Below are 139308 nucleotides of genomic sequence, written 5' to 3'. Positions count from 1 at the left end.
GGATAGATACCCGTGATATGATGATGATATATTTACATTTTTTCTATTACGCAAATACTATACGTTTTTTTTACTCTTCTCTCTTCAGTATGTTGGAAAACAAAGTATTATCCTTTCCAGAAAAATGAATTGAGTAAACTATGGAGTGTCATTATTGGCAAACGATTTGCAGTAAAAAAACTGACTAGGATTTAGTTCAGTTTCAGATTAGGATTCAGTTTCAGATAAGAACGAAAATGTATCAAAAAACCTCGGAAAGTTAAGTTACAGCTAATGGACGTGTCTCCATAAAATGGCGGCGAGTGTATAGCCTAGGCGAAGCTAGTATTGGTTCCAATTTTTGTTCTGATAAAACTGTCAGTAAAATTTTGTTTGGCGACTAGGCATATGAGGTAAATGGCCAACATAGGATAGGTATAGCAAAGGGCCAATGTGTATAAATCTGCTCACTTTTTAATGGAAAAAGGAAACCTGACACTTTGATAACTCTGAGTGTGGGCGATCAGTAGCATCATGTATGCAATAAAACACAGATTGTGATGCGGGACTTTGGTGCTCTTACTTAGCGTATACATGTCATACAACCTGTGTTCGCCAAAGTTAAGCTATCATATTGCGAGCCTGTCAGTTTCGGCGAATTTTGCTGACGTCACAATTAGTCATACTGTGTCACTGTATTGCTGCGAGTGTACGTCAACGAACGCCGCACCATCTGCGAAAACGTTATCTTCAGGCAAACTGCAAATGTCAATTTATTTAGACAGTCTTTCGGGTGATTTAAGCCAAAGCTGTAATCGGCGAAGGCGTAGATTGATTTGGTCTGAAAATGTTTTATTTTCGGATGCCATATGGAGTTGCGTTTGGCAAGGCTGAAAAAGTAAATCCCTTTGGCCAAAAACGAGCCATCCAGACTTTATGCCCCATGGTATTTCTTGATTCATCAGTCAAGGGTCGCATATCATTGTTCAATCGTAACGGTTACTGAATAGTATTTTGGATGTTTTACAAACTTTAAGAGGCAGTGATCTAGGTTTTTTTGTACTAATACAGGTACCGTGCATCATAAACTGGCAACGTTCATGACGTGAGGAAGACTCTCGCTCATCAAAGGCGAAAAGACTAGTGGTGTAGGTCTCTGCTATGGTGCCCGTCGAAAATATCGTTTGGATGTGGAAAAATTCCGGTGTGTGTATCCAGCCATACTGGTGTTCAGGGAACATCGCGTACAATCTCTGTTAGCTGCTGTGAAAGAAAATTCTAAAGCTTATATGTAAAATATCCGTTACATATGCCAATGTCAACAAATGTTTGAAATACAACGTGACGAATATTAATAATATTTATGAATGAAGTTGACTCTGCTAACTTTACTCACAGCCATCAGTGACGCAAAGGCAAAGAGTCATGTCGGTAACTGTTTTCAAATTCAAAAATATTCAATTTCTTTTATCGTTATTGTTATTTTGGCTTTTATTCTTACATTTTATTGACCATTATTTTGTAAGTGTCTTTATTTTATTTATCGTTGTTATTGATTGTTGAACAAATTCGCTCTAAAATAAGGATTTCCTTACAGGATAGGTCGCAAGTCTTTCAATCGTAAGACGATCACTGCTGCCTGCCCAACAGTTTTCCTGCACAGCAAAGTGTATCGAACATTAATTCAAATTATTCGTTGAGACGAGTTATTTTCTTCGGTAAACGCATTGTGAATGCGTTTGCCCCGACAGGTTACAGCATCGCTTGCACCATTTTCTGATCGTGTCATTTGTGGTACGATACAATTTTCAAAAAAATGTCTGCGATTTTATTTCGCTGGGATTCTCTAAATTTCCGCTTCAAAGTCTCTGGTGACGTGTACATATGGCGTGAAATTAATGAGCAGACATTCTCAGCTTTTTCAATGTTTCCCTGTAACTTGAGTCGATTTACTTTGCACCATTTGTCTGATCTATTGGTTGCCACCTTAAATAACGTTTATTACAACTTTTCTCTCGTTGCGTAAATCCTTCAAACATAATTTACACCACTGTTGATGTCACCATCCATGATCTTTTGGAAGGCATCAGCTGTGACACTATAGATATCATGCTAATCTCACAATATTTTCAGTATACTATTCAAAGGATTAACCGTTCATCCTATATATGGGTCGATAAACCATATGTCCTTCCCATTGACATGCAGTGGTTTGGGTTGAACCATTAGCAATATGGGAAGCGGACATACTGTCAATATTGCGGGGTTGTCAACACTGTCAGGTGTAATTATCGTCTAGCGGTAAATATCAGTTGATTATAAAACTCGACTATGAGAAAGTTGGAACATTGTCAAGTGACAACGTATTGGACAGTTAGCGGGATATGTGCGGGTATGTGGTGTTTTTTTGACTACGCGTGACCTTCTTTTAGACAATTTTTTCAACTTTCGCAGAGTAGATTTATTTGTGGTCGACTGATACTACCAACTAGACGTAATTACTACAGTGTGGCAACCCCTCAACATAGACAGTATGTCTGGTTTCGGTATTGACAACGGATCAACTCAAACCTCTGTAATTCATGCATAGATACACATACGTACATATATAGACACATAGATAGATACATACATACATACATACATACATACATACATACATACATACATACATACATACATACATACATACGTACGTACGTACGTACGTACGTACGTACGTACATACATACATACATACATACATACATACATACATACATACATACATACATACATACATACATACATACATACATGCATACATACATACATACATACATACATACATACATACATACGTAAGTACGTACTTACAACAATACGGGAACAATACACAACAAAACCGGACAATATGGCTCCATTATTGATCTCCTTTATGTTTATTGCTGACAGATAGAACAAAATGTTGTTTTTGCTTTTTGTCAGTGATAACTAGGAGGCTCATTGGACAACAGATGTACAACATGCAGACAGACGGCAAGTGGAAAGGTCTAGTTATTAATGTCTCACTTAAATGCAAATACAACTGCTGCGCTGCCATTTAAGGAAGACGCGTATTATATTATTTTTAAGCTTTTGTTTTACTATGGACAATGTCATAATACTATGCTTGTGCAATATTTACTGTGACTGCATCTGTCAAACACGAGGACACAAATGATTGGAGACAAAACATCTCAAATATGTCAACGCAATTCAAGTCAATGACCACAGTGTACCGCAATCAACGTCGATTTTGTAAAACATATAATTAGGGCAGATTGCTGTGTAGACTGCTGGTAGATTTCAACGTCATTCAATTTGCGATAATTATCGGTGACTGCAAGCTGGGACGTGATTACAATATACTAACATAATAAAATAGTGAAGCTATCCACGTGCACATGTGGCGCAACTCAGGCTTAATTGATTGCGGTATGACGTGAAGTTTACGTTAAAAAAGACGGTTTCCAAATACTGGTGATATCATACAGTTGATTTTTTTCAGCATTCTTGTATTTGTCTGTTCATCTTTGTGGCGCGTGATTAGTGTTGAGACAAGTCTGTTGTAGGAAATGCTGACTTCGATCGAACAAGGCACTGCCATGTACATGAGCATGTTGGAAGTTGTCCCGATCAAATTCAATGAAATCCTAAACTTCAGCATACCGTAAATAATTCCCATCATACCCGTCCGTAATCCATTTCACTAGGTCAAAATTCGTAATACACTAGTTATAAACATAGACACAAAACAACACAGGACAGACAGTAAGGCACCGGTACACACAATAAAGTCAAATTCATGAAAGAAAGATATATGGACCTCTGGTCCAAAGGCCAAGAAGTGATGTCAGGTGCTTTGAAAATAGTAAGCGCATCCTGTCCCACATGTGTATAGTTCAGTTCAGGTGCACGATGTGCACGTTTATTTGCATTTCAAGGCCTCCGGCCCATATACAAAGGGGTTTTTGTAGCAATATACACTGTCGAAAGTATTAAAGAATGATACAAAAGCAAGCAAAACAAAAGGTACTAAACAATATGTACAATAACACAGATTGCAGAATTAAATAGAAAAAATAGAAATAACAACAGCAAAAAAGATGGAGTATGTCATGTGATGTTACGGGACTTCAATACTAATTCTCTTAGTTTAAAAGCTTTGTAAACAAACTTACAAAGATTGAGTAATTTTGTTGAGTCCTCATTCATAATTTTTACTAATGAAAATTGGTTCTTTAATAACATCACTTGGTAAATAATCAATTCTCAATTGAGCATATAGAGGACAAAGCAGTAAAAAGTGATACTCGTCTTCAACACTCTCAGAACAACAAAGCTTACAGACTCTTCTCAAAGGTTCAATATTACTATGTCTCCCTTCCTCTACTGCGAGAGGAAGAACAGAACACCTGAAGCAAGCAAACATTTGTAAGATATGGCGGTTACAGATAAGTGTTAAATATTTTTCAGGTTCAAGTAAACTCTTGAACTGTACGTATGTACGTAATTTTGGTTTTAAACCAAGTTGCCCATTCCCTGTTGTTTTAAAATATCTGTAATTCTTAACTCAAACGTTGAAAAGAATATTTGTGAATTACCTATTTCCTGAGAAATCCATACGTGTCCAAAACCATATGAGAATAAAATATGTTTGATTGATGTAACCCAAGTATGCCTACCAAGAGCGTCCAGTTTATAAAGCATTAAATAAGCCTGTCTAGGGAGCCTTACATCCGGCATCTCAATAAGTTTTACCCAAAAACGAATACAGCGTTTTAATGTATGGAAATAAATTGGCAGACGGCCACATTCACCAATCACAGCTTCATTAAAATTTTACTGAATGCGTTGGGACACCTAGAAGTTTTCTACACCATGTTCTTTGAACTTTCTCAATGATGTCATAGAACTGAAAGCCCCATATCTCAGAACCATAGCAGAGAATTGGTAATATCATGGCATCAAATAACTTAAAGTGTGAATGGAACGAAAAGTGATTGAGTTTGTATCTGGCAATGGAGAGTACATTTAGAGCCTTGCTAGCTTGATTTGCTAAATTGTGAACTGCTTTAGACCATGTATTACGTGAGGAAAGAAGTAAACCTAAATACTTGTAATAGGATACTACACTAATCAGCTGTGTTCCCAAAATACCACCTTTCATAGCTGGCTCTATGTCCTCCTTTGCGAAATACAATAATCTTTGTTTTATCTAGATTTACTTTCATCAACCATTTATTGCAGAACTTAGAGAGAATGTCTATTAAATTCTGCAAGTTTCTAACAGAGTCAGCAAATATTACTATATCATCTGCATATAATAATGCAAACAGATCGTACATTTCTTGAGTTAATTGGATACCAATTTGTCGTGATGACATTAACATTACATTCAGTTCTTCAATGAAAAAACTAAATAGCAAAGGGCTCAGAATGCAGCCCTGTCTGACACCTGCAGGACATTCAAAATATTCTGATGTATTACCCCTTCTTACACATGATTTAATATTACTGTACATAGAAGATAATATTTTATACATATTTCCCTTCACCCCTAGTAACATAAGTTTATACAAAAGCAGAGAATGGTTCACTCTGTCAAAGGCTTTCGAGAAATCTACGAATAAACAATAAAATTTACCACGTCTGATACTTAAATATTTTGAATAATAGCATGCAAGACGAAAATATTATCAATAGTGCTGTGGTTTTTTCTGAACCCAGCTTGACAATCTGAAATCACACTTGATTTTTCAGACCACTTTGTCAATCTGTTATTCAAATTGAAGTAAACATTTTTCCTAGAGAATTAAGAAGAGAAATGCCCCTATAATTATTTACATCACCCTTGTCACCTTTTTAAGAAGAGGAATTACAATCGCTGTGGTCCATTCTGAAGGGAAAATACCAGAATTAAATATGCAGTTAAAAAGCTCTACAAGCAGAGGTAAAATAACATCAGCTGCATACTTATAGAACTCATTCGGAATTCCATCTGGACCTGGAGCTTTGTTAGCTTTTAAATCCATTAGACACTTTATAACTTCTTGTTCTGTAATTGGACCATTTAGAAAATTATGTAGTTCATCATCGTCATAAACATCATTATCATCAATATCACTTGTATTTGAGAACTGATTTAAAGTTTCTTCTACAGTGCACAAAAAGTCCAAATCTCCCACATGTGGCACCCGCAATATATCCATCTGTAAGTCAAATAGGTAGTGGTCACGAACTAAGGTCCAATGTCCCTGATGCCATCAGCGATCATTTGTCGAAGAGAGATGCTGTAGTTATCTACCAGCTTGTGATACCTGCCAAAAGGCGTTTGATGAATGTGAACTGTCTATCCTGGTCTAGCAACCTGCTCTGCTTACTGTTGTTGATAAACAACTAGCTTGTCAACGCTGCGTCTGCACGTGTAAAATGCTCTCTCATAGTTTACATTTGAATTTTAATTCCAAAACCAGAATTAATTTGTCAACAATGACAATGCAGTCTATGCATGTACAGGCTGAGTTGACAAGCTGAATACTGTGTGTCTCAACATGCAGAAAGAAACTGCAGTTAGCATTAAAAGTTAAAATAGTAACAAATAATCATAAAAAGTCACAGCTATACGGGCGCTTTTCAACATACTCTACGTCCAAGTTTATATGGCGAAGATGCGATAAGTTTTGTTGTACATGTTATGGCATTAAGGTAGTATGCACCTCGAAAATGATAGACTTAAACTTTTGCTCTAACTTTCCTCAAGGAATCTTTCAATCATTCTCTTTCAAAATCAAGAATAAAAATAGAGGGTCACCGTGCAAATTTTTGTATTAGTTACCCAAGATTTATTAGAAATTCAAAATGGCCGCCATCCTTATATTAACTCTATGGAGAAAAAATAAAAAAATTCGAAAAACTAAGCCGTTGAAAAGTTTTCTTTCACCAAGAGCTTTAAAATGAACACCCACATGTGGTATATCAGAAGATAATTGTAAAAGTTTGAGAGTCCGAATGTCTGTCCCCGAGGTGCGTTCTACCTTAAATAAAATTTATAACATGCAAAGAAATTTGCGGAAAATGCTTAAAGGGGATCTACTTGGTAGAGAAAGCAGCTGAACTGAAATGGAATTAATGTACACAACTCATGAAAATTGTGGAGAAGATAGGCACGCACGTGTAAAAATACGTGTACTAAATTATAGAATCTGCACCCTTTAATGACCAGGACTTCAAATGCAGCATATGCTAAGTTGATGCAGACATAACAAAGTCTGTAACTGATAGGAAATAAAATATGTACAGTGCAGAATCAATACAATTTATACAGCCAGAATGTTGAAAAGGGACTTCGAATTTTTATCGATCGGGGCCGTACATCAAGCGGCAAATATGACGGACGATTGAAAAGTTGCTGGTATAGTAAACCTCAATGGCTGCTATAAATACGAAACAGCTTTTGTGATACATTATAGGAAGTAGAACAACGCGATTTTCTTTTACCTTGTTTTTCGATCCACCGTTGTAAAAGTATATTTGAACAATGCTGAACGCGGTCTTTCATAATATCAATGGTAGTTGCTATCGTAATATTGTTCCATAACTTTTCCATGTGTCATTATGTTATAGTCATCATGTATGAAAACAAACCCCACCCCGGTAAAAGAAAGGAAAATAACTGTATTATTTCTGCAGATCATTTTAGTCTGCTCGTCCCCCTTCCTCTAAGAATGTCAAATGTCAGTCCCTTGTATCGATTTTTTCGTTAGTTACCCTGTAGTAAGCAAAAGTTTTCATTGCACAGGTGTTATAGTTCAACGCGACGATAACTTTTGATGTGTTAAGTACACGCAGAACAAATAAAAAGTAATACATGCTCGGTTTCATGAAAGGAGAGTGCCATCAGTGAACAGTCTGTGAACACTCTGAAATACAAGAGCAGAGCTATGCCACATACTGTATGCATTATTCCACGTAAAAATATTTAAACATTTACATATATCTCCAATGTAAGATTTGGATGAAACGTTTCTAGTTCTCTCATGTTAGTTAGTTTTTCACCGGGTGGTGTTTGAATAGCAGCCTGGATGACCCCGATGCTCCGTGATGTTGAGCTAGGTTAAGCTCGGTATTCAGTAGAATAGAGGGCGCTACTGTAGCTATAGGTCAAGGGCGTGTATTGTCATTATGAAATGATGGATTTTCCCATTGTTTGTGTTGTCCCTATAGCATACAAATAACTATGACAACTACTGTTTGCTATTTTGGAGGAGAATAAAAACAATTTGACATGTCGAGATCATGTTGTCATTGCTAGTGCCAAATTCTACGGTTACTTTCTGAGTACAGACTGAGTCATTTAACAAACACTTACATCATATGCACTATCTTTGTCCTATAAATGTCTATAAAGTGTCAATACAAATGTGGCTTGCAGTCGGATTGAGGTTTAGAACGTTTCTGCGCAGATTTAACTCCAGCCTGTCGCAAATGGGTTACTTTGTAGCGCATGTATTTAACATCACCTGTCATTGTTGAAAATTGCGCTTTTACCTAATTTTTGACCCAGTCTCTTAGAAATACATGTGACCTATAACCTTGTCATATTTTGACCCCCTAGGAAGCTGGTTTTTATTCAATTTGAGCTAAATTTAAGATTTCTCTCCCATTTACATGGCGCATATTACCCATTCACCTGGAGATATTGTAAAAAGTAGCGTGGTGACACCCTTTTATTAAAAGTGTAAACTAAATGGTATTATGTCAGGATTTTATTCGCCAAGTTTGGTCAAAATTACTCCATTAAAAGCGACAAGAAGAAAGTTCGAAAATTATGTAGTGATATAATTTCGATATCATCATTTTGTAATCGTTATGTGTAAAAATTTCTTTACAAACATCATGAAAACCATCCATTCGATAGATATGGATCTTAAGTCTTAGTATTTATTAAAATTAACTCATTTGCTAAGCTTTTTATAATTGCTTTCTTTAGTTTAAGTGAATTATATTTATATCATTTTTATTTATTTCTAACGACGCCATTTTAACGTCCGTTTCCATGGAAACGAGCGTGGTGACCCCCATTTTTTATTTCATTTTTGCACTTGCACAACTTCCAAGAATACTTGTGCAAAGTTTCAAGAAAATGACACCACAACTTAATTTTGACGTTATTCGTAGTACTTCACCTTTCTGAGCAAAGTCGTCCAATGCATTTCAAGAGCTAATCCTGTGTGGGAGTTGGTACATCTTTACGTACGGTAGCTGTTACTACAACGCCCAAACTCTACAATTTTCCGTTTAATTTAGCTTCCAAAGTCTACATTTTGACCCAAAACTCAAAATGATTGGTCAAAATCGTACCGAAGGGAGACAGGGATCAACATGCTACATTTAACCATAGAGAAAGATAGATAGAGTCGCAACGGGTATTGTTTAAGGCGTGAAGCGGTTACGTAACCCATCCATGTTCGCCTCGCCTCAGGTTGCTCTCGCCTTTCTTTTCCGAAGAGTGCCGACCATGAATCCTTCGGTAATTTTCGGATTTTCGCCATTTGTTAAGCGAAAGTATGTTCGGCAAAGTTTGTGTTGTTGTTTTCGTGTGGTGCTGAGCAGAATTGACGTGCTGGCGAAACGGAGTGTTTTTGAGCTTCAGGAAAGTGAGTTTTACCGTTTTAAAAATTCCTCTCATATTTTTATGAATATATAATGAGTGTGTTTGAATCAAATTTGAAAGTCTTTTATCGATACTGTCTGGTTTTACTCAATGGTTTACGGTCAGTCATACCGTCTTCACACGTGCGTCAAGGAAGGACTTGTTTATAAGAAACTGCTGGCGTGTTATGTTTTGATTGGCGTGAAGCAGTGTTTTCTGGCCTGAGAGCTCACAAAGTAAATATGGTTGCTACGCGACTGGCAGTACGATGCCATCTCGTCGTATATTTCGCATAATCTCGTGTAATTATCAACCACGAACAAAGCCTCCAAAACGTTTAACACCTTTGAACCTCATTTTAATATGAAAAGCCAATAGTCTGCCGAGACGACCATGGAACAAAAGGCATGCAGGCGTTACCACTCTGTCTATGTTACTCTGTGATTTTATCAACATTTTCTTGGTCAAAACTGTACACAAGGCGAAAAATGGGGGACAATAATGTTCCTAGGCAGTAACCCCGGGATCTAATATGGTGTTACTTCAACGAATCAATAAAACTACAGTGAGAGGAACTGTAAACAAACCAACGAGTCAAATTATACCCAATGACAATGCGGTGTTAAATTTTGATTTTAATGGGGAAAGCAGGCCACTTTCTGACATCCATTCAAAGGTTTGAAAATTACTCATTTTAATTTACAGTCGATAGTCAATAAATTGGACGAGGTGAAAGTATTGTAAGACGAATCATGACAGAACAATATTTCGATTTGGGAAGTGACGGAATCTTTGTCAAAAGATAAAATTGTAGATGAATGCCTTAATGTCGAAGGTTTTGACCTCGTTCGCAGCGACAGATCACAGACTACATCGACTAAGCGCAGGGGGTGGTATAATCCTTTGCTTATCCAACAACGTAACTTACTTACAGACGCAGAAACGAGAAACGACTTGGAGCTCGACGATATTGGGATGGTTGCCGTTGAAATCATATAGGTTAAATCGATCGTACTATTGATAGCTTATAGACCACCCGATAGCGACATCACTAAATGGCTTGAATCTTTTGAATCAACACTGGGTAGAATAATTCGTGAGCATACAGAATCATTCTTGGTGATTTCAATGTGTGATGCGAGATATAGCATAACTCTTTAGCAGACTGATAAAAATAAAACGCACAAATTAAACTAGGTGTTTCATCTCATCGCGTCTGCTTTATAAGTCAGATGGACTCAAACATACACACATGGATACATACATATACATACACACACGTCCATCTATCCATCGACCCACTCACGCACTCACCCGCGCGCGCACACACACCAACATACGTACATACATACATACATACATACATACATACATACATACATACATACATACATACATACATACATACATACATACATACATACATACATACATACATACATACATACATACATACATACATACATACATACATACATACATACATACATACATACATACTGTTTGCCAAGTTGCACACGTCCTCATTTAGGTAAGGTGCGAAGAAGTTCTTTGTTATGTTGTAACATTTTATTTTAGCGGGAAAGGAAACAAAAAGATTAAAATTACAATTTCTGCATGGTCTTCAAGTTAGTAAAAGAAAAAAATTCTTTGTTTTGTAACGTGGCGGATTATCTTGCATTATATACTATTATTACAGTACAATGTTAAATCATAAGTAATTGTTGTTAATTTTCTAATCCATTAACAACATTGTGATTTCTCATCTGCCGTTTCTTCTAATTCCTTCTAATACTCGTAATTGTTTGAGTGTTTTTGCTTTGAACCGATATCATGGTTTGTTGTGTTTTAGGGAGACATACAATACAAGCAAAAATACGTCGTAGTAGTTTTCATTGTCATATTAGATAACATATTAATTTTAATCGAGCCGTTCATCGTTCATGTTAATGGACAAAGCAAACAAAAAACCTCAATTTTGAAAAATAAAATTGTAATGACTTAGTTTTATTCTAAAATTATCATATTGCCTTTCAACTGCATTAGAAGCACTGAGAGTACATGATCTGCCTTTCTTATTGTTCAGGAGAATTAAAAGTCTGCACGATGGTTTCATCATTGTTATTTATCTGCCTGTTCGGTTTTGTATGAATAAGCTCCACGACTTCGTCCAAAGTAACTCTGAAGAAACTGCAGAGATTTCGTTGAAAAAAGACGAATGGAACGATTACGTAATCTTTCGATTTTCGACGTGGCGGAGTTGAGACTGTTCAGCAGATATTCTTGCCACATTCTACAACTGATTCCTCGTTCGTTTTGCAGATGCCAATGTCCGTCTGCCAGAATTGACGTGCCCTTTAGAATATGGCTTGGCAAGGACGACAGGCACCGTGTATTGTAGCAGACCTGTATCTATTGATTGTCCTGGCAAAAGAGGTCCACATTGCGCAGCAAACGAGTTGAATTCATTTCATTAACTTCATTAAATCAAGTAAGGGAATAAATAACACATTTTATAGGGTAAATTTTCAATTCAATATTACAGAATTAGGGAATAAGAAAATAATTCTATAATCAACAAAATTAACATAAAATTTTCGTTGTAAATTATAAAAATATACATAAATAACTTGCGTATAAATTATATTCAGATTGTAAAGAAGAGGTGAAATTTCAGTGATTAAGGATTTTTAGAAACGTCTTTCCTGGCTCTTCATCTCGTCTGACCTACGAAAAGAAAATGAGAGTTTTTTGCATAACAATTGACATATAGTATTGTCATTCACTAGGTATTTGCGGGTTTTTTTCTTGAAATGGTTGATATATAATACACTATTCAATTCCGTCGTGTAAATCAAAATTTGTACACTGAACATCGCATATTAAGTATTAAAAGTTACTGTCAATAAGTTCGCGAAGTTGGGAAATTAGGATCAATTTGTGTCAGTTTTAGCTCCCGTGTTCACACACAGGAGGTAGTTTCAAGGCAATGTATAAGTGTCAAGTTACAGACAGCCCCAACATATAGTGAAACGCGAGAGCATTTTCAGTTCATATTTTGTTTAATTTGAATTGGTTATGCCCCTTGAAGATGACGAAATAATTAATCCGTGCATTTCTTGTCGCTTGAAAATAATGTCGTAAATAACTAATATTTCTCAGTTGTACATTAATTTGTAAGACAATGGAATATCGAGAAAGACTCAGAGATAATAAATAATAAGTATAATATTTGTCACTTCGTCTTTTATTAAAATGGTCCATATAAAATATACGTGCAGTCAGTCTGGTCTACTCTGCATTCTGCTGTGTGTTGTCTATGTTGATTGTAACACAATGTGAATTCATGTCCGTACACTTACTGGTAGTCACTTGAGGGTTCTCGTTGTAGGCATTGCAGTTATCCTCCTTGCAACAGAAGATGCATTTGTCCTGCTGACCGAGGTCACAGTCTGTTGCCTCCGTGTGGGATTTCTTGCAATACTAAGTTGGACAGTAACAGAAACGAGATCAGTTAATGACGTAGCACCCGATAGATAAAGTCGGAGCCTGTGTATAGCAATAGCAGCACGTTCACGCTTAACAGCCCTGCTAACGTATAGTGGTTCAAGCTCGCAATTAAATACCACGTTATCAGACCAATATCTTTAAATGAAAGTATTGCCAGATTGCTGAAGTTGTGTGATCTGGGCATTGGTTTTGGCTATTGCATTTCAATATCATGTGGACCAAATATATGAAGAGATGCCAGTAAAAAGATCATACGATTTCAATTTACTGACATTTTGACCGATGCAGTCCAGTTATCTATTTGTATCTTTTGAACTGTGTCAAATTTCGCCTTTGCTATTGTGAAAACGTATGTAAATGATGTAGGATTGTACAATGTCATATCTTTTCCGACAGACAATAAGATCCACTTCATAAGGCAAAGCAGCTCATAGCGTGGTAATGGAGCCATCAGGACTCATGGCCATTCAAACATCGGTCACATTTCATCTGAACAATATGTCTTTTAAAAAGCTACCGCTTAACTCGTATAATATTAGATTTACTGCATGAAGGGAAACATATGTTATACAGATTGACACGTAAATACCACCAGAGTTCACGATTTACCCATGGAAATATAAAATCAGAATAACATGTACTCACGGCATTAGACTTGCAACCAATGGTGTAAACCAAAATGCCCTTGGCATTCAGCTTGTACGTCGTGGAGCACTGTTCCTGTTATGATGAAAATGCAACAGTTGTTCCCATAAATATGACATTCTCTGACGCAATTATGCATTTTTGATGTAAAATATGTATAAAATAAGGATGTTACTGAGGGAAAGTCAAGTCTGTCAATATGAGAGAGAGAGAGAGAGAGAGAGAGAGAGAGAGAGAGAGAGAGAGAGAGAGAGAGAGAGAGAGAGAGAGAGAGAGAGAGAGAGAGAGAGAAGCGGGTAGTGGGGGAGAGGGACGAAAGGCAGACAATGATAATATGTTGACAGCCCGTCGGATCTTGCTTCAAACTGTCTCATTTAATATTACACCTCCATTAGAACAAATTTAAGTCTGGGAATCTTTAGGAGTTATTCCATTCAAATTTATCCGCACGTTTTGATCTCAAAATCTGTGATTTTTTGCATCAGATGTCACGGTTGAATTTGCCGTCAAAAATTGTGTGCATATCCGGCTTGTGTATTGTCAAATATATAGTGATCTTCATCGCAACTTTTCATTTATAGCGACAAAAAACTTACCCATTTCTTACATGTCTCTATATTCGAACCACAACCCCATCGTGCATTTCGCCAGCCATCACATACCGCGCATTGAAGACCAGGTGCTATAAGAAATTATACGGCTTGTCTTGAGATTCACATGCAAAATATGATATTTAAATGCACTAAAAGTCACATAAAATTGTGCGTATTGTAAGACTTTCAAAGACTTAATAACTCTATGTAGTGTGATTTTGTCGAACGTTAGAAGTATGTTTTTATAATGTATTACGTAAGATACGAAAGGTGAGTTTGCATACGGTCTCTATTCTATCGATTCTTTTAAAGAAAATAGCAATAATGTTGTCTCCGATTGCCTTGTTGAATGTCTTATAATATTTATCGACTTGGTGCACAGAAACACAGTTAATATACAAAGAATAATATGGAAATATCGACTAATTGGTTACTTATCCGTAATTAAGCAATAATGTACTCCCTAACGGCCTATAATAGACGAAAGCAAACTTTGCACAACATAATAAATTATTGAGTGCAAAATTTGCATTGTTTGTATTGTCTTATAGTTTTGGCGATGGCTGTGAATTTGTAGATGTAGGAAATATTTTGGGTAACAATGATGGATAATCGGATACATTATCAGTAATAATCTGAGGGTATGACGTCAAAATATTCACTGGTATTGACAAAGCTATACTATAATCATCCATATTAGGCAAAACACTTAGATTACTAATGTTAAATTTACAACACAAACAATGATTTCAGTTTTTATTCATTATATTTATTTAACAATGTTTAAAGTTTGTCATACACATACTACAGCACCCGTCTATAGGACCAATGGCTTCCAAAAAACATTGGGTAGAAAGTTCAATTATGAAGTATTTATGAATGTACCTGAAATTATTTACATTTCTAGAAAGTTTGAATAATCACCGCGGATCACGTGCTGAAGTAAACTTTGGCGTGTCCTCTGATAGAAAACTCACTGGACGGTTGAAATGTAAAAACAGAGCATGTATCTTGTTTTTGTGTAATGTTGCATACCCTGATTTCACATCTAATCTGTTGCCAGTTTTGACATTTATTTCAGTCGTTTGATAACTTTTGCCATCATGGTATTTGCATATACATGCATGTATTTTCCCACATCATATACATGCAAGCAGATATTTTAAAACTACTGACGTAGCCAGACCAAACTTTACATCTTCAAATATTCCACCGTTGATTCCGCTAAAACGATAATACACTGAGCCTTTTTTCGAAGACGTGTCGGGCTTGTTTTTCGAGTACACTGTCGCCCGCTTCAATGCACGTACACAGACTCGTCTGGTCTGTCCAAGTTACGAAAGGAATATCATCCATCACGTGTGTCAACAACGCTATATTGCGAGGGAATTTTTATTACACAACGTTTCATATTCGATCCACAGAGAAAAAAAGTTGAGGCCAATCATCTGCGTTTGTCTTCTATTACTACTATACCTTCTGTTGTAATTTCGATCGGATGACCTGGGAACGCTTTAATAGCGTTGCAAAACTGTCCGTCACAACAATAGGTGCATTTCTCAAGGTTGTCTATGGAGCCCGGGTTAGTGTAACACTCCTCTGGGTTGTTTGACTCCAGGGTAGCACAGTACTGCGAACAAAACAGGTATATTCGTTAGCATGGAATTCAACTCAGGACCGAAGCTAACGGGGGTACGGGCAGCCCCCTTCCGCCGGAAATTTTCCACACTGTCAATATGTAATGACAGAAAACCTGGCTAAGCTAGGTTCTCCCCTCCTAGCTATTTGGACATGTTAGGGCCCTGCAGCTGCTGAAAGGAGACTCACTCACTCTCTCTGTCTCTCTGTCTCTCTGTCTCTCTGTCTCTCTCTCTCTCTCTCTCTCTCTCTCTCAACACATTCACAGAGCGAGAATAGTATGTCTGTGTGCCACACTCCAAAAAAATTCAAACTTTTCCAAGAGCCCTCTTGCCATCTGTAGTCTACTATACATCATCGTAAATTTTCATCGTACATACTTACGTTCTTTCGTCTACAACCAACCGAGTATTGCAAGATACCTCTTCCGTTCTTTTTAATACTTGAAGAACACGTTTCCTGCAAAATTTATCAATTTTTCTGATAAGACAAATTAAATCTCTCCATTTGTTCTGTTTTGGTTCTAAAACATTTGTTCACAGAATGTATCGAAGATGTAATGTGGAACTTGAGTAAATGCTGGAGTGGAGCTGTTAACTGTAGCAGCTGTTGCAACCTGTACTACCACCCACTACTACTATCAGCGTTGTTGTTGTCGTTGTCACCACAACCGCCATTATCGCCATCATTATCATCATCATCATCATTATCATCATCATCATCATCATCATCATCATCATCATCATCATCATCATCATCATCATCATCATCATCAATGAAATGAAATGACACTTACACCTTCATCGCAAGCTGCCTCCTCTGCGTATTTATAATCATCGGGGTAACACTGATAGTCAAGGCCATACCAACCATCACATTGGTGACAAAGGGGGCCTGAGCAGGAGCAACAGCGAAAGATATTACAGTGTAAATCGAAGAAGCAAAAGTAAATGCAGCAAAGAAAAACATATTTTCAAGTCATAGTTTTACATAAATGTTTACACAGCAAGCCTGGTTAGCCTGGTTTCTGAGACAACTGTGAAATAGTCAACGAATGTTGACATTCTCAGAGATTCTGGGCAGTGAAGATTCAATTAACAATATTAGAGTGGTTTGCGTTGAACTGTGGGTAACACGGGAACTCTCCAGACATACTGCAGTAACTGTCGTATTTGATGATTGCAAACACTGTCAGGTGTAACTATCGTCTCGCAGTAATACTGGTCGACCGCAAATAAATCAATTCTGCAAAATTGAAACATTGTCTGGAAAGAGATCAGTCGTTGTCAAAACAGCACCACCAAATCTGCACATGATGTGTTTTGGACAGTTGGCGGGATGTGTGGTTTTGTGTTGCTTTGACTACTCGTGGCCTCATTCAAGACAATGTTTCAACTTTCGAAGAGTGGTTTTCTTTGTTTATCGACTAATATTACCGTCTAGGCGACAGTTACGCCAGTGTCGACAACTCCTCTATTTTGACAGAATGCCTAGTTCTAGTGTTGCCAACGGTTCAACGCAAACCACTGTAACGATGAACAGTGTTTCCCAATGTGTGTTGTATTGAATGGTGTTATTCGAATTCTTAAGCCACAGTTTGACACTCACCGCAGATTTCATCTTCTCCCTTTTTGCAATTGGGAAAGCCGTCGCATTTCAGATAACCAATAATGCACACTCCGTTGTCGCAACGGAAAGAAAATTCGTCGCAAGGACCTGCAAAAGACGTCAGATCAGAAAAGAGAATTATTGCATTCTCGTGCATCGAAGCCTGTCAAATTACATGTTTTACATAGCAAATACTATTTTTACAGAATTCTGTATAAATATCGATAAGTGGCATAACAGTGCACCGTTCTGGGATAAAAATGGTTCCGTTTTTTCAACAGATTTACATCTATTATGGAAGTAAAGCATTTGGTTATCATTTGCCAATAAACCTAAATATTTGGAGTCATAACTGTGTAAGAGAGGCATGTAATAAAAACATTATAGCCCAAACAAGGGACTATGTACCCTCAAGGCAGGAAACATATTGCCTTCCTGACATCGGGCAAAAGATCACCCAACCACGGGCACATAGTCCCTCGTTTGGGCTGTAATATGTATTCTTCAGATGTCTGATGATCTGTTGAGTGACAGAATGGTGATGCGCGCGGGAAGTGAGTGAGTGAGCATGTTGGTATGTGAATCGGTGACATAAGACGTGAGTTAGTCAGTTAGTCAGTTAGTCGGTTGGTCAATCAATCAATCAATCAATCAGTCGATCTATATAAAGAGAAAGTAACTGAGTAAGCAAGTAGAAATAAGGAAATAGACAAAACAGCTTTCAGATTTGCTGTCCAGTGAGTCTATCTCAAAAGGCATAAGCGGTGATTTTTGTACATGTTGCAGTTGTTCAGAGCATTTTTATGTGACATTATTATCAGTATTAGCATGATCCCTGTGTACAATTGCAATATGCGAAGTACTGAATATTCCACATTTATAAAGAATGGTTAGAATACAATTTTGATACCAAAACAATGCATGTAATCCGCATAAATGTACACTAATCTACCTTGCATCTTCCATTAGGCGCATTCTCGACATCAGTGCAAAACTAAGAAGCAAGAGCCCGAAAGGGGCTTTGTCAAACGGAGTGATATTCGTAAATTTCCGAGGGAGCAATGATACATTCATGCCGCATCTACAGCCATACATTGTGCTGAAGTCATTATTTCAATCATGTTGTTGCTTGTAGGCATGCGTGCCGCCGTTATATGTCACGATCTCTTGGTGTTGCCTGTCTACGGCTGTATTGAAGATACCTGATCGACATTTTATGCCATAAATCAAACCTTAAGTGAGAATGCTACTTACGGTCGCCGGGACAATTTTCTTCGTCCTCCTGGTCGGAACCGGGGCAATCGACGTTCTGGTCGCATACATAGTCCAACGGGATACACTGACCAGAATTGCACTTAAATTCATCTTTCTTACACTGTGTTTCATCTGGAATAGAAAGCAGAGGCGCATCATGGGAAGGATTCAACGATAATCCGCCGCATACTGTTATACTGGTCTATTTTCCCTGCTGGAACTTGTGAACCATCATCTGAAAAGGCAAGCTCGTGTCATGGGCAATGCGTAAATGTTGACGATGGAAGTTAAAAAGTGTCGCCTGTCAAGTATGTTATCCCATAAGTCAATATGATTCAATATTATTAGTGAGATTTTGATTACCGCATCCTATTTCATCACTTCCGTCAGGGCAGTGAATAGTTCCATCACACCTCCTGTCCTTCTGGATACACACTGTGTCGGCACACTGCCAAAGATAATCAGCCGTGCAGTCAACTATGGGTGAAAATAAAATGTGTTTTTCAGTGCATAAGTTGACCTGTTTGTGTGTGCATATGTAACTCTGTGCGTTTACGGTTATCTGTATGTATGTATATGTGTGTATGTATGTATGTATGTATGTATATATGTATGGATGGAAGGATGGATGGGTGTGTGGAAGGATGGATGGATGGTTGGATGGATGGTGGGTGGACAACTCGTATGCCAAGAGTATATTTGACACGAACAGCAGTTTGTGTTGATTGATATTAACCCACGTTGTGGCTACGGTATAGTCAATGGTTATACGCCCTACGAAAACAATTCAGCTCATATCCGAAAGTTTGAGTCCATAAAGCCGTCTATGCCGTATCATTTTGAATATTCATATCATTAGTTTTGTTTAAACTATTCAGAACAGTAATGCAAAAGAATAGACGTATCGCACAGCTAATAGGTGGTTTTTTCCCGTTGACTTGTGGTTTTCGCCTATTATTTATTCGTCACTCGCACTAGAACCGTGAATTAACAGGGAGACATGACCACTGCGAGCAGTCAATCCGTAACGACAGGCTGATCGCGCAGATTACGGTTCGTTTTTTATACCATGGATTCGTTGACGCACGTGTGTCTTTAAATCTATTATGTACTTGTCACTCGCAGCAGACACGTGGATCAACGAAGTGACATGCAGCTACGGAATGATGCTACTCACTATTTCCACAGTTCATCTGGTCTTCTCCATCCGGGCAGTCTTGTCGTAAGGACAGGTCACAAACCCAGCTTTTAGGAATACACTTGCCACTTGAACATTGGAATGGATACTGCGGAGATGTGCAGGTGACGCTGTCTGTGAATGTAGACAAAATAATTTTATTTATTTATCTATTTTCTTTCTATATGATCACCAAGATATCTTGGCATGCGCCTCTAAATTGAAAGACTTAGACCTTAGCTCAAATTTTCCTAGAGGAAAATTTAAAACATTCTCTTTCAAAATCAAAAATGCAAATTTTGGGTAACCATGTAAAATGTTGGCACGAGAGAAACCAATGAACTAAATTTACCGAAATTTAATATTCAAAATGGCCTCCTTCCCCGTGTTACCTCTGAGGGCAAAATTACACTTTTGATTTTCACAAAAATAAGAAGGCGAAAATTTCATTTACCACAAGATCTTCAAAATGAGTATATACAACTTATAGACCTATTTTATGAATTTGAGAGTCCAAACATCGGTCATGGAAGCGATTTTTCTTTATTAATAAAATCTCTGACTTATAATATCGAGTTTTCTGATCTTATGTGGCAGGAAGTCTATAGCTTGCAGCATCTGTTTGACGATGTGTACTGACAAGTTTTAGAAGTATATTGTGTAGAATGTTCATTTTAAATTCGTTCAAAAAGGTCTTTTCGTTGGATCCGACGCCTGTCGATATATGGCAGCGCCCTCAACGGGGGATTCTTTCGAATACTGCCCGCTGAACCGTTTCAGTGGTGTATCGTTATGACGACTGCACCTACCGCATCCTTCCTCGTCTTCGTTGTTCTCACAGTTTTGTCTCAAGTCACAGCGCCAATACAGCGGTATGCACCGACCACTTTGACACTCATATTGAGTTAGCTCATTGCAGGCTGAAATTTAACCGGAAACACGAATCAACCATCTATTAACAAAACTTAAACACCTGTTCCTATGACCCAACAACATGCCAGAGTGGAGAATACAGCTGCCGTGTTTCAAATAATCCCCGAACTTAACTATTTATCATGTGTGAACACACATATCGAGTGTCTATGAATATATCAACTTACATGATAAAGCCACAACGTTCTCAACGCATGAAGTATTGTAATAAAAGAAGGACACATTTCACTGAAATTTTGTTCAACTGTCATTTGTGTAACCAAAGATAAGCCTGACTGCTTCGAAGTAGTGTTCAAACAATACAATCCGGTGATTATCAACCAACGCAAACCGACGTCATATTTCCATGGATCGGGTGACTTGGGAGTCATTGTGGAAAATAATATTTGATATGAAACTGATATCATATTGAAATTGTGATTACAGTTTATAAAATTAAATAACACATTTTTTACATTTTTATATTTTTCCGACTAGAGAAATGAGACGAATCGAGTCTATTAATACATATAATCGTCCTGAAACAGAATCGGCCATTTTTTCAAAAAATAAGAGAAAACTTTGGTTATCTTCATATAGTTATCTTAATAATTCTACTACTACAACACTTATTCAGTCACTGGCTCCGACTGTAAACTCAGTTTTCGTACTCGAAGACTGGTGTAAGATGCTTGAGTAAAACAACCCTCGGACTTATAAGCAATAATGTAACCCCCAGCCCATAATGGCTGGATCGGAGGGGGTACATTATTGCTATTATTTTATAGTTTTGGCAATGCCAGTGAATTTGTAGATGTAGAAAACATCTTGAGCCACAGTATTGGATAAACGGATGTATTATCAGTAATGATCTGGGGATGACGTCACCAATTCACTAGTATTGACAAAGCTATTATCGAATATTGAATGGTATAGACTCCTAATGCAGAAAAAGGCGGCGATCCGATCACATTATATATTGACAGAAACACCGATGTTTTCATTTTTAAAATGACAGTCAATCTGTGAGAATAAAATTATCGGTTATCTGACGAACGATCGATTCGTTCTGGAGGGACATCCGAATTTCATTCAACAAGTGGTCTTTTCAGTAAGAATTTGTGCTACGGAGTGTATGGTACGTCACAGACAAATAGAAAGACAGACTAGCAACGCGGCATTCCTTTTGTTCCATGGTCGTCTCGGTAGACTACGGCCTTTTCATATTCAAATGAGCTTCACAGGTGTTAGATTTTTTGGAGACTTTGTTTGTGGTTGTTAATTGCACAAGATTATGCGAAAAGTACTTCGAGATGGCATCGTGCTACCAGTTGTCAGGGCAGAAACACTGCTTCATGCCAATCAAAACATAACACGCCAGCAGTTTCATAAACACGTCCTTCCATGACCAACTTTTAAAAGACGATATGACTGACCGTAAACCATCGAGTAAAACCAGACAGTATCGATAAAAGACTTTCAAATTTGGTTCAAACACACTCACTATATATTCATAAAAATGTGAGAGGAATTTTTAATATGGTTATACTCACTTTCCCGAAGCTAAAAACTTTCCCGTTTTCGCCAGCACGCTAATTCCGCTCAGCACCACACGACAACAACAACACAAACTTTGCCGAACATACTTTCGCTTAAAAATTGGCGAAAATCCGGAAATTACCAAAGGATGCATGGTCGGCACTCTTCGGAAAAGAGAGGCGAGAGCAACCTGAGGCGAGGCGAACATTGACGGCTTACGTAAGCGCTTCACACCTTGAACAATACCCGTTGCTAGTCTGTCTTTCTATTTATCTGTGGGTACATATAGCGGGGTTGATAGAATTTTGAGTTGCTTTCTGTCTTAATCGGATTGTCAGACTGAAGGAATCCAAAGGATCCCCAAATGATCCGAGCTTGAGCTGTCTGCAGCTTAAAGTTATCGCCATGATACGGCGCCGCAACAATCTTATGAATGAAAGCATATATAGAACAACAAGAATCTTGAAGTATATTCACACATACCTGCATCAGACAATCCAAGGAGGGTTACACAGACCAGGACAGCATGGAGACACTGGATGAAAGCATTCTGATGATTCATCGTGTTATGATTGCTTCGGTTTCGTTCGTCGATAAGCGATAATTATATATGTGATTAGTCTTTCCAAAGAAATGAGAGCTGACGATAGAAATCAAACAAAAGTGATGCAAAATTAGTCTGCCAAGTCGAAAACACGATTAGTCGTCATGTTGGTGATATATAGTGGTCTATGTGCGGCATATTATACTTCTTAAGGCGATTTGTGGTCATGATACCCGAAAACTAATACTAGCAGAACATTTGAAAGTAACAGTGGTTTACGCTGAACCATTGGCGGGACTTATCAAGACATACTGTCTAATTTGCAGAGTTGCTAAACTGTCAAGTTTAACTATGGTCTTGCGGTGACGTCAGTCGATTATAAAGAAATCAACTCCGGCGAAGTTTGAAACATTGTCTGGAAGGAGGTCAGACGTAGTCAAAACAACACCACCAGACAATGTTTGCAAATGATGCGTTTTGGACAGTTATCGGGATGTGTGAAGTTGTTTTGACAATGCGTGACGTCCTCCCAGAAAATGACTCAGTTGTGGTCGACTGATATTACCGCCCAAACAATAATTACACCTGACAGTGTTGGCAACTCCTCAATATCTGAGGTATGTCTACTTCCGGCACTGCCAACAGTTCAACGCAAACAACTGTAAATGAACCAAAAGTGGAAATTAAAACATTGGCTGATCTAGCGATACAGGTGTGGCTACATTACAGAAACCGCACGAATCGATAGATATAACCTGCTCTTTAAAATAAAGATATAGCCCTTGATCAGGTGAACACAACTGCACAAATTCACTATATGTTTGCCTTTCAAATGTACTTTATTTTTTGGGTAGTATCCGCCTCGACATTGAAAGACTTCAATTTTTGCTCAAACTTTCATGAAGGAAACTTGAAATAATTCCCTTTCAAAATCGAGAATAAGATTCAGGGATCACCGTGCAAATGTTTCTATCAGAAAAACCAATTACCTTAAATTTACCAATATTTGAAATTCAGAATGGCCGCCATCTCAGTGTTTACTCAATGGAAAATAAATATTTTACTTTGATTTTCGCAAAGATCAAGACGCTAAACATTGTATTTACTCCCAGGGCTTTAAAATGCGGCTACACAAGTGGTAGATCAGAAAGGTATTTTTAAAAATGTGAGTCAGAACATCGTCTCCGAGGCGCATTCTACCTTAATTCGAGTATTTTCGATGTTAATGCGTCTATTACGTTTCTTGGCTAATGCGACAGGATGCACCTCTATGTTATTAAGGTAATTTGTGAAATTATCATTTTTCACCTGTACGGTCTAAGTTACCCTATGCATTTAGCCTGGCATCGACCTCGGTTACGCTGTCCGCACTGCGAGGCGAATGTTACAACATGGTGTCTTATTTGGCATATATCAAGACTAGCTACTTAAAAAGAATTATGAGTTGGACATTTTCAGTTGTCTCTATGATGGTATTTTACTGGGATGCATGTCCATTACTCAACTTTCTAAAATATGAATTATCTAATTTTGTCATCCTGATGTTAAATTTGTATCTTTTGTTACGTCTTAATTAAGCAATAATGTACCCCTCCAGGCCCATATTGGACGAAAGCAAACTTTGCACGACATTATGTACGAGGCGAGGCCGAGTACATTATGTAGTGCAAAGTTTTCTTGAGACGTGGGGGTACATTGGTATATTATTGCTATTATTTTATAATTTCGGCCATGCCAGTAAATTTGTAGATGTGGAAAACATCTGGGGCCACAATGCCAGGTAACTAAGGGTATGACGTCGAAAAATACAGTGGTAATATAACTTCAGTTACACAATTTTTCAATAGCAACGATTTATTTTCTGCCATTCCTCTCAGCGCTCGGACTGTCGGAACGTGATTTTAAAGACCTGAGAAATGAACATACTTTAGCGTCAACGGCTCAATTGCAGATTGAATTCGGGAAATTCATAAAAAGAAACACGACATTTTCAAGAAGACCTACAGAAACTAATATTCAAAACAGTGAACGCCGTGACAGTGTATGGAAAAATGTTGACAAATCAACAAGGCTAATTCGATACTACTTTAATGTCGGGCCTTATAATTTGCATTCATACATGCAGAGGTATATTATTTGTTCGTTGTTGATGTTAGTGACAGCTTGTGTGTTTGAGGCGTGGTGGCTCAGTGATATGACGTCACAACGTAATTGCCACGATGACAAAAAGGCCATTCCTGACATCAATTGTCATATGAATAGTGCGTTTAATTGAGCGATGAGGTTTTACACAATCCCTCCCAAAACAGTGGTTTTGTCTTCATAACGACATCTCAACATAAATAATTTCAAATATAAGTTGAAATCCATAGAGGAGCAAAAAGCAACCTAACGCCCGAACACTGCACGCTGTATTCGAAACAGTATTCGGCTTAAACATTTTGATAAATGATTAATGTTTGCCAGTCTCTGCACTGTTCGAGAAAAGAACTGCTGGGGCTATCAGGAATGCCTCGCTCAGAGACAGATCTATGGAACTTAAACAGAGTTTGGAAGGGTGCAGCCGATATTGGAATAACCTTTAAAACACGACGACATGTAGGTGACATTTGGACATGAGTTGGGTGGGTATTCCGTATTCACCTTACTCCAAAAAATAGCTGAGGCCAATCACGGTCCCTCTACAAACGTGCGCAAATATTTTGCCGCAGCACTTACCCACATATCACGATACGGGCTTCGGGTGTTACCCTGAGCAATCGGAGTTTCTTGTTGTCATGCTCTTGGTTGCCGATGATCTTAGAACATTTTTCAGTGTGTGATGTTTGATTTTTTGATGGTGAACATTTTCATCAAAATCGTTCACCTATTCACTCCAGGCTATCTATGCCTCTTATTGTGACCTTTGAACTGGCATGCGACAGCTGCTCTGCTAATCTTTGTCCTATTCATAATTATTTTGCATGTTTTAAAAATAGCATTTTGGCAGAAACGTTGGGAATACGTACACTGTCAGTGATTAAAATAAAAATTTACATTCCATTCTGTTGATCCTGGATTAATCACTAAACAGTTCGTAAACAATTTAGAGGAGGGTGATGATTCAGAAGTACAGGAAAGGCGTTGACATAATGCTAAAGTTGCTGTTAACCGGAATACCTGGATCTTATCGTTCTGTCGGTACATCAGTGCATCAATGGACACAACATGCGGTGAAGTTGATCGCGTAACAAACTTTTGATCACAGGCGACGCTTGTCCAAAAATGATTGTGACATCCTTTCCTCGGCCTCAGATTCGGTTTTGCTGACTTACATTTAATCGTTCAAATATGGACAATGGTGCCGGGGGGGGGGGGTGAGCCACAGACCATTAAGAGAAACATTGAGCAAGATGTGTAATCCATGTGGTTTTTGTATTCGAAAGCTTTTGACGTGATATCATTTTGTATTACAGCAACTGTGCGTTGACTGTTATACAGGTGTCCGATGAAACAAGTAAGAGCAAGGATTCGCAAATGTAGTTAACATTTGTCAGTTTCAAAGACATGCTCAACGAAACGAAAGCCTAAAGCCGGAATAGGATTGTCAATGTTCTATTGTGGTTTGTTTAAATTTGTCAGAGTTGAGTCAAAAAGTGTATTAAAAATACTTATACACACTTTGTGGATTGTCGTTTGAAACTATGCATACCTATGATGAAGACGCAAGACAGACCAGCCAAAGTTTATTGTGTAACTTTTTTGTCGTATGGATTCTGTCAATTGGAGCTCAGGAGTCGAAGAAGGCGATACAACAAGCAGTGAGAAGTATGGAATGGATAGTGTGGTTGACACAGTGTGAACATATTACTATCCTAGTGTATCGCACACACGTGATCACGACAGCAGCTTTTATTATCCATAGAACATCACAGTTGTGTCATAGACTACTTCCGACAGACAAATTTGCACTTTTCGAATGTGCTTTCCCAAACGGTTCGAATCGTGACGTATGGGAGTGACACGAGGCAATTTCGTGATCCTTTTCTGAGTAATTCTGAAAGTCTCGTGACAAATGTCTGATTAATGTTTATTTAGATTTTAATTAATGATTGCGTCATAGGAGATCCGTTACCAATCTTCTACAGTTTTTGTCTCAAACTTCACAGAAACTAACCATACTTTGTGGGCAATTTGCACCGTTTTAACCTCGACCAGTATAATGTGAAATTATTCAAACATCCAGAACACCTTCCGTATCTCATGATTGTTTGCTGTATTTTCGTTTATGAGTCATACATGCAGCGGCTACCAACTGGTTAAAACACCTATCTCTTGAGAGAGTAGGAGGTTAAAAATTGCCCGAAGAGTTTATACCGAGGTTACTTTTCTAGTCTATAGAGTAACAATCGCTCTGAGAACTGGCTAGTTTGCCTCAAGACACCTCTTTAAGGTAAAACGCGCCTCGGGTACAGAAATTCGGCCTTTCTAATTTAATCAATTCTCTTCTGACCTTTCGCTTTTTTTTGGGCGGGGGGGGGCTCATTTTAAAGCCCTCCATGAAAGAAAAGTTTTTACCGTCTTAGTTTTTCGAAAATCGAAAATGTTATTTTTCCCCAAAGAGTTAATACAGGGATGGCGGCCATCTTGAATTTCAAATATCGGGAAATCTTAGGTAATTTGTCTCTCTAGAACCAAAGTTTGCACGGTGACCCCTGATTTTTATTCTTGCTTTGGTAAGAGAATGGTTGAAAGTTTCATTGAGGAAAGTTTGAGCAAAAATTTAAGTCTTTCACTTTCAAGGCGCATACTACCTTAAGACGAGCAAAACAACACAGTCAAATGAACAGGAAAAGTTTAAATTCAATAATATAACAGTAGATATGTAAATGATCAATACATTGTTTCCAACTCAGGTCCCATATATGCCTTTCCATCCCATAGACGTTTCAAAGCACTATATGTGAGTGGGACCAGCATCACAAATTGGAAAGAATCAAAAGACAGGCAAGACTGAGATTGATTGGTCAACGACATTGAATTTCGTAGATCAGAATGACCCTAAACGGAACTATAATTGACACTTTGTCAATCTGTTATCTCTTGAATTGGATTGTCATAGGCGACTACTTAAGCGTCAGAGTGTGGTTACATACTATTGTTCTGAAATTACGCCGTCACCACAAAAAGCGAGTTCCTTCGACAGGGGTGTGCGATAGAAAACTCTAAATTCTAAACTCTTTACTTTCAAATATCTCCTCTTCAACAGAATTTCCATTCTCTGGAACAATTTACCAGTCATAATTAGAACAGTTACTTCAATTTCTGCATTTTGCCAGGCAGTAAAGAAATGGTATTTGGATAAATTTTTAAACTGTTTTGATGTAGACAACAGTTGTTCATGGATTTCTAGATGTTTTTGCAGTAATTGTAGACGATAGTACACCTTTTTGCTTTTTTAATTTGTTTTTATTTCTTTCTCTTACTGTCTACCTTTTTTACTATTGTTTACATATTTTTTTTTCTTTTGTAAATATTTCAGTCCATTTGGGGGGCTGGCTTTGTATAGGTGATTTGCACCTGTTTCAGTCACCCTCTCCGATGTAGACATTTCTCCTGTGTTTATCTTGAATGAATAAATAAATAAATAATAAATAAATGAAACTGGTAACATCCGCTCGTACGTTTTGGGTTTAGCGCATTTAGTTTTTGCTGAGTCATTTAAAGTTAAAGTTTGATTAAAAAGAAAAATAATGTAAAATAAGGTTTTAACGGTATATTTACTTGACTTATTGGTGGGTGTACCCGTGCTGCAATAATTTTTTATTCTTTTCCTCTAATAATCGAATTTTGACTGTGATTGCTGGGTAGAAAATAAATGAGCGAAACCTAAAATACATGAGCGGATGTTTCGGTCTCTATTTCTGTACTGTTTTGTACACATGTGTCGCGAGTCACGGAGGCAGACGTCTGTTTCTCGAGGCAACTGAAAAACTCGATTTTACAGAGCTGTTGTTGGAAATACATTAACTGTTTCAATTACTGTTTTGGTTAGTGCTCTCTAGGCTCACAGTAAAGCGAAAATAACAGAATTGTGTAAAAAGCATCAAAGATAATCGGCCCAGATTTATACCCTTTCTCGAGATGATTGACTGTCCTCTGGTCAGCGTTATCTCTCAATGAAAGCAACAATGTATTATTTAACTCACAAGCTGTTCAGATCGTCGCCGTCTTATTGATCTGTTTTAGCTAGGGTTTATTCCCACGAATCTAGACAATTGTCAGGTTTTTATTTTTTTATTAATTTTTAGTTTTGTCATTTTTCTTTTGTTATATTGCATTTATTAATTAACATTTACATCTCTGATGTCTTTTCATATTGTGTTTGAAGGTCTCTTAATGTGTATTTTACGTAGTTTTGTTTCCTCATTCGATAATAAGACAATGTTCTGAATGTTTTAATGCATTATTTACATAATGGCAGTAAAATCAATCGTATGGTTGACAACATTAGAAAGGTTTTGTAAATTCGTGGAATGGTAACATATGTGCGGGGTCACTGACTTTCAGTCATAGATGCTAATTTTTCAACTTTTCGACAAATACGTGTACCAGCAAAACTTTTAAAAGCAGACAAAAATTAACTTCAACACACAAAAAGAACCCTTCAAACAGGCGAATTTTCTGACTTGTATATGTCTGGTGTTTCATTTTGTAGCCGAATTTAATTTCCTAACTAAATTAAATTATGATCTATAGGTAAACCTATAAAAGGAAGCATTTCTAAAATTGTAGGCGTCTGGTTTTCCATATTGCAGCCGAATGTCGTTTTATGAGTTCATTATGATTCTGATAGTTAACGATTAGTGAACTAAGATAAGCTAGAGAATATGACTGATGTACGAAAGAGTGCATTTTTGTTAGTTTTGCGGGTAAGATGGATTAGTTTGCTTATTTTGTAAGTCACTGAATATAATAATATTTATTCTCATGTTCAACCGATTAGAAATTATGGCGAGGGAAACACTGCCAAAACTGATGCAGCAAGCAAGAGAACACAGAATGCCGAGGGATCACAAATAGTAGGAAAGCAAATAACAGGAACATACCAAGAAAAGTCTGATACATATCAAGATGAGAGTTACCTGATAATTATAGCCAAAAACTACAAAATTACAAATGCAACAGATAATTTTCCAATCCTTTCATAAATCTATGTCTCGTTGAAACATGTTTGATGTCATCTGGAATATTGTTGCATACCAACTACCGGTAAATTTAACACAGGTTTGCCCTGTATACATTTACTGGTATTACGCTGGCGACTAGAGGTGTGAATTCATGCATATGTTGTGACGATAGTTTCATGATGCATCTAAAAATCCGATTTACAGTGGTTTCCGTTGAACCGTTGGCAGTACGGGAACTAGACATACTGTCCTGATTGCATAAGTTATAAGTCGATCACAAAGAAATCAACTCTGCGAACGTTGAAACAGTGTCTGGAAGGAGGACACGCGTTGTCAAACAACGCCAACACTTCAAAACATATCCCGCTAGGCCTAACTATCCAAAACGCATCATTTGCAACCGTTGTCTGGTGGTGGTGTTTTGACTAAGTCTGACAATCTTTCAACTTTCGCAGAGTTGATTTCTTTTTGGTCGACTGATATTACCGCTAGACAATAGTTGCATCTGACAGAGTTAGCAACTCCTGAATTTAGTCAGTATGTGTAGTTCCCGAATTGCCAACCATTCAACGCAAACCACTGTAAGTTACATGTACAGGTCTTGTTCGAGATTCAGATGTACAAGTAGAGTGAGTGCTGACTTCTGAAAGCTTATATCTGGGCTTTTTACACCAAGTAGAAGGAAACAACTTCTTACTAGTATTTAAAAAATTAACAAAATTAGAGAGCTCTGAATTTTGATCGTTTGAATATTTAAGAAACACATTCCTTCATTTCGTATTTTCCGATCACAAACCTTGCGGTAGAGCAATCCTCCCCTAATTTTTCCATCATAAACCTTGCGGTAGAGCAATCCCCTTAATAAAGTATTATAATTGCGTTGATTTTAAATAATTCACATCATCTCAGTGTGTGTCGTCACTGACAATAGATAAGATTTTTCCAAACTTTCAACTACAGTCAAACTTAATCATCCAATTTGAAAGCATTAGTGCAACTGGTACCGTCTATGAAACTCTATACATTTTACCATAAAATTCATCCTTAATATTTCCTATAGGAAAAAATTTGCCGCAAATTTATTGGTTAGGTCAATATTATCGTTTTAAAGTGGAGGGTATATGTGTCAATATGACTTTTTGTGAAATTATATGTGTTTTCTGGTGTGTTCTTACAATAGTACACAAATCATATAGGTTAGGTACAGCGTTGACATATCACGTGAACACAGTGGCACATCCGATATGTCACCGTCTGTCAACAACAAACTCGACAAAATGGTTCACAATAGCACACTTTATCATAGTTTACATCTGCCGTTCATCAAACATTTGCTCTGCCTGCACACTGAATCAACACTTCAAAGGTGACTGCGCATGTTGAACGAAAATAATTCAAATTTAACTGTTTGATACTATTTTCGAGTTACCTGTTGACTGACGTTACGAAACTCTAAGGCAGAAACCTTTAAAATATTTTGGTCAGACCAATTTCAACAAGAATTCGATATAGAATGTGTCACCGGAAATTGGTACATTTAAGGTAGAACGCACCTCGGGGACAGACATTCGGACTCTCAAACTTTTACAATTCTCTTCTGATATACCACATGTGGGGGTTTATTTTAAAGCTCTTGGTGAAAGAAAACTTTTTACCGGCTTAGTTTTTTGAAATTCGAAAATTTTTATTTTTCGCCATAGAGTTAACACAGGGATGGCGGCCATTTTGAATTTCTAATATCGGTAAATCTTGGGTTATTTGTTTCTCTAGTACCAAAATTTGCACGGTGACCCCCTATTTTTATTCTTGATTTTGAAAGAGAATGATTGAAAGATTCCTTGAGGAAAGTTAGAGCAAAAGTTTAAGTCTTTCACTTTCGAGGTGCATATTACCTTATTCTATCACTTATATTTTTCCAATGTCAATCTATACTCTGTTCAATATTTCAAATATTCAAATTCCTTACGGTCGATTTATATCTATGACGAAAATACAGCGATCTGATCTGTCGAAACGTGAAAACAACAGTGCTACATACTCGAGAGCTCCCAATTACAGAAAAAAAACTTTTAAGTTTCCAGACTGAATTTCAATATACTGTTGTATTATAAACGCGATAAACCACTTAAGCAACGGGCATTTGACTCGGTTTTGATCGGTTCACGACGTATATACACTCGCTATTGCTCGTGCAATTAAGTCGTGAACTGGTTAAAAGCTCATGGTATTGCTTCAAATTTTGAACGGTTGTAAATTTTTTGGTATTTCTTTTAGAGAGTTCGCATATTTCAGTTCTAGGTGACCCTGCCCTAAATAAATTGACCAAAGTGACCATTTGAGAACAAACAACGAACAAATTAGCACGTCGGCCTTGCGTACGTCTACAAAATGTACACTAATACTTGTACTACAGCAGGACAAATTAAAACATTTTCACTCTAGACCGAGGCCTACCATTTTGATTCGAGGTCGAACTTGCTTTTCTATTTTTAACAGTTACTGTTCATTAGTTTAGAGATGGTTTATTACTATAGTCGATGTTGTTATTTATATATGATTACAACATATAACCCATATTTTTTAATATTGATGAAAATATTAATATTCGAGAAAAAAAACAGTCATCTGTTTTTCAAAAACGTAACAAATATTCTGTGATACGGATTACATTGATTCAAACTTTGTTTCACCAGATATGGGAGACGAAAAGTGAAGCAGCGAGAAGGGAAAAGGAGAGGCTATTTGCGTATGTGCGCACACAGTCGTGTCATCGAAGGCCATTCACGTTGAATGTATCCCGACAAATCAGAAAACGTGGAGAGGAATTGGTGAAAGAGAGATCGCATAACACTGGTTGTGAGAGAGAGAGAGAGAGAGAGAGAGAGAGAGAGAGAGAGAGAGAGAGAGAGAGAGAGAGAGAGAGAGAGAGAGAGGACAGATAGACACACAGACAGACAGACAAACAAACAGACAGACAAACAGGGAAGCAGACAGCCGGCAGAGAGACTGAAAGGCGCTACATACTGACAGAGAAGAATAAAGAGGAAAAATCCACTTTACTTTTCATGTCAGTGCATTACTGTCAGATTCTGAAAGCTACAGGGTATCAGGTAATCAAATCGATTAAAGGTGAAAACAACCCAAGAAATTTGTTTTTTATATAATTATTATGTCTCTTTCGAGATGCAATCGGAAGATAATAATTTACAAAAAGTAACGAACCAATGTCCGCCATTTATGGTTTGAAAATTTGACATCTTCATCATAACGTTGTGTCAGAGCATAATATTTTATAATTCCTTGATAAAGAAGTCAGATTGCCGTCTTGTTACTTGCTTTCATGAACACCCGGTATTTACACTTTGTTTTGGCGCTTCCTCGTGTGACTCGTCTTTAATACTGGGCAAGTAAAGTTCTTTTATCGCGCTAAGTACGACTATTCCACAGCCCTCATATATCTCTGTAATTTCTTGTATACTTCAATTTATATATTTATGCTCAGAGCTGATCGTAGACTAGCCCACTAGTCGCTTGGCTTTTCTCGGGCGTACGCGGTTGTTACTGGCCGGCCATCCCACCATCTACACTACAGTCTCCAAAAGTACATTGCCGCAATTTCGTGATCATTTCTCCATTAACGCGACAGTCTGCTAAAGTTTATTCCTTCAATGTATTCTGTTATAGTACTACTTACCAAGGGGAAAATCTAGGCTGATGGCTATAACTAGTGGGACGGGACGTCGCTCCCTCTACTACAGGTATTTAGCCATAATAAAGTTTGAAGACTGAAAACTGTACATGTCTTCTCTCTGTCTCTCCAGCATTAAAACTAAGAATCTCTATCCCAAATGGTTTCTCATAGTATATTTTCCATCAGCAAAAATATGAACAGAGTAGACTATAGGCTTACCTTGTAAACCAATGTACATCAGTTAGGTTCGCTAGATGAGGCTGAAGTTGAGCGGCACAACTGTGCATTATCACTTTAAATAGAGGTCCCATATGCACGGCGCATGCTCAGTGGTGACGGTTAGATTTGATAGGTGTGTACGGCATGACGTAGTTTTTCGCCAAATTTAGGCATCCGGTACACTCTCAGGCGGTCAAGCAATTCTAAACTTAAATTATTTAAATCTCTTCTTTTGTTTTTTTCTCTGCGGAAATCGTATTCAGCTATTACTTGAAAGTAGTTGGAATTATGTTTAAATGGAAATTTTAAATCCTCCCAGTGGTCAAAATGGGATTTTCAAATCATGATAGATTTCTTCTCATTTTATTGAATTGATTTCTCTATCTACCAAGGGATTGAAACTTATCCTGATAACCATCAACTATAATTACGATGATAGTGGCCTTAACGTTGACTATATTCTTATACTTTTGTTGATCATCGAAGAAAACTTGTCCAAATGTACATGGGCGTTGTAATTTATAATTTGTGTTTTCATTCTTTCGTCAGACTCAGCTCAGCGTTGTTAATTATTAAAACTGATTTAAAATCACTTAGATTTGATGACAGGACAAGAATATTCAAGAAACTTGACGTTTGATTTTACTGATTGCACATGTGGTACAACAAACTTTTAATTTATGAATGCTACATGAGAGAGAGAGAGAGAGAGAGAGAGAGAGAGAGAGAGAGAGAGAGAGAGAGAGAGAGAGAGAGAGAGAGAGAGAGAGAGAGAGAGAGAGAGAGAGAGGAGAGAGAGAGAGGAGGAGAGAGATAGAGAGAGAGAGAGAGAGAGAGAGAGAGAGAGAGAGAGAGAGAGAGAGAGAGAGAGAGAGAGAAGAGAGAGAGAGAGAGAGAGAGAGAGAGAGAGATGCATGGCCATAGACAGAGGAAGACAGACAGACATCGAGGAGACAGATACACAGTCAGATAGAGGTGGACAGGCAGACACAGAGAGGGAGACAGAGAGACAGGGACCGGGACAGCCTGACAGAGTAACAGACAGACAAACAGAGATAGAGAGAAAGGGACTGGCGGAGTTACGAAAAATTGACACAGAGAGAGAAAAACTGATTTTTAAGTAAACTGTAGAGGAAAATGTCACTTTCTTGGTGTTGAATTTAATGGTGATTACTTGATTCTTTCATCGTTTCATCAGAGCGCACGTGGTGACATCACAATAACTGTCCGTTAAGGTTTGCGTAGGATGCCGTATAACAATGTAAGCTTTGTCATCAATCTAGTGACCTACTTCCTACGTATACACATACACCCATCGACATGTCAAGCTGAGCTTACACCCTATACTATTACTAGGAACGCACTCGACATACAGGAAGTGTGTTCGAATGGCTGGTCTTTAATTAACGCAACAATCGTACCATTACACGTCGTAATAGGAAGGAGGCATTCCCGATTCTATTGGAAAGAATCTGGAAAGGGGTTAGAGCCACGATATCGTAGTCTTGTCACAAAGACAGGGGAATGACCGACAGTAAAACTACCCTGTGACATTTTCCATCTCTCTCACTCTGTCAAACATTTACACCAATACCACAGTTCACGTTCAACTTAACAAACTAATACGAGGAATATCAGCCTATGAATATTTCTTGGCGTGGTAAAGACCATGTCTGTCAAATTGGCGCAATCTTTACAGTATGAAAATTCAGAATAACACATGTGAAAGCAGGCGTACTAGTCTCTGTTGATGTCATAGTATGCATGCAGTTTTCTGATGTTTAGTAATGTACTCTTTTCTGGAATACCGTAAGTCAAAATTAAAAAAAAAGACAACGTTGCCTGTAATATTACCGACAATATGGCACTGCCATTAGTCTATCGGAAACGTTTTATTCTTGTTTTTTCGTGTTTGCTTGCCATGACCAGAAGAAGAAAGTCAGACTTTATTATTTGATACATTTACAATTGTGCAGTCGTTGCAGTCATTAAAAAAGTAGGTGGGGGTTACCGGAAACAAATGATTTCTTGGCCAGTGCATCTAATATGCGGTGTTTGTCTATTTTTATAGTACGTCAGACCAGTACATTTGCTGTGGGGTCTAGAAAATGTGGTTAAGGCACCGTAAAGCGTAAAATAGTGTCACAGTTTTAGAATTAACGTACTTCCAACATTATTAATAATTAGCACATGTATACACACGACATGAATTCGCTTAATACAAAATTTGTTTTAACTTGACGAACCTTGGCATCCGCTACTCCGAGTACACCACAAGTGGCATGTGATCACCTAAAATTGCTGCATATTGAGGGTCAACGACCAAAATTGGAGCATTGGATGTGTGTGTGTTAAAGTCCTTGTATCAAAAGCGTATGACTCATATATTTAGGGAGTTCTTCAAAATAATCTCAAGTTATAAGTACACAGTCAGTTTTATATCTCAGTGCACAAGTAACCCTCATTCACGTATATAGGAGACAGTCTCGTTTGTTACCTCGCTGATGCGACAAACCGGGGCTTGGCTATATTAGTTAAGTTCCGCGGTGACATGATGCGTATTCCTGTTCAAGTACGTTGTAAGTAATCAATCCAAACAAGAAGAAGGCGTTATACATGACAGTGTCCTCAAATGCCCCTGAAAATCAACTCGCTGTCCTGGGTTGCCCATGATGATTTACCCCTTTCAGTGGACCGGTATTTCTATATCTACCTTTCATTAATCGCTGCACGCTGCAGTTCAACAGTATGAAAGAAACATACCCAGCACAGCGTGTCCCAGGTTGAAAGTACCGGAAGTCGCCTTGCGCAATGGAGTTGACTTTTTCAGTTTCCCTTCTTCCCTGAAACGTGTCGTTACTATTGTTCTAAAAATACCTCAAAATCTCTCTATTCTATGGGCAACATCCGATCTCGATGGACATAAAAGTACTACCCAAAACGATGCTTTTCTTCGAATTTAATACGCCTGTTGGTTCAAATTATCATATCCATAGGCGTGTGACCTGATGCAGTGTTCCTCTAAGTGCCGTTCCTTCAAGTCGTTAATCGCGAAACTGCTTTGGTGTAAGAGGGAAATAAGGAAATAAAATTAAAACTAACAGGACAGCTCATGCCGGATTTTCATGCTATTTGTCCCGTCCTTTAGTTTAAAACTATTGTAGGCGTTAAGTGCGTTCATAACGCTCAGTCTGTCCCGTGATATTTGCTTTTCCAACAGATAAAAAAACATTAAATACAATGAAGAATGGAGCCATATGTGTAATTTTTATTTATTGTACGTTGCTCCGCTGATGACAAACATGCTGTCATAAATAATAACTCCAACCGACACGCCCCCTGCAGTTCACCCACACAAGCCATCGCTGAGTGAAAGACCGCCTGGTGGATAGAACAGTAATTAAGCCATTCGTGAACTGCAGGAGACGGTAATATTATAAAACAACAATGCTTGTTTCTAACGAGATCAACGACAGCTAAATCCCTGGCTCTGCATCAAAGATTGAGTGTGCGTTGTCATGTATACAGTTTTACTTACCCACGGTTTGAGATTCCGTCGGTGCACAAGGCTCGAGGCAATTGATAGTGTGTCGTAGTTCCATATGTTTTCACAAATCAAGCACCAGCCTATTGTCGCTAAGCCTGAACATACTCAAGTCATACTAAATCATTGATATAACTTGGAGGTTTTAACTTGAAGGAGCAGTGGTAATATTTCAAATCTTCGTTCTAAAATCTGCCCCCTTGCAATGTGTTGGAACAGGAGGAGATTCTGCACAATTTGCATGTTTCGGAGTCCGTTCTCTGAAGCCACTGCACAATGGTCAGAATACGAGTATTATCTGTGTCTTAGTGTCTAACATCTTGCCTTGATAAATCTGTACAGGCTTGCGCATGCAGAGCAGAAATGGTGGGTTGCTGGCAGAATTTGGCAGGGGTGAAGCAAGCCATGGGTGCAACTTGAATTGTGTATTACGTAGGGGAAGGGGCAATTTAACGTTGGTTAAAAGATTACTGCCCTTTCTGTACTGCGGACATCTATATATTTTAGAGTATTAAATGAATGCACAAACTTGTTCTGGGAAACATAAACAGAGATGAACACATAAAACGATCCCTGACTTTATTTCTCGTTGTCTTTTAATTTTAGAATAGAACACGATCAGTAAGAAATACGTATAATAATGAGTATATTATTTTCTATTGTTTATACTCCCATTGATAGCCCCCCCCCCCTCGAGTGGCAAGCTTGATACAGGCCGCAATATTGAGTCGTTGAGCAAGGCATGTTCAGTTCTTTTTTCCCCGTGCACCGAAGAGCCTGTGTGGTGGCACATTTTCATGACTCCCACTTGCACGGCTTCTGAAATTTTGGATGATGATGTTGGAATGTTATTCAAATACAGTTTTTCTCAGAGAAAATAAATAGATGTGAAAAAACACAGAGTCTTGCTTGAAACTTAAAGCCTAGATAGTGATTCTGAGTAAAGAATGCAGTGAGCATGTCTACGGACTGACCAAAGGAGACTGGGGAAGCTTAAGGGGGTATTGATAAAGCGGTCAAAAATGCACCATAATATGAAAGAGGAGAACAGTGGGGGGAATATTGTAAAAGAAATTGAAATATTTGCAAAAATGTCACAAAAAATGACATTGACATATTAGGACCAGACGGCAGGTTAAAAAATACCTGCGTGCACTAGGGACAACGATACATGTGCCTGCTACCTTGGTGACGGTAAATTGAGAGACTGGTGTATACACAGTGTACACTTGAAAAAAAAAACACAGAATGTATCGTCCACTTATACCCGGTTGTACTAAATCATCTGGCCTGTCGTTGTTTTATGTTATTGTCAACATAATATGAGCACATGTACTGGCGGTGGCCGTTGTTCAGTTGCTTTGAATATATCTATACAAACTATGGTGCAACCTAAGCCAAATATTAAATGCTCATTCCAAAGAATATGCAATATCTTGTATACATATTTTTATGAAATGGGACCGAAACTTACCCCGTACCCAAAAGCATATAAGGCAAATTATGGCTAATCTCAAATTCTACAATGTTTTTTGCCCGAGCATAACAAAAAAGAAATGCTTTGTATGAAATTTGTTTTATTTGTTACAAGGACATGCAAAAAATATGAAATAAATCTTATAGAGAAAAACTATTGGGTTGCTATAGCTCACCCTGTCATATTTTGAAAGGTAACGCAAAATCACAGTATTACCAACTCGCATGCGTTTTCGTTAAACCTGTCTTCTTGTAAGTAATCTGTTGAACGTAACTTATACATAACCTGGTTTGTGTGATATCATTAGTAAGGCAATTTGATCCTCGAAGATGACACATTGCAATATGCAATATCCTTTACAGCTTTTATGAAATAGTACCAAGACTGACCCAATACTCAAAAGATTAAATCGAAAATTACGGCTACTTTTACATTCTACCATTTTTTTTTGCTACACATAATACAGGAGGCAATATAATTCTTGTATTAAATCCGTTTTGTTTATTGTAACAGACGCATGTCAAAGATATGAAATGGAAGTTAACGGGAAGATAATATGATTAAGTAGCCATTAGGCCATTGGGATCATATTTGGAGGGGTACCAAGATATGGCAAATTTCCTAAAACATGTAATTTTTTATTAAACATGTCTTAATGAAAGTAGCTTGTCAAAATCACAGTCACGGATGATCTAAAAATATTATCAATATCGCATAAACTATTTTTTTTTCAAGTTTGCTTTGTAAGATTTGACCAAAAACATTTCTATATGACAATCTAATTTAACATTTTTCGGCAAAGCAAGTTTCTGAAATCCAAATCATGGTGTGTGTTCTACCCGCTGTAAAGGAGATGAACAACGAGAGGCATAATACTGAAGTATATAACCAACTGAATGAGGAGCAAGGTTCAAAAAAAATTGTGCCTTTTTAGGTTTTGTTTGCTAAACTGTTTGTAAAGTCTATATGGCTTAACGTGCTTTATACAATATGCACAGCTAATTAGGAACAGTTTAGCTGATCAAATTATCGTTTCCAAATATTATACATTACATCAAGTTTACCTGGGCATTCCTGAAGGAAAACTGTTACATATATGTCAAAAAGTCGGACAAAATTAACAAAATATTATGGATATATCTGATATTTAGCTGCTATAATATCATATCTAAACTTCATAAATTTGCATAAGTTTCTATATATATGTCATATAGCTTGGCTTTCTTCATTAACAAAGACATGGATATTCCCACTGCTCTAATGATAGTTTTTAAACTTCAAAAATAAGCAGAAATTTAGCTTGCCATTCTTAAGTACTTTTTGTCTTGGATATATCCAATATTACGTTTATTTAATTATCGTTTCTAATCTTTAAGAATTAACTCAAGTTAACAGGATGTTCTATAGTTAAAAATATTGTTCTTACACTTTATAAAGTAGTTTAAATTTAGCTGCGCTTACATGTTCAAAGTGTTCAACATTTAGGAATAGCGTACTTTTACTGTAATATTGTATGTCTGAGGTTTATGTTTCAATCTTGACTGGGGTGTCACTCTTTGTATAGGAAGGAATACATCACATTTAATCAGATAATTGGCCAGCCAACACTACCTTGCTTAGGTCTTGGGTGTACGTGTCAAAGGGATAAAAGAAGATAATTGGCAAATGTTTCAATTGTCGTTTAATTTTGTTGTTTTAGCCCATATTAACACCATGTATATGAATAAAATACTCTTCGTCAGCTGACTAGCCATGCAAAAGCAAGCACAGGTCCAGGGAGTGCCTAGCACGGACATGACTGACAAAAGTGTAGGATTGTGTTTGAGCTTTGTTTTCCCTTCCTCTCATGTTTGACAAAACGAAAGAAAATGAAGTAATACAATTTAATGACTATTGTACTACATTTGTGCATTTGAATAACAATTATGTACAACCGAGAAATTAGTACCAAAATATACGATGTTCAAAATATTATGGGCATAAATCCATATTTATGTAAATCGATGTTGAAATAACTAAAAGCAATTCTAAATCAGGAAATTAATACTATATTATACAAGATCAGCTTTATGTTAGGCCTAAATGGATTATAAAAAGTAGTGTATAGCATAAATCCATATTTATGTAACTTGATGTTGAAATAACTAAAGTACAATTAGTACATTAATGGCGCTATTTAAAATTTAACCACTTGGCTATATGCATTATATTCTATACATTACTTTTTATAATTCATTTAACATAAAGCTGATCTTGCGTAATTTAACATCTGGATCTCAGCATAAACGTGTTTTCAGCAACTTACAATGTGGGAAAAAAATGTTGTTGGAGATTCTATTTGATTACGGAGCTGAATTTGGCTTATAAACAAAGTATCCCCCAGCACAACCAGCAAAGGGAGTGGCTACGGATCGGCAGCAATATACCTCCGTGGTGTCAACATACATGATTCGGCATTCAGCAGAGGACTACACTGCCATATTGGAAGTATTTGTGAATTAGCATGGTGATGTAATCTTACATCCTGTTCAGAAATGCTTAAATTATGATAATTTGGACAAAGCTATTTTTGTCAACATTTTACAATACTATCTTGTCAATGCACCAATTATAAAAGTATTCATTGCCACCATTTTAATACTTCAACAGTGCAATGGTCATGCTGCTTGACACTTGAAAGAATCTGTACTAGATATGTACCGCGTTATTAAGGGACAAAGTTGCTCATTTTTGACATTATTTTGCCATTTATATTTCTTTTGATAGATCATTCTTACTGAAATATGCTCACTCTCTGGTTATTGCAATTGCAATTCAATGCTCACCCTTTTATAAGACACATTAACATGTGAAATTTACTGTGTTACAATTTTTGGTAATACCTTAAATTAAGTAATCCCCACCTCAATTTTTGAACGTCGAAGGTTCGATCAATTTGTAAAATTCTATTTTTTTGAAACTGGGGAGGGTCACAAATTTTTCAGCCTTGCTTTGGGGGAGGGTCATAAATTTTGGACCAAATTTTGGGGGAGGGTCATGATTTTTGGCCGCTCTCTTGCGAAATCCCCCCCCCCCGGCCCTCCCCCCCTGCTAATTTACGTCAGTCCCTTATTGCCTTGAGGCACCCCTATTGTCAATAATATTCCGTTAAATTAAAATCATAAAACAATAAAAAGTGCAAATAGTAATCTTAATAGGCATTTATGATGGTATTACGTCCACATTTCTCCACAGAATCATCCGTAGAGCAGCAACTATTGGATTTTACAGTGGCTGATGGTCACCATGTTCAAAATGGCTGCAACATCAGAACAAGGCTCAGCCTGATTTATATTATGATAATCTACATTCATACCCAATTTCATACTTTTATCACAAAATGAACAATAGTAATGAAAATTTTGGTTATGTCGCGCCACTAATCGGCGATCATTTGTCGAAGAGAGATATCATATTTATTTACCACCTTATGATACCTGCCAAAAAAGCATTTGAATGTCGAGACAAGTCTTTCTCTGGTGTAACCTTGCTTAAGAGTTTGTAAGAGAGATGGCCATGTCTCTCTACAAAATCATATGAACTGCATGCTTTAGCATATCGAATAAGCTAGGAATGTATACCCATCAGCTGGTGAGAGCGGAATATTACTGATGAGGTGTGGGAAATTGATGATACCAAAGTTGAAATCATCTCTCTTGTCATATAGCCTAGTAGAAAGGTGACCATAAGAGTCAAATTCAAGGAAAATATCCATATATGAAGCAGAAGAGGCCGTTTCTGTAGTTTCTTTAATCCCCAATTCTGAAGGATAAATCATAACGAGATGGTCACTGAATTTGGAGTTATTCAATGAAATAACATCGTCTATGTACCTAAATGTTAGGTTGAAAGTGTAATTGTGATAGATACATTATGATCAAAATGCAACGAAAATGCGTTTTCATTGGCAGTGTTTTCTCTGCATGTTCACTGAAAGGGCATTTCCTCCGCCCCATTCATCAAAATTAGGGGGCAGACTTGACTTGACACTTTAGGGGGGGGGGGGGCAGAACAAACAGGTTACCCTATGTGCTTGGGTCACCATCATGTGGGCGCAATTGCTTGCTGTATTTTGTGCACGATTTTCGCGCTGTCAGTAACTTTTAAAGGCAAAAAGTGGCTCGAAATGCGCACTTTGCGCAATTGCGCAGTCGAGAGAAAACCCTGCATTGGCCATCATTTCCTGTGCCAGTCATTCAAGTAGGTCAGTTCAGATATTGAAACTTTGTTGCGAAGTTCTACCGCACGACCGGTCGGCTTAGCAATTTGCATAACAAAGTTATTAGTCTGGCCTTTCTGTATTTAGCTGGGTTTGACTGCATTTTAATAGTTCGTCCCAAAATGATGGACCGGGCATGGCATGCCAAGTACTGACTGAATTTCAGGTCTCAAGCTTCAGTAGTCGGTGTGGGCTACCATTTCATCGATTTTGGTAGCCCCAGAAGTTGGTAGTCTGTGGACGCGGGACTACTGCTAATTTCAAGCCCTGGTATGTACATATTCATGTGTACATACATAAATCCATATCTCGATCCATCCATATATGCAAATGAACACATAAGCCCACATCCAGATTGCTCTCATACCCAGTTCCAAATCAATCCATAAGTAGAAATAATACACTCTACAAAGAATCAAAGTTACTTCTGAAAATGAATTACTTTTTTATTTCAGAGATCTGTTTGTCAATTGCTGACATGAAAGTCCAAATAAATCAATAAAACAGAGAAAAAAACCATAACTTTCATGAATTGTCCACCATTCATACAATCATTCTGAAAACACACACAGCATCATCATCATAAATGCATTCAAGTTTGTTTTACATTTCAAAATCGAGTTTGTAAGCACTATTTACAGAGCATCTTTTTACAATTCGGGAAAAAAAAGCAATATGCGCAGGCAGTAGTGAGCTCATGGGTGATTTGTAATAGAAAGAAAATACACAGAAAAAATGACACTTTTTAAAGAAGAAATTCTCAGAAAAACACTGTGATAGCAATTACAAAATCTCTTTATCACTAAAGACTGCAGGTACATTTTTATGTATGATAATACATACTGTGTAGATCTATATTCATCTTTGCTCTCTTTCTCCATCTGACATGGATGTCGAAAAGCAGTCTCTATCAACCATATATACATTACATTTGCCTATGTGCAATGCGCATAACATTCATGGTTTTTTCAGAGGTCATACAAACTTGCTGATAAAACACCCAATGCTACAGTAAGCCTTGATCATATGTTGTCATACATACACTGTCTTTGCCTGTTGAACCAGAAAAACTTTTGAAAAGTTTATTCTCACAGAGCAAGGAGTTATTATTCACTTTACAAAGAATTGATTTTTAACCAGACATGAAATTTCTGTGAAATTTTCTCAAACTGACGACAAATTCGTAAACAATATTTGGTGATTTTCATCAGAACAGAAGAAAGTGCAGGTGGCGCAGTGTTCTAGTTTATTGTGGTTTGAGGTTTCAAATACATAGGTCATTTAGGGTCACCAAATGGTGGCGCTCCAGTTACAGTGGTCAACGAGGTCAACATGGTAACTTTCAATTAGATTTTAAAATAGGCATAGTTGTAAGATATGAAATATTCACACAATGCGTTTATTCACATTGTTGATTTTTAAGATGCCCGATAGACAAGCACTGGCTGGCAAAGTGTTCAGTTTTCAGAGTTCAAGACAACGTGCTTTTTGCTTTGAAAATTTCATTAAATTCTACACCTTAAAAACTGTGAAATGTTACATCAATGTACCACAACCCTGTTCATAGTATTGTAAAAGGAGCTAAGTCCATGCAGGAAGGACTACACAAAAAAGTAATCCCACTAAACCTTTTCACCTACAAGTTTTGGTACGGCCCTATTGCTTTCTATGACAAAGTTGGACCTGTACATTGGCAATTGGGGAAGAAAGTATTCAATCACAGATATACTACTCTTTTGGTAGATTAACATTAAGGAGTTAGTGCCCAATAGATCTGTACAGCGTTCAATTATATCAGCCTATTTGTGTCCAGAAAATTATACCATGTTATCTAGACCAAATTAGTCAAATTCATAGCCACAGTATACCCCTGTGCTCATGAAGTTCAAGCAGAATGGAAATTTGCATAAGGGAGAGCTCACTCTGTGATAGGATGGTGAGGCATTGTCTTGTAGGCATCTGCAGTTGAAATCACAATCAGGTCAATGCCTTGGAGCAATTTCAAGTCAGGTGATTTTAAATCAGTGTTTATAGACTTCAAGTAGCATACAGGACATCACATGTCAGCACTGCATCAAAAATTTACTATTTCATCATATCATTACAAAATCATCAACATGTGACGAGGCGGCAACTTGGAGTCTGAAAGTAGGGCTGCACGCTAGATATTGAGAAAACAGGCTCGAGTGGGCCAGACGACACACTGTAGAAGTGCCAAACTTCTCATGAAAGAAAACCCAAATTTCTGATAAAGTTAGTGTTTTCTTCAGCTTTCTCTCAGAAGAGGGAAATACCCCTTTCCCTGAAAAAATAGTGTGGTGGTGGGGGGGGGGGGGATTTGGTTCTGATTAAGGTAGCTACATACCTTTTAGACACTTTCAGATTTTTATTTTTTCTCAATTGAAGACGTCCCAAACCCAAATAAAGTATACATTTTCTGAAAGCCCTGATATAGAGCTATCCGACCAAGCACAGTACTCGGTCATTATTTGCATAGGAGTCACGTGACAAGCGTTTTGCTGAACCTTCCAAAAACCGGTTTTTTCCCGTCTTATGCGAACATGCTGCAAGATTTCCGTTGGAATTTCTTCATTGACAAGCCTTGACAATATCCTTCAAATCAGTGTCTGGGATTTTCTTTATATGCCTTTTTTTTTTTAATGCGCTCTTAAAGGTGTTAGATGAAGGTGCTTTTCAAGGAATTTTAATTATCACGCCATATAATTTGAATGGAGCCTCCGGGAAAAATCGCAGACACGGTTTTGAAGGATATTGTCAAGGCTTGTCAATGAAGAAATTCTAACCGGAAATCTTGCAGCATGTTTGCATAAGGCGGGAAAAACCGGTTTTTTGAAGCTTCAGCAAAACGCTTGTCACGTGACTCCTATGCAAATAATGACCGTGTACTGTGCTTGGTCGGATAGCTCTATATCAGGGCTTTCAGAAAATGTATACTTTATTGGGGTTTGGGACGTGTTCAATTGAGAAAAAAATAAAAATCTGAAAGTGTCTAAAAGGTATTTAGGTTCATTAAGGGGGAAACCATAATAAATTATGCAAATGAAGGTTTATCAAGGTTTTACACACATTAACGTTAAAGTGTGGGTCAAATATTACATAAAAGACAGTCCAGTCTCTTGTTTTTTATTGTCTGTGTAGAAAATGTTTATACCATATATGTATCTACATAGTGGTAGTTCACACAGATCATTCACACTTTGTTCATAGAGTTCAGACACAAAGTCTGTGATGTTACATCATGGGCACCAATCATGATGTGGAATGCCACTATCAATACTCTGTGTATGTCAATATCTCAAGATCTCATTGTTGGGGTGACATTGTGCCCATTTGTAATTATTTTAAGGGGGATTTAGATTAGATAAGGGGGAATCATGGGTCCCGGAGAAAACACTGATCTGTACAGAAATACTGATATTTGATTGAAGTGAAAAAGAAACGGGTTTGAACAGTCAATGGATACAGTACACAAGATTATGTAAAGCTGTCCAATGCAGACATTCACACACAAATGAAATGGATATTATATTTATATGCTGAAGAAACGACGTTGTTTTGATGGATAGTTTGCAGTTTCAGGGGCTTCAAAAGTCTGAAGATTTCCTAAAAACCATTTTTTAAATATCAATATATTTACAATAGCCAGATTCAAATGGCATGAGGGTAGCCTTTGCTTTCCAACAATTTAGAATGCACCTTAGGGGAACTTATATTTGGACTTTGAATTTTTTACAAGACTTAGCTGGTCTTCTGCTGGAATCTGCTGAATCAAGTAGCAGCCTGGGCAGTGAATGAACTTTTTACCATATTGTTTTGAAAACTGAACATCGGTTTTTTTTCCAGGCAGAGTTAGCACCGGGAATATTGGCCGTTATTCACTCCAAATTTACTGAGGGTCATTCATTTTTCTAATCCTGAACTTCGCACATGGACCCCCTGATTTTTATCCTTAATTATTATAGAGAATAGTCTCAGTTTCCTTGAAGAACATTTGATCAACGGTTTAAAACTTTGTGCATATCACCAAAATATCCACTGTTGAAATTTCTGCTCATTATTGGAATTGCAGGAGTCATCACATTGTTACATGTAAATTAGTCCATGTGATCTGCAAAGGCTGATACTGCTCTCTGCACAGGAGTGCTATGAATATTTTAAGTAATGTCTCTTTCACGAAAAAATAAACCTTGACATTCACCATAAGATTGCACTTGGAAACTTTGCATGGACTTTTTACCTGTGTTTGGATACTTAGTGTGGGGCTCATTTTGAAGCTCTTTGAGAGAAAAATTTTCTAGGTCTTAGTTTTTTAAACTTGAAAATTTTATTTTTCCCCATAGAGTTAACACAGGAATGGTGCCTATTTTGAATTAAAATATCAGTTAATGCAGTAGTTTGTTTCTCAAGTGCAAAACTTTGCACGGTGACCCCCGATTTTGTTCTTGATTTGTTAAGAGAACGGTTGAAAGTTTAATTGAGGAAAGTTTGAGCAAAAGTTTTTAAGTTTTTTGCTCTAGAGGCGCATCTACCTTAATATTAGAGCTCACTCTATAACTACCTTAATATTAGAGCTCACTCTATAACTCTTAGATTCATGTGAATATTTCCGCACCTAACGGCGAACTTGAGTCCTGGTTTTAATAAGACTTCCGATATTAAAAATAAAAACAAACCCAATTTCCTATTAAGAGTAGAATTATGTACAAACACTATTTACAATGACCTCAGGCACAACCTGACACGGTGTAATAATTCTCACTCTCTCAAACTCTCACTAAATCCACACACATTTACTGAATTTGTACATGGCCACAGTCCCTCACAGAGCTTCGACGAGCAATGAGCCTGAGACGCATCTGTGATGTACAGCAAAACAATTTTCACCAGTCAAATTTGGTGACATGGAAACAAGTAGGAGACAAAAATCAAACTGACATTCTTACACATTCTGTATGGAGAGACAAAGATCTGTTATTGTAGGGTAAACATTGGTGGTTGCTGCAATGGAGTGTACCTGGAAAATTTGAAAGGAAACACCGCCCTCTTGTGTTGAGCATCTGACAAGTGACATTACATTTATCATCATAAACAGCAGCCAGGCAGCTATCCTTTGTTGTGCATACATGCTGACATCATGAGAGAAGAAGACTCCGATGAACTGGACACCTTTGCTTTTGCACTGTATGGCGACTGAGGCGACTGAAAATTTCCCATGTTCAAGATAGTCGAGGCATCAAAGGCAACAAATATAAGTCTTGATCATTTTGGTTTTTGTGAACAAACATTTTTGACCTCTCGATTTTACAAATCAACTGAAACTGGTTGTATTTCTGGATCACACTCTAGAATGTATGATTGAATCCCATATCTCTGACAGATAGTGATACTAGCCATCAAAATACTGTAATGCTCACACGGCATCGTTCAATCTGTGAACAGGGAATTGGAGACACAAAGGCCCAAAGATACTGAAGGCCACTTCCAAACCTCTTTTAAACTTTACAGCTGATATGCACCGAAAAGTGAGGTGCCGAGAATCTGCACAGCTAACTATTCTGTGCTGATATCAGAATCATTGTCATTTCTGAGAATTCATGGAAAGATCCTGGTACGTAGGGTTTTAAAAGTCCTCTGATTACAATGCTCTGTCACTGGACACAGTTGGCACTTTCATTCAAAGAGTGGCACTGAATATTACTAGCATTCAAGACGAGTAGGTGTTCTATAGTATAAATGATCGTTGCAGAGGTTCCCTGAACTCTGATATAGCTCTACAAAATAAAACTGACAAAATTATATCTAGCGCTGGATGCCTAGGTACAGTACTACGAGCAGGTTCCCTCAGTCACAATACATGTGATGCAAAGCTGCAAAAATATACAGGGATATAATGCTTTCCAAACACATTAAATAGATACAATGATTTCTTGTCTTCATAAATTCTTCACACACTCATTTATGACATTGCATCATGCATACAAGTGTATTATAAGCAGATATTCCATATTTTTGTTCCCCTAAAACACCAAAGTACACTGAGTGAAATATCCTCTAAGAGTAACCTGGCTCTCTGCGTCTTCTCCAAATACTGTTATGACATCACATGGCAAAGTGTGAACTTGAAATTATCTTTTTTTTTGCATAGTCATTCAAAAAAGACAGCACCGGTATACACTGTATTGTATTATGGTATTTTGTGAATGCGCACATTCCACTGATACTGGGGGGTGGTTCAGATCACTCTAATATCATTCAGTATGGATTTAACCCTTTCACCACTATGGTTTTTCCCAAATCCATTGTTTCCTATGGTAAAGTTGGACCTGTACACAGGGAACTGGGGGTGAAAGGGTTAAAGTCCCATACGACTAGCGGAATCTTTGTGCATTTTTCTTTTCAATAACATGGTTCAAAACCAAATGCAATTTAAACAGGAAATGCTTACAAATGAGTGACCACAGAACCTTTTTACAAGCACTGGCAAATTGAACGCACAGATTAATATTTTAACTACTAAAGTTTTGCAACTAAAAACATGGCCGCCGCCAAATATATAAATCCATCCCTAAAGATTGAAATAGTGACATTTTCAAAGACAATATGACTTAATAATGGGGATCAATAACCTCTCTCTGAAGATTGAGTGATATTTCTGTTGGTAAGCAAAATGCAAAAAGATACACCTAATGGGGCTTCGATTTCACGATTTTGATGTTTGAGACATCTTATCACCAAGATACAAAATTACTAATTGGCAAGAAGGAAAATAATAAAATCTATTGATATTTGACATTGTCACTTGGGTTTAATTTAGCAGATTTCTGTATCAGTGAAAACACCAAAATTAAACCCAAGTGAGCAATTACTAAATGCTTTCCAAGTATTGTGTTCATTGACATATAAAAACAAGAAACAACGGTTACGACACTTAAATACGTTATGTGTTTTTCTATCATACTCAAATACACTTTACACATCACTTTGTCTCCAGATATCATAATTGAACTGCTTTCTACACAAACAAATAATTTTTGTTCCTTTTGGAAAGAAACTAAACTAGCCAATAAATAAAGCAAACCAAGGAGACTTAAATTGTCACGAAAACGAAAGTGGTCTGAATTGTGAGAAAATATGTTAAAATTTCCAAGCAATTTGTTTACCACAGTGAAAAGAATCACAAAGAACACACCTTTGGTGAGATTTTTTTTTAACATAATAAAGAGCACTTTAGCCAAGTATGCTTGCGTGAGCACACATATTTTTCATATTAGCTTAAACTCCTACCATTGCATTGTAATTTCTTGTAGATAATCCTCCCATTCCTGCTTCTTAGTGGAACAGTCCAACGCCTAGCACTGATCAACAATGAAAGATGGGCTGAACCACAGTGTGAAAGGCTTAATGAAGAGGGGTGTCTTACTTTATAAGACATGACACACACAGAGTTGATGGGCCTATGCAGTCATCATGGCAGAAAGCCCCACATCCTTTGCACATGATCATCGCTTTCAGACGACATGAACACTTACTCATCGTCGATGGCCCGTTCGTGTCTCCTGCAGAGCTGGTCGTATTGGCGTGGGATAGCGAGACACTGGTGGCCAGAACCGACTCGCAGGAGCACGTCGGCAGCTGATGGTTTTCGCTTTCCTCGTTCTGGATGACCAGGACTTGCGCGCCCGGTGTGTGCGAGTTCAGCATTGCCACTGTCCCTTGGCAGTCGGCACCATTGGCAACGATGCTGCTGCTACTGCTCTGCGTGCTGCCGTCCAGGCTCCCCGGACGAGGAAGGTCCGCGCTCTTCTCTTCGCTTGTAAATCCACTGCCTTCCTCAGAAGTATTACTGACACTGTCCGTGTTGTCATTTGGTAAAAAAGCACCGTTATAGGCTTTGTTTGTGTCTGCCTCACCACTCGACTGGCTCTGCGCAGGCCTGTTATTCTTTGGAGCCTTTGCACTCTGTGACAGAGGCGCCCCAAACATGTCCTGAAACACTTTGGCACTGGCATTCTCCTGTTTTGCATTTTCATTCAGAATTGAAGTAGCACCTGGTCTGTGTCCACTGAGATCAGTCCTTATCACCTGGTTATTGGAATTACTGGCTTGGCTGACTACGGGAGCAGTAATTATCAAAGGTTGCGATGTAAAAGCGACAACCGACGCAGCTTGACTTGTGCTTGGTGCAAGGAGTCCCATATTACTAACTACAGTAAGAGATGTGGGTATATTCTGGTTCCCTACAGCAACAATTGCATTTGACGTGTCCATTCCTACTTTCCCCGCGACAGAGGATACGATTTCTAGAGATTGTGCAGGTACAATTGATTTCAAATTCATCCACTGATGGGGTTTGGGTTTGATTTCCACGAGTCCTGCGCCTACGCTTCTGGACGGCATTTTCGAGTCATTTCCCACTGCAATGGCGCCAGGCATGGGCCTCGCTCTCATCTGTGCCTGAGACCTTGCAGCTTGTCTAGCTTTCGTCTGTGCCTTAATCTGTGCAAGTGTCCTGGTGGTGCCCTGCGAGGCCTGTGCCTTTGCAGCCGTCTGCACCTTAATTTGAGCTAGTGTCCTCGTCTGTCCCTGTGTTGCCTGCACTTTTGCTGCTGTCTGTACTCTAACCTGTGCAAGCGTCTTCACCCCTGGAGTGGGTGGCTTTTGCGTAGTTGGACTGGTTGGTACAGACTTCGTGGGACTTGTCTGACCTGTTGCCTTTGGCTGCTTGGATTGTGATGTTGGAGATTTTATTTGTGCTTGGCTTTGAAACGTGTTCGCTGCCAATGACGTGCTTGTTGCCTGTTGCTGCTGCTGTTGTGGTGGTTGTTGCTGTTGTTCTTGCTGTTGCTGCAGCTGGTGCTGTTGTTGTAGAAGCTGTTGCTGCTGCTGCTGCTGTTGTAGGTGCTGTTGTACACCTGTTTGCTGTGATGGAGATTCAACTTCTGCTTTTCTATGAGGTTGCTGCTCACATTTCTTTGGTGAACTCTTTGGGGACTCTGGTGGCGCCCTCTGGTGTTCATCTTTCGGATTCTCTTGTTCCTTGTTTGCCGGGCTTGCAGCTTTTGTGGATGGTTCCACTCTGTGAACTATTGTGACTTTCACTTTTTTCTCAGTTGGCTCCTCATAACCTGACGCACTTGAAGGCCTTTTAAGAGCAGTTCTAGCCCGCTGCCTGACATCTTCTAGCCTACTCAACTCAGAAGGTTCATTGAGCATCCTCACTAGTTGAGGGCTCTGTGAAATTCTAGGTTTAGTCCGTTCTGCTTTTGTCACAGAACTGCTCGGGCTTGAACACACAGCAGAAGCCGTGGCTAAAGTTCTATTTTCTACACTGCCTCTTTTCGTAGACTTGTGCGACAAAGCGGTCGGTTTGCGACCCAGAGTCTCTTGATGCCCTCCTCCTCTAGCAGATAAATGATTAGCGGAGGGCTTGTTTATTTTGTGACTGGATGACCACCTCTTTGAAATTAAACTACTTGGAACACAGTCTGTGTTGTATTCTTCAGACGACACTGGATCATTCAGCATTGACTTTCCCCAGACAGGTTCAAAGTGTTTTGCCTGTCAGAAAAACAAAAACAAAAACATACAGTGGATGAACTTACAAGCTTAACCCTTTGCACCCTGACCCCCTGGTACTCTATGACGTCATCGGACATTTATGTCCAAGCCGGGTTCAAAGGGTTAAAAGAACGCAATGACCCTGAATGAACTTGCACATCAATTTTTGCATTGGTATGAATCCACTAGTTGGATTGAACATTCTGAAAGCTGACAACATTTACTGAACCCTAGATTGAATTGTCATTGTACGATATTTTCTAGTATAACTTGCATACCTCTCACATGCAAATTGTTGAAGTTTTGAGTTCCACATAATAACCACATACATATATCAGGATGTAGTTTTATGTAGTTTATGTTGGGATAACAAATAGCCATTCACTGTGCATGACGCCATTGTTTGGGTCTCTCATGATTTCAGATCAACCAAGGAAATTAGCATTAAAAAAGTCATGAAGTGTTATAGCACTTTTGAGATTTCACACATTTGCGTGTTATTTGCATGCAGAACCCTTATCTTCTCATCAGCACCAAACTACAGTGGTTTGCTTTGTAGCATTGGCATTAGACAAACTAGAGATATTGTCTAAATCAAGGTGTTGCCAACACTGTTTGGTGCAATTAACTGCTAACCGGTAACATGAGTCAATCATAAAAAATCAACTCTGCAAAAGTTGAAACGGCTAGCAGGTCTAGACAACACCCACATATGTCAAAGCTCTGTCAAAGTCTTATCACTTGCTTTCAGGTGTAGTTGTTTTGACTACTGTAAGACAATGTTTCAACTTTGGCAGAGTTGATTTCTCTGTGGTCGACAAGAATTACTGCTCAGCTGATAATTACACCTGACAGTGTTGGCAACACCTCAACTTAGACAATATGTCTACTTCGCATAATGCCAATGCTTCAAAGCAAACCACTGTAATAAATCCTTTCAACCCCATGGTTTGTCCAAAATCATTATTATTTATGGTTAGTGTCATCCTGTTTACAGGGCTTGGGGATGAACAGGTTAAATGTTGTGCAGGGTGTCTGACAACCTATTTGTTTAACAAAACTCTGTGGAATGTGACACTACCTGGTGGAGGAAATATTCATGGATAATAAACAGTGTTACATTACCTTCCAAGGGTCTAGCTTGGCCTGTTCTCGTTCCGTTTCCTGTTTCACTTTCAGTTTATTTTCTGGAGTGAATTCACCGTCTCCAAGCCTCTCTCGCCATTCTATACAGGCCCTTGCAAAGAATTCATTGCCCAAAGCAGAACTGCTCAACCTGAAAGACACAAGTCAAGCATTTATGAGCGCTGTTTCTAGGCCTTCTCAGAAATAAGTGAAAGGTAATTACTCCTTCAACCCTGGCACCATAATGGTTTATCTTAATTCTATTGTCTTCTATGCCAAAGTTGGACCTCCACACAGGGAAACGGGGTATTAAGCTTTCTTTCGACTTTACTTTTGCCTTTGGGGCTAAGCAGGTAACAGGTTTCCAGGCTTGAATCCCTACATTTAGTTCACGCATGAGCTTGAGAGGGTTCAAGTTTTGTTATATTCAAAGTCTTTGACCTGCATCACAGAAAAGCCTCCTAATTTTTCATTTGATCTGGTTGATAAATACCTTGTTTCCAAATTGGATCTTTGAACAGTTAAAACTTCAGAATGATGCGATACGGAAAGGTAGAAAACCATGAATGCCTGCATTTAAACATCACATGACAGATACTCAGTCACCTTCGGGCAAGCACCCATGTGTTACATTTAACTGTGCATTGAATGATACATTTATGAAGGTACACTTCCGACTTGAGAGTGCAAAAAGGAGCTTTCCCTCACACAGCCAAACCAAGAGGTATATCAGCAGCAGCTTACCTCCAGGCACCATCAGCACCCATTATCCTGTCAACACTTGGCAGTAGTTGTAATAATTTTTGCTGGCAAACCGATGGTAGGCTAGTGAATGTATGCTTGTTGATCAGCGCCTGGGGAGGGGGAAACATACAAGACGAATATAGGTGTGTCACTCATGGTATAGTAAAAATAGTCAGGCGTCTGTGCCTCGAAAATGAAGGACTTAAAACTCTTGCTCAAACTTTCCTACATGAAACTTTCAGCCATTCACTTACCAAATCAAGAGATTAGTGCAGAGATTATTACAGGAGAAACAAATTACCCAACATTTACCAATATCTGAAATTCAACATGGCTGCCATCCCTGTGTTCACACTACAGGGTGCAATAAATTTTTCACTTCTCAAACTATGACAGTGAACATTTTTCTTACTCAAACAGCTATAAAGTGAGCCCTCACAAGTGGTAGATCACAAAAGAATTGAAAAAATTTGATTTTGGAAAAATAACAAAAAGAAGGTAGACGTGCGCATACTCACTCTGAGGTTGGTATTCACCAGTATTGAATCTGGAGTTTCTAAGTCAACACAGCCCACCTTGCTCCTCTGTATCTGGGTAGCTGACAGGGGAGGAGAAAGGGCAAACTTGTTAAACTTCCTTTGATCTGTGAAAAGTGAGAGGCATACTGCTTCCACAAATACAGGGGAATAGGACAACGAAAGTATGAACGACTGTGGAACAAAATAAGGCCAAAATAATTAAATTCTTTGTTTTTGTGCACACAGGTTTTTGGAAGTTGCCATAAAAAAGTGCATATTTGAATAAGACTTTACAACACAACTTTTCTGCCTACACATCTTAATTTACGGAAAAGAAGCCAATACTTTAATCATTGAAAGGGCATTCATATTACATGGAAACAAGAAAGGAAATACAAAACTTGACTATGTGAAATTTCTGTGTCCTTTTGAACTGCTTACTTTTCAAAATTCTCTGTGGACGCGAAAGGAAGAATTTAATGACTTTGGCTATATCACATATATACAATTGACAAGACTTTCAGAGGCACTTTCACTCTTTGTATGATTTGAAATGCAAAGAGAAAGTATCATCAGGTCAATTCTGACAAAGAAATAATTTTTTTAAGGATATGGGGAAATACAACAGTTCTAGAGGGCGCCCTTACAGACCTTCTTGAACTTAAAGATATGTTGACTTACAATGGCTTATCTTTTTCTTGAATGTTTTTCTTGGCTGCAACGATAGAATGAACAACATTAAAAATATATAATTTCATAAATTACATGGAAGTACTGGTACAAGATAAAATATCCTTTGACATGTATGTGTTACTATACAAAATGAGTCGTATTCTGTATTACTGGCAGTGTTCCATATCAACTGTGCCAAGTAATCTTCCATATCAAGTTGTGCAAATATCAGTTGTGCACGGTAATGAGCTACAATACTCCATTGCATGCAGTGCAAGAACTGCTGTCACTTGGCTTAAAAGCTCGCATTTGTAAGGCACAGAAACCACATGATGTGTGGTCCTACTTACCTTTCTGCTGAGGCCAGGCATGGATGCCATGATTTCAGCTGGTGTCTGCGGTTTCTTACTCTGTGCCTTCTCAGCAGAGCTGTTACTGTTCACCACCGGTTTGGTATCACTCCTGCTGTCAAGGTGAGCTTGTCTCTCACTTAACCGATCTGTACATTTGGTAAGAGGAAATGCTAGATTTTCACACTGTACAGGACTTCATAAGACTGATTACTATTGACCATAGTTCATGAAAGCAAAATACATACCTGCTACATCATAAAATGTCAGCACTATTAAAATTACAGTAAACAGGTGATGGATACCACTCTATTTGTTCATTACGTACCCTTTCAGTTTTGCCATATAATGCTACAAGCATGGTACATTGGTATTTATTCATGCATAGTGTATGATGTACATTGAGTAAGTATTCAAATCAACAGATAATGACTCATTATCAATGCAGAACACTGTATTCATGGACCTTGGCCCTTGCCCTGTATAATTTTTCATTGATAATGACTCATTATCAATGGAGAATATTCATATACCTTGGCCCTTGCACTGTATAATTTTTTATTGATAATGACTCATTATCAATGGAGAATATTCATATACCTTGGCCCTTGCCCTGAATATTTTTTTTAATTGATAAGGACTTGTTATCAATGGAGAATATTTATATACCTTGGCCCTTGCACTGTATAATTTCTTATTGATAATGACAAATTATCATGGAGAATATTTATGCACCTCGGCCCTTGCACTGTGTAATATTTTATTAGTGACTTATTATCATTAGAGAATATTCATATACCTTGGTCTTGCACTGTATAATATTTTATTGATGACTTATTATCATTGGAGAATATTCATATACCTTGGCCCTTGCACTGTATAATTTCTTATTGATGACTTATTATCATTGGAGAATATTCATATACCTTGGCCCTTGCACTGTATAATATTTTATTGATGACTTATTATCATTGGAGAATATTCATATACCTTGGCCCTTGCACTGTATAATGTTTTATTGATGACTTATTATCATTGGAGAATATTCATATACCTTGGCCCTTGCACTGTATAATATTTTATTGATGACTTATTATCATTGGAGAATATTCATATACCTTGGCCTTTGCACTGTATAATGTTTAATTGATAATGGACTTATTATTAACCCCTTGACTACCAAGGCCAATGTATTCCTATATACCAGGCCCCTTATGTAAATATTGATAAAATCTGGGGTGTGGTCATTGCATGAACACTGCTTAGAGTAAAAATTAAGTAAGTACCAATAAACCATATATTTTCTGAATCAGCATGAAATTTCCCACTTTTTCATACATAAATTTTGTATTTCCAGGTCACATGATCTGACTGATCACATGACACGTCATGTGACCAGAGTTGGCAAAGAATATGAATATTTGAAGCATCAGGACGTGTTTTGAATCCATAAAATGATGCAAATTTGAATACAGTTGCAATTTTTATGGCATTGTCTTTACATATATGTAATAATAACTACCCTTTACTTTATTTATAGATGTACCTATTTAAGATTTTTCTCACAAAAGGCAGAGTAAATGAACCATAAACATCAGCATCTGACATGATTCTGTATTTGAAAATCAACACATTTTATATTTGTAAACACCTGCTTTAAGTCTTCCTTGCAGAAACATGCATCTAAAATGGTTATGATTTATCAAAAAATATTTCACAATATTTAAAAATACATTTTAGGGAACAACATAACACATGACCAGTCATGTGACCAGTAATATTGATAATATGGCTGCTATAAAATTTCACTGGCTTATAGTAAAAAACTGTATTTCCTCTAGTTTCATTCACGAATATTGCTGTTAATAGAACATACTTACATATAAATCATTTGTTTTCAATAAATAAACATTTCATTTCATTAAAAAAAACCCCATAAACATCTTTGCGATCGTCCGTACTTCTGAAAACTGTAAACAATCAGCGCGACGCTTCAGTGATCAGCCTGACCTTTTAGGGTTGAGGTCATGGGTCACGACATTTGCTTCCGGATTTTGGCCATATTCGGACGTACGGGGGCGCAATCACATTCAGGCCAAATCGGAATACATCAATCTTAGTTGAGCTGCGTGCAGGCGCCGAAATTACGGGATTTTTAGCGACAAAAACGAAGCAAATACGCCTATTTAACTGTGCCGGATATTTCCGGCACTCAAGGTATATGGTAATTCAATATGGCGCCGGAAATATCCGGCGCCATAGGTAGTCAAGGGGTTAATGGTGAATATTCATGTACCTCTGTCCTTGCATTGTATAATTTTTTTCAACATTTTAAAGTTGAAAGTCCTACAAAATTCACTATAAAATGAAAGAAATGTAAGTTTGTCCTGACTGAATATAGGATTTTTTTGGACATCATGGTTTTCTGTTCAATACAAGTCATAAAATTTCTGGTTGAAAAAATCTTTTTGGACTTCATGACTTTAATATGAAGGGTCTCCATGAAAACCATAGTTCTTGATCCCTGCTTCTTGAACTGCTTTTAGTTCCTTTTTCTCCATTCTAAGTTTTCTCAAGTTAATAATCAGTTTGTTGTGATGTAAATGAGTGCCTTCAAGCGAGGGTGATAAATACTACGAACAAACGAAGCTGCAATATGATAAAACATTTGCCCCCGACACGTTTGTTTCACTGTGAAAGATGGGCAGATTACTGATATACAGCAGACTGGGCTAACTCATCTCCATGTATGCCATGAATAAAACATGTTCTACTGCTGTAATGTGTTACCTAGTTTGTCATTTTATGTTTGTCTGACTGTCACATCTGTACACCTACCTGCGCTGCCAACATCTGTCGACTCTCAGTCTGCAGTGTGTCATACACGAAGTGTTTTGTGACGACCCTTGACATAAAGTGTGTCTATTGCGTATGTCAATGCTTGCTGAATATATAATTTCATAACACACTTCAATTGTAAGACTTTATAAAAGAAGTACTATTTGAGACAATGAGAGGCAAACCACCTACAAGTATCTCACACGAAAAACACAATATTGGTTCGGCAAACAGTAATGAACATCTTTGAACTCGCTTTGACAAATACAAGAATACAGAACAAGTACATTATTTATAGCCAACTTCAGTACATTTTAAGGCACCATTTTACAAGTGGTATAGCCACAAACTGATGGCGTCATATCGCCATACTCGATACACTATGCCATAATTACAAGGCGTCTGTGTTTTGTGTACGGCGATTTGACGTCGTCAGTTTGTGGCTATACTACTTGTACAATGATGCCCATTTTAAGGATGCATGGTGAAAATAGAGCTACTTTGTGAGAAGTAAATTTTGAATTTTGCAAATAAAACTGATAATGTTGGGAAATCGCAGCTCTTCTTTGCTATATTGTAGAGTTAACAAACTACAGGAGAGAGAAAGGTCCAAAGTTTTCATCAATCAATACGGTACAAAACAGTTTTCGTGCATTGTGTAACAGGTGTGATAAGCATACATTCTTAAGGTGGTTGGAAAGGCTAGAGCGTCAGTTATAAATTTCAACAAAACTATTAAAATATAAAAGTAGTCAACATTCTCTGTGGAATAAAAAAACTAGACATTTGGGCACAAAGGCATTGCAGAGTTATAGCCTGTTAAAACTTCTGAAAAACTGACCAAATAAGAAGAAGTTGGGGAGTCCTTAGTGTATTAACTATGGTAGAGGTCCCCTAGCTTTTAATAAAATGTTTGAAAAGGGAAAGTCATAATTTGCTGTTTTTCAGGAAAGTTTGACAAGGCGGTGCTGGCATTCAGAGTGAGTGACTGCTATTGTAAATGCATTTTTAGATTTTTTGAGTGTCAAAGAGGTGTCAAAAGTGAGATTAACCAAAAAAATTGCTCTATGACTTCAAAGAGGGGTGCAAATATGGCTTGTTTTCAACATTTTTGACAGAAGAACAGTTTTCCTACATAATTGTATACCAATTTAATCCAACTTTGAAATGAGATATGGACATGGAATTTTTACAGCCTATTAACAAGGTTACAGATAAGATTTGTATGGCACAATTTTCCTGTATTTGAAGTACGTTTTGAAAAATCACATTTTGAAATTTGAAAGAATTTTTAATAATTTTTTGATATATAAACCCATGTAAAATCATAAAAACAAATTTTATTTACAAATCCTGCCGTACAAATCTTACAATAAATAGTGTCAACATATTTTTAACTAATTTGGTAATATTAATACTATCCAATTATTATTAAATTCAAATATGTAAAAAAAATATGAAAAATTAAATTTTAATATTTACTGGTGTCATATTTCAAAATCATGGCTGCAAATATACAATTTTTATATTCTTTGGAGAAGATATTAACTAAGGGAGTTATCCTGAAAATTTGAACTAAATATCTTGATTCTAACACTTGAAACTTGACATTAACTCTGAGAAAAGAATTGGTGCAAAAATAGCCTTTCCAACCACCTTAAAAGTCTTGTTTACAGTAACTGGCTATGAAGATCTGGAGAGTCTTACTTAAGTACTGTCAATGATAATTACCACAAACACACTACACAGAACATCACGCATAAAAAAGTTATTACTATAGGATCTAGCAGAGACAACCACTGTGAATGACGCAAAAAGACTGCAAGCAATGATGCAATCAGCATTAACTACATGGCCATGATCAAAGTTGCAAGCATCTTTAAGAGCAAACTTGGTCATTTTGTTCGGACACCTTGCAATTTTGTGTACGCTTACTTCTAAAGAATATGAATTTTTTTCACCACTTTAAGAATTTTTCACCTCTTTAGTTAAATATTCTTCTCAGCAAAATGATTTGATCAGTTTCTGAAGGATGAGACTGAGCTGTAGAACAGGTTGGGGAGGCTTTCACATTCTTAATCAGTGCACATATTAATGTTTACTTTAGCATGGATGTATTCTAGTATGCATTTTTTTACAACCAAGCAGCAAAGCAGTTTTAACTTTTGGAGTCAATGTTAGCGCTTTGCGACAACATTTTAGGTTTCTCCCGGCATAGGCTGGCCCTACCCACCTTGGTTTGGAGGGGGTGGCACAGGTTTAATTAGGATCCGAGGGACGGGAGTTTTAGTCATGGCATTCTTTTTACGTCTCTTCTCGTGTTGTTTCAGGGCTTTTCTAAGAGCTTTCTTACTGGACTGATGATGATGGACCTTCTGGGAACCGGAAATCTTTGACAGGTCCTGCTCTCCAGAAGCCACATCTCCGTGGTTATTGCAGGCCCTGGGCTCTGTTCCCGGGTCTGAGTCTTCAATCCGATTTTTAAGGGCCGGAATCAGTGAGTGAGCGCGTTCTGGTAAGACACACAGTGCTGGGAAGGAAAATGGACATGATTGGTAACTTTTAGACTCCTATCGTCACTGTGAGCAATCATCACGCTAAGTTTCTATATTGTGAAAAGTACGACAAATGTGTCATTGTTAACTCTTTCAGGCCTGACTCTCTGGTAACTTACCAGAGCTGTCCCTACATATGGGGGTTTTATAGGCCTGAAAAGGTTAAGGTAGAATCATTCTAAGGAAAACTTTTTTGGACACTCAAATTTTTACAATACTTTGCTGTATTGAAGCTTATGTACACTCATTGTGAAGTATGAACTGAAGCGAATGATGTTTTCACTGTTGTTTTTGTGAAAGATGAATATTTACTAAACCAAAAGTGTTTTGGATAGACTTAAATCTATTCTGAGCTCTGGTTACCAGAAGACGTTGGCCTCCTGTCTTTTAAAATTGAAGAACTGGTACCTCTTCTTCGTTATGACTACAGTGTTTGTCGGTTAACCTTTTGAGCGCTGTAATTTTTCCCGCCAAAATTTTAGTGCAACATTTTACTAAATTTTATGAATTTTTCTGTAATTTTTTTGGATAATTTTTACCAAATGGACTTCACATTTTATTGGCTACTTTTATATTAAAATTTTAGTAAAATCAAAGGGTTAAAAAAATGCCAATGCAAGTCAATTACTCTAATCCTTGTAAAGAATAAATCTCATTGCCGATTTCTCAAATCTTAAACACTGAGCACCGTCACAGCGACTATCAATGCACCTACTGATTAGAGGTAGGCAGACTGACAAACCTTTCCGCTTTTCTTTGGCTTGTCTGTCTCTACTTGAACTGACTATGTCGTCACAGTCCTCTTCAGCTGCATCTGTGTTGCTCTCTTCATCATCTTGTTGCATTTCAAGCATGGTATGGATGTTGTCTGGAAGGTGGCTCTGTCAAAGAGAGACAAACTGAGAACTGTAAGCAATGTGTTTCCAGAACGATGATGAATTACAATCAAGTTCATGTCTATGTCCTATCATACGTTCTACTCATGGAATGAAAAGGATGCGTACAGAATTAGCACACCCCGGAGATCATGTGATTGCAGTAGCAACAAATGCACGCAAACAAACATGTACGAAAATGTACATATTTCTATGCGCATTTGCACACACAGTTTTGTTGGTACCATGGTCCATTGGAATTCTGGGTTAACTAATTCTGTCTGGCACTTATACCTGATCTGGTCTTCATCTCTCTTTTGCTATATCAAGGTTTTGTCTTGTTATACCATGGATCAGAACAAACTCCACATTACATATTACACATTATTGCTTTGTGATTCAGAATAGAGTTCCAAATTGGTAAATATTGATGGTACGACATTTGATTATTCTTTTCATTTTTTTGTATTAAACTACATGCATACATGTATTGTTATATGTGATGAAATATCTGGTTATCTGTGTTATTTGACAATAACTCCGAGCGCTGCTCTCCAACATTTCAGTAAGTTGAACATGCTGGGCAAGACAGATAGGTAAGATTCTTACTGCGGGCAAAAAGCACTCAAATATTGCTAAACACAAATGTATGTTGAAAGGGTAGCTTTCAAATCTGAGACGTTTCAAACATATATAGTATTGAAATGCAGTCACAAAAAAATTTACAGAATCCTTGGATATAACTACAAGAAATGAATTCTCAGAAGTATCCTTGATTTATATGAGAACATGTAAAAGCTGTGTATACTGATAAACAGGAAAGAATTTACCTTCAAGCCATAGACACCAGTCTTGCCAGCAACCTTGTAAAATATACCATCTGCTCCTCTCGCATGGGTATGTAACATTGAATTTATACACGCTATAGGGGTTGTTCCACTGTGAAAAAGAATACACTTTTTGTATTGTATAGTGTTGATAAAAGATATGCACTGGTATTCACTTCAGTGTTTTGTCAGAGGCATTATTTCAGACTACTGTGAAGAGAAACCTATCACATGCACGTACAGTAATAGGAATGGTGTTTTCTGTAAAACATACCTCTTAGTTGGCAAAATTATGTGACCTACACGAAGTGCGTAAAATTTTATGTTTAGTTCAAATAACTGATGAAATCTTTTATGGCTGGGAAATAAAACAGGATTATTGTTAAAAGACATTGCTGTGATATCAGAAAACCTCTTTTCCACAAATTATTAACATAATATCACACAGCACAGTTTTTACGAGAATCGAGTGAACATCCTTGCTTGGTGAGAAAAGGGGTGATTTTCCAATCTGTAAGCATTTTATTTTTACGCTCATACAAAGACCTTTCTGTATATTGGTTAATTTATTGAATTCTCCCAAAAGTGTGACATGATCATGATAGGAACATACACATGTATACACACTGTACTACAAAAGTAAAGAACAGTTTATATTTTGTGTTTTCATTTTAAATGTTTTCATCAAATGATATAATCGGAATAATTGGTACAAACTTTGAAACACGAAGGGAACATATGATTCCAGGCAAGTCCTGGGATTTATGTGAACACTGGAACACAGTAGTCATTAGTTATGACAACACATCTACTGTCAACTTACTAATATGAATATTGATATCTGATACTGAAGCATTGATATTCATCATAATTTAATGTCATGTAAAAGTGATCCATATAAAAAGGATTGGGTCCTACATGTACATCAACATGTTAAAACTTGTACTGGGTATCCAAGTAAATGCCCAATACATGTAGATCAAAAGGATTCATTGATATTCCACTGCCTTGTCCGGACACGTATTAATGATAATGAAGGGAAACAAGTGAGAAGTGAGTGAGAAATGTTTGTGTACAGATGAATATGTAAACAGTAAAGGTTTAAAAACAGTGTACTGTTTATTATGAATGAATAACATTTGTGTAAAAGACAGATGAAGTAGTCTCCATGTGATTTGATTGTTTGCACATAAATATGATACGACATATGTACACTAGTAAACATTTTATTACCAGACATGTTTATTTGAAAGGGACTGTAGCTATGTACAGAAATGGAATAAAATTTTCATGTCATCCTCTTTAGGGTACACAAGTTCCACGCGTCATTGCGATTTAAGGTGACATGGATAATAGATAAATGTACTGGATTTTCAGCGGAGCAGGGATAAATACCAGTGGTCTGAATTAGAACACAATTGATGTTTGAAGTGCCACAGCAGAGGGGTTTAGGATAACTGTTGGTTAAAAGTGTTCGGCAGGACATGTAATTAAGAGGAATTATCAACACAATTTGACGGTTCAAAAAATAAAACTTGTACATGGGCATACTGACTACAGAATCTACAGGAAATTTGAATTTCATCTTCACAATTTAAGGAATCTAAGATACTGTGTAGTCACACCAACTACTAACAGTAAAGGTGGTAGCACTGTTAGACATGGTGTATTCAGGAGAAGTACATGTACAGTAGTACGCACATACATGTAGTAGTAGAAGTAAAAATTTCATTCAGAAATGACAGGATACAAATGTGTAACACAAATCATATAGTCACATTTTTGGTGATACACCAACAACCATTATGACAATATACTAACAGATTAGAACATCTTTTCCTACATAGATTGACAATGGAATTCAACAATAGGACTGAGCTAAAGAAAAGTTAGCAAAAACCAAAATTGCAAGATGTTCATAAGCTACATGTATATATAAAACACAGAATGAGTAAAGGGAAAGTAGCCACAATTTTTTATGATTTTTTTTCACTATTTTTGTTTTGGCTATCAACTACAATTATCTTGTTCTACTTCCAAAAGTGTGTTGAAATACACAGTATTCAACTTGTCAACTCAGCCTATATAAACAGCATTGTAATTATTGACGAGTGAATTTAAGCATGGACTAAAATTTAAACGTAAACAATAACAGAGCATTTTACATGTACAGATGATATGTTGACAAGCTAACTTGTGGGTGTTACAACATGCTTTGGTGAGTAGAACAAGAACGTACAGCTGACATACAAAATAATATAACGAAAAACTCATCAAAAGCTACAGCTACTGTCCCTTTGAAATACAAGTCATCGTTGATGACACAGTCCCCACTTGTTAATGGGTATTTTGATTACAGGTCCTCAGAGAGGATAGAGTCCTCTTCATTAGGTCTGTGATAAAAATACTTTTGAATGAATTCGCTTGATACATGTCTGAGTTATGGTTCAGGACATGAAAAAATCGTAACAAAATGGTCGCACAGTGGCCATATTGGATCGCATCACAAAACAAATTGATGTGCATAGCTATGACATTGGTCGATGTCCTTGTACCAACTTTGAATAAAATTGGTCGAAACATGCGGATATGCCTGAGAAATGGCTCTGTACATGAAAAATTGTAATAAAATGGCCGCCTGGTGGCCATATTGGATCGTATCACAAAACAGATTGACGTGCATATGTATGACATAGGTCAATGTCCTTGTACCAACTTTGAATAAAAACGGTTGAGATATGCCTGAGTTATGGCTCTGTACATGAAAAAATTGTAATAAATGGCCGCACAGCGGCCATTTTGGATTGTATCACAAAACAGATTGCCGTGCACAGCTATGACATTTGTCAATAAGCTTGTACCAACTTTGAATAAAATTGGTTGAAACGAGCCTGAGTAATGGCTCTGTACATGAAAAAATCGTAATAAAATGGCCGCCTGGCGGCTATATTGGATCGTATCACAAAACAAATTGGCCTGCATATCTATGACATTGGTCAATGTCCTTGTACCAACTCTGAATAAAATCGATTGAAACATGCCTGAGTAATGGCTCTGTACATGAAAAAATCGTAATAAAATGGCCGCCTGGCGGCCATATTGGATTGTATCACAAACAAATTGACGTGCATATCTATGACATTGGTCAATGTCCTTGTACCACCTTTTAATAAAATCTGTTGGAACATGCCTGAGTTATGGCTGTGTACATGAAAAAATCGTAATAAAATGGCCGCCTGGCGGCCATATTGGATCGTATCACAAAACAAATTGACGTGCATCTGTATGACATATGAAGTAATCCTTGTACCAAGTTTGAATAAAATCGCTCCAGGCATCTCAGAGATATCTGCGTGAACGGACGGACGGACGCATGGACAGACGGACGCTTGCACGCACGCACAGACATGACCAAACCTATAAGCCCCCCGGACGGTGTACGTGGGGACTAAAAAAAGGTTTTTTCATTGGTCAACAGTTTAGTCACCATTAGAAATACAACAGCGTGTGCTAAAGGTTGTATGCTGATTAATGTCACAAGGCTTCCCCTCTGTTCATATACTTGAAATCATACAGAGGAAGTATTACTGTAATTACATCAAAGCAATTCCAAAAGCATTTGCCAGTGTATCTTGTCGCAGTTAACAGCAAACACAAAGATACGGAAATAGTTGTTCTGTTATGAATTTTATGATAATGCTACATGTATGTTGGGTTCAGTGTTCCATTCCCTGCAATATATATGAATGATAATCAAAGTAAGATTTCCATGGCCCCCATGTCATATGGCTGTGATGATGAAAAAAGAATACATTGTTATCAATAAGATTTTTTTCTGGAACTTAACCATTCCATGGTACTTATAAAATGGAATTTACTGAAATTGGTACATCTTGACTTGTTTCACGAAAAATAAGAAAATATTGTACAAATGTCATCATCATTTGCACAAAACACACAGGAGACAAGCCTAGGAACCTGTAAAGTAAATTTTAAAGCTGTTGGGACTAGCATTTTATGAAAAATACCGCAATTATACGGTGTCGCTCAAATTTGATCAGAATTGGTATATACCAGTATGGGTACCAAAGATCAACAATAAATGTTGTTTCTATCTGTTCAGTGCAGGAAAATTCTACGTTGATGTTATGACAATGATTTCTGCACAGTACAACCAGAAAAACAACAAGAAATATTTAAACCAGAAAAACAAGAATGACAAAAGTAATTAAGGTCCGAAACTTTAGGTACTGGAGGTCAACTTTAGCAACATGCATAGCAGAAAGGCAGCTAGCCCCCCTTAGTTTGACCATAGACGGTCTTCCTCCCCTCTACTGTCTATGGTTTGAGCAGGTCTGTTAATACGTAACAGTTCATAAACAATGACAGGAAATGACTCAAGTCAGTGGAGTAAGCCTGTTTCAAGCCTGTTTCAGAATTTCGCTTTTTCTTACCTCATTTGCACATTTTTGACACTGACGTGTTCATTTGAACAAATTCACATCTACCTGTACACCAAATACTGAGACGGTAGCTTTGGCGGTATGGGAGCCTTTGTGTGTGACAGACATACATCCGCACATACCCACAAATATACAGACACAGACGCCACTCAGACTCATCATATAAGCTCTTTTTTTGGTATTTATATATAAACCAAATATGAGCTAAAAATATGATGTTGTGATAATAAGGAAGAAAGAGAAACTGCCCTAAAAATTTGCATGTACAAATTTCATAATAATTTTCTTGAGTCAAAATTAAATCAGTCTTAGGAGCCTATCGATACCTTTGAAAGCTAACACACCAGCAATTCTGAAAAATATGTTTTGACAAAAAAGGACAAAATTAGGATAAACATTTACCTATTTAAAACAAACATTCCTCATATCAAAATGTGGTGTGGTCAACAGATGGATGGACGGATGGATAGACAGACAAACAGACAGACAGACACAAACAGACTGATGACATTGTCCCCTCGTGTGCCTCTCACATACTGGGCCACAAACAGATTTGAAAAGCCATCATCACTGGATAGTACATGTAAAGCCAGAGATATTGACTGCAATACAGCACAATTTGAAATACGCAAATGAATGGTTTCCTCTACAGGAAGTTTTTGAAAGAAGGTGTGAAGGGATCACAAGCATTATCCAGTAAATGTATTAGGGGGTTGCACAGGTAATGATATATATGGTCAGCATAAAGTGAACAGCCATTGCTGCGATGGTTAAAAGACACTCACCTTCTGCATTTGAACAATCCAAGGTAAGCATGAACAGGACAAGACAGGACATAATAATGTTATGTCAGATACATGTATTATGTCAGACATTATGTTTGTAGAACATTGACATACATGTACAAAGGCTTGTATAGGTACAATATGGTAGAACTTGAGGCACACTGGGCTCTACCTTCCCTATGAAAACATATACACGTGTTCTTTTGGGGTAATCCATTTCCTTGAACAGCCACTGGCCCCCTTGAATTGCCTTGATATGTAAATTTGTTAAGTATATGCCCACTATACTTCAGTCTTGCCACAGTATACATGTCAGAACAAATCACAAACACACATGGGCACAAGATATGTCTTTGCAAACAAGCAAGAGGTACATGTACACTACTTTGACGGTTGACAAGGCTAACATTCATATCATTATTATTTAAAAGCAAAAGTGTGTACCGCATGAGCAGAATGGGCGCAATGATATGGAAGGGATGAGTTCTGTGTACATGTACATGTACAGTATGAGTGTGTATCTAGATGTACGGTGTAAGTAAGCATTTCATCAGTCAATGCCAAATATTTCATCAACTGCTCCTCTTTCCTTCACAGTGAATGTACAATGGTAATGAAATACTGTTCAATGATGGAAAAAAAATTAAATTATTTTTACACTGGTTACCGGTTTCTACAGATCCTTTACTGTACTTCAAGATCACAGCCAGCTAATAAATAATTCAGTGACACTCACAGTTTTAATTGTACATGTACATGTGCATCCATAACTTGAACAAATATGTTTGCCTGTAACCCTCGGGGCACATTTTGAAAGGGTCCTGAATTTTTCTGAAAGTGCACTGAATGTACATACACAAATACTGATTTTGATGGTATAAAATCAAACACATAACACTGAATCCAAACTCCATATACTGTACACGGACAGAAATAAAAACCTACATTCTGTACACACCTGTGCAATATTCAAGCATATATATGAACTTATTGCTCAATTTGCCGCGGAACGTAAATACTCTTGCAGTACAACAAGGGGCAAATAAATACTGAACAAGTTTGAAAAGCATGTTCAGATTCTGAAATACAGCCTGGCAGTAATCGACTGATATGAGCCATGGCCAGGTACAGTGTGTGCACTGGACATTTTTATGCAAACACACAAATCAGGATACTGGACCTCATTACAAGTTCCTACTGCTGAAAATTCTATGATATTTGCAAATGGCAGCTAAAAGCATGATTGCAAGCCATGCCTGTAACTTCCTACTGACCAGGAACAAACATGCATTTTTAGTCATTCTGATGGTGATTGCTTAGCAACACCATGTTCAATCTACGGTTGATACTCATCTTTCCATTTGCAGGAATATACTGTCTAAACATTTTTATTCAAATTTTCTTCTCACATTTTGGAAGTATTCAGAATTCCACGTCAGGCTAATTTACACGGTCTCAAAATGAAAATTTTCAAATTCATGAAGTGTCCCCATTTGTTTCAGCCACAAAGGCATTTTCGTTTGTGGACGTAAAGCTCTACAAATGTGGAAACTAGGTCCTTGCTCCAATACATATAAAACACCAGTGTTTTCTTTAAAAACACAGTCATGGGCATAAATGTGTGCAACGTAAGTGTGATGACGTACTCTGAACAAAATTACAGATATGACAAGATTACATGAATTGATCTGTGCTATGCAAGGAGAAGTGTGTTTGATGGAAAAACATGTTTGAAGTACAAGTAATTTGTTTTTGTTTACATCACAGAACCAGATTAAATCTATATGAATATAAAGCTTATAGTTTGATACAGAAGGGTACACTCTTTTAATTTTTTCAATGCAGTTTAACAAGAGACAGTACGTATACTGTAAGTGATACTTAACAATATTACTTTTTATCTATTTCATTCCTGTGTTAGGAGAAACATGGTAAGTATGGATTCAAAATATTACTTTTTTATCTCTTTCACTCCCGTACGGGGAGAAACAGTAAGCGTGAATTCACAATATTACTTTTTTCTCTATATCTTCAATCAAGATGCCTTCTGTCTTGAAGATGACACAAGCATGTACATATCTAAAGTATTCTTCTCATGCAGTAAGATATAACTTAACCTTGACTAGTAAGTTATAATGTGTGAGGAGCACTTGTGATCTCTTTTTCAGGGTACATATTGCAATTTTTTTCCGTTTAGTTTTATTTATTTGGCATAATGATATATGGTGTGTATCAACTTACCTGATGTCTTTGAGACCGTCTTTCTGTATGACTTGTAATATTTCTTTGTAGCTCATTGGCGTGTTAGGATTCATGTCAAGTACCTGCCAATGCAACATCAAAACTACATGTATTAGCATGATTCACTGTGCTGAAATAATTTTACATTTGTTCCACTGTGCATGTTCACTGTGTGAACAAAATAGGAAATTTTCTGAATGGTACAATTTCGTGAAATTATCCTGCAAACAGTTCATGCACACCATACACAGCAGGGAGATGATTTAATATAAATGCTGTATTTGCACCATCGATATACTGTATGATATAGTGAGAGTTGTAACACTTGGTGTGCTAGAGTGTAGTGCACTGAGTGTGTGAGCGGTTGATTGGGCAGTCTTTCCAGCTGACGAGTGCCTCTAGGCCAATAGACCTGGCTCCGACCATGAACATACAGGTACAATAGACGTACATGGACATTCATGCTCCAACCCAGTAGGTCTGTGCACCGTTTTTTTAACATGACGTGTACCCAGATCTCAAGACAGCAACAAATAAGCACAAAAAAACAAGCGAAAAATATCAATATTTCTGTTATTAGTTTCTTGTACCAACATCAGGTGATTTCATCCTTGCTTTGAGTCAAGACTGGATCCAATGATGAACACGGCTACATACATACCTAGTAATTTCGTCCCAAACAATGTACATGTACATACCCATGTACTACTGTACATGTACATGTAGGTCTTTTGATCAAATTACTTTATCTGAGATTTTCCCAGTTCTAATATACACTGTACCCTTTCTGTTCTGCAAGACACTTACATAGGAGATCTCACACAGCTGTGGTATTTGCAGGATGAAGTCTCGCCACACAAGACAAATCATCTACTGTAGTCTGTACATGAACAGTCAAACTCGATATGATCTAACCTGACCTGACCTGACCAGACCACCTTAATTTACATCTATAGCGGAAGTAAGCCACCTAATTTTCAACTTTGGTTATTTCTGACTTTCAGTGACACCTCATTACATCCAAATTCATTGAAACCTCTGTAAACAGCATGTCCAACTGTACTGTTGCTGTACACTACTATCAACATTCAATGTTGATCAAATATTCACATTTTCACTTTGGGCTGACTCTTCCACTTTACAGATACAATTCTGCGATATAGTGACTGTGATAAGACATTGCATATTGAATGAGAACACTGAGAAGCACCACGTCACCAATAAATTAATCCTTCCTCTTTGAGTAGAAAAAGTGTGCAGTGTTTTTAATTTTACATGAACTTGCTAATTAAAACTACTGTATCTTCCCAGACTGCCATATGATGTGGTATGTCATTTGTTCAGAGCCCATCGAATGTTCGAGTATGGATAATCACTGGATGATTATAATCATTATTTTCGAAGCACCAACATGTAGGACTGGTAGGAGTTTCTCACTTGATATTCTCCTATTTACATGTCACTAGCTTATTACAGTCTTTCTCCAAAAGTCAGTTTGGAAAAAAACACATTCATCTCACGACCTAGGTATACTTGACCTCGCGGTCTTGAAAAATTTGGTTAAGGCATGGTCTCATCTATACCGGAAGGATCAGGGGTTCTGACAAATTTGACCAAGCAATTTGCTTTTTTCTGTCAAATCTACTCAACACGGTGAAGCAACTGACTACATCAAACACCCTTTTCACACCTGTCTAAAAATCCCCTGGATATGTCTTTTCTGCTCAAGACACCTCAGACGTGTAATGCAATGAATTGATGTAAAAAACATTGTAAGCTGAATTAAAGTTTAAATATGTCACATGTAAACATCCACATGAGCATTTTCTGCATAGTAATCTTTTGAACCCATTTCTCTGTACAGAGTACAGTGTAGGTCCACACTCACTGGGTAAACAACAAAAATGGACCAAACTGTGGTTGAATTATTGAATAAAATTTGATATTTCCATGCAGGCACTCAAACTATCTAGAGTCAAACTGGTTAATAGATTAGTCTGATCAAATGAAAGTCGTGAATGAAGTTATTATGAAGTTAAAACTACCTTAGGAGTCAGAATGTAGGTTTACTGAATTTCGCAACCAACAGACAAGGTTAATGACCTACCACACATTTTTTTGGATCATAATAAGTACTCTATGCAACATACTAGTTTCATCGTAAAATTTCCATTCACTTCAATGGAGTTCAGAAAACTCTAACCCACCAGTGGTTTCCAACAATCCATAAACATTGGTAGCCGAGAAAAACACCAATGTGCATCTAGCTGTAAACGGCATCAATATGGCTTCCTTGTTTGTTTAGCACAATGAGTGAATCAATGCAGGTTCTAGGAATAGCTCCATGTACATGCACATGTCCAGTATTGACAAATGCAAATATACATTACATTGATTCACTCAATGTTATATTCCCAGCTACTTGCCATGAACCTACTGTATGTATTTGTTTGGGGAATTACAAGTCATAGAAATATATGCCCTCCATTGGTCAGGTTAAAAAACTGTACATTTTTCTTGCAATGAAAATGGCCGTGAAACTACTATTGAAACTGGCTTGATTTTGTGCAAAGTTCTTATTTCTGTTTCCCTGAAGTTGATTAATCATACATTGTATTTAATATACATGATTAAACACTAATCCAATGCACTGTAGCACTACATGTAACATTAGTTAGTGGATGCTGACACTTGTTAAAGTGAAAGTGGCTTGTCAATCGACCATATGAATTCCTTTACTGCCTTGCAATGAAGACTTTACTTTGTTTTCTCAAATACAGCAATTTAAAACATACAATCACTGCATTAAGTTGTTCATACCACACTGGAAAGTTATATGAAGTGGTGGTACATTAGAATCATTTCTGATTTGTTTCAAATTGATGGGAAAGCAGAAGGTGCACTCACTGTCAAGTAGTAGAATATGCATGTTTCACTTTGCACTACTTTCTGTACTATCTGCAGCTGGTAATTTTTCTTGTTTTACATATACATGTATCGTACCTCTGCGCGACATACATACTTTTGCTAAATACTCCCCGTTGTCCACTTCTGTGACCAGTCCTGTACACAAATGTTCTGCAGAAATTACTCTGCCTTTACGTTGTCAGTGTGAACGGTACCAACGCAATGCAATACATGTACATATATATGACTCTTCCCCTAATATTACCTGAAGTTGCGATTGAATATCATGTTCCCAGGGACATACATTGCACCAATATTTTGAACTAATATTGATAGGCTCGTCTACCTTGTGATTTGAAATATGTTGTGTGTCTGTTGAATGTACATGCACTCCTATACTTGTATGCGGAATTTACTTCAAATTTTTGATATAACAGTGACAGATTTTGTCAGTTCACATACAAAGTAGGCAACCTACTGAATAGGGTAGTGGTCTGTGTATTGCTTTGACACATGTTGATAATTGTGAACAACATGTACAAGTATGTACAGTAAGATTTCTATGGCTTCCTCATCACAACAGACCCACAAATCACACATATTCAGCAAATGTTACTCGACTTAACACAGGGAAAGGAAAAACCACAATAAACCTTTACATTTACACAGAAAGTATGTTATCAAACCAATGTATTGAGTGTTTCATTAATTAGGATAAATAAATGGAAAGTAACCTGTGGTACAATATTGAAACTGGGCCAACAACCACAAGCAATCATGTGAATCAAGTGATGTGACTCATGCCAGCATGATATTGATAAGATGGTAGCACTACATATAACAGGTATGTACATGAGTGATCACAAGTTAAACTCCAACCAATGTCTGTATGATATCGCAGTGATTTTGCATTAGGATCATAAGCACTCCTAAAAAACACTCACAGACAACATCATTACAATTTGCATCATGTTGTGAAAAGTGCACGAGGATGGGTATGGTTTCACAGCCAGAAGATGGGTTGGTGAATGAGAGATGTAGTTGCCTTTCGAAAAATAGTTATCAAGGCGGTTTAAAAACTTTGCTGAGTATTCTTTCTCAAAATTAATTACAGTCACAATTGAAGCTTTATGCTTCCGTAACACAGACACAAGGGCATTGTGTCATCTTCAAAACATTTCTGACCTAGCCCAAACCAGGAAAAGGGAATTATTTTTAACTTCTTACATACCACGGACGAACAATTTCAGCTTGTGCGCCATTTTGGAAGGAGGGCATTTTTCTGTAACATCACAGCATACGTCAGTGCTGGGAAAGGTAATACATTTTCTATAGTTGAACGTGGAACAGAAAGGATATTGCAACAAGCAGACTGCAGGTCAAAATGGTTGCAACCCATAATCTCAACATTACCCTTGTCGATTTACTTACAATTTTAGCTGCTTCTGCCCATGTCCTTCCTTTCTTTTTCTTGTGTTTTTCCTTCATGATTAATTTCTGATATTTCAGGCGGTTCTTTAGAGTAATTCAAAGTAAAACCAACGCGCAAAGCGATTTCTAATGTGACACACCAAATAAACATAGACTTTATTCCGCCATTTTGCTGGTGACTAACCGGTCACGTGACTGCCCATCTTTCGGAAACAACATCGGCCGTTGCTCGGGTAGCATAATTAATGCTCGGGCCCTTGGAAACAATCCAATATGGCGACGTCCAGGTGAGTGTACATTCAAAACAAATGTAAACGTAGCGTGGTCACTTTATCAAAATTTTTCAGTTAAATTGTTAACAGTTGAAGTGATACAAAGTTAAAACGATGTCGCTCGTTTCGTCCAACATACATGGAATGGTAGTGTTTGCGGTATTGTGAGCGACCAGTAGAAGATCGCCATCGTCGCGTCGTTCAGACTTCGGAACGCCAAGTGTATGATAAAGACCATGGAGGTAGACTGTCACCTTCACGACTTTTGTTGTCCATCGTATTCTAAACATAACGTAGAACCGACTCTCTATCACATTTAATGAAATTGGTGTTAATAGAAGTCCGTAGTATAATCTAGGCTTAACTATTTGGCGTTGACTCAATGATCAGATTATGAAAGTGGTGTATCAGTTCATAGACCTTCCGTTTTTAAAGTCTATGATCAGTTCAGCGAAGTCAGTTGTTTGTAACGGATGCCCGATACGTAACAATTCGATTGTGGCATACATCCATGATTCTAGCTGGACATCTGTATATAGACCTCGATGGTTTACTATGCAATAAATACAAAAAGCTAGAATATTGAATGAAATCGTAGACATTACAGTTGTCATTTCACTGGGAAGGAAAGTGCTTGGTTCAAAATGATACTAATATAGTACAGTTTCAAGGGGTAAGAAAAGAGATTGTTCTACCACAGTCCCTCTATCCACGGTGGAGAGGGACTGTGGTTCTACGCTCAAAAGTATGAGTTGAAACCTCATACAAATCAAAATCTGATGTACAACAACTCATCGCTGACGAGTCTACACCGCACTTGATACTCAGAGAGCAGAAGGACTACTAGCTATCCATACCCCTCCCTCCGTATATTCAGACATTTGTAACTATGGTTTTGTGCCTCAACTTGACACTCAAAAATCACATAAAATGATTTCATTGTTTTCGACATGATTTGCATGAAAAGTCTATGCATACAATGATGCATTGTGGATTCATCTGCTTCAGTGAACTCAGGCAATCCATGGTGAGACTAAACATCATACTTTTGCAAAATCAAGCAGTACTACAACAGCTAATGATAATAGGGAGTTAGCGTCAGTTTGTCAGAGTGTGTATGGCAAGAATTTGCCAGTGTATCTACATCTCTCAGTAGAAAGTTTCAAATTAAAGTTTAGCATTGATCCTTCTGAAACATTTGCCAGCTTCATTTGCTAAATTGACTGTACCACCTTCTTACAGTACATACACACTTTTATACAAAACTTTCCAACATCTGTAAGAATGCAAATAGTAAAAATCAATGTTTTTTATAAACAATGTGTCTTCTCAAATAACTCATTGTATTTCATACATGTAGGCATAGAACCACAAGGGATTGAGCACAAGACAGGTATATTCAAATATGTAACCTAGCAGCACAGTCAAAATGCCGACGGTGAATGGAAGCTTGCCCATCGGTGATCTCCCGACGAGGGACCAGTTTGCCAGTGTCAATATGGACTTACAGAGTGAAGCTGCTGCCCAATCCAAGGCAGAATCCAGCATGTCAGACGTTGAGAGATTTTCAAAGGGTTCTCCGATGACACAGTACAGCATGGGCAGTAAGTATTTTTAATTGTGTAGACCGGAAGATTTGTTAACCAAAAAAAGCAAGGAAAGGCCTGGAGTAACTTTACTCTAAACTTTTCACCACCCATCATTACCAATGGTAGTTGTTGACCTGTTTACAGAGCATATACATGTGAACAACTACATGTAGTGCGACAACTCTCTCTGTTTCTGGCCTTTGTGTCGTGAGTCGGGTTTCGTACAGGGCTTTACACAGTGAGTATATCTTAACAGGAAAGTGGTAGCTGGCCTGAGTAATACTACACTGCTTAGAGGCCCCGTAAGGGATTCTGACTTAATGGTACCTGCCGGCGAAGTTCTGCTGGGGTTAACGGCCCAACCCAGGCCAATAAAACACTGGGAGTCGTGTATTACAGCTCTCTGCCATTCGGCTTATATTCTTTAATGGTTAAATACAGCATTCAACAGGAACTACACAGCAACAGCTTACTGGAACTAAAGCAACAGCTTTACTGCTAAACTCTCTGCTCTCTAAACTCTCTGCTTACTTTACTCAGGATCGTACGTAGCTCCACTCAGCAGGGAATGAATGTCTGGAATGCCAAGTATGCCACTGGAACTATTGACAGCTACGGAGTACTGGAACGAACTGTCTGTTAAGACAGTCGGGCAAGGCTACAGCAGCAACACCAGAGTTTACGGTGATACTCTGGGAACAGGAACGAGCAGCACACAGCCATTAACCAAGTCCTTAACTGGACTTACCCCTCTGCTCTGCTTAACAGGAACCGGGTCTCAGTGGGGTTGGCTGTCGGCACACTGGCCGCTGGATCAATGCTGAAGCCCCTCGAGGCTAAGTCAGCAGCTGCTCAGGATATCTGCAAGCCTTGCCGCCGAGACGTCTGAGATGTCTCGTACTCATACAGCAACTCCGTTCTATCAGCAACTCCGTCTATCTGCTTACAAACTCTAAGTCCAGAGCTTAGAGATCTCTGCTACTACTGCTGGGCATAACAGCATTCTTCCCCTTTGCGTGGAGTAGCGCCCGATGCTAACTCAACAAAATCACACAAAACACTGGCTTAAGTATGACTTCTCCGCCAATCAGAAGCTACTTTTGCACACGAACAAAGCCTTAAGCCAATGACATACAATATCTTGCTCATTATGATTGCCTAATCTGTATATTAATATCCCTACTTAATATCATCTTAATACTAATACTGCCACGTTGGCAAAAACAACTGTCAGAAGAAGTGATAAATTACTACACACTCTAAGACAAAGAGACGCATTGGAATGCAGTCCAGTCATGTCATCGGATATGTCTACTGACCTCTTAAGTGCATGTACCAAGGACAGTACGCTACTCGATACTATAATTAAACGTAAACAACAATTAAAAGACACTTAACTAATTAAGAAACCATTACAAAGACGTTTACACATCCAGAAACGTCACATAAGCAACTCTGATCTTCCCGTCTGATTTTCTTGCTAAATAATTGGTAATTGACTGCATTACTCAGGGCTTGACAATTTTTTTTCCAGTTTACTTGTCCATGGGACAAGTGGATTTTAAAGTTCACTTGTCCTCACAAAAATTTTACTTGTCCTCTATTTGTATAATCAGGACAGCCACAATACTTGCGACAAATTCCGTAGCGGCTTTCAGGGCTTTCTTATTTTGGTAATTTTCGCCGATGTTGACGCTGATTTTTCTCAAAAGTTCACATTGAAGTAGCCCTGCAGTATGCGTACAGGTCTGTGTGTTCCCGGCGTTATCCGGCCTCGACCACAAGAGGCCGTATAACGCCGGGAACACACAGACCTGTACGCAGGGCTAACATTGAAGGTGCATATCATACATCGGCTTCTCATGTTTGGCAAGCATAAATGCTGTCTAAACAGATTTATCAGTTTCTGTCGCTAGTCGTCGTCATTTGGTTTAGCATTGCATGCGATCGGGGTGTTGGCAAGTGAAACTGTATCGGGCTCAGCGGAACCCACAAAATTTCCACAATCATTGTCCCCATCATGATCTCATCTGTGATGCGCCAAATAGTCCAAATGCGGTTGACTAGACTCGTGAGACCTTATCGATTCAATGTGAAACATGTCGCATCCGTCAAGAAAAGCATTTCGCTTTCCAAGTGGTTTGGCAATGGTGGGTATTTGAGACACGACGTACAGAACATTTTGGAACCGTCATATTTCAACCAAGTACAGAATATTTTGGAACCGTCATATTTCAACCAAGGCCACTGTGCTTTCCATTTCGGGAGATAACATCTACGGCATTTTTCCTCATCATAACGCTTATGTTTAGATCTTTTATTAGAAACATCGTTCTAATCATCACATCGAGTCGTCGATTCTCAGACGATCCCACTCACGCTGGCGCTCGTGGCGCAGTCGTAAATCATCACAACGTCGTTTCTCAGAGATACACAATGCCCATCGCGTAAACCACGCACCTCTTTACGGCAACAGCTTTGCTTGATTTTTGTTTAGGTCTGCGTATTGGAAATTATGCTCTGGCTCACGAAAATGAATAATGCCTTGTTTGCGTTAGTGCATGTATTACCATAAAATACTCATATGTACCGCGATCACTCCACAAACTATCTGTCAACAATGTTCGTCTACCTCGTGAGGCCACATAAATGATTTTGAAGTACAGCATGGTCGATCGCCGATAAGCAATATGATTAGGCTTTGCAATTTTTTACCTTATTTGTTCGGGCGGAGCAGTCAGCATACAACAAAGAAATGCTGCTTACGCCAAATTTTAAGCAGCTTTTTTAATTGGACGATGAAACAATTTCATGTCGATCATCGAAAAATTGCAACATTGTGTGAGTCGGCAAGTGAATCTCAGAAGAACGTCCCAGTTTTATCTAAAAAAAGTCAGTGATTGACATTTATTTTGTGTGTACGACAAGGCAAATAGGGCGACACGTGCACAAACCGCAACTCAGGTTCGCGTTGATTGCGCCAGAAGTTGTATAAACAACTTGTCTGGTGAGCGACCAGATTTTATTTTTGACTTGCCCGAACATAAATTTCACTTGTCTCGGGCGTCGGGCAATAGGAATTGTCAAGCCCTGCATTACTTGTCAAAGACCTGTACTTAATTATTTTGTGAAGACCCCTGTTCCCCTATCAACTTTGCCTAAGTGTTTGAATGGTTTTGACAGACCATAGTGCTGCATGGAGAGTATACATATGTGAATTGGTACATGTTTAGAGGATGAACGAGCACTCGTCGTTTGGCAAAGTGCAGTTACAATGGCTTATCAGTTTCCAGTGTTTTGCCAACTGCCTCAAAAAGACTTCCTTCTTCAAGAGCACAAACATCTTAGCAGATGTAAACAATTTTAATGAGGATTACAAAACCCCAGTTGGTGAGCAAGCAAGTCAGGGTTTTTGTGCTGAATTTTTAATGGAAGATTTCTGTCATCCACCAGCATCTAATTTATCAAGACTGGACACCAAAGCTGCAGCCAGAGATGTATCTGATGAAGACAAAATTGATGAAGAATCAAAAGGTAAGACATTCACTACACTTCCATTTATCTTTTCAAAAAAAATTTCCCCTTGAGACACTGTTGCATGCTTTAGTAGTTGAGCCACATATTTTTATACTTCAGCAAAAGTTGTTTTTGTGACTCTGCTGTAGCAAATGATGTTGTACACCACCGAGTTTTTTCTTGAAGTTAACATTTTGTAAAAAAATATGAGTCTTTGCCATATTCTATAGGAGCAAGTTCTGTGATTTTATAGTACATGAGTTTGTGCCAAACTCTTTATACTTGTGGTTCGGTTCGCATTCATATTGGCAGTAGATGTGATGTTTTACATAGAGGGCGCTGTCGACTGCCGATGACCATGGCATTCAAAGGGTTAAATTATTGGGAACAAATCATAATGGATTTTCTGACTGTAGCATCATTTTCTTTCACTGTCTGTAGATCAATTGTTTCCATTGCTGTCAGGATGGCCGAGACTGCAGGACAAAATATTCAGAAGGCGGGCGCTGTACTTCAAGAAACCCATGTCTGTCAGCATAGACACAGCCGTTGAACACATCCAAAAGTTACAAGACCGACTCGAAGAGTGGTCCAGGGATGTTGAAATGGAAGTCCTGAGTCGGAAGTCTACCAGCAGCAGGGCCACCAGTGCTGCAATCAGTGTCAAGGACATGGTTCCATCTAGAGTGCCATCTGCCTTGACAGAACCAAAGGCAGTAGGTGAGGCAGACTCTGTAGTATTTTACTTCCTCTCTGACCCCATGATCTAATTGACTTCACATGACATTGTAATGGAGAAGATGCTCAAAGGTTGGCTGTGACCAATTTTGACAGAATTTCATAGAAACGAAAACAAGAAACACCTTACTCTTCTGAATGTATTACAACTTTGAATGATTCAATCTGATTGGTGAAGAAGCATTTAGAATATCACCTTCTGGATTTCTTGAAAATCTATAATGATTTATTACTATCAAAGACAGCCCAGTTTTTAGCTTGATACAAAAGAGTATTGTTATGTAAGTTTTCCCCTTTAGGCTTTGAAATGAACTTGTTGAAAGTATACTCTGCAAACACCCCCAGTTCCCTGTATACAGGTCCAACTTTACCATAAAAAACAATGGATTTGGGACAAACCATGGTGGTGAAAGGGTTAAAGGGCCAGCAGCTTTAACTTTTGATGATTTATTTCAATATTTTTTATTTTAATATTAAGCATAGTTTCCTGTTAGACTCTGCAAAGCAAAGGACCAGTCTGTAGAGGTGTAGAGTGCTTTATCATTGTTGGCAAGTGAATTTCAATCTGGACAAGATTTGAAATGTAAACTATAAAAGTGCCTTTTGCTTGTGTGAACTTTGAGTTGACAAGCCGAAAAGTTGGTATTTCAACATGTTGAGAGTAGAACAAGAACTCAAAATTGACATACAAAACAACAAAACAAAAGTGGTGAAAAAATACTGTCAAAACACAAGATGTGTCAGTGACTTGTTCTGAAAGTAAAGTTCTATGATGTGAGTGCTGCCATTCTTAAGTGTGGTAACTCAAAGAATCCTTTTCCATGTGTACAAAAGATATCTTTCAGGTCAGAATCTGTGAAATTTATGTTACAAAATCAAGAAACAGTTGGAAACTTATTTTGTTGAAATGAAAATGGCAAGTGGTAATGCAAGTGAAAACAACGAAACATCATCTTGCAATGAATTTTTTTGATTTTCAGCATCTGGCCGTCGACACATCAGGTTTGCACCATCCTCTGCTGGTACAGTCTCGAGTGCGCCCTCAACGGCAGACTATGACCAGGGCCTGTCTATCTTTGGACAAGGTGCAATAATACCAGGTAAGAATGATTTGTTGATGTAGCTAATCAAATATTCAGTCATCAGTTCTCTTGTGTTAGATCTGGACTATGGAAATTAAGGCATAGTTCTACCCTAAGCCATGTTTAATCGGTGAATATTTTAGTTTGTAGACATAATACGTATATATAAATTAAGCATTTTAGGAATTAACTGAATAGCTGGCTGACGGAAATTCAGTTATTCACAATAATAGTGTCTGGTTGAAGTGACTGATGATGGTAGCCAAGGGTGTATCCAGTTTTCTAAAATCCAAAATTACTGACTTTTTGGGCCAGACTGATGTATTTGCCATTCCTATGGTCTGACAGACCTGTGAACACCAATACATGAATGTGATCAAGATATGCATGACAAGCAAACTGGTGGCTATACTGGCAGACTCATATTGATACTGTTTATGCCACTGCTGTATACATTATGCATTAACTCATTTGCTTTGCATCACCTGTACTCAGAGACAGAGACAGAATCTGTTGTAGAGGAGGAAGAATTGCCTCAGCTGGGGGCTGAGGAGGTAATCGATGAGGTGGTTGTACTGTTGGGGAGGTTGGAAACTGACCGGTGTGACTCTGAAGCCATGTATCAGGAGGAGAGAAGAAGAAGTGCAATGCTGAGTGCCAGGATTGATAAGTTAGCTGAGAAACGACTACATGAACTGCCACTGGCAGTGCAGAAAGGTAAGCAATGTGTACAAAGTGGTGTCACAGATTAAAACGACAGTAGGGATGCCGACATCATGCAAAGCTAAGATGTATTATGATTAAACATCATCCAAGTGAAAAGTAAAAAATTTGCATTGCCATCTCTCATCTCAAGTGCAATGATACAAGCATCACAAAGATTAGGCCCACTATACTACAGATTTGCCCACGGGTGATTAAACTCAAGAATAAAATCTACATGCACGCTCAGTCTGGAACATGTTACCAAGATGTTGGAGTTGTCTGCAAGTGATGGCATAGAAATTTCTTGAATTTTTGTCGTGGAAAATTGATGGGGTTTCTCAGAAAAGACATGTTGACCAGCCATATTCAAATAATGGTGAATGCTTTTGCCCCAGGGACTCTGAGTCTCCTCTCATGAATAATTGTCTGCACCCCAAGAATAAAAGGCCTCCCCCAAGGGAAGCCATATGTATGCCTTTGCCCTAATATTAGGAATCAAACTTACCTGACATTTCCACTTGCTAAATGCATAAAGATTATGCATATTTCACAAAACCATTCATAGGAATTTTGTTCGTCAAAAGCATGATAATGAAGGACTTATCAGACTGCAATAGGTGGATGAAATGTGTAAATGGTTGATAATTTTCAGAGATATTTTTTGCAACTCTTCACTCTCTCTAGGGCTTGGTATGTGTATGACATGCAGCACATTGGTACAGAAGGCTGTCCAACAGACATTTATGTCAGTGAAATGATATATCTTAGAGAATGTCCATCTAGACTTTTTTTTGTTCTCCCTTTCTCTCTGCAGAGCATGAGGCATGTGCCTTGGACATAAGTGAGTTGCAGTGGCACTGTTCATACAGAGGTAGACAAGAGGACAGAGTACGCAGCAAAGTAGAGATTGCTGAAGTGTTGAACTCAAGGCTCCTTGAAGACATCAGCTTTGTTAAAACTCATTCGTAAGTTTTCTGATGTCCTTTGACAGTCGTAAATGTGTAGTGTGTTCTGGAATGCTTCTCCCAAGGCAAGATTTCCTTGTCCCAGAGTGTTGTTTTGTAAAATGCATCCAAGAGGAAACCAGAAGATAACTAACTCTCCAAAGAGAGAGAGACTTCTGTGAACATCAGTTACAGCATTTTAAGGTACAGTACAGTCCACGCAGAACCCGTCACTGGTGCGGGAACAATGCCCGCATAAAAAGTGCATTGTGCGCGCACGAAACGAGCATCATTGCCAGCAGTATGCGGGCAGATAAAGTGCAGTGTGCCCGCAGTGTGCGGGCACGATTCGCGCATCGTCACTGTGCGGGCATTGTTGCAATGTGAGGCACATTCACACCTTGACCTTGAATGTATGGCTGAGTTGAACGCTGTTGCATGTGAATGTAAGTTGTAAGTTGTGAGAGATTCATTCTTGTGGACAAAAATTGCAACAAGTGGACGTACAAGTGGCTACTGTAGTGCTGGGTTTTGTCATCGGCTCAGCCGAACTTTGACCCATTGCTGATTGGGTGGGAGTTGCGACGTTTAGTGTCATTTACTAATACTAGAAAGATTTTAGGCCAGGGGTATCTCTTTACGTACAATGCATGATCTGTTCCTGTGAAATTGTTACTCTGACTTGGTGCGCTGTGAAGTTCGAGTCCGATCGAAAATTATCGAATTTCTCAAATAAAGATGACATCACTGGTCGTGAGACGTGGTGTTGAAGAAACTGACTGAGGCTGTGATGGTGACGATAGGTACATGTAAGTTGTTGCCATAACCGTAACGCATCGTAGAAGACAAGTCAACACAACAATAAAAATTCTCGATGTGTTTTCTATTTTTCAAAATGTGTACTTTATAACAGGAAGACGATTTATCATGGCAGAAGTGAATGCCTGTGAACTTTAATCACTCTAGTCTATACGAGCTCATATTCTTTTTTTCAATTGTCAAAAAAGACGATTTAGAACTAAAAATGCTGAACTTCTGTGACAGTTTCACGGCTTTCTTCCTCTTTTTCATGCCTAATCGTAATCGTGACACTCATTTTCGGTTCACATTATCATGTTTATTATGCCATGCAATTAAATGCAAGGAAGTCAGAAATAACGTTTCGTTGCTTACTCCCCTGTAGCGCGTCATACTTTCTCGATATACAGTAATCACGGTCCCTCTATCACAATGATATTACCGGTATGTACATGCAGGGGAGGTTGTTTTGTGTGACGCCTGGAAAGACCAAAATTCTACAAGACGCACACTCTTATATGGTTTGGTTTTTCCTTTCGATGTACGGAACGATTGAACTGAGAAGCACACAAATCGCGATTGAGGTTCTGCTTCGTAAACCTGTCCTCGTAAATTTCAATGATTTCACAAGCCGAACGTCTCTATCAGCATTTTTTCTAGCCAACTATCACTATTAGTGGCACAAATAAAATGAATAATGTGAGTGGAGTAAACTGACCATCTTCGTAAGTAATAACTTGAATTTTTTCCACAGACATGAAAACAAAATATTCGTTTTGGGCGACAGCGCTCGACTTGTTTTCTTGCCGATCATGCCGATGTTTACAAAGGGTGAAAGGTTGCGCGACAGTACACGTTGGTCGAACCATTATCTAAGTTGCGATAGGAAAATTTCCATGAAGTTTTGATACGTTCCTCGGATATGGTAGTCGATGTAGAGAAAGTCATGATCATCACACTGCCAACGCAATCATACAAACTACGGTGACACCGCGTAATTTTTCATCGCCACCGGTGCTTCACGATAAAGTCCAACATTAAAATTTGTTTCCCGGGTCATTACGACCATCTGAAAAAAACTACCGAAAAAATACGGCTTCTGCTTATATTTTACATACCGGTATGAGCTAATACCCGATAAGGTCCAATATTCAAATTGTTCCCATGCACTCCGAATGAAATCGGAGCCAAAAATCTTGAAAAAATATCACGTCTTTTTTGTGATAATGTCAGACAATACCATGCCAAAAAAGTCCGATATTCAAAAACTTTTCCAACCCAAACTTTTTAGTGACGAAAACTAAAACACTGTGCCAGTTTCTGATTGTATTTTCCGTTCGAGTCGACACCTTACGAACCGAATTTCAAATGTTTCCCGCCCCAAACTATTTGCTGCAGAAAAATATGTCTTTTTCATGTCGTGTTTTACGTTGATCAAATCAAACTCTGTAAAATACGCGCGGTGCAGTGTTCTAAATCGTACTCCTACTCTGAACATGCTGAACGTTATTAGTATATCACAGTGAAGTCTATTACGTCACCACAGGTCTTCAGTGTCGTTTTATTTTGTGACAGACAGTCGTTCGGGCGACGACATTCCCTCCACATCGAATAAGTATACATTGTGGAGGGACCGTGATTTAGGTACCAGAAGAACGAACTTTCCTGGTTACATTGTGAACAAAAGCTTGAGGCCGAAACGGGAAGGGTTGCCCGGGAAACACGTCAAATTTTGCTACACTGTCGTCCAGATGACCTTGAAGACTTGACGTGGGTTGCATGGCCACCCAGAGCAGACATTGTCCTCGGCCTATTCAATAGCGTCTACGCACTAATCAGCATGATCAGGCGATGGGTCACAAAGGTCATCGAAGTATGCAACAATTTACAGTAAAGATTCGCGTCGGCATGATTGTTTAAATAATTGCGATCACATTGCTGGTGTATACTATCAAGTTCGGAAACACTTTTAAAGGAATAAATATAATTTTTTTACAAAAATAATTCCGTAATTTTTTGAAGAAATCATAAATCCACGAACTTAACGTTTCGAATCTGCAACTGGGTTATTGTTTAGATGAACTCCACGCTGAAACATGGGTACTCTTACCATTGGCGGCATTTTCCCCACTGCCAACTTCAGTCATAACTTCAGTGCAATGGGTAGTCGTAACGAAAGAACGATGTCGCTTCTCGCATCATCGTGTCAAAGAACGCGACATTTTAGTGTTGAAGTAAAGCAGACGTATCACTACTTGTAGAAACACTAACGTACTGGATGTTTTTTGATAATGCATGCTGGTATCAGTCTTGATCCACGGATAAATCAGCACCAAAAAATTATCTAACTTTCCGAGGTTCGTGTTACAGTCGGTACGATTTAAAAATACTTGCGATTAAATCGTTGTTTGACGCAGTTTTAAATGTCGACAATGCATTTGACTATTCAAAAACTAAAAGAAATAAACGTTAATGTGCCACATAACAAGTTGGCCTTTTAAGGGCCACCAAATTTGAAGAAGGGATTACGAGTAAAAGTTTGGAATAAATGAGACTCACACAAGGATTTCAAAGATAATGTTTTTATTTCCACCCCCTAAAAATTAAAAAATCTGAACCGGCGATTGTCTGAATATTACACCTGATTAAAACTGCAATAAAAAGTTTTGGTCGGGGCGCTAACGCGGAGATGCATGTATGACACCAATTTTCACCATTCGGAGAACTACTGGAAATGTATTGTTTATGACACATTCTCCACGGGTTATGCGATTTATTGAAGAACATGTTCGTCGTCTTTGAGTTTGCAGAATTGAATAACGTTGACAGTATATAGCCTTGATATGTATGGGAAAATGTATGGTGCGTTTTTACACCGACAATGACAACTTTTGAGGTATTTTTTGCTATTTCCATCACTTTTTATGATTCGAATCTTTGGTTCAAAGTGAAAGTTCGGCATGTAAAATGTTTTATTGAACAAGACTGCATCGGTCAACAGTCAATGGCCTATACGTCGCATGGTCGCTATGGAAACCAGCACTTTCCAAGAATAGCAGGCGAATTCCTCGAAGCATTATGCTCCCATGGGACTTTGTCGGACCACGGTCCCACAGAGGGCTTTCAATTCGACAAAATGGAATTATTCACGTTTTTTATCTGTCACTTCTGAACGTCAAATACCGGTACATGTTGACCACGAAATTAGTTCAGTCAAGTCACTTCAATTTGTAAAGTTTGGTACATTTACATTTCAATGTATGTTTGACTCGTCATGAAACAAAGGTCGCAGTTCTTGTCGAAGGACGTTCACGCAGGAGACACATCGACTCAAGTCTACCCCGAAAATTTTGAACGTTTTTTAAAGCCGATAGACGCAAGTTGCTGTAAAGACCAGCAGCCCAAAACTGACAGAAAGAGTCTCAGATTTAATAGTATGTATCGCATCGATATAACTTTTAAAAAAATGTTATGCTTTTAACTTTCTACAAACTGGAGGGACGGTACATCGTAATACAATACAGGACCTGTATAAATGTTTAGAACTTCTGTCGTCATATTTCCCGGTCGGATAAAGCCGCCTGCTTTAATTCCCCGAAGAAGCCTAGAATTGTATTTTACACGATGACTACAGAGGCAGATTCGAACTTAGCGGTAGCCATATTTGCTTGGAAATGCCCAATCGGACAGGGCATGCAGTTTGCAGTCTGGATACTTTCGCGACTTATAGGTCATTTTGGAACTGGGTTTCTCGTTTCACATTCTGGCATCTCAGTGCCTGGTTTAGTCGTAGAATGTACTACTGACCCTCTTTCAACACAGTGCATGCGTGATGGCTCAGATATTTTTGAAAAGGGACACGCACCGGACAGACCGCGGATGTATTTTTGTACGTGACATCCATGGACCACGGTCCCTCTACAAAACTCGGACTTGGCATCTCAGCAAAATGGTTCGCCGATTCGGCTACCTTCGAAACTTCAGTTCGATTTTTTTTTTGGCGACAAACACGGCAGAATTAGCACGAAAAATCAGTAAGCCAATGAAAACACTTGCATTTTCCTACGACATCACCGCTGACTTTACTTCAGTATGATAGTGACTCGATATTGCTAACTGCAGTGTCTACTATAGACAGTCGGATCCAGAGCAAAGTCGTTCGTGTAATCGTAAAAAGTTCAGGACAAAAATACAAGCTGTTGATTTCAAAAACAAATTTTATTCCGATGCTAGTTGTTATTTCCTGGGCGCTCTCGTTTCCGTACCTGTGTAAAAAGGATGCGTTGTTTCAAATACAACAAATTGACCGGGCAACAATTCAAAACTTGTTATTCTTCACCCTCCCTAATATAAAATGGTTTACAATCTGGTGCTTCTATGTATCAGGTTTCGCCATCATGCTTTAGTTCATGTACGATGTCTACTCTACGGCAAATGACGGACAAATTCATTCAGAAAATTCCCCTGGCATATTGCATAACAATGTGGTCTGTGCCTGTGATATTACTAATACGTATCATGAACTTTATTTATTGTAAATGGCCACAATAATGTTCACTTGTTGCAATTTTTCACAAAGCACGTCCAACCACGGTCTACACGGCGATCCGTGAGAGGTCTAGTGTCGAGGTCCAGCAGAGTTTGAGGTTGATTTCTTCGGAGCTCTAGGCATACTGTACGTATGTGATAATATCTTACTGTGACCTGTCTACGACTAAGATTTTTTTATGGATTTTAGAGTCGCCTTAGGCAGACAAAGAGAGTTTGGAGCTGGTTTTAGGACTCAAGATTATTCAGTTACTCCCAGCCGCCGCTATTTCAGTTAGGCAAGTGTAGCAATGTTGTCACCGACAACTACCTCTGCGCGCACATTTTTTGAGTTCGATACCCGCATTGTGCGGGCACATTTTGTTCAGTGCGGGCACAGTGCTCGTAAAGTGCTCGCACAGTGCTCGTAAAATGCTGGCACTTCACACCCAATTGTGCTGGCATAATGCGCTAAGAGTGCTGGCATTGTGCTCGCAAAATGCCAGCACAATGACAGGTTCTGCGTGGACTGTACTGTAGTTTGCGCCTCAAAAATGAAGACTTAAATTTTTGCTCAAATTTTCCTGAAGCAAACTTTCAACCTTTCTCTTTCAAAATCAAGAATAAAGATTGAGGTCACCATCAACATTTTGGTAGTAGAGAAACAATTTACCAAATATTTACCAGTATTTGAAATTCAAAATGGCTGCCACGCCTGAGTTATCTCTATGAGATAAGATAAAATTTTCGATTTTCACAAAACTAAGCCAGTGAACATTTTACTTTACCAGTGTTTTTGCTAAGGTTGGGGAACATTGGTAAATGATTTTGGAACCCCGGTAACATTTCTACAGTCCCCTGATCTGATTGCATTGATATACCAAGGGAACCCTAGTAAAATGACTGGGGAACCCCGGTAACATTTACCGGGGTACCGGCCTTAATAAAACACTGTTTACTTACTCCAAGAGCTTCAAAGTAAGCCCCAACAAGCGGTAGACCAACAAAGAATTGTGAAAGGTTGAGACGCCGAATATCTCTCTGTGAGGCACACTCTACCGTAAACTTCATGTTTTAATAATGTAAGCCATAATGGGTCAAGTTCCTATTTTGCTTTTAGTTAGGAACGTGGGATAAGTTCAGGCGAAATGTTTGTTGTATTTGGTAATTTTAAGTTATGTTAGGAAAAGGATTAAAGTGACTTCTTCGATCAAAGATTAACTCACAGGTTGATGGCTGGTACAGATGATGAACAAGTAAAAATTGTCACGCCATTGGTGTGTTTTTTCATCCTTGTTTTATTTGTTCATTCTTTCTGTAGTATGCTAGGTTGAGGAAAGGTCCTCCCAATTACCTTTTTCACTCTGTTTTGCAATGCCAAACAACAACAGCGGACCCTTCAAACAGTGCAAAGTGACAAATTTTGTATTCAAAGACAGCAACTGTACTTAACTCATCTCCCTTTCTACTCCCTATGATTGTGCAACAGTTGCCCAAACAAGTACACTGAAGTGAAATTTAACTCAAGTTGTCTTGTCATTCACTGCACGTGTTCGTTTGTATTTTTTTACAGCCCTTTAGTGGAAGAAAAACTGGAATTAGAATTAGAGGCTATGCACAAGATACAACAAGCTCAGATGCAGGTAAGTTTAGTACCAGTAGTAGGTTAGTACATGTAGCTTGAAGGTCAAATCTTTGTTCACAAAATGTCTTGCAGCCAGTTAACCAGTGAGTACACACACTGATCAGCCAAGAGTGGGTAGAAAAGTTTAAACTTTGTCACTTAAATTTATACCTGCATATATGATAAACGGGAATGCAAAACATTTAAATATAATGTGAATGTGGTCATGAGGAACACAGTATTTAAATTAGAATACATACCGTAATCTTAGGCCGATTTGCTTGGCAGATTGCATTGTCATGCATGCGTATCAGACTTCAATCAGAAATGCCCTAGCATTCATACTTATGTAGGAAGAATAACTTGAAAGAAAACAGCCTTACGGTAATGTCACTTGTTGTGGGCTCCCTTGTGCTAGAGGCATACCAGGGGGCAATGTCATCACTCTGTCAATGTGTGTGTGTCAGTCTGTATGTCCGTTTGTCTGTCAACCGAATTCGCAGAGCTCGTAACTCAAAAATTATCGCACCAAATGTGATGAGCTTTATAGAGGAATGTTTGTATGACTGTCTTGAACTGAGTGGAATCTCATGGATCTGGCTTGCAGAATTATGAAAAAATTATTACACAGTTTTGATTTTTTTCATAAATTTCAAACAATTTCCATGATGACCTTTTTTTTCCATCGTCACAGCCATGTGACACAGGGGCTTGAAAGTCTGACTTTGATATTAAAGAATAGATATTGATAGTCTCGTCATAGAGCAGAGTCATCTTTTGCATGTTTTCTTGTGTGAAGATTTGCCAAAATAAGCTATGATAAACCATTGTTTTTACACATTTGTTTATTGTTTGTTTGTTTGTTTAAGACTCTGGATGAACTTGACAAGACGTATGAAAAACTACGACAAACTGAGTCCAAGTCGGCAGAGGCTCACGCGAAAGCTGAAATGGAAAGAGGTCACATAAAGAAAGAGTTAGACACAGTGAGACAAGCACTCCATGAAATAAGGTAAGTGTCAATCATTATACTGTTAATACCGAACGTTAGTTTTCTGCATCATCCTCTGCTTCTTGTTGGCAATACACGATGCAAATGTCCTTGTGTAACGTTTGTTATATTTTCATAACAACCTCGTATTATAGTGTAGTTGAATATTTCATACATGACACAAGATCTGCATGAAATAATGTCAGTGCTACATGTTTGCCCCTTAGCATTCTGAACCTGCAATTATGGAAATTTCTTCAAGGTACTCAAGTCAGCCCTATGCTATGATATGCAATACGTAAAAAACTCAACATATGTATATTCCAATGAAAGCATTTATCCACATGTATTTGTTTGTACCATTAAATGTGGTGTCTTCAATGGCCACTTTCCATCGAACACTGCACTTTTCAATAGTCAGAGTTCCACATTGCACATAAGTGCAGACCTGTTGGAAGATACCTGTTGCTGCTTTTGTGGTTTAAAGTAATAACAATTTAGTGAGTAACAAGCTCCATCTTTGTTGGAGCTTAACCTGTTCACCCCCAATTCCTTGTAAACAGGTCCATATTCACCATTGATAACAATGGGTTTGGGCCATACCATGGTTGTGGAAGGGTTAAAATTTCATGATGCCAGCTCATCCTTTGTTATGTTCTCTTTGCAGTACTGAGTTAGATGAAGCCAGGAAGACTTTTGCCAACTACACTCACCAGTGTGATATCTACAGAAGAAAACTTCAACAAAATGAAGAGGAACAACTTGTACAAGGTAGGATGCTTGATGCATCCAGAGACAGAATTTGAAAGTTCAAAACAGAAAACAGCTTCAGTTCACATATATAAATGTGCCTTGTAGAGATAAAACAACGGGGAAGATTGAGAAAGGTAATTAATAAGCAATGAGAAAACACAAAACCAGGTTTATATTACCACCTGTCTGTTTAGTAAACCATAACTTTTTTCTGTCCCTTTCATTCATTATCTATCAAGAAACCAAGAATGAAAACGCCAAGGTAGCCGAGAAGATTCAAGGAAAGAAAATGAAACAAGTGAAAGACAAGATAGTTGAAGCCGAGTTTGAACACAGAAAACTATCGGACATCAATAACAAAATGTCATCAGAAAAAGCAGAAAGGGTGAGTCAGGAGTGCTATAACCTTGATCAATTTTGTTTTAATTTCACCCTTTTCACCCCCAATTCCCTGTAAACAGGTCCATGACCACCATTGATAATAAAGGGTGTGGACTAAACCGTGGTGGTGAAAGGGTAAATTGCCTATCTGAAGTACTGACACATGTCAAGAAGCAGGTAGTCAGTGAGTAGCACTGAGGTAAAATCAGGATTATGTATGTATTGCCCTAATACCATTGAGTCAAGGAATCTGCATAGAGAATCTGTCCTGTTCTAAGGGGTCTGTATTTTCTAGTCATGACCTCATACAGACCCCTCAGCAGACTTCAGTTATTGGTGTGCTGTATTTTCAGAAAGTTGGCTTCAATAACTACCAGTGGCATGCCTACTCCCACCACATTTGTATCTCTACAATGAATGGCTGTCAAGCATCTGAAAAGAGTTCTGTTTTTTAAGGGAGTTCACGCCCCAAATATTCAGAAAGACTTCAACATTTTTCCAAACTTTCCTTAAGGAAATTTTCAACTCTTCCCTTTCGAAATCAAGAATGAAAATAAGGGGTCACCATGAAGAATTTCGTATTAGAGAAGCAAATTATCCCTAGCCAATAGTTGCTGACTGTAAATTCAAAATGACCATTATCCCTGTGTTAACTCTATGGAGAAAAATACAGTTTCTGATTTTCACAAAACTAATTTACTCCATGCGTTTCAAAATAACCCCACAAGTGGTAGACTAAAAGTATACTTTAAAAGTTTTAACCGTAGTATCTGTCCCTGAGACATATTCTGCCTTAACACAGAGATGTCTCTGCCCCCAGATATCAAATGTGAGGTTTGACCACAGTGACAGTAGATATTTTGAAACTGCATAGCTTAGTGGGGAATTGTAAACCCCTTTTACCACAAAAGAATCTCGGTTTCTCGCTTTTTAAATGGCCGTTTTCCGTGTTGACTTGTAGGAACACTTCCTGAGAACGGAAAACCTGGACATGGAAAGGGAAGCACAGGCCAACCTGACAAAGCTCAGGGAAACACAACAGTTCAACAAAGAAATGAAAATGGAGATAGAAGATATTGATGAAAAACTTGCTGACTGGTAAGTGATGGATAACAAATAGCTGACAAAACAATCTGATATTAGCTATCATTTTCCATTCTCTTGAAATGGGTCCACTCCTTGATGTTAGTATAAATAAAGTATTTAAAGATGTGTTTGAGCCTTGGTAAAAACAATGGGTCCAATTTCGCTTATGGCAAGAAATCTTATAGTCTTAGGGTGCCTTAGAGAAGTAGACAGATATCCCATAGGATGATGTGTATTTGCAATACACCACAGCAGGAAACCCAGTGATCTTCAGTCCCGCCAATACTTGTACGTACCTCATGTGAGGCAGACACCTTACATTATACCTGACTTTAGTGGAAATATTACTTGTAAAGATATCTGATAGAAATAATTTCTGGTAATAGCTTTTCAGTGTGAAAGGGGATGAACTTTGAAAATACCTATCACAAATTGGACATAATGATGTTGAAAATTTATAGATTTTACTTTTGTCTCCCATACTAATTTGTCATACTTGGCATTAGAAGCTGTTTGCATTAGTTTGTGTATTATGCAAGGGTGTACGTCCTTGGAAAGTCCATAAAAGTCCTTAAATTTTAAAGCGCTCTTGAAAGTCCATGAATATTCCTTGAAAATGGAACTGAGTTCTGGAAAGTCCCAGAAAATTGATAAGCCACCTATGATTTTCAATAACCATGAAACGATCATCCATGATATTTGCAAAAATGATATGTGAATAGATCATCGAGAGTTTGTAACAATGATATATGGAAAATTGTATGTACAACCCCTAAACATCCTTGAAAATTGCTGAAAATGTCCTCAAAAGTCCTTGAATTTTAAAGTGACTTTGAGTGTACTGACTCTGACTTGCGTATGTATATTTTTTGTATACAGTGGGAGGCAGAAAATAGCAGATGTGAAAAACATGGAGAGAATTAAAAGAGAAATGGGAAAAGTTGAGCAGCAGTTGAAGATCACACTGGACGAACACAAGAGAGTTGACACCATCAACAGAGCAATACGAGAAAAGGTCATGAAAGAGGAAGAGAATATACAAGGAAGTGAAGATCAACTCAGGGTGAGATAAAGATTCTAACGTGATCATTGCCATTACAGAAGCAGCAGATGGGTGTCTGTTCCAGACCCTTTATGTAGAGATCATAGTTTGTGTATGTGTTGAAGGGCCAGTAGCTGTACACCATTGTATTTTGAATATCAATGGTATCTCTCGTTCTATTCCAAAGCATGTTGTAAGACATACTGTTTAGTTTGTCAATATAGGGTTTACAGGTGTAAAATGCACTGTTATTATTTACATTTTGAATTCCAGTCCATAATTCACTTGTCAACAATAACAATGCAGTGTACACTTAGTACAGGCTTAGTTGACAAGCTTAATACTGTGTATCTCACAACATGCGTTGGGGAGTCGAACAAGAAACTGTACCGGTAGTTAACATTCAAAATAAATATTGCGAAAAAAGTCATCAGCAGTTACAGCTACATGTACTGTCCCTTTATATTGAAATTCATGAGTTCTTGTATCTATCCACTTTGAAAAGCAAGGAGTATGTGAGAGACCAAGGCTGACTGAAGCCATAGATTCTTTCATAATACTTTTTTGTACAGTGGTGTGGAGTTTAGTGACTTTTGAAGACCATTTTAATAACTTTTCTGGTGAGTTGATTGACTGGACAATAAAATTATAGCCAAAGTTACAATGATTGGCTTGTGAAAGAATGTTCATTGTAGCATTGTTTTAAATGTGTGTTTTCGAATTAGGCATTCACTGTACAGTACTTGAATTACAGGAATTACCGTGATTGGATTACACTGTGCATAATTAATCCCAGAGGGCAAAGGTCAATATCTGTATTGTTTTCAGGCATCACATTTCAGTACATGTATCACATACTCTAGCAACCTTATGACACTTAATAATGTAGTATGCACCTCAAAAGTGAGACATAAAATTTTTGCTCAAACTTTCCTCAGTGAAACTTTCAACCATTCTCTTACCAAATCAAGAACAAAAGTCATGGGTTACCTTGCAAAGTTTGGTACTAGAGGAACAAATTACCTAAAATCTGCCGATGTTTGAAATTCAAAATGGCTACCATCCCTGTGTTAACTCAAAGATGAAAAAACAAAACTTTTGATTTTCATCAAACCAAGAAGGTGAAAATTTGTTCTTACTCCAAGAGCTTTGAAATGAGCCCCATAAGTGGTAGATCAGAAAAGAATTGTTAAAATTTGAGTCAAAATATCTCCCTTAGGAGCATTCTACCTTATGACAGATATAAAGCATTCACTTATGAAGGGAGTTTTATGTAAGCGCATGAACCAGTCTTTTCAAGTTAAATTTTTTTTTTATACTAAGTAATGGTGTTTTCTAAACTGCATTTTCATGATAGGCAACATCAGATGCTTTGAAGAAACAGCTGAAGGATGAACAACACTCTCGGACGGTGCTCCAAGCCAGAATCACCTCTGACACGGCAGAGTTGCAGAAACTACAGCAGGACGCCAAAAGGAAGAGGATGAAAGTCACCAAGAAGGCGGACGAAACCGACAAGGTCGTCAGCCACGTCTTGAAGCAGGTGGAACATCTCAGGAAGATACACGCTGACAAACAGAAGAGAATCCACAATCTTGAGGAGAACCTGAACAATCTGCAGAAAAGATACAAGGACACTGAAGAGTTTCTTCTCAACAAGAAGAATGTCCTTGAACCAAGACATAAGGAATTAAGTGTATGATATGTTTTTCGTCACTTGCCACTGTACTGTCTAAAATTTCAACATTATATTCCTGTGTAGAAGAAAATTTAAACTCTGCAGACTTGCAATCATGTGCATAACATCAGTGTTTTTACCAGTCGTTCCATCAAAGTAATCAAGTGGTCCATTTCCATGATAAATATATGTTATGGAAAGTATAATAATATGTATTTTTGAATATGGAAATCAAATGATAACGATATTTATAATCATGGGAGAATTTTCGTTGGCCTATGTGATCTATATGGTCAAATTGAAAGAGTGGCTGTTATATCAAATTCATTCACGATAATTCTTAATTTGTTGCTTCGACAGTGACAGCATCCTAAACAGATCATTAATCGCTTCAACCCCATTTTCCTGTACACAAGTCCGTAGCCTCCATTGAAAACTATGGGGATCAAGACAAACCATTGTAACAAAAGGGAATCTTTTTTTTGCAGTGAATAGATGTTGTGTTATTGTTTTGATAGGACGGTCATGTACATTGTTGCTATCATTTCAGACTGAGATACTGAATAAGAAGAAGCGACTGGATTACATGGAACACAGGACAGAGGTCATCGGCAAGAAAATAGATGAAATGCAGTCTTCGGCTGCCATCATGAACAAAGTTTTAGTCAAAACTGAAGAGGAAATTAAAGATCTGAGGTTGGTAGATTTGACACGTTATCTGTCTTTAGTGTAGCAATATTGGTCTATATACGTGTACCTACAGACGTCTTGATTATTTTACAAATATCTTCGTATGATTTTATCTATTAGCTTTCTTTTATCTATTGACTATCTATTTAACCGTTCTGTATTTCATGAACCGATACAATTGTAGACATATGCATTTTCTCATGGTGAGTAACCTTTGTGCATACTGGAGCTCAACCTGACTCATGACTTGCACAGACAACAGAGACAATCTTAGGATCTTCAACATTGCATGTTCGTTTAGACTACAGTATGGTAAACTGTGGACACTATTTTATCTCTCTGGACTGAAAGCAAACAACCAAAATCCTGAATCAAAATAATGGAATAATGAAAAACCTACATGTATCATCTTAGATTGCATATTATGCGGTATTACTATTATGCATCCCTGTTGCTCTACTCTGTGATCATACTGCTCTGCCACTGATCCCCCCCACACACACACTCTCTCTATCCATCCATCCATCCTGCCTCCTCTCTCTCTCACACATACACTTACATTTCTTCTGATGCTACAAAAAAATTCATTCATTTCCCTTTCAGTGAAGAGTTGGAAGAGGTGACCATACAGTTAGAATTTGGTCAGAAGATGCAGGAAGAGCTGAAGCAGTCCCTGCATGATGTCCAAAAACGAACCACAGACATGTCGCTAGAGCATGAGAAACATTTGAACGAAAGAGCCATTGTCCTCAATGACCTTGAGGTAAGAGAAAAAAATATGGAAAAAAAGATCTGGGTAATGTCACTGGTTGGTGTGTGTGTGTGTGTGTGTGTGTGTGTGTGTGCATCAAGCGTCCAGTTGTAGGTCTGTAGTGCCAAGATGTTGTGTTTTGTAGTGTCTTTTGTTTTTCATACAACCTTCATTGTAAATAATTTGCACACAAGTTGCAATGATGCTTGGTTTTGCAGACAATCTTAATAAATCGTTAGTGCTAATGCAGACTATCTTAATAAATCGTTAGTGCTAATACTCGTTGAAAATTAATCCTCATTTTGTGTCTATTTCTTATTGCTAATGTAATTCAGTATCTTCACTGTTGGGGGCTTAATTTACTCTCATTGATACAATTTTTTTTGCACAGGCAAAATTAGAGAAGAAGCTAGTTGATAACAAGGAGCTAGCCCACCAGTACAGACTACTGCAAGAGAAATTGATACTTGCTAAGAATAAAGTATTGTCTGAGTTTGATGATAGAATTCGATATGAAGCCAGTCTCAAGGATCACAAACAGGTAAGCTGTTTTTACAGCCATCTTAATGTCAAACTGATCAGTAACCCTGGGTGTTTAGCTTAATGATCACCAGCTGCCCTGCAGACTGACAATGTGGTATTGTGACGCATAGTAGCTGGGCCACCCCAGTAGCCATCTTAAAGTGGCTCTCCCACTTGGTAACATTCTTAAAACACATTTTTTTAATGCCAACGGTCCATATTTGACGTGGCGACTGCGCGCGGATCGCAAGATATCGATAAAAACATGTCCTCTAAAGAGTGAAAGTTTGAATTCTGGTGGCCCACCTAAATTCAGCTTCGAAACATCAAACGTTCGGCACTTGGGTCGTTGTCAACTAAGCTATGGAGTACGAGTCTACGCTGATGCTGCTGTACGCCACAGTACCACTCGCGTCAGTGATCGGTCATACCCCATGGGAGAAAGCCGAGTCTTACTGATTCGGCAAAAAAATGATAAACAAAGTTTGCTGATTCAACCAGAATTCGCATAGATGACTAGCACAGTTACGTGCGGTTGATACATAGCGGCCGCTGTGTGGTATGCATAGACGCATACCACGCAGCGGCCGCTATGTATCAAACCACGCATAACTGTGTGGCAGACGAGAAAATGTAGTCATCAGAGGCGGCTAATATTTTACACGTAAAATCTGATATCTATGTGGTATTGGTTAAAAATATAATACAGCTGATTAAGAATAATGAAAACGACAAAAACTAAGGAGAAGTTTTAAAAAAAACTTACCTGAGGTAAAGCCATAATGCAGTATATAAAGTCTTTGCAGTGGGAGGTAAAATTGCGTCGTTCGAACTTATTATGGACTCCTAGAATATCGTCAATCAGCACAACAACAAACCTTCGGGGGATTTCAGGTCATAATCAGAAACGATCGTAAAACTTCGGGATGTGAAAAATATGCTCGGGAAATGACATGGTTTTATCGATATCTCGCGATCCGGGCGCAGTAGCCACGTCAAATATTGACCGTTGGCATTAAAAAAATGTGTTTTAAAAATGTTACCAATTGAGAGTGCCACTTTAATCCTCTTTCTCCCAAGTTGTATCTATTTCTATTGATACCCGCATGACCTTACATCCTGCTATTTCTTGTTGGAAGTGATCGCCAGTTGTGTTGAACATTTTCCGTAACAGACAACCACGTTTGCTGAACTCTAAAGTGAATATTTCTAGTTTAGTGTATTGGGGCGAAAACAAGTAATTTCCTCACAACAAAATGTTGAATCAAAACGATACATGCCATCAAAAAAAAGTTGGATGTAAGGTCAGCCAGGGGTCATGAAAATGGCACATTCTGGTATGCTATCATCAATAAAGTAAAGATGAACAACACAGGGAGGGCCCATAACTCCACATTTTGCTCTTTCACAGTGTGGTTCAAACTCATGAATGTAAATTCAAAAATGGAAATAAGCTATAACACACTTCTTATAACAGGGACTCTCACCTACCAACCAAAGCCTCAATTGCTGTTACAATTAAAGAATTGGTGTTCATAATGTTAATTTTGTCATCATTTCTTTCCTTGAAGTTCATGAACTTATGAATAACGCTATTGCTGTTTTTTTACTCACAACAGTTGAATGGGCTACAAACCAGACTACATGCCGCACTGTTGGTCTACTACAAGATCAGAGGGTTGTTCAACGAAGCCGAGTTAGCCAAGTTTGAAGCCATATCACAGAAGAACGGCTCCCGCATCCAGTACCTGCAATCGGACATGGACCAGGCCATCTCCACCATTGCCAAATTCCTCAACGACCAGATTGACGGCACGGCAGCTGCCATGGTCACCCAAGCCGCCCGGGCTGCGCTGTTCGAAGGCAGTGAACCAAAGGTTGCTGCTAAGCCAGTTGAGCTGAAATCTGCTTTGAAGCGAACAGTTACGATATCGTAACAAAGACCCGCAACCCCTACCAGTGTAGTTACTTAGAATAATCCAGTGACATATATGGGCATTGTACCCTTATATGGAGTTGATGAAAGGAATTATTTGCTGTGAACATTGCAATGCAGCAAAAAGAGTATGATGTGTGTAAATACTTCATTTATTTTTGTCTCCATTTTATGAGCACTGTAAAAATTGCAAACAAGTAAATTGAAACAGGTAACAAATCATGATACAAAGTGAAACAGTGGTCTATTCTCAAATTTTCACACACTGTTCATTATGGACTGTAACAGTTGTTTGGAATAAACCAAAGACTTGTTTCAGCAGTCATCAAAATATTTCTGAATCACTCTTGTAATTGCTGAGAGAAGTATTGTCATTTAACCAAAACACCTGCATCAGGAAAGCGTCTTACTATTCCACAGACCGTTCATATTTATTAGTCCCCACGGACACCGTCCGGGGGGACTTATAGGTTTGGTCATGTCCGTGCGTGTGTGCGTCCGTGCGTGCGTGCGTGTGTGCGTCCGTGCGTCCGTCCGTCCGTTCACGCAGATATCTCAGAGATGCAAGAAGCGATTTCATTCAAACTTGGTACAAGGATTACTTCATATGTCATACAGATGCACGTCGATTTGTTTTGTGATACGATCCAATATGGCCGCCAGGCGGCCATTTTATTACGATTTTTTCATGTACAGAGCCATAACTCAGAAATGTTTCAACCGATTTTATTCAAAGTTGGTACAAGGACATTGACCAATGTCATAGATATGCACGTCATTTTGTTTTGTGATACGATCCAATATGGCCGCCAGGCGGCAATTTTATTACGATTTTTTCATGTACAGAGCCATAACTCAGACATGTTGCAACCGATTTTATTCAAAGTTGGTACAAGGACATTGACCAATGTCATAGATATGCACGTCATTTTGTTTTGTGATACGATCCAATATGGCCGCCAGGCGGCCATTTTATTACGATTTTTTCATGTACAGAGCCATAACTCAGACATGTTTCAACCGATTTTATTCAAAGTTGGTACAAGGACATTGACCAATGTCATAGATATGCATGTCGATTTGTTTTGTGATACGATCCAATATGGCCGCCAGGCGGCCATTTTATTACAATATTTTCATATACAGTGCCATAACTCAGACATGTTTTAACCGATTTTATTCAAAGTTGGTACAAGGACATTGACCAATGTCATAGATATGCATGTCAATTTGTTTTGTGATACAATCCATATGGCTGCTGTGTGGCCATTTTATTACGATTTTTTCATATGCAGAGGCATAACTCAGGGAAATCTCAACCGATTTTATTCAAAGTTGGTACAAGGACATTGACCTATGTCTTACATATGTACGTCAATTTGTTATGTGATACGATCCAATATGGCCGCTAGGCAGCCATTTTATTACGATATTTTCATGTACAGAGCAATAACTCAGACATGTTTCAACGGATTTTATTCAAAGTTGGTACAAGGAGATTGACTAATGTCATACATATGCATGTCAATTTGTTATGTGATACGATCCAATATGGCTGCCTTGCGGCCATTTTATTACGATTTTTTTCCTGTCGAGGGCCATAATACTCTAAGGCATATCTTAACCGATTTCATTCAAAGTTGGTACAAGGACATTAACCTATGTCATACATATGTATGTCAATTTGTTTCTTGATATGATCCAATATGGCTGCATGGCAGCCATTTTGTTACAATTTTTTCGTGTCCTTAGCCAAAACTTGGGCATGTCTCAATTAATGAAGAGGACTCTATCCTCTTAGGACATGTAATCAAAGTACCCATTAACAGTGGGGACTGTGTCATCAACGATGACTTGTTTCACAAGGAAATGGTGTGAAGCCGAGAATGGAGGACAGCTTACATTTTACGAAATACTTGAAAGTGGAAAAAAGGACATCTGAAAATGCTGAAAATATGCTTTTATATCAAGAAATCCAAGGCTTGCTTGCATATCCCCATAACATCTGCAGCATATATTGACAGTTTATTTGCAGGCATTGCGATGAAATGATCCGTCCATGTTGCTGTGTTATGGAGGCAGACTCATGAGATACATGAACAACTATGGCTTGGTTGTACAGCTATTGCAGTGCACTGTATTTACTGTATTACAGCTGTGACTTTTCTTTTGAGGCCAAGAATGCATTCAACCGTTTGTGGTGATGAATTTCTGTGTGCTGCGGTGACCCTCACTCCCAAAGGGCCATTTCATGTCTGAGAAATTACATTGCTGTCCACTGAATTTAACTGATTTAACATTTCTTTTCCAAAGTATTTTTATGACTTTTCTGGTTCCACATTGATAATAATATATAGAAATTGTGTATGTCTCCAAAACATACCTACATTACTTGTACCAACAAGATGATTTAGCATTGTTAGTTTTCAACATACATGTAACCATTCCAAAATAAAATCTTTGTACATAATTCACACATACATGAAATGCTAAAACCTTTCTTAAACCAGATATCATTATTTAACTGTAAATATTAAAAGACATTGTTTGAAACTCGTTTTTGTGTCTTTTTTTCTCCATCAAATGTATGATTGGTTGAAAGCTATAATGTCTTCACATGTTTTAGTGGCCCGTCTGGAGAGTCCAAAGTACAGTGCCCACAACTAAATAGGAAGTCAAGAGAGCTGCCTCTATCTCTGTCAGCGACACTCCACAAATAGGTACACTGATAAAACCAACAACCATTGAATAAATTAGACATCTTTATTTTACATTATTCAATTAACAACAGATTTATTTCAAAAATTAAGCTTGTTTATAGTAAAGTAAAATACATATTTCTCCTCATGGATCCAACAGAATGGTGAAAATAAGTTGTTGAAAGTTCCCACACCATCAAAGGTCTTCACGTTGTCATTATTCCTTCAGATCGTACCACAACTCATACCATGGATCATCACCTGGATCATGAGATTTTATAAGGAAAAGTGGGAATGCTATGACTATGTGCACAACAAGGTTGACATACGTTGCAAATACATGGATATCTTCCAATAATATGACAACACAGTATCTTCTAGCCATGAGTTGGAAATGTGACAATTTCTCAGTCGTGAACAGCTAAATTAATTCTCTTTCTACCAGGCTCCATAGATAAACCACAGAAATAAATACAACTTAGGAAAAATTGGATTAAGTTCCCATGACATATATCTAGTCCACCAAGCTAAAACTATAGCATTTTTATCAAGCTATACACATACAGTGCACAGAAAATATGAGTTCATGAAGCTCAGAAGTTTTGGTTGAGAGCGTTAACTTTCCATACTTTAAGAGAAACAGGTTGACGTAAAATCATGCTGGAAAGCTGAATTTCCTTACCAAATGTGATGTTTGCAGGGCCTCTGATTTTATATCCAAGCTTGGTGTAGAATGGTAACAAATATTTCTTTGACACTAAGACAATTCCATCTAGATCTGAAAACGACTTTCTCAACATCTCAATGTACTTCTGCATCAATTTGGATCCAACGCCCTGTAACCATAAATACAGCAATTCAAAAAAAGGCACATGCAATCAGGCATTGGAAGACATTATTGAGTTTTGCCACGCTGAAGTGAAAAAGGGAGAAGAATTTTTGAAATTATTTGGACATATGCACTTGCTGGCAAAAATATTTTATTGCACAACTTGTAAGCCTAATTTGCATGGAAGACAAGTGGAAAGAAAATTGTTCGATCGTTATCTGGAAATTACTGTTGCATATACATAACAGGTTATATTTTCTTGTACAGAAGAATTAATGTACATATATTCCTGCTCTGGAATGGTGTAATCCAAAAAGGATACAAACTTATACCTACTAATCTATATAACTTCTTAAATAAGGGTACAATAGAGTCTTATGTTGGAGTCCTACTCCTACGTAGAAGCTTGTTAATGATATATGTTGGCTGAAAGTTTATGTTTGCAGAGTTCTGAAAGAAGCTTTTATGATGATACAGCAATCCTTTGCCAAGCATTGAATATAATGTTCTTGGTCAGGTCAGACTGTGGTATATGGCACCCCCCTTGAGAGAAAAGTGATCCCACAAGAAATGGAGGATCCATTTGAGGCAAGCAATTTGTAACTTTTGTATCCCATGGATAAAATTTGATCACTGTAAAATATGGAGACCGGCATTCACTGAAGTTTTCATGTCTCTGACAACAATGATAAATGCTGGACAAATTCCACACCTTTCTCCTTTCCGTTTGGACGAGACATATAGAATGGAGACAGAGAACTTTGCCGCCATCAACACACCTCCGCATGCACTCAGGTTCATAACTGTCTTTGTGATAGCGACTGCCTAAGATATACTGCAATAAAATAACACAAAGTAAAAAATACCGTCAAGGACACTATGTGCTCACATTCGGTTTGAATTGATCCATTTGAGAAATATTTAAACCAGGAAAAACAAGAATGACAAAAGCAAATAAGGTCTCCAACTTAGGTACTGGAGGTCATCTTTAGGAACACGCATATCAACTTCTATAACAATGGGAGAAGCAGATCCTAAATACATAAGCAAATGTCAACAACAAAAATAAGAGAAGGCTTGATAAAAAGAAAAGGTGGGAGTGGGCAAAAAATGCACAAGGGATCTGGTAAAAAAGTAATGCTACATCATCAATCTTCTAGACCCTACCCCCTCCTGAATATCAAATGTTACACCCCTTAGTATTACATAAGACCAAATGACAGGAAGTACATTTACAACCTTGGAGATTTTTAATTAATGCCATGAGTGTTATCATTCTAATGTAAACAGCACTTAAGTTAGTTACAGATAGTGAAATGCCTTCCACTGTGGGTGGTGATTACAACATCTGGAATTATCCTGGATCCAAATTTCTAATCAGTTCTTGTATGTCTTACATAGAAAAGTTGCAAAAATTGGTCCAAAATGAAAAAAATCACCTCAGCTTTGTTTTCTGGATCAAATTTTCCGACAAATTGGTACCAAATATGACAAAATTATGTTCACAGCCTTCAAAATTGTCTCACAACATATCCTGGGTTGGTGTAGGTCATTTAAGGTCACAAGTGACAAAAATAAAGCTTTCTGTTATACAGCAAATTGATGCCAGAAATGCCTGACAAGATGAATGAGTTTAGGTAGTTTCATGAACAAACAGAACTTTTTGCTGTGACAGCAATTATATTTTTGTGAAAAGTATTTTTGGCATCGCTATCTCAAACTTCTGTACCGTTTGTGAGAAGTTGACTTTTTACCCACAATGCATTTCAATATCATGTAGTTTGCACCCCAAGCACAAGACAAAAGCTCTTTTATAAGGTATCAAGCATTGAATGACTCAACATAATATGGCATCCAACAAAATCTTTTGTAGGTGATGAGATATGGGCAATGGTTCTACTCTGGAATAAAAAGGACACGATGCATTCTACAAACTCAGTACACCTATCACGTGATGGCGGTACAAACAAACCAACTTGTGTGCAAACGAGTATGGAAGTTCACATATTATGCACGTTTGCGCACATGGGTTTGTTTGTACCGTGGTCCATTCAAATTCCAGGTTTAGTCTATTGGCAATTGCTGATCAAAGGTCACAACAAATCATAGTGACTTACACCGACTAACTCTCCATTGTCATAACAGCCTAAAAACAACTCCTTGGTGTGATGGTGGCTTCGCATGAACGTATCCTTTTTAACGGCTTCTTCAACTGGAAAAACTGAAACGTTAAATGAACAGAAGTTGTAACTTTTGATACACTTTCACAACTTTCACTCCTTAAAACAAAATTTTCCCATTCTTTTCGCTCAAGTCTGTTGCATTAGAAAGTTTTAGCTTTGTCGAGAGGACACACTCTGCAAAAGATGCAAGCTAATAATTGTTGACATATGAATTAAACTTTTGAAATACATCATCATCCCTAGCTACAGTATAATGACAATGCATAATGCACTTTGATTGGATATGATCCTTCAACTTTCATTTCAAATTAAGAGAAGGAAAAATTATTGGAAAGGGAATTTCCAATGGTACATATAAGGAGGTAATTTAATGTAAATTTCCATTACTCTGTACATTTCTTACAGTGCATGTGTATTTCATACTGTGTCCATATATCTTAATTTCTTCCACAGATTGATATAGCACTTTGTCGTGTGTAAAGTTTGCTTTCTTAGTTCATTTTCTGTTGCTTATCTAAATGTATAGCCACCTGATTTAGGGTGAGTGCGACAAAACTGCAGATTTCTATACATACATGACATCTCAATTTCGTGAGCTCGGTCAATTTCATTGTCAGTGACAGGCCGGAATTCAACGTTGCATTCTCCTGTTGTCATTATCCAATCTGTCATGAAGAGGACTCTGTAATGAATAAAAAAGACAAACTCTCTTTAAATTGCAAATTTTTTTATTATACAAGTGTAACGGAAGATTGAAGTTCTTGTTTTGCATTCTTGGCCTTTAATGGCCATGCTTAGGGTCTTCTGTATGTTTTGCGATCTTTGCACCAAAGTTCAATTGCTGGGCCATCAAAAGCGTACTGTTTATCCAGCTACTGGACCGTGTTGTTTTTTTCAGAACGCGAAATTGAACGAATCCCTCCATCCAATCAAAGTCCCCAATGTCACTTCTACAATGAGGTTTTGAGATTGTAATTTACACAGAATATTTATGTTACTATTCCAGTTGATCTAATCCACTATCTGTATCCATAGTAAACTCAATAACCTTCCTATCTACAGATGGGTCATGGATGTGATAAAACTGAAACTCTCATATTTGACTAATGTCTTGAACAAAATCTTAAATTTACATGACTTAAATTTTCATAATTTCTTATTGTCTCCTCCATCAAAATCAATTCCCCCCCCCCATTTTCGAGCAGAGGGTGACGTCCCCGTTGTGAGAGAAACCAGGAGAAAATGCAGTGTACTGGTCTTCCCGTAGTTAGTGACTTTAACTTTACTTTACTTTACTTTACTTTATTGCTCAACAACACACTCAAGGAGTGTGGTAAGGCAAAAATTACAAAACTCAGCAAACACTGGATGAAGCTGCTGCTGGGGGAGGAACTAAAGTACAAGAAATAAATTTGGCAAGAGGTAGTTTATCTTTGTGAGTAAAGATATATACATGAACTTTTCTCTGTCATTCAAATCAAGAAAGCCTGGATTACACAAACTTATGGATGAAAATAGACTATCTTGATACGTTACTGTATTTTGGACATTCTAATATATCAAAGTGAAATTCATCCTCAACTAAAGACTTACAAAACTTGCAGAATCTTTCATTTGCAGGAACTTTTGGAATTGACCTTCTACCCAGTTCTATTTGTAGGTTGTGATCCGAACACATAATTTTTGACAAAAAATTAAAAAAATTAAATTCCATGTCAAGAACCAAGAACGAGCTACAGCATTTTGTTCAAGTAATAAGATGACAATGCCAAATATTACAACATATGAACTTCTTTGTGGAGCAGCTGGTGGCTTAGGCACAGAAGAGGTAAAGGACTAGTCTTGGGCCTCTATGGACTGGCCATGAAGGTAAGAAACTAATTGACACTGCAAAGAAAAAACAGGCACTAGATCGATTGATTTTCTGCTCGATCTATCGATCCGGAAGTTGATATGCCTGCCAATGCAACCTAATAGGTTATAGTGCAGTGGCGGGCATATCGACTTCGGGATCGATAGATCATGGAGCTATTATAAGAAACGTCTGTTTCTGGCTCCATGGATATAGTAGATCGAGCAGAAAATCGATCGATCTACAGCAGACTACCGAGCCCACAGTGTTTCTAGCACACCCACCTCGTCAAGGTCACAGGCACTTGAACCTCAATATAAATAATGATTATCACAATCTACAAACATCTCCTGTCTTTATGTATGACCCATGACGACGTTCGGGACGAAGGTCACCTTGCCTCGCTGGTGTCATACGCATAGCGGGCCCTTTGGCGTTGAGGTCATGCCCACGCGTCATGCCTGTCCTCTGATTAGTCCGGTTCCCTGCCTGCTTTCTACCGCTGGCTGCGCTGTGCTAACTAAAAGGTAGGGGCCCCAGGGGCCCGGGCAGCCGACAGGGAACCGGACAAATGTTTGCCCAGATGTCCTGATCTATAAAATAATGCATCGCTGTCAAAAATATCGGCTGAAAAATTTACAAATTTGCTAGCTCCTACACGGAAAAAGGGTTGATTTTCAATAATTCTGTATGTGCATCCAGAATATCATGTGCATCAATACTGTGGTGCCAGATTGTTGAAATATTGACCATAGCATCCTGTGTATATACACAAGAAATTTGCTGTAGCTCAAGAAGTGATCTCATGGCAGTGTGTATGAATCAAGGAAAATTGTGACTTGAGGCTGGACTTGTGCATGTGACACTCACTTTCCATAAATATCTGGAGACATGCAAATTTATATCACTTTGCCAATAATGTGCTCTGAAACTGAATTTTTGTGCTTGTCTTTGTGTGTATCATGTGTTAGTGAAAAAACTTGCGTTGTAGTCATGTTTATTACTCAAATTGCACTGTTAAAAGTACTGAGAGGATGTGCATGGTATTACCCAGAATGAAAGGATAAAATGACTGGTTTTGCCCTGCAATGAGATAAATAATTCTAGGTTTGATGCAGATAGCGATTTTTAATTTGCATAAGGTAGAGACTACCCAGGGGCTATGCAAAATTAGTCATTGCATATGATTGCATACATATAGAAATGTCAGGAAACATACTGGGAATATTGTCAATTTCATAATAACTAAAATGATGTTACTGTGCTTGATTTTTAAAAAAGAATCATAATTGTATGTTTTTCTTTGAAAATCGCTGATGCAAAAGTGCTGACTCGGCATTTTTTCACTTTTTTCATTACATTAAATTAGGTGGCATCTTTGTTATTGGATGAGTAACTTCATACATGATGTTTGTATACTATATGTAGATGATACTGAAGAAACAAGAGTGTAATGAAATAGTATTTTATATACCATGGCTATTATTTTCTTTGAACAGGTCAAATTTGCAATGTGAAGAGCTCAAAATCATGGGGTAATAGATAATTGAATAAAAATTATCTCAAAAAGGGGATTGGGAACAGCCATTTTACAAGCTACAACATATGTGATTTCTAGGAAATGACAATATTCTTGGTCTTGGGTAGTACCCCACCTTAAAAGTCTGTACGTGCCACAGTCAAACATTTGCAAACTTTTTCATTTCCACCTATGGGAGAATAGTTCTGAAAAAAATGAGATAACTTGTCTAGCAAGTGAACACACCCTGCTTTGTATATAATTAGTATATTATTTCTTCCCCTGAGTACTTACTACTAGTATGTAAAGTTAAAAACAACTTGGCAACATTTACAACCAAAGTGTTTGATATAGACCACTGATATGACAACATCTGGGACACAGTAATCGTCAAAAATAATCAAGAAAAGGGCTATAAAATGGATCATTTATAGTGGACGAAACGAAGAAGTATTCACGTTTATTAATTAACTTTTCTTCAGAAATTTACAACCTTATTTGTTCATTACCTAAGCCTTCCCAAGAGTGTGCCACTTGCAGTCCCTGCAAAACATTATTATTATTATATATATATATATATATATATATATATATATATATATATATATATATATATATATATATATATATATATATATATATATATATATATATATATTTGCTATAATAGGCCAACGACGGCCCTTTATACAATTCATTAAAATAAATAGTGGTAACAGACAATAGTTTGGAATGGAAGAATACTTGCAGGCTATTTACAGTACATCTCAAACACACAAAAGAGGCATTCATTGCATATTTAGGAACAAATTCTCTCTCTTCTTAAAGCTATAAAACAGGAATTTTGACAGACTTAACAGAGTACCACGATTTTGTGAATTCATGAGTAATTTTAATTTTACTATTGTTGGTAAATCATAAAAAGGATGGTAAAAATTCTTTCTCATTTCATGATCTACAGGGCAAACGAGGAGAACTCTTAAATGTGTTGTTATATATCATTTATTACAATATAAATGACCACCGTATTGTACCTGCAAAGTGTGATAAACTTGTCAGACTGTATGTCTTATTATGTAAGCATGCATGTATATATTGGGGGGAGGGCATGTTAAAAGCCAAGGAAGTAGGAGGGGGTATAGATTTTCTCCATAATAACCAGGGGGCATGGAAAATCACAAGAAAAATGGATAATCCTCAAGGGCCCCCCCCACCCCGAAGTAAATTCTGAGCACTCCCTTACAGAAGTTTTGTCACTGTGTTGCGTCGTTATGATGCGTTTGATTGCCTAAATGCGCCAAAGCAAGTAAGGGTGAATTACTAATCTGTGGACGCTGTATCTAGATTATCATCGAATAAGTTTGACGAAGTCAACAACGAACGCACCAGCGCATTGCAGGTATGCGCGTTCGTTGTTGACTTTGTCAAAGTTAATCCGGTGATAACTAATTTACCCTTGCTTGCTTTTGCACATTAGGCGATCAAATTTTTCAGATTATATAGATGTAGCATGGTGATAAAACGTTTACAGAAGATTGTCAAGCCACTGGGCAGTGCTAAACACCAAAGGTTGGTGGAATAAACCTTTGTTCCCTAGTAATTATAATAAAACACCTACACACCCCTAGGGATGGACATGTAGGCAACCCGGACATGTAGTAAAAAGGCTACACTAAAAGCGCTATCAACCACGGCGGTGCCTGTGGTGGGTTTGCCTTCCATCGACTATCCACGCGCAACACTGCGAGCACCTGAGGGTATGACAATCAATGGTTGGTCAAAAGTTTCATTGTACACGGAGCCACAAAGTCAAGTTCGAGAGGAACTGGAAGGGGTCGCAACACTTCCAACATGGGTAATAGTTACTAATACGAAAGATGCGCGCTCGAGTGTTGATTTTCAGAGCCGCATATATGTGAACGTTACACCAGCGACAAGTTTTGTATTTGAAATAAAACTGTACCTTAACAGCTTTTGTCGCACCTTCATCAGAGTCTATGTACTTGCCTTTATCAAATGTCTGCTGCGAAATTCGCTGGTCCACGTATGGAACAAGCCACTCGACGGCCATGCGAAATAAACTTTTACTTCCGGTCATGTCACGTATGTGATCACCATTGTTGACGGCAGATCACAGGCGGCCCAAACACTATTAATAAGCTTATTATTGAATATTTCTCCGTTTTCATTGTCACTGTCAGTCCCCCTCCTTTTCTTCATTCTCTGACTGATCGTAGTAAATAAAATAAATGAATATATACTCTAACCTATAGCCTCTTCACTCTTTATTTATTTTACACCCCATTAGGCCTACAAGGACGTTTATCTCTCATATACACATCTCGTAATTTATTAGTCAACACAACTAATTATGATAATCCGTGGACTTATCAAGGGTTGGTCAACATTGCAAAGATAGAGATGTAAATGAAATCTTTCGCGATGTTGACTAACCCATAAAATCACTGATAAGTCCACGGATTAGCATAATTAGTCATGTTGACTAATTAATTACAAGATGTGTGTATATGAGAGATAAACGTCCTTGTAATGAGGTGTAAAATGAATAAAGAGTCAAGAGGCTAGGTTAGGCTGTAAAGTTATTTATTTTTATTTAATACGATCAGTCAGAGCATGAAAAAAAGGAGAAGAACTGATAGAGAAAAATCAGAAAAACTCAATAATAAGCTTATTAATAGTGTTTGGGCCGCCTGTGGGCAGATTGTGTGCACGTACGCCGTTCTAATATACTGCATGTTCGGTATGGATACCAACATGTGTTTTATCGCACTGTTGGTGTCCGGAGTTGGTAAGCGTTCTGTTTTTAATATACTTTGCTGCTTGCGACTGACTTTCATCAACGTATGCAGGTAGTGTGAGAGCTGCTATTTCCCCCAATTACTTGGGCTGCTAAGGTACCGTTCAGTTTTTACGGCCGGGGGGGGCCGGCAAAATCCAGGGGGGGGGGGGTCATCAAAATTTTGGAATCCGCAAAGGGGGGGTCATCGCTTTTTCACTGGTAGGAAAGGGGGGGTCACCACATTTTCAAAAACATAATACCAACAATAAAGTTCACTTTATGCCATTGCCATGATCGACCCTCTTTACCGGCGGGCCGCCTTCGCGGCCCACTACAATAAATATACATTATGTATTACCCATGACCCTCTTAACGGGCAGACGCCTTGGGCGGCCTACTCCAATAAGGTCTACTTCATGCAATGGCCATGATCGACCCTCTTTACCGGCGGGCCGCCTGCGGCGGCCCACTCCAATAAATTGACTTTATGTAATACCCCACGGCAATCTTAATGGCCGTGCGCCTTCAGCGGCCCTGTCCAGTAAAGTCTACTTTATGCAATAGCCATGATCGACCCTCTTTACTGGCGGGCCACCTTTTGTGGCCCACTAGAATAAAGTTGACTTTACGTAATGGCCCATGACCCTCTTAACCGGAGGGCTGCCTTTGGCGAACCACTCCAATAAAGTTCACTTTATACAATGTCCATGGACATGAGTTGTCTATGGAAATGAAGTTAAAAATTGCCTTACAGTCGTCCTAATTAACAGACGTTTCAATGGATGTGGCTGCGAAGTTTGTGCACTGGCATCTGCTACACGAATAAAGTGCGCGGCGTACCGGAGTTCAAATCCAAACCATGCGGGTAAATTTGACATATGGGTTTTAGTTATTTTTAAGCGGGGGGGGGGGGGGGGGGGGTCATCAATTTTTTAGTCTGACAAAGGGGGGGTCATCTTTTTTTCACGAAAAATGCAGGGGGGTCTATATTTTTTGAACACCGGCGACAAGATTTTGCCGGCCCCCCCCCCCCAGCCGTAAAAACTGAACGCTCCCTAAGGTGACCTCCAGTCTGACCTCGCAACCTCGCAAGCTCACATGACCACAGTTACGAGTGTAGTGATGGCTTACACTGATTTGCGGAACGGAATGAGCGGAACGGAACGGAACGGAACGGAATAGCCAAACCAAAAAGAAAATTAGTTTCTCTTAATTAGAGTCCATGTTTTTCGTCCACTGAATTTTGGAGCGGAACAGCATGGAATTTCGAATCCATCTGTTTTTCGAATTTTCTCTTGCCGTGATGGAAATCGTGAATAAGACTACTAATGAGAACTTTATTCCATAAAAACACACTTCGGGAAGTGTGGTAGAACAAGTGCAACTATAATGAATCAAACATTACACATATAATCAGGCAAGACTGCTCCCGAGACTGCTGCTGGGAATGAATAAGCTACTGGACTGAAGCTATAATTCAAATCTGAAACTACACCTGAATCCAAACCTCACCCTGGATATCGCATCTGCTGGAGGATGCTATGGCTACCATGAGGCATGTGAGGTGGCGGTCTCTGTAATAATTCACCTCGATGGCATGGCGCCTAATTACATTTGGCATGGAGGTGAAAAACGAGGGAGGCGGTGACGGATTGTAACTTCTAAAGTTGATACATTGCATTGCTGACTTGTGTTCATTGGTGCGGATGCAACGTTAAACCCTTTTGTTTTTTGTTGCCGAGGGTCTGCAGACTTAGGGGAGCACCTGTTGATTTGAGGGGATCGAGAAAATGGAGGTGTAGACAAATTTTTTTCAAAGTTCATTCATGCAACCTGTAATCTTTATTGCAGAATTTTGCATATCTAACCCCTTCCCTAGTTAGAAAATTTTGAAATATCCAGATCTTTAGATCAAAATACTAAGGTCGGTTCTAAACATTCATTTTCGGTAATTCAAACACCTCGCATCACATTTTTTGCCTTCATCTCAGGGAAGTGCTAACATTTCTTTTCTCCTTCGGGGTTTTGCAGCAAATTATTTTATCATTCTCCATGGGGAGATGACAATATTCCCCCTCCCGAATCCTCCAGCCCCTCCTTCAGAAATCAAATGATTCTCCCCTTAGCATTCTCGGTAAAAAACGTGGGGCTGAAATCAATCTATCGATTGACCAAACAGCTAGGTCAAAGGACATCAGTAATACATACAAAAGGCATCGCTTATACTTACATACAGTCGATCAACGCGTTTACATGAAACTACGGCCGTTTTGCAATTTTAGTCATTCTTTTGTGATCAGATTTTGAAGGCAAGTAGTGTTTACACCCCTAATTGTCGTTGTATGCTGTGCACATGCAATTATTGTTTGAAAAGTATGTTGAGGTATTGCCATCGTACAAAACAGAGTGCACAACTACATGTTGGCCATAGACACGCCCTCTTTTGGGTTGACCACCCCCTCCACACTATGGTACTGCCCTCTATAAGGCGTGATTCTCGGGGTTAGATTTAAATTTAGATATAGCTTCAAATTGAAATTACAGCCTCGTTAAGTTGCCTTACTTGTAGAGTTGAATAAAGGATATATTTTATTAAAATCAAAATGTCTCTCTTAATTCCATTCGTTTCCGCTCAAAAATTCTGTGGGCGAAAAATGGACTCTAATTAAGAGAAACTAACTTTTTATTCGGTGTGGCTATTCCGTTCCGTTCCTTCCCGTTCCGTTCCGCTCATTCCGTTCCGCAAAATAGTGTAAGCCTGTAGGGCTCAGGCTACATAGCGGCCGCAGCGTAGTATGCATAGAATAATTCTATGCATACTACGCGGCGGCCGCTATGTATCACTACACTTGTAACTTTTCACATGACGGTCACGATGACTGCATGCTCTTCCTTTGGTATAGGAGAGTACAATCTCGCCTGTACCTCCATGTTTAGAGTAACTACATGATCATTTATATTCATATTCACTTTTTCCGGTGTCACATAAAAAAGGAACAGCCCTTAAAAGGGTTATTGAGTATAATTTTCTAGATCTTGCTATATTCTTGAAGAACACTGATTTGTAATGACCCTCCAGTAGCCTTCCCACTGTTATACAGTTTGCTTATTGTACAACCACAGGGAATTGAGTAATCTTGTTGTTGTTGTTGTTTTATTGTTGTTGTTGTTGATGGTGATGATGACGATAATAAAAAATATTAAAAAACAATGTGTCATTCCTTGCTGTTGTTTGTCGATGTTGTAGATAACTGTAAAAGAAAACTGTAATCGTGACCAAAAAACGACGTAGGTCGCCCAACGTCACTCCCGTCCTATAATAGGACGGGAGTGACGTTGGGCGACCTACGTCGTTTTTTGGTCACGATTACAGTTTTCTTTTACAATTATCTACAACATCGACAAACAACAGCAAGGAATGACACATTGTTTTTTAATATTTTTTATTATCGTCATCATCATCACCATCAACAACAACAACAATAACAACAACAACAACAACAAGATTACTGAATTCCCTGTGGTACAACTTGGATACTTTGTTGTCCTCTCGAAAGTGTTCAGTTTTGTACTTTGTCCAATTTTGGAATGTACCATACCACACTCTCTGCTAGTGTGAGTTAAGTATAATAAAGATTGATTGATTGATTTATATTCACCCACAACCCCAGGCGAAATCCCGGTAACTGTTTTGCAGCTACATGTGATTGAGCACAATACATGTAGCAGTCATGGAGCTAGCTCTGCATGGCAGGGTTGTGTATTACTGGCGTTAATACGGCCTCCGGAGATCTGCGACCTACGTACACTATCTGCGATCTACTCTTCCGCTCATGAATAATTAATTAGATTTATGCAAATAAGTCTAACCCTACCCCTAACCCTTGAACTTAACCATAACCCTAACCCTAACCATCGGAAATAAATATAAACAAACAAACAAACAAACAAATAAATAAATAAACTGCTCTTTATTGACAAATATAATCAAAACTGCTTTTTGCTGTTATTTTATTAAAAATAACAAATAAACAAACACAAACACCTACACACAAACAAACACAGACACTCACAAACAAGGAAGAAGAGCCCCTGTGATAAACACTGGCTGCACTGAAGAGCTGTGACGCCTGCGACTCGTATTTTGTGAGGTTTTTGGCATCGATAACCAACCCCTAATTATTGTTTTAGAATGGCTTAGTATTAACTGGAGTCTATAAATTGAACGAAATTAGCAAAATATATTTGGGAAGCGTAGATGGCAAGGGAAGTATACATCGAAGAGGTATCGGCGAGGTATACTTCCTGCGACCAACACTGCATGGCTTCCCCGCGGCGCGGCGATGGATGTGAATTTTATGTTGCGGGGTTTGTGGCATCGATAATTATTTGATCCTGCATAATTGTTCTCGAATGATTTAGGATTTAAGTTTTATTGTCATTTAACCAAAACGCCTGTACCAGGAAAGCGTCTTACTATTCCACAGACCGTTCATATTTATTTCACAAGGAAATGGTGTGTAGCCGAGAATGGAGGAGAGCTTACATTTTACAAAATACTTGAATGTGGAGAAAAGGACATCTGAAAATGCTGAAAATATGCTCTTATATCAAGAAAACGGTGGCCCAAAACTACCTGTTCTCCGCATTTAAAGTCTGCGTCGCATTCAATTGTTTTTCTCTCACATATGTCTCCGCATTCAAAGTCTGCGTCGCATTCAATTGTTTTTCTCTCACATATGTCTCCGCATTCAAAGTCTGCGTCGCATTCAATTGTTTTTCTCTCACATATGTCTCGGCATTCAAAGTCTGCGTCGCATTCAATTGTTTTTCTCTCACATATGTCTCGGCATTCAAAGTCTGCGTCGCATTCAATTGTTTTTCTCTCACATATGTCTCCGCATTCAAAGTCTGCGTCACATCATGGACCCTCGAGAAAAACGGTACAGACATTATTACCGTATACCCGCATGCACGTGTCTATGAACCGGACGTTGTGCAGTCGATCGGGTCCAGCGACATTCCGTCCCCGACCCATTAACACTCTTAATTATTCCAAGATAGATCGCACGCTGCTAATCCCATAGACCCTTTGTTCTCTATCGCAGTTGCCTGTCCCGTTTTTCTCGAGGGTCTATGGTCGCATTCAATGTTTCTCTCCTAGATGGGCGTCGCAGTCAGTGACTTTGTTACCAACACATGAGGGCGCTGGCAAGTTTTTGTGAGCGTGACCCTCGCTCCGTGACCCATGATTGATGATTGCATCCGGAAAAAGTATCACTCTTTCAGTGTTCGTGATCGCGAAAAGCTCATTGATTTCGAAGGTAAGTGACAAAGTTATTCATTGTACTGTAAGCTTATGGGGTTAATTATCTAGCCACCGTCTAGCCCTGGATGTATTGGCAGTTGTGGACGGGCTGCCGTTTTACATTCGGACACTCATGTGGGACCAACAGGATGCGTCCATACTGGTGAGCAACGTACCCCCTTGGCTAGATCATTAACCCCATAAGCTTACAATACAATGAATAACTTTGTCACTTACCTTCAAAAATGAGCTTTTCGCGATCACGAACACTAAAAGAGTGATACTTTTTCCGGATGCAATCATGGGTCATGGAGCGAGAGTCACGCTCACCAAAACTTGGCAGCGCCTTCATCATGTGTTGTTGGTGACAAAATCATTGACTGCGACGACATCCACAGGCGGCCCAATCACTATTAATAAAGCTTATTATTGAGTTTTCTCAGTTTTCTCTGTCACTGTCAGTCCCTCTCCTTTTCTTCATGCTCTGACTGATCGTAGTAAATAAAAATAATGACTATATAGCCTAGCCTATAGCCATCTGATTCTTTATTTATTTTACACTCCATTAAAAGGATGTTTGTCTCTCATATTCTCATCTTGTAATTAATTAGTCAACACAACTAATTATGCTAATTCGCGGACTTATCAAGGGTTGGTCAACATTGGAAGATAGAGATGTAAATGAAAAAGGAGTTTTAGTAACCTTTCCTATCTTTCGCGACGTTGACTAACCTATAAAATCCCTGATAAGTCCACGGATTAGCATAATTAGTCATGTTGACTAATTAATTACAAGATGTGTGTATATGAGAGATAAACGTCCTTGTAATGGGGTGTAAAATAAATAAAGAGTCAAGAGGCTAGGTTAGGTATATAAAGTAATTTCTTTTATTTACTACGATCAGTCAGAGCGTGAAGAAAGGGAGAAGAACTGATAGAGAAAACTGAGAAAAACTCAATAATTAAAGCGTATTAATAGTGTTTGGGCCGCCTGTGGCTCATCTATGAGAGAAACAATTGACTGCCACACAGACTTTGAATGCGGAGACATATGTGAGAGAGAAACAATTGAATGCGACGCAGACTTTGAATGCGCAGACACAAGCTTATGTGAGAGAATAAAATTGAATGCGACGCAGACTTTGAATGCGGAGACATATGTGAGAGAAAAAAATTGAATGCGACGCAGACTTTGAATGCAGAGACATATGTGAGAGAAAAAACAATTGAATGCGACGCAGACTTTAAATGCGGAGAACAGGTAGTTTTGGGCCACCGTACAAGAAAATCCAAGGCTTACTTGCATATCCCCATAACATCTGCAGCATATATTGACAGTTTATTTGCAGGCATTGCGATGAAATGATCCGTCCATGTTGCTGTGTTATGGAGGCAGACTCATGAGATACATGAATGACTATGGCTTGGTTGTACAGCTATTGCAGTGCACTGTATGTTCTGGAGGCAGACTCATGAGATACATGAATGACTATGGCTTGGTTGTACAGCTATTGCAGTGCACTGTATGTACTGTATACAGCTGTTACTTTTTTTGAGGCCAAAAATGCATTCAACCATTTGTGGTGACTAATTTCTGTGTGCTGCGGTGACCCTCACTCCCAAAGGGCCATATGATGTCAGAGAAATTACATTGCTGTCCACTGATTTCAACTCCATTTAACATTTCTTTTCCAAAGTATTTTTATGACTTTTCTGGTTCCACATCGGTAATAATATATAGAAATGTGTATGTCTCCAAAACATACCTATATTACTTGTACCAACATGATGATTTAGCACTGTTAGTTTTCAACATACATGTAACAATTCCAAAATAAAATCTTTGTACATAATTCACACATACATGAAACGCTAAAACCTTTCTTAAACCAGATATCATTATTTAACTGTAAATATTAAAAGACATTGTTTGAAACTCATTTTCGTGTCTTTTTTCTCCAATAAACGTATGATTGCTTGAAAGCTATAATATCTTCACCTTTTAGTTACCTGTTTGGAGAGTCCAAAGTACAGTGCCCACAACTAAATAGGAAGTCAAGAGAGTTGCCCTCTCTCTCTCTCTCTCTCTTTCTGCCTCTGCTGGCCACACACTCCCCAAATAGGTACACTGATAAAGCCAACAACCATTTAATAAATTAGACATCTTTATTTCACATTATTCAATTAACAACAGATCTATTTTAAAAAAATTAACCTTGTTCATAGTAAATTACATATTTTTCCTCATTGATCCAACAGAGTGGTGAAAATAAGTTGTTGAAAGTCCCTGCACACCATTGAAAGTCTTCACATTGTCATTGTTCCTTCAGATCATACCACAACTCATACCGTGGATCAGTGCCTGGATCATGAGATTTTATATAAGGAAAAGTAAGAATGATATGAATACGCACACAACAAGGTTGATATACATCCTAAATGCAAAATTAGGTTCCCATGACATGTATCTATAGGCCAGGCTCAATTTTGTTTCACTATCAAGCTAAAATACATGGTATTTGTATCAAACTGCACACACACACACAAAAATATGAGTTCATGCAGCTCAGATTTTTTTAGTTGACAAATATAGCTATCCATTCTTTAAGCAGGTTGATGTAAAGTCATGCTGGAAAGCTGAATTTCCTTACCAAATGTGATGTTTGCAGGGCCTCTGATTTTATATCCAAGCTTGGTGTAGAAAGGAAACAAATTTTTCTTTGACACCAAGACAATTCCATCTAGATCTGAAAAAGTCTTTCTCAACATCTCAATGTACTTTTGCATCAATTTGGATCCAACGCCCTGTAACCATAAATACAGGAAGCCTAACTTACATGGAAGACAAGTCGAGAGAATATCATCTGACTGCTGTCTCGAAATTATTGTTGCATATACATAACATAGGTTATTAATGTACATACTAGTATGTCCCAGCTCTGTGATTCATATTTCAAAAAAACGTACAAATTTATGAAGCTCTTATCTATGTAAAACTGCTTCAGGGCACAAGAGAATCTTATGTTGGAGTCCTACTCCTACGTAGAAGCTTGTTAATGATATATGTTGGCTGGAAGTTTATGCTGGCACAGTTCTGATAGAAGCTTTATGATGATACAGCAATCCTTGCTACTTTGCCAAGCATTGAATATAATGTTCTTGGTCAGGTCGGACTGGTATGGCACCCCCTTTTGAGAGAAACATGCTTCTGCCACAAATAAATCCACAAATTTAACATCTGAGAAAAGCAACTTGTATCTTTTGTATACCATGGATAAAATTTTATCACTATGCAGCGCGGTGACCAGCAAGCGCTGAAGTCTTCATGTCTTTGACGACAATTATAAATGGTGGATAAATTCCTCACCTTTCTCCTTTCAGTTTGAACAAGACATACGGTATGGACACATACAACCTTGCCACCGTCAACGCATCTCTGCATACTCTCAGGTTCATAACTGTCTTTGTGATAGCGACTGCCTAAGATATACTGCAATAAAATAACATAAAGTAAGAGCAAAGGTTATCATAAGCACCAAGATTGTGTGTAGTAAGTTAATGATGACAGACCGGTGATTGCACAAAGTCTTCGTGAATTTGTACAGGCTGAAATCTTCCGTTTATGAGTGGAAGACATCAGATCAATCAATGCAACAATGTTGTTGTCCTTGGCTACCGTTTGGTCATCATGTTTGGCGGATTTCCTGGGAGGTCAATTATAGAGCAAATTCTTTGAAGATGCTGAAAGTGGTTAACAAGTGCACCGTAAGCCCGTCTCACGGACAAGTTTGCAGGAAAAGCAATGACATCATTATTTTGCCCAGAGTTTTTTACAACCCTTTTCAGAATTAGAGCGCGAAGCCACTGCAGTGAACTGCAATAAAACTGCTCACACTAATTAGTTTCAGCTGTAGCCAGCTGGCAAAGTCGACAACATTGTATGTCCCATGCAGACAGTTTGTCTGGGAAAGTTGAAATAAAAAAGATTTGTACATGGACCAGTGCATGGTAATGTTACATTGTATCTTAATCTTGAACACAGGGTGCCAATCGTAAACTCTCATTTACAACTCGAGCCTCAGACAGAGTTAGTTTTGCCTTTGTACAAGCAGACTTTTTGGTCTTTATCAAGTAGCCTTGTTCAACACCAAAGTGGCCACGGCTACAGCTGAAACTAATTAGTGCAGTGGCTTCGCGCTCTAATTCTGAAAAGGGTTGTATCATCAAAGAAGTCTGGCTGGAAGAGATCAAAATTTACTCCGAAGACGGGAAGTTCTATGAGCAGATCATGTGATTCCCTGGCAGAAAGCTAAAAGCTCGTGGTCATACTATTGTCTCACTAGATTTGTCTTCCAATCTGTCACAAATGTACCCCAATTTTCATTTGTAATCTATACTTCTTCATGACAATTAAATCAACCGAAATCTCTCGCTGGTTTAACTGAACAAGCTGGAATGATTCAGGCCTATATCAAGTTTCACATATTTTAGTGTTAATCTATACACTTGCTCCGGTTATGGAGCAATGCACACATGTACACATCGTAATAGTGACAAAAAAGTAACAAATGTGACAAAACTAAAGTTTTCTCTTATAAAGCAAGTTAATGCCAGAAATGCCTAAAAAGATGAAAAGATGAGTGAGTTTAGGTAGTTTAATGAATAAACAGAACTTTTTGCCGTGACAGCAATTACATTTGTGTTAAAAGTATTTATGAGACAGCCATCTTAAGGTAGAATGCGCTTGGGGGACAGATATTTTGACTCTCAAAGTTCAACAGTTCTTTTCTGATCTACCACTTGTGGGGACTCATTTTAAGCTCTTGGACAAAAAAAACTTTCACCGTTTTATTTTTTTAAATCATAAATTTAACTTTACCCTTACAGTTACAGGGATGGCGGCCATTTTGAATTTCAAATATCGCAAAATAATTGGTACTTTGTTTTACCAGTTCCAAATTTTGCACGTTGACCCCAACCCTGATTTTTATTGTCGGCTTGGTAAAAGAATGGTTGAAAGTTTCATTTAGGAAAGTTTGAGAAAAAAAAGTATTTCGCTTTCAAGGCGCATACTACCTTAAACTCATTTAACGTTTGTGAGAAGTTGACTTTTTACCCACAATGTATTTCAATATCACGTAGTTTGCACCCCTAGAACGAGACAAAAGCATTGAAGCATTGAATAACTCAAGAAAATGTAGCATCCAACAAGATTTTTTGTAGATGATGAGATAGGCAATGGTTCTACTCCGGAATAAAAAGGACGCGATGCGTTCTACAGACTCAGTACACCCAAGCATGGATGTAAAAAATTACATCCATGTAGTGACTTACACCGACTAACTCTCCATTGTCATAACAGCCTAAAAACAACTCCTTGGTGTGATGGTGGCTTCGCATGAACGTATCCTTCTCGATGACTTCTTCAACTCGAAAACCTGAAACGTTAAAGAGATAACAGCTGTAACTTTTGATGCACTTTCACAACTTTCATTCCTTAAAACAAGATAGTTTCCCATTTGTTTCAGCTGAAGTATGTTGCATTAGAAACTTTCAGCTTTGCCAAGAGGACACATTTTACATCTTTACAAAAGATGCAAGCTAATAACTGTTGACAGATGAATTCTACTTTTGAAATACATTTCGTTGTCAATATTCATTTCGATGTGAGTTTGGGAGTGGAAAAGAAATTGAATATCAAAAATAATGAGGAATAAAGGAAAGAGAGTCACAGGTATTAGGTACCTTTAATTGGTGACAGCAGACTTACAAAAACAATCATAATGTCATTAAGGTGTAATTTCTACAAATATTACACCCATAATTTTCGAGAAAAAGCACTTATGTGTAGATCCCCATCCCTTAAAATAAAGGTAATGTGTAATTGTGATCCTAGATCACAGTTCACATGTTCAGGGGCAGCTATAACTAATATCATTGGATACTATTTGGTAACTTTCTCATGTCTGCCACTCAACATGAATTAAAACCCCTGACTCTCATTTTTTGAATATTCCACAATATTAAATTTCTTGCCTCAGTAGGGTCATAAATTTAACATCACAGGCGTTCCCATTGTGTTTCAAAGATCTTTAAAATGGACATATCCTCAGGTGCACAAAGAATTGGCCATAATGAAGAATGTATCATATATTTCTTTTACTGATCATCATCGTCTAGCTAGAGTATATGACGTAATGCATAATGCACTTTCATTAAGAGATGGAAAAGTTACTGTGGACAATTTTATTTTCACTGGAATTTATTTTTAAATTAGCTGAAAACAGATTTTCGATGATCCACTGTTATCTTATTTTCACTTTGTCTAGTCTGACTACATATAAAGTATACGTAGAAAATTAAAATGTTTACTTGGATTTTATTTTAGCTGAAAAGGTCCAGCGAAAATAGCGAAAATAAATTCGAGTGAAAATAAAGTATTCCACAGTATTGGAAAGGTCATGTCCAATGGTATATATCGAGAGGTACTTTAGTGTTACTTTCCACAACTGTGTACATTTCATAGTCTGTCCATTCATGTTAATTTCTTCCATAGATTGATGTAGCACTTTGTTGTCTGTACAGTTTCCTTTCTGTTGCTTATTTAAATGTAGCCACCTCATTTAGGGTGAGTGTGACGAAACTGCAGATTTCTACATACATACATGACTTCTCAATTTCGTGAGCTCGGTCAATTTCATTCTCAGTGACAGGCCGGAATTCAACGTTGCATTCTCCTGTTGTCATTATCCAATCTGTCATGAAGAGGACACTGTGATGAATAAACAAGAAAAATTGTCTTTGAATTGCAAATTTATTAAACAAGTTTATTACCATAACATGCCCTGTCCGTTGCATTTCAATAGGTCAAGCTGAACCACGTGACTGACCACAAATACACAGTAATTATTGGTTTGTTTACATGCTTGTGAATATGAATATCATAAATATCGTAACTAAAACGTAAATTGTGATTTGTACAGCGATCATAATCAATCAAAGTTGAGACACTTTTCAAAAAAATCTCCGGGTTTGCAAATTTTTTACATCGCGCGTGACACTGCGTCGCACTCACTGACAAGTTCTGGCCCCCGTTAACGTTGTCTTTCGCGTGGAAATTTACGTAAATTTTGATGGGATTCTTGGCTTCTTGATAACATAATGGAAATACCAGACTCTCCCATGACCATTAACGTTTATTTATGGGTGCGGGTGAGAGGAAAGCCAAAATTAATGGGCTTGGCAAAGCTTGATCGCCTGTTAATTTTTTGCTTTCCTCTCGCCCTTGCCCATAAACAAACGTTAATGGTCAGGGTGCCGTCTGTTATTTCTATATTTGCTTATACCTCGAACAAAGTCTTAATTTTCACAACTAAAATTTGCATAATTTATTAGAGTCCCCTTAATCAGAACCATCAACACCCCCCACCACCACCCCCAATTTTCAAGCAGATGGCGACATTCCCCTTTGTAAGAGAAGCATGGAGAAAATACTTTACGGGACTTCACGTAGTCAGTGACTTTATTATAATTTTTGACAAAAATTAAAAATTTAAATACTTTGCCGTGTCAAATCAACCAAGAAGGAGCTACAGCAATTTGTTCAACCAATATTAAACATGACATTGCCAAATATAGAACAAATGGAGTCTTTGTGGAGCAGCCAGTGGATAGGCACAGGAGAGGTCAAGGACGGGTCTTGGCCGTGGCCTCTATTGACTAGATCATGGAGGTAGGAAGAAACTAGACACTACAAAGAAAATATGTTCAGCAAAATCATCCTGTCTGCATGGCTTGGTTAAGTTGGGGATTGATATAGCTCTGCGTGGCAGGGCTGTGTGTTACCAGCAATAGGCCTCCCACCACAGTCCTGTTGACTGTATTATCTGTATATAGGCCATATGGATGATTTTTTTGACATCAATACATCATACCCTCCTTCTGGAGGGACCGTGCATAGTGAAGTGAATCTGAAAACTTTTCAGTGTTATACATTTTCTTCCCCTTCTCTTTCTTTCTGAGCCAATGTCATTATTGTGAAACACGGCTAATAAATAAATAAAAATAGGCTAAATTGCTGACTTTGACAGATTTGTTGTGCGGTTCCTTGGCTCAAAACAACCGATTTTGAATCTAAAACTTGCGTCGATCTCGTTTTCGCTAACACCCACCTCGCCAAGGTCACAGGCGCTTGAACCACAATGAAGAATGATTATACAAACGTTTCATGTCCTTATGTACGCCCCATGCCGACTCACGACGAAGGTCACCAAGAGTCACCAACCTAGAGCGACATGGTATGGCGCGTAATGCATGCCAAAATTAACATCCGTTTTCTTACACCACTGACCGAATTTTTCCACTAGTCATCCACATTCGGCTTGCCGATTTCTGAACCCACTCACTGAATTATTCAAGTGGTTAGCGATTTCTGAACCCACTTACAGCATCCTTCACGTGGTCAGCGATTTCTGAACCCACTCACTTACATTCAAGTGGTTAGCGATTTCTGAACCCACTCGCTGAATTCTTCATGTGGTCAGCGATTTCTGAACCCACTCACTGAATTCTTCATGTGGTCAGCGATTTCTGAACCCACTCACTGAATCCTTCAACTAGTTAGCGATTTCTGAACCCACTCACTGAATCCTTCAACTAGTCAGCGATTTCTTAACCCACTCAATGAATCCTCCAAGTGGTTAGCGATTTCTGAACTCACTCGCTGAATTCTTCACGATGCTGAAGTTATTTTCGTATTCGTTTTCGTATTCGTTTTCGTATTCGTATTCGTATTCGTATTGGAGTCACTGACAGAAATTGTTATTTTTAGTCCAGGTTTCAAGTATGAAACGTGCAATATACGATATTTACTGAGGTTTAAATATTGTGATAATTTGATTTGTAATTTCATCTGCCAAATTTGGTTAAATTTACATAAATTTGCATTTGTAGATTTCAAAGAATTTTGTTCACTTCATTTTATTTGAAAAAAAAATACTTAAAATCGGTTGGGATCTGGTAAGGCAGCATCTTCGCTTGCCAATGTCTCTTGACCGGGCAGCTGGATGCACCCCGAAATCAGGTGGTCAGTGCCAAGTAATGGGACTCGTGAGAGCGGATGCAAAGGAGCTGCCTTGGACTGTACCATTGTTTTGCGGGGAGGGCAGATTTTTGTGAGGCGCTGCAAAACGGGTGACTGTTGAAAGCTATGATGAACGGGGGACTTGTCTAGGACAACCATCTGAATAAAAAAAATGTGAAAATTGTTATATCCGGTCATCCTTTTGGACTCACTTTAGAATGATCATATCCATTTACAATTTGTATTTCAAGTATTTTACTTGATTTTGATATGGCTCTACGTAGACCTGAAATAAATTATAATAACAATACAATACAATACTTTACAAAACTCAGGGAGTGCGGTAAGGCAAAAATTACAAAATTGCAAGTTACGACAAAGTTGTACGTGCTGCTACAGGGGAGAAAGTAACAGAAATCAATGACAATAGGTAGTTTATCTTTCAGAGTAAAGATGTGAGCAATAATAACATAAAACCGGACCGACCGATAATTCATGTATTACATTCAATCAGGGCTCAAAGTAGCGACCATTTTCAGTCGCATAGGCGACCAAATTTTATGAGATTGCGACTGATTTTTTTTCAAGACATTTCTCCATACCGTATACGTGATCAAATACAACATATATATGAAAGGCCACGACCCCAAAATACGCATTGAATAAGCATAGCCGTTGAGCGGAGTTACTCAGAGGTTTGAGCGCGTTCTCTCCACTGCACAGCGCTGCCAATGTGTCTGCTGATGTTATCTTGAATGATCTGTCAAAATATCCCATGAATTTAATGATAAATTTTACTACAATCCAATCAAGTATCAGAAGCAGTTTAGTGCTGTCACATTATTTGAATTGAACCAATCATAATCCCAGCATAAAATGTCATCAAAATATAGCTGACAAGGAAAACAAGCAACCAGTAACTGCAACATGTTTCATGGGTTCACGTGCGTAATGAATATTTGCGTTAGTGGCATGTGACCGGCTAGACCATTTCGGAAATCGTCCTTTGGAAAGCAGATCAAAACATCGATTTCATCAAGCTTGGACTGGATTATCCTGTTTCATAAAGGTTTTGTTTTCAGCTAGATCTAAATAGCAAGCAACTTTGTTGAAATATCATGGCAAATCTGCCGGGTAGCGACTGCAATTATGTAGAACCATGGAGGTAGTAGAGAACAGACCATGGATGGGACTGTGGCGATGACCTCAATGACCCGAGCGAGTTCGATACACGCCACACTACCGCTGTGATATCACAGCTAGGATTAAATGCGCATATACGTTTGAGTTTTGTTCTCTTGCCTACAAAATATCTATCGAAAGTTGATAGTTGCTGCATTTCTATTCAGAGTTTTTGTTGAAAAAAGTAGCTATCTGCGGCTTAATTGGTCCCCCAAAATAGTACTGCTGAAAGTTTTTGGAGTGACCTGCAGAACGGAGTTGTAGAGCGGGGCAAACTGCGTAACACTAAAACTGGATCGCACAGTAACAAATGACGGAAACCGATCGAGCCAGTTGCGACAGCTGCAAGACTAGCTGAAGTCTATTTATCATAGAATACAGGTATTTCTCGATATTTCGCGATACAAATTAATTTCCATGCATTCTGGTGTATCTTATCATAACGTAAGTTGATCAACATGTTCTGGCAATGACAGTTGACGCAAACGCAAGGAAAGAAAAAGAGATGGGCCGTACTGAAATAAAGACTCTGACAACAGCTCACACATTAATTTAATCTTTATTAGGGAAACAAATGTACCGATCGGGACATAGGCCTATGATACCATTTTATTCATCTCGTTTTCTTTTATGACGCTTTCCCACATCATATGAGATGATATTTTCTTTGCGACAGCAGTCTAAATATAGCATGTCATCGACTTAGGGGCATGCGATAACGTTGAGCCCTGCATTCACTGTCGTTATGACGATCACTTTCTCAGAGATATCAGTTTAAAACAAGAAAATTACCTTTTAAGTTTACAACTCGTCAAATTGGGCGGGTCAGCTAAATTTCCATTATCGATACAATGATGTCAACAGAATGTTTAAGTTGGTTGTTGTGATAGAAGTCAATACGAAAACGAATACGAATACGAATACGAAAATGATGTTTGTTTAAAAAATCTTTCCTCCAAAGACTACTACTGCCCACAGGCGCTGATAGCTTGGTCCTGTAGGCCTACATACAGCGTAGCCCGGCCGTACACCAAACTTCGTTTGAGTAGACGGAGCAGAAGCAGTCCCGTCATTTATTTTCAACGAAATTTTCATAATAGCCTACTGCATAATGGAAGAAACGACTAGTTCAATGATTACGTTGGTGAAATATTGAATTTTTATTGATATATGTTTTTCTCTCTCAATTCATTCAGCAAACTTGATCTCCGTACCGTCGGTCACAACGTGCAATGCCTAGCATGAAGCTTACAATCGACTGCCTCCATCGTTAGTTTAGCTGTTCAAGACGTTTGTTTGCACGGCTCATTATAGTCGGAACAATCTGTAAACACTTACATATTTATATCTTTCCAGTATTTCGCCGAACTTTTGCGCGTCTTTGGCTGAGTCTCCAGTTTCGATTGACCAGACCTTTTCGAAGAGCATAGGTTTCTATGGACGCCACAGTAAAACAAAACTTGCGTCACAGTCCCTCTATCCATAGAGCGACTGTGCTTGCGTAGATTGACGGTGGTGTCATTTTGTGTGTCAAGAAAGCCTGACTTCTGGTCCGGACAAGAAGTCATTTTTCACTCCTTTTACTGTTAATTGTTCACGTTTTGTGAGGCGGGCTGGGAGTGCGAACCATGCGATTCAGTACCTATTAGGCTACTATTGAGTTAAACTCAGTAAAGATTCATTTTCGGGTCACATCTTACAAGCTTTGATAAAGACCCCTAGCGTAATGGTCAGCCACCTTAAGAATCCGTGAGTGAATTTGACGGGTCTCTTTTTGAGTGACCGGATTATGATAGAAAAAATATCAAGTCTGCTGGGGTGCCTAGCGGAATATAGGCAAGTAGTTAAAGGATTCGGTGAGTTGGTTCAGAAATCGCTGACCACTTGAAGGATTCGGTCAGTGGGTTCAGAAATCGCTAACTAGTTAAAGGATTCAGCGAGTGGGTTCAGAAATCGCTAACCACTTGAATGTAAGTGAGTTGATTCAGAAATCGCTAACCAGTTGAAGGATTCAGCGAGTGGGTTCAGAAATCGCTGACCACATGAAGAATTCAGTGAGTGGGTTCAGAAATCGCTGACCACATGAAGAATTCAGCGAGTGGGTTCAGAAATCGCTAACCACTTGAATGTAAGTGAGTGGGTTCAGAAAACGCTGACCACGTGAAGGATGCAGTAAGTGGGTTCAGAAATCGCTAACCACTTGAATAATTCAGTGAGTGGGTTCAGAAATCGGCAAGCCGAATGTGGATGACTAGTGGAAAAATTCGGTCAGTGGTGTAGAAAACGGATGTTAATTTTGGCATGCATTACGCGCCATAAACATGGCTTTCTGTGTATAAACTGGTAATGTATCAGTTGCTTTTGTGTGTTCCAGTTGCCAGAATTTTCTTTGTTGCATCGGTAACCGTTATAATAACAATTAGGCCTGAATATGTTATTTCTTGATAAGAGATTCAAACGAAAATTTAAAACATGGATGCATTTTGTTGATGTTCGATTTGAATTCATTGAACTCGTGTTGCATTCCAATGAAAAAACTAGTCCGTCACAGTATCTCAGCCAAAAGATATTTGTTAAGCATGTTGCTGTATAATTCTTATTTCTGTATCGTGAAATGTAATGACAGCTGTGTCCGGTGAAGCTGGAGATCCCATTCTGCACCCTTTGTCAGAATTAATTATTAAATTCAAACCTGTCGTTTCTCTAATCTATTTCTAGCATGGCTGGCATATATTTTGTTTTTGGTTTTCTGATCATATAGTTGTTCGGTAACGTTTCCTGATTTAACGCCCTGTCGACTGAGTCAAATGCTTCATTATGTGATGTACCTGTATGCCCGTGTACTCTACGTCTAATGTTACCAAGGTTACATTGTTTGGAACTGTGATTTTCTCAATTTACCGTATAAGTCTGTTGTGAATGTCACGTATTTTTGTTGTTTTTCAACGATTTGTTTCGAAGTGTGAAAAGTTGGACATAAGCATCTACTTATCGAGCGTAGTATGAACTTTGTGCCTGTGATCGAGTTTTGTTTATTTTTGGCAATAGGTATAAAAGTGGTGTTTGTATTTACTGTTTAATGGACTTAGATACATATGTGATAATCGATGTGTTTTAATCATTCATTTTATTGTGGGATTGTTTCTTCTATTGTTCGATTTGTGCCATCTCCTGTTAACTTCATGTAGTATGGCGGCTCCTCCAGTTGTTGCTGACATTTCCTTATGTTATCACCAGCGTCTATAGCTGCTGTTCCCCTATATTTATCAAATGTTTAATTGCTATCTTCTTATTTCAGATAGAATTTTCAATGCCTTGCATTCTGTTTTTAAAGAGGATGTTCACGAGGGTCAATTTCTTAGCTTTTCAAATAGTTTTCTAAACTTTGTCTTTTCTATTTTTCTGTGAGGTCCAATTTTATTTCAGTAGGAATGGAAGTAATATCAAAGTGTCATTTTCCCCAGATGTACATTGAAAGTTGGATTCTGTTGGGCTGATTAGGTGTTTGAATTAATTTTAAGTATTTGTTAAGCATGCAGTTTTCAATTTTTATGAGTTTATGTGTTGATAAGGTGTTTATGAGTCTGACATTGTTTGCAACAATGCTAAGTTTTAATTTTGTGTGTGTTTTGGCCTTTGTTATTTTTGGTCATATTAATTGTTGTTTCTGCGTTTTATTAGCATTGTTGTGTTTATTGTTGTGTGTTTTTGCTGTATTATGTGATGATTTCTTGCCTGTCATCTAGGGGGTCTACTAAGATGCACTCATTCATAAGAAGATGGTTCAGCCTAAATTAAAAACTAAAGATTTTGTACATGTCTTTGTTTTTAAAAAGCAAAAATTCCAGATCACATGTTTTGACACTGTATAATGCCGTACACAGATGAATCCAATGTTACGTTTGGAAAAAAGAATATACTATTCAGGCGACTAATAATCATTAACGGTTTTCATATATAGAAAAATCACAAAATAATTAAAATCGCATGAGTTGCTTACATCTTAATGGTAAAATCGCATCAACATATACTTATTTTAACCCGTTTGTAAGTCTGTAAGTCTGCCAAATTTGCCTTAACGTTCTTTTCAAAATACGATATATTTATGGAGCATTTTAACATATTCGGGTACCTCAAACGCATATAAAAATAAACTTTTCTGCCAAATAATTAATGTCAGAATTTGAAATCACTAAAATAGCTTGGTTAACATGTGATATATGGCCAATTACGTTATTTTGTCGGACGGCTGGCAGCCATATTTGATTCATGCAAATTAGACATCTTTTTCCAAGGAAGATTCGAGTAAACTTTTAATATTTTATTCTGGGTACTTCGCCAAAATGCACTCTAAAGAACAAAATTTTGTTGCAATTTGTTGTGGGTTGGGTGCCAAAATCTCGTAGATTGGCTGGACTAAACCCAAGCGTCGGTGTATTGTAGTGCCGATCGAACATGTTTGTTTTACGTACCAGGAAATTTGTACCTAAAGTTTGTAGAAAAGAGTAAACTGTTTCAATACATTGCAACTTTGTAGGAATTGTTAGCTGTAGTTTTCTGTTGAGGAGGCACTGTGTAAGGGGCCGTGGATAATTAAAAACATGCGCACGGTAAACGAAACTAAGTGCGTTTGTCTTCAACCCCCTCCCCTAAACGAAAGTTAAGAATTGCGAAAATCCAACCAAGCCTCATTCTGTATTTGCATCCAACAATCGGTAATTACGTCGCTATGAAATCACGCATACGCTACCGACCGCCCCTCTCCCCTGCATACCCCCTCTAAAATCAATCTCTGTTCAGCGCCAACTAAACAAAGCTGCAAACCAATAGAATGAAATGAAACAGTGTATCCAAAATAATTGTTACGTTATTTTACTTGTGCATTGATTCGCATGTATGTCAAAAGAATGCTGATGTAGCGCCGGTGCCGTACTGGCCTTGTCCACGCCAATCAAAAATATTAAAATCATTCAGAATCACATAATTTCTTGTATAAGTTATAGCAGTTTGAAAAAGACTACATAAAATTAATTACAGCAAAGATAAGCAGAAATAATTAATTGGAACACATAAAATTAATTCGGCATGACTACACAAAATTAATTAAAGCATATAAAAATTAATTAAAAGAAACATACAATTAATTCGAGGTGCTAGTAAATTAATTCCAGTCTACATAAAATTAATTCTAACATACTAAAATTAATAAAACATAATTTTGACCAGAACGGGTCCCCATATGTAGCGATAGATAAACTTGTAGTGCGATTTTTGCGCACGGTAATCGAAATACAGCCAACAACCCAACCCCCCTAAACACAGAAGTTGCGTTTACCGTGCGCGTGTTTTAATTATCCACGGCCCCTAAAATTCAATAGCCACTAAATATGGCCTACGCAGTATGTGTCATGGTCATGGTGACCCAAAAAGATTAGGACACACGGTCCTGTGGAGGGACCGTGTAGGACAGGACAAAAAATTGCGTCAAATGTCGCAATACCGCAGGCTGGCTAAAACACTGTGATTGTGTGATCGAGGTAATCTTGTGTCCTTGTTGGACGTGGTTATTTATATCTTTAGGACGCGAGCGTTAGCCGATATCTGGAGTGAAACTTTTCCCTGTTTTGGTCTCTGCTTAGTTGTTTTGCATGATTAATTTCATGTCCCCGTCGGCCGCGAGTTCGGCCTCATCAGCCGAGTCTAGCCAGTCTAGCGAACCGTTTTTGGTGGTACTAAAGTCGGGAATGAGTAACGCTTTACGCTCACCTTCGCAGGACTCTGGTCGGTGGTACGCTTGATGTGCACGTGCTGATCCGATACGATGTCCTTGAGCGCGTCACTTAGCCAGCGTCCGCCGTCCCGGGGGGGTAACTCCCATAGATGGCTATACGGGGAGGGTCCGCGCGAAAGGGGTCGTTTTTTTGCACTGTTTGGTATCAGAAAGGGTATACTTTTCACGAGGTGTTGGTATGAGAAAGAGTCCGGTTTTAAACACAAACTGACATTTGTTAAAAAATCATGCTGTCAACACTGGAAACCCATGTATCTACATCCCAGATCTACCATCAATATTCCGATCTGTCGGTTTGACTGTTGGTACCCCTGGTACGCAAGGCGAGTGATTCGTATCTGTATACGTATGGTATTGTATGTTGGCGGGGTAGCGTGAGTTGCTATGCGGGTCAAAGGTCAACCCCACGCTACCCCGCCAAGAGATAGCTGCGTTTCGACAACTAGGTATCAGAAAGGGTAGGTTTTTTTCGCTCAAAACTGGTATCACAACAGTTTGGGTTTCCATGTTCGTGCGGAGCCCCCCCCCCCCGTACCATTAGCCATGGAGTTACCCCCCCGGGCCGCCGTCATATGAGTGCGAACGCTCAAAGGTCAAAGCTAAGGGAGCCTTCAGTAATTACAGGTGGTGAACCAAGTGGAATGGGGGGGGGGGGCACTTTTTAGAAAACTGTCCAAGGGGGAGGGTAAACTTTCAAAACCCTATCTTAGGGGGAGGGTCACTTTTAACAGAAAATTATTTTACAGATAAACCTTTGAATGTCCACTTGATATTTCCTGGATATGAAATCACAGACGAAATACATTGATTCTTTTAAATACATAAGCTTACACCTTATCGACAAGCTTCACAAGCAAAGAAGATGCTGTGGTATCCTTGAATAGTTAAAATTGATGAAAGATGAGAGACAAGAACACATGGGACAGATGGCAAAGTGTATATTTGTTATAAAATGTTAGTTTTATGTTTCATATTTGGTTTCCCTCCAAAATGATTCAAATGGCTAACAAATCATATTATCTTCCCATTAAAACTTTATTTCATATTTTTGACATACTTTTGTAACAAACAAATCAGATTTCATACAAGAATTGCCTTTTGTATTATGTGTAGCAAAAAATGGTAGAATTTAAGATAATTTAATTTAAGATTTGAACTTTTGGGGTATGGGGTAAAGTTTGACCCTATTTCATGAAAACTATGAAGGATACTGCGTATTACACGCCGGGTTATGTATAAGATAAACTAAGTAGATGACTGACAAGAAGACTGATTTAACAAAAAATGCTGGTGGGTCGCAAAATCGTGTTTTTACATTACCCTTCAAAACATGACTGTAACAGTTATTGCATCCCAATATTTTTTCTGTTGAAAAGTCTATATCATATTTGTTACATGTCCTCATAGCAAATGAAACAGATTTCATACAAAGCATTGCAATTTGTATAATGTCTAGGTGAAAAACTGGTAGAATTTGAGATGAACTGTAATTTGCTATGTAAACTTTTGGGTATGGGGTAAGTTTTGCGCCATTCCATGAAAAGTATCAATTATATTGCAAATCAAAATATGTCATTGTAAAGAATAATAAATTGCCTTTATAATGACACCCAAGAAGCCAGGTTATGTTACAAAATAAGCTCAGTAGAAGACTCACAAGAAGAATAATTTAACAAAAAAGGTGCCAGTCTGCAGTACTGTGATTTTGCATTTCCCTTCAAAATATGGCTGTCACAACTATACAATCCCGATATCTTTTTCTGTTAAAAGTCTATTTCATATTTCTGACATGACCCTGTACCAAATACAACAGATTGAATACCAAAACTTTGCCGTTTTATCATGTCTTGCTAAACCGTTCGCAGAATTTGATCAGTTAGCTATGACAGTACTTTCTATATAAACCTTGGGGTATGATGTAGGTTTTCGTCATATGTCATGACAACTATAGAAGATATTGTATGTTACCATATTTCATTTTAAAGACTAGTAAATTACCTTTCTAATAATACCTAACAACCCAGGTTACACTCTAAAACAAGCTCAGTAGACGACTTCCAAGAAGACAGATTTAACAAAAACGCATGCGAGTCGGCAATATTGGGATTTTGCGACATCCTTCAAAATATGACTATTACAGCTATAATATCCCAATATTTTTCTGTTAAAATTCTATTTTATATTTCTAACATGTCCCGGTACCATATAAAACAGATCTCATACAAAATATTGCCGTTTTTATTATGTCTAGGTAAAAACTTGGTAGAATTTGACGTTAGCTATGATAGTATGTTTGGATATACGCTTTGGGGTATTGGGTAAGTTTTTGTAATATTTCATGTAAGCTGTACAGAATATTGCCTGTTACATATGTAATTTTAAAGACTAGTAAATTACCTTTCTGATTATACCAAACAAACCACGTTATATTCAAAAACAGGCTCAGCAGATGACTTATAAGTCATCCTTCAAACAAGGCTGCTGATACAATATTTAACGTTATCCAGAAACTGCAGACAATTTCACCTGATGCGCCAAATTTCATCCTTGGCGACTTTAACCAATGTTCTCTCAAAAAGACCTTACATACTTTTCATCAGTATGTTACCTGTTCAACACGCCACAATAAGATCTTAGATCTGTGCTACGGATCGATCCCAGGAGCTTACAAATCTTATAGAAAGCCACCTCTCGGTTCTGCTGACCACAATACAGTGTACTTAGTACCAGTCTACAAATCTGTGCTCAAGAGAGAGAAGTTGCAGACACGACAAGTTCGCGTATGGTCTGAGGACAGCATACAATCTCTACAGAGCTGTTTTGAATGCACAGACTGGGACATGTTTAAGGATACTTGCCACGACATAAATGAACTTACTGATGTTGTTAGTAGTTACATCTCCTTTTGTGAGAGTAACGTAGTACCACAGAAAGTTTGTAAAATTTACCCAAATAATAAACCATGGGTCACTAAATCTCTTAAAATGTTATTAAATAAGAAGAAAAAATTGTTTAAAGAGGGTAATCTAAGTGAGTATAGGGATGTTCAGAGAGATTTGAAAATAGAAATCAGGAAAGCCAAGGGTAATTATAAAGACAAAATTGAGAATAAATTAAGCTTAGGGTCTTTGAAATCAGCCTGGGATGGGATAAAAACTATGGCAGGTCTAAAATCTAAGGGGAACAGAGATAATATTAAGTGGGAAAATAAATCTGATAAAGAGTTTGCAGATGCACTAAATAAGTTTTACTTAAGATTTGATGTCCATGATTTTGATCGGGAACAGAGAAGAATTAGGGAAACTGTTGTTACAAATGAGCAGGTTTTAATTACATTAGATGATGTGCGCAAGTCCCTGAAAAATACAAAAACTAGAAAAAGCCCTGGCCCAGACAACATTAGCGGTTATATCCTTAAATCATGTGCCAATCAGTTATGTGACATTTTTCATTTTATTTTCCAACGTCCCTCGATCTCCAGAAAATACCTAACTTGTGGAAACAAGCTACTATAGTACCTATTACAAAGAAAGCATCGCCTAAGGTTCTAAATGATTTTAGACCCGTGGCCCTTACATCACTAGTAATGAAGTCCTTTGAAAAAATCATCAAACGGTATATTTTAGATAAAACCCAGAATATGTTAGATCCTTTGCAGTTTGCTTACAGAGCAGGTAGAGGAGTGGAGGATGCCTCATTGACCCTCCTTAATTTAATTTATAATCACATTGAAGGAAATGAAAACACATGCCCGGGTTCTATTTGTTGATTTTTCATCCGCATTTAATACTATTCAGACGCACATCTTAACTGGTAAATTATTGTCTCATTTTAACATTCATCCTAAGATTGTCGGTTGGGTTTTGGATTTCTTAACTGGGAGATCACAACATGTTCGAGTGAACGGCACTTTTTCTGATGTATGTATCTCATCTACTGGCTCACCGCAAGGTTGTGTACTGTCACCACTTCTGTATATTCTATATACCGATGATTGCAGAAGTCACCATGATGATAGATTTATAATTAAGTTCGCAGATGACTCTGCCATAATCAGTCTACTCCAAAATCATGAAAGAAATCATGGGCCAGTGGTTGATGACTTTGTAGAGTGGTGTAAAAGTTCTTTTCTCGAACTTAACATTGATAAGACCAAAGATTTGTGTATAGATTCAGGAAAGACGCACCATTAGCTGATGTAACAATTATTAATGGTAAAGAAGTGGAAATTGTTGAGAAATACAACTATCTGGGTTCTATTTTGGATAATAAGCTGCGATGGGAGGATAACATTAATATGATTTTATGTAAATGCCAGCAGCGTCTGTTCTTCTTGAGGAAATTGAATTTCTTCAAAGTTGACAGAAGAATGCTTGTGCTTTTTTACAGATCATGTATTGAAAGTGTCTTAAGTTTTTCACTCATTTGCTGGTTCGGAAACCTCACTGTACAGTGCAAGAACAAACTTGGTAGAATAGTAAACATCTGTAGTAAAATAATTGGAGTGCAACAAACTAATCTCAGTACATTGTATAAAAAACAAGTTTTACACAAAGCCAATTCTATAGTCAGGAATAATCACCACCCACTTTACAAGGAATTCAATATTTTACCATCTCGCCGGCGTTATAGGGTTCCAATAACTAGAACAAATAGATCAAAACATTCGTTCATTCCCACTGCAATTTCTGTACTGAATCAAACAGAAACGACTAGTCATCTCTGCTTTTATATAATGTGTTTAACGTCACTGACCTTTTTAAAATATTTTATACATGTCTTATCTGTGTAACTTTTTTACTTGTCCGCTGTCGTACAAAGAATTGCCCATGTTTTGGGATAATAAAGAGCTATTGTATTGTATTGTATTGTCTTATAAGAAGACAAATTAAGCAAAAATGTATGGGCGTTGGCAATACTGAGATTTTGTGGTACTCTTCGAAATATGACTCTTACAGCTATAGAATCCCAATATTTTTTTCTGTTAAAAATCCATTTCATATATATTTCAGATATGACCGGGTACTAAATAAAACAGATTCCATACAAAACATTGCCCTGTATTTTGTGCCTCGGTAAAAATTGGTAGAATTAG

At 38.1% G+C, this 139308-nt stretch overlaps 5 protein-coding genes across 15 annotated transcripts; 1 reads left to right on the top strand and 4 right to left on the bottom strand.

The window, feature by feature from the left end:
• Nucleotides 1-11208: 11208 nt before the first annotated feature.
• LOC139133246 (very low-density lipoprotein receptor-like) lies at nucleotides 11209-34221 on the bottom strand. Of its 2 annotated transcripts, none has more exons than XM_070699752.1 (14): nucleotides 34155-34221; nucleotides 23015-23171; nucleotides 20890-21000; nucleotides 20081-20215; nucleotides 19267-19380; nucleotides 18904-19035; nucleotides 17650-17757; nucleotides 16838-16935; nucleotides 16426-16500; nucleotides 15880-16033; nucleotides 14407-14492; nucleotides 13811-13885; nucleotides 13018-13138; nucleotides 11209-12382 (listed from the first exon to the last, which is right to left on the bottom strand). In XM_070699752.1, exons 2-14 carry the CDS (start codon nucleotides 23091-23093, stop codon nucleotides 12369-12371), a joined length of 1302 nt encoding a protein of 433 aa, XP_070555853.1. In that variant the 5' UTR covers nucleotides 23094-23171; nucleotides 34155-34221; the 3' UTR covers nucleotides 11209-12368. The 2 variants fall into 2 exon arrangements, with proteins under 2 accessions (XP_070555853.1, XP_070555855.1); XM_070699754.1 differs by lacking the exon at nucleotides 34155-34221 and adding an exon at nucleotides 25794-25982.
• Nucleotides 34222-50136: 15915 nt separating this feature from the next.
• Nucleotides 50137-75509, bottom strand: LOC139133233 (putative Polycomb group protein ASXL2). 2 transcript variants are annotated; one of them, XM_070699726.1, is made up of 11 exons: nucleotides 75344-75509; nucleotides 71006-71088; nucleotides 63520-63628; nucleotides 62557-62695; nucleotides 61493-61789; nucleotides 56422-56570; nucleotides 56081-56114; nucleotides 55400-55479; nucleotides 54882-54991; nucleotides 54138-54288; nucleotides 50137-53012 (listed from the first exon to the last, which is right to left on the bottom strand). In XM_070699726.1, the coding sequence occupies exons 1-11, from the start codon at nucleotides 75398-75400 to the stop codon at nucleotides 50871-50873; spliced, it is 3351 nt and encodes a 1116-aa protein (XP_070555827.1). In that variant the 5' UTR covers nucleotides 75401-75509; the 3' UTR covers nucleotides 50137-50870. The 2 variants fall into 2 exon arrangements, with proteins under 2 accessions (XP_070555827.1, XP_070555829.1); XM_070699728.1 differs by having other exon boundaries at nucleotides 61613-61789.
• A 22-nt stretch (nucleotides 75510-75531) lies between these two features.
• On the top strand, nucleotides 75532-103524 carry LOC139133234 (coiled-coil domain-containing protein 178-like). Of its 2 annotated transcripts, none has more exons than XM_070699729.1 (18): nucleotides 75532-75630; nucleotides 76976-77219; nucleotides 80658-80738; nucleotides 81162-81440; nucleotides 82439-82558; nucleotides 83036-83257; nucleotides 84060-84210; nucleotides 91088-91157; nucleotides 92008-92150; nucleotides 92797-92900; nucleotides 93122-93267; nucleotides 94225-94361; nucleotides 95229-95412; nucleotides 96749-97087; nucleotides 97620-97765; nucleotides 98363-98522; nucleotides 98902-99051; nucleotides 100652-103524. In XM_070699729.1, exons 2-18 carry the CDS (start codon nucleotides 77045-77047, stop codon nucleotides 100967-100969), a joined length of 2925 nt encoding a protein of 974 aa, XP_070555830.1. In that variant the 5' UTR covers nucleotides 75532-75630; nucleotides 76976-77044; the 3' UTR covers nucleotides 100970-103524. The 2 variants fall into 2 exon arrangements, with proteins under 2 accessions (XP_070555830.1, XP_070555831.1); XM_070699730.1 differs by lacking the exon at nucleotides 75532-75630 and adding an exon at nucleotides 75681-75857.
• Nucleotides 103525-103717: 193 nt separating this feature from the next.
• LOC139133242 (uncharacterized) lies at nucleotides 103718-112153 on the bottom strand. Of its 3 annotated transcripts, none has more exons than XM_070699743.1 (6): nucleotides 112058-112153; nucleotides 107255-107361; nucleotides 106614-106717; nucleotides 105209-105331; nucleotides 104350-104503; nucleotides 103718-103928 (listed from the first exon to the last, which is right to left on the bottom strand). In XM_070699743.1, the coding sequence occupies exons 2-6, from the start codon at nucleotides 107349-107351 to the stop codon at nucleotides 103885-103887; spliced, it is 522 nt and encodes a 173-aa protein (XP_070555844.1). In that variant the 5' UTR covers nucleotides 107352-107361; nucleotides 112058-112153; the 3' UTR covers nucleotides 103718-103884. The 3 variants fall into 3 exon arrangements, with proteins under 3 accessions (XP_070555844.1, XP_070555843.1, XP_070555845.1); XM_070699742.1 differs by lacking the exon at nucleotides 112058-112153 and adding an exon at nucleotides 112014-112054; XM_070699744.1 differs by lacking the exon at nucleotides 112058-112153 and adding an exon at nucleotides 108816-109021.
• An 8152-nt stretch (nucleotides 112154-120305) lies between these two features.
• LOC139133243 (uncharacterized) lies at nucleotides 120306-134249 on the bottom strand. Of its 6 annotated transcripts, none has more exons than XM_070699750.1 (6): nucleotides 134189-134249; nucleotides 124820-124930; nucleotides 123493-123596; nucleotides 121526-121648; nucleotides 120810-120963; nucleotides 120306-120520 (listed from the first exon to the last, which is right to left on the bottom strand). In XM_070699750.1, exons 2-6 carry the CDS (start codon nucleotides 124857-124859, stop codon nucleotides 120474-120476), a joined length of 468 nt encoding a protein of 155 aa, XP_070555851.1. In that variant the 5' UTR covers nucleotides 124860-124930; nucleotides 134189-134249; the 3' UTR covers nucleotides 120306-120473. The 6 variants fall into 6 exon arrangements, with proteins under 6 accessions (XP_070555851.1, XP_070555849.1, XP_070555852.1 ...); XM_070699748.1 differs by lacking the exon at nucleotides 134189-134249 and adding an exon at nucleotides 126802-126942 and having other exon boundaries at nucleotides 124824-124930; XM_070699751.1 differs by lacking the exon at nucleotides 134189-134249 and adding an exon at nucleotides 126802-126940.
• Nucleotides 134250-139308: the final 5059 nt, after the last annotated feature.

Source organism: Ptychodera flava, chromosome 5, assembly GCF_041260155.1.
Source record: "Ptychodera flava strain L36383 chromosome 5, AS_Pfla_20210202, whole genome shotgun sequence".
Taxonomy (NCBI): domain Eukaryota; kingdom Metazoa; phylum Hemichordata; class Enteropneusta; family Ptychoderidae; genus Ptychodera; species Ptychodera flava.
The sequence above is the reverse complement of the archived record's forward strand: the minus strand, read 5'-3'. Positions and strand labels throughout refer to the sequence as shown.

Bases quoted from the DNA above. Each gene is read 5' to 3' on its own strand.
- LOC139133246 (XM_070699752.1), bottom strand. From the start codon at position 23,093: ATGAATCATCAGAATGCTTTCATCCAGTGTCTCCATGCTGTCCTGGTC. The intron at 16,936-17,649 runs GTGAGTGTCAAA...GCTCCTGCTCAG, and splicing joins GGGAGAAGATGAAATCTGCG to GCCCCCTTTGTCACCAATGT. The intron at 16,034-16,425 runs GTAAGTATGTAC...TTTTGTTCGCAG, and splicing joins TTGGTTGTAGACGAAAGAAC to TACTGTGCTACCCTGGAGTC.
- LOC139133233 (XM_070699726.1), bottom strand. From the start codon at position 75,400: ATGAAGGAAAAACACAAGAAAAAGAAAGGAAGGACATGGGCAGAAGCA. The intron at 71,089-75,343 runs GTAAGTAAATCG...TTGCATTGGCAG, and splicing joins GGGCAGAAGCAGCTAAAATT to GTACTTGACATGAATCCTAA. The intron at 54,992-55,399 runs GTGAGTATGCGC...CCCCCTCCCCAG, and splicing joins TGGTGAATACCAACCTCAGA to GCGCTGATCAACAAGCATAC.
- LOC139133234 (XM_070699729.1), top strand. From the start codon at position 77,045: ATGCCGACGGTGAATGGAAGCTTGCCCATCGGTGATCTCCCGACGAGG. The intron at 77,220-80,657 runs GTAAGTATTTTT...GTCATCCACCAG, and splicing joins GACACAGTACAGCATGGGCA to CATCTAATTTATCAAGACTG. The intron at 97,088-97,619 runs GTATGATATGTT...CTATCATTTCAG, and splicing joins CAAGACATAAGGAATTAAGT to ACTGAGATACTGAATAAGAA.
- LOC139133242 (XM_070699742.1), bottom strand. From the start codon at position 112,039: ATGAAGGTGCGACAAAAGCTGTTAAG. The intron at 105,332-106,613 runs GTAAGTCACTAT...ATTTTATTGCAG, and splicing joins ACAATGGAGAGTTAGTCGGT to TATATCTTAGGCAGTCGCTA. The intron at 104,504-105,208 runs GTGTGGAATTTG...TTATGGTTACAG, and splicing joins TCCAAACGGAAAGGAGAAAG to GGCGTTGGATCCAAATTGAT.
- LOC139133243 (XM_070699746.1), bottom strand. The intron at 120,964-121,525 runs GTGAGGAATTTA...TTATGGTTACAG, and splicing joins TTCAAACTGAAAGGAGAAAG to GGCGTTGGATCCAAATTGAT. The intron at 120,521-120,809 runs GTAAGGAAATTC...CTCATGATCCAG, and splicing joins CCCTGCAAACATCACATTTG to GCACTGATCCACGGTATGAG.